General features: G+C 45.3%; 1 protein-coding gene across 1 annotated transcript; it reads right to left on the reverse strand.

The window, feature by feature from the left end:
• Positions 1-21,906: 21,906 nt before the first annotated feature.
• On the reverse strand, positions 21,907-84,405 carry MYLK2 (myosin light chain kinase 2). Its single transcript, XM_082271657.1, has 11 exons — positions 84,268-84,405; positions 70,850-71,112; positions 69,018-69,123; positions 63,032-63,125; positions 60,584-60,693; positions 57,964-58,105; positions 39,813-39,883; positions 37,464-37,592; positions 34,256-34,408; positions 28,896-29,028; positions 21,907-22,040 (listed from the first exon to the last, which is right to left on the reverse strand). The coding sequence occupies exons 1-11, from the start codon at positions 84,348-84,350 to the stop codon at positions 21,960-21,962; spliced, it is 1,365 nt and encodes a 454-aa protein (XP_082127783.1). The 5' UTR covers positions 84,351-84,405; the 3' UTR covers positions 21,907-21,959.
• Between the last annotated feature and the right edge of the window lie 59,774 nt (positions 84,406-144,179).

Raw genomic sequence — 144,179 nt, forward strand, 5'->3', positions numbered from 1 at the left:
ACAATTCCTCCCAAGTACACCAATAATGGGGCACAATTCTTCCGATGACATATACGACAGGGCGCAATTCCTCTCACCGAGGTAAGAAAAGCTGAGGCATTTTTTACACTCACTGATGCTGGGACATTTTCTATTCCCGATGGCCACAGTCAGGCCCCCCTCAAGTCTGAAGGACAGTAAACTGGCTCTTTGTGTAGAAAGTTTGGAGACCCCTGATCTGGATGAACGTAGTGCCTGTATGCAAGAGTGTAAAAACCCCTCACTAGATATTTATAGCGCCTCTGTAAATGCTAAAAAACTCTTTTGAACTTTAGTGTGGGGAAAAAAAACTGTTCAGAGCCAATCTATACTCAAGAAATAAACCTTAATTGTACAACCTACAATGAATGGTCAACTTGACCCTTCAACTCACCATACACGTTACAATCTGACCATAAAGTCTTTGTACAGTCAACTTTAGATCTACCAAAACTATATAATATGAGGATCTACCTAAACTTTACAAACTTCGTCCAATCATGCAGGTCCTTGCATTAGGTTGATCTAATGGAGATTTTGTAGTCAGAGCGTAAAGTGTTGTAAACGTCATAACATTATATTTAATAACTAACCTTTCTTATACAATGAACACACAATCTGACCCTGAAACATCCTAAAAAAAACAAGCAGTATTTGTCACCTATACATCCTAAACGAACGCCCAGTTAAACTTTATACACCTATCCTTAGAGTCCAATCTGACTATTTGACTTCATTCTCCCTACACTGAGAAGACCCAATACAATGTATGTCCCTATGCTGTGAATTTGCATATAACTGATTGTTGTAAATATAAAAGCCTTTTTTTGCAATAAATACACTTGTTTTTGTTTCATTTGTAATAAATACCAAGAGTCACTCCGACTCCTGGCTGCTTGAGATCGCACAAGACTATATCATGGACTTTGATTGAACGCAAAAAGTCAAGACTTGCTGCTTTCTTCTAGGGAACATCTAGAAATGAAAATTGTGCCTAACAAATACCCTAAATATCTACCCTTTTTCCTAAATTCCTTCTAAAAAAATACATACTTTCCATTCCTAGGCACTCCTTTTCTGTAGCATAGCTCTGTATCTGCAGTGTGAGATCATCTAAGGCTCCATGTACACGGGACGTTAGAATAAACGTCCTGCAAAGCTATTTCTGACGCCGGGAAAAAGCAGCTGTTAAACGTGCTTTCAGTAGCTTTTTCCATTGGTGTTATTGCACGTTTGGCCACGTTGCTTTTAGCAGAGTTTTTCTGCCTCCATACAAAATCAATGGTTCCCTATGGGAGTCTATTGATTTGAATGGAAGTCGCACCGCAAGTCGGATTCGACTTGCGGCGCGACCTGCACTATGAGAATCTTGAGGGGGAACTCCACGCCAAAAATGGGAAAAAAACTGCGTGGGGGTCCCCCCCAGGTTCCAAACCAGGCCCTTCGGGTCCGGTATGGAATTTGAGGGTAGCCCCACGCCGAAAAAACGGCGTGGGGTCCCCCCCAAAATCCATACCAGACCCTTATCCGAGCATGCAGCCCAGCAGGCCAGGAAAGGGGAGGGGACGAATGAGTGGCCCCACCCCCCCTGGACCACACCAGGCCACATGCCCTCAACATGGGGGGGTGTTGGTGCTTTGGGGCAGGGGGAGCTCTGCACCCCCCACCTCAAAGCACCTTGCCCCCATGTTGATGAGGACAAGGGCCTCATCCCCACAACCCTGGCCGATGGTTGTGGGGGTCTGCGGGCAGGGGGCTCATCGGAATCTGGAAGCCCCCTTTAACAAGGGGGCCCCCTAGATCCCGGACCCCCTCCCTATGTGAATGGGTATGGGGTACACTGTACCCCTACTCATTCACCACATAAAAGGCAGTGTATGGAAATAAGGACAGGAGACGTTTTGGAAAGTTTATTAAAAATCTTCATCCGGCTCTTCTTGTCTTCTCCTCTCCGGGGGTCTTCTGCTCTTTTGCTGTCCCCTCCTCTCCGGGGTCTTCTGCTCTTTTGCTGTCCGCCCTTCTGCTGTCCTCTCTTCTTTTCTTCTCCTCTCCGGTCTTCTGCTCTTTTGCTGTCGGCTCTTCTTCTTCCTCCGGTCCTCCGACGACGACGTCTCCGGTGATTATGCCAGTCTCCGGTCTCTGCAGCAGAAGGGCGGACAGCAAAAGAGCACAAGACCCCGGAGAGGAGCGGACAGCAAAAGAGCAGAAGACCCCCGGAGAGGAGAAGACAAGAAGAGCCGGATGAAGATTTTTAATAAACTTTCCAAAACGTCTCCTGTCCTTATTTCCATACACTGCCTTTTATGTGGTGAATGAGTAGGGGTACAGTGTACCCCATACCCATTCACATAGGGAGGGGGTCCGAGATCTGGGGGGCCCCCTTGTTAAAGGGGGCTTCCAGATTCCGATGAGCCCCCTGCCTGCAGACCCCCACAACCACCAGCCAGGGTTGTGGGGATGAGGCCCTTGTCCTCATCAACATGGGGGCAAGGTGCTTTGAGGTGGGGGGTGCAGAGCTCCCCCTGCCCCAAAGCACCAACACCCCCCCATGTTGAGGGCATGTGGCCTGGTGTGGTCCAGGGGGGGTGAGGCCGCTTGCTCGACCCCTTTCCTGGCCTGCTGGGCTGCATGCTCAGATAAGGGTCTGGTATGGATTTTGGGGGGGACCCCACGCCGTTTTTTCGGCGTGGGGCTACCCTCAAATTCCATACCGGACCCGAAGGGCCTGGTTTGGAACCTGGGGGGGAACCCCACGCAGTTTTTTTCCCATTTTTGGCGTGGAGTTTCCCCTCAAGATTCTCACAGTGCAGGTCGCGCCGCAAGTCGGATCCGACTTGCGGTGCGACTTCCATTCAAATCAATAGGCTCCCATAGGGAACCATTGATTTTGAATGGAAGAAAAAAAACGTATAACGTGGCTGAATGTAGGTTCATCACGTTCAGTCACGTATAGTCACGTTCGGCCGCGTTTCTGCGTTTGAAACGCCGGGAAACACACGTTCGAACGCAAATAATTGCGTTCTAAAAAAAGTCCCTGAACGCAACTGCCTGCAAATGACTGTAAACGACCATGTGTACATGGACAGATAAGATAACATGGAGCTGCGTTCAGGGGCTTCTAAAAAAAATGCCCAACTGCTCCTAAACGGCCATTTCCAGCGTCCCGTGTACATGGAGCCTGAGGCAGCGGTCCCCAACCTTTTTTTTTAAATTCTTTTTATTTCAATATGTGCATAAAAACGAACATTCCAAACGTCCTTTCAACAAAGGGACAAAACAATATAAAATAAAAAAATTATACAATATCCAAATAATTATCTGTTTACTTAGTATTCATAATCTCTTTATGCCAAGGTATATCCATTTAGCTTAATTGATCGCCGTTGTCCCGGTGTGCCCCAACCCCTTGCTCCATTGCATTCATAGATTTATTTCCTCATCATACTATGTGCATCCCTCTATATCCTCTTAGTTATCTCCTTATATTCAACCATTGGTTAATGTTGATTGACTCAAATTATCCCAATTTTATTATATTTCGTTGAGCATCCTCTATGCATATACAATACTTTTTCAAATGGTAAAATCTGATTTACCGCTCCTATCCAGTTCTTAACAACAGGGGGCTTCACTTGAATCCACTTAACTGTGATTGTTTTCCTTGCCATAAACAGCGTTTCTCTAAGCATTATCTTGTGATATCTAGACCATGTTATTTCATCTAATATGCAAACAGGTTTCTGGGGTCAAAGGTACAGGCATATTCAGGACAGAGGATAATATTTGAATTATTTCCTGCCAGAATCTTGATATCACTGGACAAAACCACATAATATGTATAAAGTCTTCCCGCTTAGCACTGCATCTCAAACATTTAGGAGATGCAATGCTTTGCATTGCATAAAGTCTACTTGGAGAGAGATATGATTGATGTAGCATATATAATTGTATTAACCTATTGTTTGCTGCTGGCGATACATATAAATAGGATGAACAGGCTTCTTTCCAATCTTCATCAGTTAAATTGGGAATTATTTCCTGCCATTTTGTTCTTATTGCAAGGGATTCATTCCTGAATTAACCCTGGTTAAATGTGCATATATTTTAGAGATTAATCCTTTAGGGCCCTGGGACCTAAGGATACCAATCATTGGATATCTAGAGATCCCAGGTCCCAAAACTCCAAATTGCGCTTGTAACGCATGTCGCAACTGTAGGTATCTATATAATGAGGTATGTGGTATATCATATTTCATTTGTATATCTGAAAAAGAGTACATATGTGTTATTTCATATACGTCTGCAAGGACGGATATCCCTTTTTGTTCCCAGAACTGATACTCTACCAATTGTTTCAGTTGATTAAACATTGGGTTTTGCCATAGTGGGAAATCCATGTTTATTTGTGTGTTTCCCTCTATACGTTTTGCCTCTCTCCATATTGTACGAGCTAATGTTAACATTGGTATTTGCTTATATTTTAATTTATTCAAAGGTGCTTCTAGGGCTATAAGTAAATTATCGATTTGTAAAACATGAGCCAGGTGTGATTCTACCATCTGTAGTGTTACTGGTACTATCCATCCTGTGAGATGTTTAAGTTGTCCAGCGAGATAGTATCTGTATATATTAGGAAGTGCCATACCTGCTTCTGTTTTAGCTCTCTGAAGTGTGGTTAACTTTATTCTATTTCTACCCTTTCCCCAAATAAATGTGGTAAATAGGGCATCTATTTTTTTAAAAATAGTTTTAGGGACTATAACCGACATATGTGAAAAAATGTATAAACATTTCGGTAATAGGACCATCTTGATTAAATTTATTCTCCCTGCAACTGAAAGTGGTAATTTAGCCCAAGTAGCTAATTTAGTTTTAATTGTGGTCATGAGTGGATTAAGGTTAGCCTGTAAAGCTGCTTGTGGTAATCTTGTAATATTTATTCCCAGGTATTTGAAAGAGGACACTACCTTTAATAAACTTGAATCCTTGCTTAGTGTGAGTAGTTGTGGTTGCAATGGCATAAGAGAGGATTTTTGCCAATTAATTTTAAGGCCTGAATAAGAACCAAATAGTTCTATTATATGCATAGCTGCTTCCAATGATCCATGTGCATCATTTAAATATAAAACAAGATCATCAGCATATAATCCCACTATATCTATCCTTTCTGCCAATGTAATGCCCCATACAGAAGGGGTTTGCCGAAGTCGAAGTGCCAAAGATTCAATAGCTACTGAAAATAAGAGTGGTGATAGAGGGCATCCCTGCTGGGTGCCTCTATATAATGGTATGGCCTTGGTTAAAAAGCCATTTACCAACAGCTGAGAAGTTGGATTTAGATACATTATTTCCACCCAAGTACAGAATTTCTCCCCAAATCCAAATGCCCTAAGCACTGCCTGCAAAAAGGGCCATTCAATAGAATCAAAAGCCTTTGCTGTATCAAGAGAGGCCAAGACACTTGAGTCTGGTAGTTGATCTCTAAGCTGAGCTATAAGTTGTGTTCTTCGAAGATTTATAGATGTGGATTTTCCTGGCATAAATCCAGTTTGATCTGGATGTATAATATTAAGTATTACATTGTTTAATCTATGGGCCAAAATTTTTGCAAGAATTTTGTAGTCTGTATTTAATAATGATATGGGTCGGTATGAAGCACAGTCTGTTAAATTTTTATCTGGTTTTGGAATTAGTACTACTGTAGCTAAATACATGGATTCAGGAAGTCTTTTTACCCTGAAAGCTGCATCAAATACTTGAACTAGCACTGGGGCAAGAATATCCACGTATTTACTATATATTTCTAACGGAAGTCCGTCTGGTCCTGAAGCCTTTCCTATTGCTAAACTTGTTATTGCTCTTCTTACTTCTTCCTCGCTTGGATTTTCCTCTAATAATTTAACCTGCTCGGTCGTTAAGGCTGGAAAGTGTATTTCACTCAGATACGTTGAAATTTCATCTGCATTATACGTAAGAGAGGTGGCATACATATCAGTATAAAACGTGTGAAAGCATGACATAATACCAGCCATATCCCTTACGCATTCCCCATCAGGGCGCTGTATATTAGTTATAACTAAACTTGTACTTTGTTGCTTAGCCATATGTGCTAAAAGACGACTTGAAGTATTCCCTTGTTCAAAGTACTTCTGTTGATATTCAAATTGTTTGTATTTAGCTATTGCTGCTATATGTGTAGTATATTTTCTTACTGTCATTTCCCATTTTTCCCTATTTATTTCAGTTGGTGTTTTCAAAAACGCAGCTTCTGTATCTCTACATTGCTCTTCTAGATCTTCCGTTTCCTGCCTGGTGGCTCTTTTAATATATGATATAGTTGATCTAAGTGCCCCCCGTAGATATGCTTTCAAGGTATCCCAAAAGATCAAATCTCTTTGGGATCCATGTATTTCTAAAAATATCTGCAATTGTTCAGGTATACGATCGTGCGTTCCAATCTGTGATAACCAATATGGCTGAAATTTCCAGTTTTGCTTCATTCCCTCAATTCCTATTGCTATATTTACCAGGAGTGGTGAGTGATCAGACACTCCTCTAATCAAATATTCAACAGAGACAACCCTAGAAATAATTTTATCATTTCCCAGCGCCAGATCTATTCTTGACAGACATCCCCTTCCTGGGATGGCCCAGGAATAAGCCCTGGTCTGGGGATTAAGCATTCTCCACAAATCTCTCCATCCAAATTCCTCCCCTAACTCACGAAGCATAAGTGGTTTTCGAGTTCTTTTTAGGGGGGGTCCATGCCTGTCCACCAGCGGGTCCCACAGAGGATTAAAGTCTCCCAGGCATAGCACTAATGCCTCTGGGTATAAACTTGCAAATAGCATAGCTTCTTTAATTATACTTAATGTAGCAGGTGGTGGATTATATATACATAAAATAACAAATGGTATATCATACACTTGAGCTCGTACAAATACATATTGCCCTTCAGGGTCTACCTTTTTTTGAAAGCACTTCCATGGTACCGACCTATGGACAAGCAATGAAACCTCCCTTGCATATGTTGAATAGCTCGAGTGTATTGACCATTGGATCCAGGGTTTACACAATTGGTTTGTTGTATCTGGGATCATATGTGTCTCTTGCAGGCATATAATTTGTGCTTTAGTTTGTAATATATTTGTAATTACCTGGGATCTCTTCTGGGGGGTCCCTAGACCCCTAACATTCCATGATAGGAACCCACATTTTGTAGTCATCTTAGAGGTTTTTTTCTATATATAGCTGTAGGTTCACTTCCCAAAAGGGATCCCATATATCTAACCGTCTATCTATATATGACATTTATCATGATAATACCCCATAGCAATGTACTCCTTATATTTTATACCAATATAATTATTGAGGTCAGTTGGGCACACCAGGACACAGAGATCTTCAAAAGTAATAAGAAAAAATATGAAAAAGAAAAAAAAGAGAGAAAAAAAAAAAAATCACAAACAAAATTACCAAAAAAAAAATATTTTGTTTTAAAAAGAAAAATCATCATGCACATATAGCAAAATTTTGACCAATAGGTCTTACTCCAAAACAAAAACAATGGGACATTGCCCGAGCATACAAACATTTGCATGAAAGGACAATATAGCTGCGGCCTCCACTCAAGCTCCCACCTTACTCTCAGAAAAATGTCATGTTTTCCTCTAAGAAATAAAAAAGGAATTTTGCTTAGCCATCAAAAAAATAAAAAAAAATGGCCCAAAGAATTACCAGTGGTGGGAGGAGGGAGGGAGGGGAAGAGGAACCCCGGAAAAAAAAAAAACGCACACAAAAAAAAACACGCACAAAAAAAAAAAAAAAAAACACGCACACAAAAAAAAAATATAAAACAAAAAAAAAACCCCATAGTTCCTTAACTCCCAGTCCCTCCACTCCCCCCGCCTTGTCATTCCATCACCCACATGCTTCTTTTGTTTTTTCCTTTTTCTTGTATCCTTCACCAGGAAAAAAGAGAAAGTTTTCATTACAAGGAAAATAGCAAGATTCTTCTTTCCGTTCACTTTATAGTTCCTTTCGAACAAAGCCATTCTTGTATACTCTCCGGAGTATTGAAGAAATATATTTTCCCATCTTCCTCCACCCTCATCCTCGCAGGGTATGACATGGAGTAGCTAATGTGTCGTTCTCTTAATTTTTTTTTTAACTTCAAAAAAGGTAGCTCTCAATTTTTGTAAATCTATTGAAAAATCAGGGAAAAAAAACACTTGTGCGTTTTCATATTGAATGGTGCCCTTTTGTCTTGCTTTCCGTAGTATAAGATCCCGATCTTTACAATTCAAAAATCGTGCAAGTAAAGGTCTTGCAGGGGCTCCAGGGGCTGGTGGTTTTGCAGGAATTCTATGGGCTCTTTCTACTGCAAATGCTGTGGAGAAAGTAGTATCAGGAAATAGGGTTTTAATCCATGTCTCCACAAAATCCCCTCAGCCCTCTCCGGTAAGCCCACAAATCTGATATTATTACGTCTTAAATCGGTTTTCTAAGTCATCAACTTTTTGATTAAGGTATGTTACTTGCTTTTCAGCTGCTAATATACGATTTGGCACTGGCACTACGATTTTTTCAGCCTCTGCCATCCGCTCTCTCACAGCCTGCAGATCATGGTGTATTAAACCAATATCCATTCTAATTTCCTCCATTTTACCAGTCAACATAGTATTACCTGCAGTTATAGCAGCCATAAGTTGAGAATGTACCTGTTCAAGTGAGAGTTTTGCTGGTTTCTCCGCCGGCATGTTGCTCTGTGTATTGCTGCTGATTCCTCCCCTCCGTGTGTTTGGTGGGCTCCGACCTATCTCCTGCTTCTCGGTCCGCACAAACTCAAACGTTCTGTTGCGTAGCAGGACGTTCCTTACTTGTCTCCTTACTCATATTGCCCGGTATGTATCACAAGCTGCCGCAATACTCGCATGGATGTCTGGATCAAGGTGGGTATCAAGGTGCACCGCATGGAGCTCGAGTGGAGGCCTGCAGAGCTTCGATCACATGCAGCCAGCCATCTTGCTGGCTAGCCACGCCCCGGGGGATGTCACCATCCCCAACCTTTTTGGCACCAGGTACCAGTTTCACAACAGTCAATTTTCACAGGGACTGGGGGGGGGGGGGGTTGGGGGGTTGGGGGAGGGGATATTCATGGAGATTATCCTTAGTCCCACTCTACAGCATAGTCCCCCCTTTATATCAGTGTCCTCAGTTCCCCTTCACATCACAGCCACCCTTTACATTGTAGTACCCTTTACAGCGCAGTCCCCTTTACATCACAGTGCTCCTTTACATTAATGTAAAGGGGACTGCACTGTAAAGGGGGCACTGTGATATAAAGGGGACTGCACTGTAAAGGGGGCACTGTGATATAAATGGACTGCACTGTAAAGGGGGCACTGTGATATAAATGGACTGCACTGTAAAGGGGCACTGTAATGATTACAATAATGAACTTTAGATCAACTTTAATGATTACAGTGCCCCTTTACAGTGCAGTCCCCTTTATATTACAGTGCCCCTAGCAATCCATCCTCCATCACAGTGCCCCTGCAGTTTGCTCTCCCTCCCCCCCCCTTTTCCTCTCAAATATGTCACTTCCCCATTCTAATGTCTGCCTCCCCTGCACAGGACTCCTATCTTGGGCAGGGCAGAGTCTGTTATAGGTCTGTTGTCCTTTGCCAGCTTTCCCACCCACCTGATGATGTCATCCTATCAGCAGGGCAGGAGGAGCTCTCCATTCTGATCTGCAGCTCCCCCCCCCCCCCCCGCTGATTAGATGAGATCACCGGGTGGGCAGGGGACACACACATGGGCATGGCTGCAGAAGGTGAGCGGCAACCACGGTATATGATAGCCTTGTGCGGACCGCATTTGCCACGTCTCTCCTGCTCTGTGGCCAGTCATCAACAGGCTGCAGACCGGTCCATGGCCTGGGGACCACTGATCTAAGATACTACTACCTCTGACCGCTTGTTTCCCCAGATTTAGAGTGAGATTTAATAAAGTTACTACTGTTCTGCTTGCTGGAGAGAAAAATGTACCTGAGAACCTGCAGTGCAAGGATATCCCTGTTTCTACTTGATTCATTCATGTGGATCTGTGCTACTTGCACCTCTCCTTTCACAGCTTTTCCCACCATTCATCAGGGGGTCAGCTCTGATAGGAGGAAGCAGAGCTCTCCTCCTCTACCAATATGGACACCCCCCACATACAGGCAGTGGGGGATATTTACTAAAACTGGTGCACACAGAATATTGAACAGCTGTGCATAGTAACCAATCAGCTTCTAGATTTTATTGTCAAAGCTTAACCACCTAAGCCCCGGAGGATTTGGCTGCTCAAAGACCAGGGCCTATTTTATGATTCGGCACTGCGTGACTTTAACGGACAATTGCCCGGTCGTGCAAAGGTGTACCTAAATGAAATTGATGTCCTTTTTTTCCCACAAACAGAGCTTTCTTTTGGGGGTATTTGATCACCTGTGCGATTTTTACTTTTTGCGCTATAAACTAAAAAAGAGCGACAATTCTGAAAAAATAACAATATTTTTCAAATTTTTTATATGAAATTCTCAAAAAAAAAAAAAAATGTAAAAATCAAAATTTATAACATTTTAGGCCAATTTGTTTTCTGCTACATATTTTTGGTTTGCGCAAAAGTTATTGCGTTTACTAACTACGGGAAAGATTTGTCATTTTTTGTTTTTTTTTTTAAACTAGTGATGGCGGCGATCTGCGATTTTTTTGCGGGACTGCAACATTGCAGCGGACAGATCGGACCCCTGACTGACATTTTTGACACTTTTGGGGGTACCAGTGACATTACTACAGTAATCAGTGCTATAAATATGCACTGTTACTGTAAAAATGACACTGGCAGGGAAGGGGTTAACTTTATTAGCGATCAAGGGGTTAAGTGTGTCCCTAGGGGCGTAATTCTAACAGTCAAGGGGCGTGGCTTGTGATGTAACCACAGAGACATATGATCCTACATAGCAGGATCGTATAGTCTCTGCAGTTACATCAGGAAGAATGACAGGCGGCTTTGTTTACATCAGCCGCCTGCCTTTCTCCCTCTCCAGCGGGAGATTGCGAGTGGCCGGCGGACATCGGAGCCGCCGGTCACTCGCGCGGGGAAGGCAGGAAACAAGCGGGGGGCGGTAGCAACGTACCGATACGTCGCTTTGCCTGTAGGGGGCTGACCGCCGCAGTACATAGTCGTGTGGCGGTCGGCAAGTGGTTAATTGAATAAGCTGAAGTTAGTAGCTGATTGGTCACACTATGCACAGCTGTTCAAGATTCTGTGTGCACCAGTTTTAGTAAATCTCCCCCCTTGTGTCTATAGGTGGGGTTGTTCATATTGATAGAGGATCGGAGCTTTGCTTCCCCATGTCAGAGCTGGCACCCTGATGAATTGTGGTGAATACACAATATGCGGCAGGAGAGGAGTAGGAATTTATATAAGTCAATTATATAAAGAAAAAAAAAAAAAAAAATATATATATATATATATATATATATATATATATTAGCTGCAGTAAGGTCCGAGGTAATACTGTTGACTAGTCCTTTGTGTTCTGCCTGCTTTTTTTGGGAGAACAACTTTCACAAGTTTTTAAAATCCTAAGCGTCCTGAACAGTATAAAAGTATATGCAAAAAACAAACATACATTAAAAAAAAAAAAAAAAAAAAACAGACCAGGATGTCCTATACATGAATGTCCATTTATTTTGTAAATTCTGTACAGTGTTCATGTTTTACAGTAATAAATTATTGGCAGTGAACTGGCATTTAGCAAACATCTCATATTTCAGATACTACTCACAATGTGCGTTTCCTATGCAATCCTTCAATCCATTCAAAATCTATAATGATGATTTAATCACAGATTAGTAATGAAATCATTCACTATGTAACATTTCTTTATCAGTCAGACAAAAAAAAAAAAAAAACATTATAAAAATTTACTAGTCACCCATTTACAAAGTCAGTTATTAGTGCAAATTCAGTATGACAAAATGTAAAGGCAAAACGGACTTTGGTACAGCAACTTGCAAATAAAAAATAAAAATTGGATTTTTGTCTTACCGTAAAATCCTTTTCTCTGATGTTCATTGATGGACACAGCTCCAGAATCTTCTTGACCATTGGGTTATGCTGCCCCCTACATGAGTAGGACACTAGGCAGGAAAATACTTTACCGCGCCTATCGGGTAGTCCTAGGGGGTATACTCCCACTTCCTGCTATAGGCATTCAGTTTTGTTGCAAGCAGTATCAGAAGAAAAAATAACCCAACTCAATGGAGGGGTGGGTGCTCTGTCTGTCAATGAACATCAGAGAAAAGGATTTTACGGTAAGACAACAATCCAATTTTCTCTTTCGTTCATTGACGGACACAGAATCTTCTTGACCACTGGGACGTCCCAAAGCAGTGTCAAACATTAGGGGTGGGAAAAAAAAACACAGCAGAAGAACATTTCCCAAAGGCTAAACCTAGCCAACCAGGTAACATGGAGCTCAACCAGGAACAACTGGAGCTCCCCTGAAAACATTACATGCTCAAAAAGAATCAAGTCCTCTCAAACAGCAGCCTGCAAAACCTTGTGACCAAAAGCAGCATCCACAGATGCCAACACATCTAATTTGTAAAACTTTGTGAAAGTGTGCACAGACGACCAAGTGGCCGCCTTGCAAACCTACATCACTGACGCCTGATGGCAGAAGGCCCAAGAGGTACTAAGCGCCTGTGTAGAATGTGCCTTAACAGGGAAACGAGGCACCTGACCCTTGATTGAATAGGCCTACACTACCGTCTGTCTGATCCATCTGGAAATGGTCACGGCAGACGCGACCAACCCCCTGCGAGGTCCTTCCGTAAGGACAAAAAGTGAGTGATTTCTTCAACGACTCGGTTGCCGCCAGGTACACCCTGATCGCCCGAACCACATCCAGAGAATGCAAGGCAATCTCCTTAGGATGATTAGGCTTAGGACACAGGGAAGGCAACACATTGTCTTCATTCAGATGGAAACCAGAGACAACCTTAGAAAGGAATGACTGACAAGGACGAAGCACCACTTTATCTTGGTGAACCACCAAATAAGGTAAACTACAAGACAAAGCTGCCAGCTCAAACACCCTGCGTGTGGAAGTAATTGCCACCAAAAAGGCTACCTTCTGGGACAATGTTAGCAGAGGAAACTCGCGAATATTTTCAAAAGGCGGTTTCTGAAGAACCAACAGTACCAAATTGAGGTCCCATGGAGGCAACGGAGACTGCATAAGTGGAGCCAAGTGGCAACCCCCTATCCTTCAGCACCTAGCTTTCAGTAGCCAAGCTGTTAAAGCCAGCAACTGTATAGCAGGATGAAATATCAGCTCTTGGGCCAACAGGTCTTCTCTGAGAGAGAGTTGCCAAGGGACGTCAGCGACCAGCCATACCAGGTCTGCGTACCAAGACCGGCGAGGCCAGTCTGGGGCCACAAGGATGACCAGAATTCCTCCTGCCTCGATCCTTTGCAGAAGTCTCGGCAGAAGTTTGAAAGGGGTATATCAGATGGTACTGGCCCCAAAAAGCCACCAGTGTGTCTATGGCGTCAGCTAGAGGATCCCGACACCTTGCCATGAATCTCTGCACCTTCCTGTTGAGACGAGAGGCCAACAGGTCCACCTCGGGAGTTCCCAACCAGCGACACAACTGATGAAACACCTCCGGATGAAGTGACCATTCTCCTTGGTCCAAGGCCTGTTGACTGAGGTAATCCGTCTGCCAATTTTCCACCCCTGGAATATGCACAGCAGAGAGATCTGAAACGAAACGTTCCACCCACATTAGAATGCCGGCTACTTCCCAAACTGCGAGGACGTTTTTTGTGCCCCCTTGGTGATTGACATATGCCACGGCCGTGGCATTGTCCGATTGAATCCATACCGGACACCCCTGAAGACGAACCGTCCAATCAGCCAGACAAAGTCTGATCGCCCGAAGTTCCAGTACATTGTTCGGTAGCCTGGACTCCTCCAGAGTCTAAAACCCCTGAGCACAGTCCATGCCCAAAACACCTCCCCACCAGGACAGGCTCTCATCCGTGGTGACCACCGTCCAGTACAGGGGAAGGAAGGATTTTTCCTGTCCAAGAGCCGGAGAGCGAAGCCACCAAATCAGGGACCCCCTTGTACCCCGGCTCAACAGGATCAAATTGTTTAGAGACTGTGGGTTCTTGTCCCACTTGGCAAGAATCTCTCTCTGCAGAGGTTTCGTGTGGAACTGTGCAAACGGATCCGCCTCGAATATAGAAACCATCAGGCCCAGCACCCGCATGCCAGTCCTGAGAGACGACCGACTGCTGGACAACAGAAGTTTAATAGAATCCTGCATCTTCTGGAGCTTGTAAGTGGGAGAGGCACCCTGGCTGAGCCCGAGTCCAGAGTCAGACCCAGTTAATCCAACTTGGTGGACGGAACCAGAGCAGGCTTCTGTAAATTCAGAGTCCAACTGAACTCCAGCAGAGTTGGCAAAGTGATTTCAAGGTTGTCCTGTAGAGCAGTCAGAGACTCTGCTCGTAGAAGAAGATCATCCAGGTACCCCAGCACTGCAATCCCCCGCTGTCGCAACAATGCTAACACTGGGGCCAACACTTTTGTGAACACCCGAGGAGCTGAGACGAAACCAAAAGGTAACGCCACAAATTGATAATACTCCTGGAGAAATACTCCTGGAGAAAGCGCTGATGTCCAACATATATCGGGATATGGAGGTAAGCGTCCTTGATATCGATAGAGGCCAGAAGATCCCCTTTGATAAAGGGATGCCACTACCTTGGTACTTCTGTACCTGCACAAGGCGGTTCAGGGATTTGGGATCCAGGTTTGGACGAACTTTGCCTTCCTTCCTGTAAACAAACTGTAAACAGGTTTGAATAAAAACTCAGAAAATGCTCTGAGATTGGAACCAGTACAATCACCCCTTGCAGTAGCAAATCTTGTACTGCCCCGAAGAGACCACGCAAGCGGTCTGGGGACAAACGCAGGTTGGAAAGGAAAAACCTCTCTGGAGGATAAGACCAAAATTTGATCTTGTAGCCAGACTGAATCGGCTCATGGACCCACCTGTCTTGAATCAGAGAGGTCCACAGGTCTGGAAAAAAAACAAAGACGTCCCCCCACCCCAGATGCGGTTGAGAGCGCCCCTTCGGGCAGAAGATAACTTGTCTGCAGGTCTGGAAGGACCTACTCTCGGCTTACCAGGCCAGGGCCTTTTGTAACCTCTAGAGATGTTCTGAACGGATTTGGATCCTTTTTCTTGAAACCCTGAGGGATGAAAAAAACGCTGAGACGAGAAAAAAGGACCACATCTGTGATGAGTTTCCTTGCCCCTGGAAGCCTGTGGGAGGAGAATACTCTTCCCTCCTGTGACTCCCTTAATGATTTCTTCCAGGGAAGACCCAAACAGGCAATCCCCCACAAAGTGGAGATCTCCTAAGGCTTTCTTGGAAGCTTGGTCCGCAGAACAGCATTTCAGCCATATCATGCGCCGAAGGACATGCAGCCTAGAAACTAGGCGAGCTGCATCCAGAGAGGCGTCGCAGAGAAACTGCAACCCCTGGACCAACTGGTCCACCAGCTCCGAAAAATCAGGGGGAAGCTGTTCCCCCTCCAGATCCTGGTGCAAGAGCTTAGTCCACTCAGTCAATGTCTGGGACACCAAGGCAGTAGTGAACACCAGCCTAAGGACTGAACTGGCCATAGTAAACATGTGCTGGACCAAGGTCCCTGCCTTCCATATCAAAAGGGTCTTTAAAAGCCGGAGACTCCTCCTCCAGAATCAGGGTGGATTTATTCAGCCTGGAAACCGGAAAATCCACCACAGGTGGGACCGTCCACTTTTTGAAGAGGGACTCTTCAAAGGGGTACCTTCTAACAAAACGCTTAGGAACCACCATATTGTGTGTACTGTAGAGTAACCCCACTGATTCGTGACAATTTCGTCAAAATAAACGGGAAAAGAAAAAACTTTTGGCGTTGATTTGCAGGTACCAAACGTGACCGGTGCCTCCGATGCAGCTGCATCCTCCATTTTTAAAACTTCCGCACTGATACAACCAGTGCCTCCACCAGCACTTTTTCATGTGCGGCTGTAGTGGAAGAGGAATCATCCTCACTATCAGAGCACTCTGCGTGGACACAGAACCAGCAGGGTGACTCATGTCTGCAGCAGCCAGATCAGACTCAGAATCTGAAGAGACAGAGTAGGCAGGTGAGGGCGTTGAACGCTTTTTGCTGGTTCTTTCTTCTAGGACCAAATCAATCTTGGACACTAATGACTCAAGATCCACCGCCATTGCAGATAGTGTGGACCAGGGGGATGAGGGGGTGAAAGATGCTCCAGGGACTCCATGTTAACCAGGGAACCACATAGGCAATCTAGAAAAAAACACTACTAAGTGACCCCCCACCGCCGCGCCAGCGGAACTACAAGTCCCAGCACAGCTGAATTGCTGCTATAGCAGAGAAAGGGAGATCCGCTTAGGGCACCCACAATAACTCACCACCCCCGGTTAGCACAGAGCAGAGCGCTATATGCTGTACCCATGCGGCAATCAGAGAGAAAGAGGAAGTCCAGGAGTCAGCACTAGAGGTCCACTGCCACAGTCACAGCCCACAAGGCTACAAAAACATGGGCGCCACTTTAGTCAATGGGAAACCACCAAGAAAATGGCTTCCGTACTTCACAAACATGGCCACCGTATATAGAGCCAGCCATCCAGGACAAAATGGCGGCTACACACGGCTCCTGGGACCCACAGGGGACACCCAGGTACATTTTCACAGTAAAGAGGGGCCCTAGGAGGAGCCCCCACCAGGATAACTCCCCCTTAAACTGCACATTCAGTTTCCGGCGGCGTGCTCCCCCCCTCCGGCACCCATCGCCTGCTGAACACCCCTTAGGTGATTCTGGACAGGTATGGCCTCCCCCTGGAGGGAAGGAGGGGGAAGCTAGGTGTGGGTAGATGGGGGGTGGTAACAGGGGACCCCAACATATGGGGGGACGCCCTGTGGGAAATGTGGGGAACTTGGGGGGTCCGACTGTCGCCGGGAGGGGCCCGCGTCAACACCCCCGAGACATCTCCATACTCCTGAGACGTTTAAACTCGCAGGCCAGCCCCTGTCCAGTGGGGCTTTGTCGCAGTCGACCTAGCATGGAGCTGAGGTCTGCACGCACTCACTGGACAGACAGGGGAGACCGTAAGGATCTAGAATATCCAGTCCGTTGCCCAGTCCAGCAGTTGATTGTAGATCTCACAGAAACAGAAAATAACAAAAGAGGAAAAAAAATCTGTTTAAAAAGGAAAAAATGCTAGAACCAAAGATCCCAGCAAGGAACTAGGTCCCTACTCCTGACTAGGCAGAAAAAAACTGAATGCCTTTAGCAGGAAGTGGGAGTATACCCCCTGTGACTGCCCCATAGGCGTGGTAAAGTTTTTTCCTGCCTAGTGTCCTACTCCTGTAGGGGGCAGCATAAACCAATGGTCAAGAAGATTCTGGAGCTGTGCCCGTCAATGAACGAAAGAGAAAAAGCCTTTATGTTTTGGGTGGCATGGGGTAGGGTTAGAAAAAAAACAAAAACTGGTTTTAGCTAGTGGTGCTCCAAAATTAAAATTCTGGGCCGAAACTGAAAATTCAGGATGCACTTGGCCAAAACAGAAATTTACAGATTTTAAAAATATATATATTTTTCTTACAAATAATTGTAATAATTGACTTTTTAATTAATATCATGAATTGAATATGAATTTATTGTCAGCCATTGTCTGCACCTTTTGAAAAAAAAAAAAAAAATCCTGCTTCCTGCATTTTTAGCCAAAAAAAAACCCCATAAAAAATGCACCTCCCCATTGAAATGCATTGAAAACGCAGCAAAAATGCATCTGCGTTTTTGCTGCATTTTTTGAATCATTATCAGCACCTTTTTTTCCTTTCAGCACAACACTGAAAACCCTATTTTTGGATGATAGTTTTCGGCGGCCAAACTTTCGGAGCATCACTAGTTTTAGCCTTTCCCCAATCTACCCAAAACAAGCAAAAGGAAATAGGCTAGACTGTAAAAAAGGGATTGGGCTTGGTTAACTATCACATGTTGTAATTAACCTTAGGGCTCTTTCACACGGGCTTTCCAATCAGGTCCGTCCAGGGCCGATCCTGGGCGGGTGCGGGGGGTGCAACGCACCCAGGCGCTTCAAACTGTTAAAAAGAGGGGGGCGCCGGCGAAGCTCTAGTCTCCACTCCACTGTGATACTGAAGAGCCAGCCGTCTGTCAGTTTTTAAATCAGGCCTAATCGGACGCTCCATGGGGCACCAAATGGCACCAGTGACATGTCTGCTGACACCCACTGCTATCCGATCCGATTCTGTCCATGAAATCCAGACGGATGGTAACCCTATTTTCCATCCATCTGGAGGGTCAGATCGGATGAAAATAGACAGGTGGTCGATTTTTATGCAATCTTCCCATAGAGTACAGCAGGGCTTTGATAGTTCAGTCTCTGCACAATGAGCGGAAACGGACCTGTCATACGCCTGCTCAGCAGCATTCGGCAGATCGATCCCCCGCTGAGCAAAGTAGAGTCCGCTGGGCGGAAAGCCCGTGTGAAAGGACCTTAAGGCTGGATACACACTATACAATATTCTTTAGATTTTTTTCCTTTAGATTTACCAAAACCATATAATATGAGGTCAAACCTAAACACTTTCAATTTGTATGCAATCAGGCAGGCCCTTGCACTACATATTTGAAGGTAAACCCAGTGGTGTATTTAGGATTTGTGCTGCCCTAGGCCTGACTAAACTCGTGCACCCGCCCCTTCCTGCCAAAGCCACTACCCTTCCTGTTTAAGACTCCCCTGCCATCTGCAAACCCCACCCCTTCCTCTACTGGCTTCACCAGTGTAGCTGGACCCTAAGCTGTGTTGAGAGGCTTTTGCTTGCTTCAAGTAGGTTTTCCATACCTACGCAAGTCTATTGGACGCTTTTGGGGGTGCCAGACCGATTTGCCTCATAGGCCCTGCCACCCGGCCCAGTCCGGCCCATAAGAAGGGCTCTACACTAAAGGCCGGGAGGAGGCTGTATTTTTCATGCGGGGTGGCTTTTTTGACGCCCCCCCTGCAAAGTGCTGCCCCAGGCCTGGGCCTTGTTGGCCTAGGCCAAGATACAGCATTGCCCTAAGCTGTGTTGAGAGGCTTTTGCTTGCTTCAAGTAGGTTTTCCATACCTACGCAAGTCTATTGGATGCTTTTGGGGGTGCCAGACCGATTTTCCTCATAGGCCCTGCCACCCGGCCCAGTCCGGCCCATAAGAATGGCGCTACACTAAAGGCCGGGAGGAGGCTGTATTTTTCATGCGGGGTGGCTTTTTTGACGCCCCCCTGCAAAGTGCTGCCCCAGGCCTGGGCCTTGTTGGCCTAGGCCAAGATACAGCATTGCCCTAAGCTGTGTTGAGAGGCTTTTGCTTGCTTCAAGAAGGTTTTCCATACCTACGCAAGTCTAATGGACGCTTTTGGGGGTGCCAGACCGATTTGCCTCATAGGCCCTGCCACCCGGCCCAGTCCGGCCCATAAGAATGGCGCTACACTAAAGGCCGGGAGGAGGCTGTATTTTTCATGCGGGGTGGCTTTTTTGACGCCCCCCTGCAAAGTGCTGCCGTAGGCCTGGGCCTTGTTGGCCTAGGCCAAGATACAGCATTGGGTAAACCTAAAGCAAATCTAACAACAAAAGTTGTATAGTGTATCTAGCCTTACTATTCTTACAAATATTCACTATAATCCTTCTTACGGATCCTAAATAACATCTCCACGAGGAGCAGATACTTTGCCACACAGAGCCACAACCAAAGATAGAAAGACCCACAAACTAAGCATAGATTGCTCCCTAGGGAGTGCTTCTAGAAAAAGATGGCAGATGGGACAGGGTAAAAGTAAAAAACATAGAAAGATAAAAACACATAAGAGTTTTTTTGGATTTAAATTTACCAAGCAAAGCTTTACAAAGGTTGGATTATGGCTTATTCAACAGGGTTCTTCAACGAGCTGCAGATCTCTGTTACTTCCAAGTAATCTTAAAACACATAGAAGTTTTCTCTTGACAATCGAGGGAAGTATTGTATTTGACTCCTATTCTTTTCACTGTTTTGGAGTTATCTATCACAGCTGACCAGCAACTGGGATCAGAGGCGTAACTAGAACCTTCAGGGCCCCGATGCAAGAAACCATGAAGGGCCCCCCAGACCCCTGGCCGGGGCCCTTCCCTTCAAGCCCGGGGCTCTTCCCACTAATCCTGGGGCTCTTTAATCTCATTGCATGGCCTTTTATTATGGTCCCGCATCAGGATCCTTTCACAAGTTCTGCAGTGGGCCCCCTTCCTGCAATCTTGGGGCCTCCCCACAGTGGTGAAATGCCAGGGCCCGGTCGCAAGTGTGACCTTTGAGATCCTAGAAGTTCACCCACTGGTTTGCTACCGGGCCCCCTGGAGCATGGGGCCCGGTAGCGATTGCAACCCCTGCAACCCCTGTAGTTACGCCCCTGACTGGGATTACCAAATACAAAACAGTAAAGTAAGCGGGCTTCATGTAATGGGAGCCATCAAAAAAAACCTGTACAACTTGCATCTCTGTCAAGAGAAAACCTAGCTAGAAGTCAGAGAAAAGCATAGCTACGTGATAAAGCCCTTTGCAGGGGTCTTCAAACTACGGCACTCCAGTTGTTCAGCAACTACAATTCCCATCATGCCCAGTCATGGCTGTTAATGTCAGAGTTTTACAATGCCTCATGGGATGTGTAGTTCCGCAATAGCTGGAGGGCCGTAGTTTGAGGATCAATGGATTATAGCTTTTCCTGCAGAGTCCCTTACATGAGTCATCAAATAAATACTAGACCAGGGATATACAAACTGTGGCATGGGCATGGAGACCTCATAGATCAGTGATGGCGAACCTTGGCACCCCAGATGTTTTGGAACGACATTACCCATGATGCTCATGCAGTGTAGTTGAGCTTCATGGGAAATGTAGTTATTATAATTATTTCAGGTACTTATATAGCGCTGTCAATTTACGCAGCGCTTTACATATACATTGCACATTCACATCAGTCCCTGCCCTCAAGGAGCTTACAATCTAAGGTCCCTAACTCACATACATATACAGTAGGGACAATTTTTTTTTTTTTTTATATACAGGATCCAATTAACCTACCAGCATGTCTTTGGAGTGTGGGAGGAAACCGGAGTACCCGGAGGAAACCCATGCAGGCACAGGGAGAACATGCAAACTCCAGGCAGGTAGTGTCGTGGTTGGGATTCGAACCAGCGACCCTCTTGCTGCTAGGTGAAAGTGCTAACCACTACACCATCTGGAGTGCCAAGGTTCACCATCACTGCCATAGATTATGGGTGCTCCACCTGTGGCCCTCCAGATGTTGCAGAACTACAAGTCCCATGAGGCATAGCAAGACTGACAGCCACAAGCATGACACCCAGAGGTATGATGGGACTTGTAGTTTTGCAACAGCTGGAGAGGGCCACAGTTTGCATTTCCTAGGACTAGACCAATCCACCTGAGTTCACCATAAAGGTATGTCTTTAGAATTATAAAACCACATTGACTTGCTAATGCTTTTAGTTTTGACTGAGACCCAAAAAGTCGATTTGTTGCGTCATGGTGCTCAGACAAGGCCAGTGGTATGAGTCCTGGTAACCAACAAAGAGAAAGGCAGTAGGTTTTCAGAGGTATTTTTTAAGTACAAATGTAATAATAATAATAATTCAGAAATCTGAAACTTTAAAATCTTTAGAGGCAAGTCCAAAAAACTGCGAGTTCAACAAGATAAAAGATGGGTCATTATGGCTATAAAAAAAGATATATCAAAATGTCCCTGTTGATTTTTATTTTGATAATAAAGCGAGACAGCTTGAGCTCCCACTCTTCAGAAACCTGTTAGCTGCGGTCACTGCAAAGATGTTTTTCTGTTGGGGACAAAAAAAAAAAGGATTGTCAATTGTTTGGTCAAGGCTGGAAGTGATGCAATGATGCTGTGGGGCAGTGCCGAGACAAGGTCATCTGGTGCCCAGGGCGAAGATGGCAAACTGAGCCCCACCCCCGGGGTATAAAGAAAAAGTCAGTGTCATTTCAAAACCAATATTTACCATAGATGCCAATGTTAAAAAACAAGGAGCAGTGCCATGTCAAGCTGACCAAGATTTCCTATAGATGCCAATGTTAGACAGGGAGCAGTGCCATGCCAAGCTGTCCAAGATTTCCCATAGACGCCAATGTTAGACAGGAAGCAGTGCCATGCCAAGCTGTCCAAGATTTCCCATAGACGCCAATGTTAGACAGGAAGCAGTGCCATGCCAAGCTGTCCAAGATTTCCCATAGACGCCAATGGTAGACAGGAAGCAGTGCCATGCCAAGCTGTCCAAGATTTCCCATAGACGCCAATGTTAGACAGGAAGCAGTGCCATGCCAAGCTGTCCAAGATTTCCCATAGACGCCAATGGTAGACAGGAAGCAGTGCCATGCCAAGCTGTCCAAGATTTCCCATAGACGCCAATGGTAGACAGGAAGCAGTGCCATGCCAAGCTGTCCAAGATTTCCCATAGACGACAATGTTAGACAGGAAGCAGTGCCATGCCAAGCTGTCCAAGATTTCCCATAGACGCCAGTGTTGAAAACCGGGAGTAGTGCCATGCCAAGCCGACCAAGCTGTGTCCGTACTCGTGAGCAGTGCCGGTCCTAGCAAGCAAGAAGGTCATCGAGGCGGGCGGGGAGAGAGGAGGCGGGCAGGGAATTCTGAGAATTGAAGGCAGCCTGACAGGAATCTTCACTGAGTGAAGCACAATGCCGGACGTTGATCCGGCACTGACTTCATCCCCAGGAGCCTCTCATGGGGCCCCCCACTGGTCCCGGGCACTCAGTCAGATGGGTCAGTCCGCCCCTGGTATGAACTAACACACCAGGCAGGCGGGTGAGCGGCCGCTAATGGCTGATTGTAATGAAGTGAGCCCTTCACTTCCCTGTCAGTGGAGATACCCGCCTGACAGGGAAGTGAAGGTCTCACTTCATTACAGCTATTAGCGGCCGCTCGCCTGCCTGCCCAATGTGTTAGTAGTCACACACACTTCACCTGTGCTGCGCTGCGCCTCCCTTCCTCTACTAAATGGTGCTGCCCAGGGCACCTGTCCCTTCCGCTGCCCCCCTGTACCGGCTCTGCTGTGGGGTCAGGAATGAGTAACGTAGAGGGGAATGACTACTAGAAAATTGAAAGCCATATAACTGGAAGGCTGAGAGAAATATATACAGTGGGTACGGAAAGTATTCAGACCCCCTTAAATTTTTCACTCTTTGTTATATTGCAGCCATTTGCTAAAATCATTTAAGTTCATTCTTCTTCCTCATGAATGTACACATAGCACCCCATACTGACAGAAAAACACATAATTGTTGACATTGTTGCAGATTTATTAAAAAAGAAAAACTGAAATATCACATGGTCCTAAGTATTCAGACCCTTTGCTGTGACACTCATATATTTAACTCAGGTGCTTTCCATTTCTTCTGATCATCCTTGAGATGGTTCTACACCTTCATTTGAGTCCAGCTGTGTTTGATTATACTGATTGGACTTAATTAAGAAAGCCACACACCTGTCTATATAAGACCTTCCAGATCACAATGCATGTCAGAGCAAATGAGAATCATGAGGTCAAAGGAACTGCCTGAAGAGCTCAGAGACAGAATTGTGGCAAGGCACAGATCTGGCCAAGGTTACAAAAAGATTTATGCTGCACTTAAGGTTCCTAAGAGCACAGTGGCTTCCATAATCCTCAAATGGAAGACGTTTGGGATGACCAGAACCCTTCCTAGAGCTGGCTGTCCGGCCAAACTGAGCTATCGGGGGAGAAGAGCCTTGGTGAGAGAGGTAAAGAAGAACCCAAAGATCACTGTGGCTGAGCTCCAGAGATGCAGTCAGGAGATGGGAGAAAGTTGTAGAAAGTCAACCATCACTGCAGCCCTCCAGCAGTCGGGGCTTTATGGCAGAGTGGCCCGACGGAAGCCTCTCCTCAGTGTAAGACACATGAAAGCCCGCATGGAGTTTGCTAAAAAACACCTGAAGGACTCCAAAATGGTGAGAAATAAGATTCTCTGGTCTGATGAGACCAAAATAGAACTTTTTGGCCTTAATTCTAAGCGGTATGTGTGGAGAAAACCAGGCACTGCTCATCACCTGTCCAAAACAGACCCAACAGTGAAGCATGGTGGTGGCAGCATCATGCTGTGGGGGTGTTTTTCAGCTGCAGGGACAGGACGACTGGTTGCAATCGAATGAAATATGAATGCGGCCAAGTACAGGGATATCCTGGACAAAAACCTTCTCCAGAGTGCTCTGGACCTCAGACTGGGCCGAAGGTTTACCTTCCAACAAGACAATGACCCTAAGCACACAGCTAAAAGAATGAAGGAGTGGCTTCACAACAACTCCGTGACTGTTCTTAAATGGCCCAGCCAGAGCCCTGACTTAAACCCAATTGAGCATCTCTGGAGAGACCTAAAAATGGCTGTCCACCAACGTTTACCATCCAACCTGACAGAACTGGAGAGGATCTGCAAGGAGGAATGGCAGAGGATCCCCAAATCCAGGTGTGAAAGACTTGTTGCATCTTTCCCAAAAAGACTCCTGGCTGTATTAGATCAAAAGGGGGCTTCTACTAAATACTGAGCAAAGGGTCTGAATACTTAGGACCATGTGATATTTCAGTTTTTCTTTTTTAATAAATCTGCAACAATGTCAAAAATTCTGTGTTTTTCTGTCAGTATGGGGTGCTATGTGTACATTCATGAGGAAGAAGAATGAACCTAAAATGATTTTAGCAAATGACTGCAATATAACAAAGAGTGAAAAATTTAAGGGGGTCTGAATACTTTCCGTACCCACTGTAAATATGAAAATTAGTGCTACTAATATTAATAATACAGTAAAACCTTGGATTGCGAGCATAATTTGTTCCAGAAACATGCTTGTGATCCAAAGCACTCTTATATCAAAGCAAATGTCCCCTTAGGAAATAATGGAAACTCAGATGATTCATTCCACAACCATTTATTCAGAAGTCCTTCAGTTTATAGTCCATATAAAAAGATTATAGCAATGCGATAGGTTGTGTAATCATAAAATAACCATCCACAAATGGCGCCTCCACAAGGGGATTAGAAGCAATATCCAGCAGGAGCCACAGAGTATAAAATAGAAGAGAGGCGCCTCTAAGTGCAATATGGTTACATTTAATGAAGGTTCAACATTTATTATTATCATTATTATTATAAAGGATTTATATAGCGCCGACAGTTTACACAGCGCTTTACAACTTGAGGGTAGACATTTAGCAACTCACATGGTTGATGATTAAAACAGGCACATCCAACTATGCATTCTGCAGGAATCCAACTGTTCCATCCTCCTCACTGCCGTCAGTCTGCAGTCGTGACCCGGAAGACTACCCTGCAGTAGAGCGATCTGAAAGCGAGACTTGAAGAGCTCGTGGAGCGCAGTGTGGAAAGGATGACATCAATGGCTGTGCAGAAGATGGTCTATGTGGACAGCCTTACCGGGATGTCTGCATTCTTATATGTGCCTGTTTTAATCATCAACCATATGAGTTGCTAAATGTTGCACCTTCATTAAATCTAACCATATTGCTACACTTAGAGGCGCCTCTCTTCTCTTTTATATTCATTTGTAACATGACGCTACTTTTATATCAGGACATCGCTTGTTTATCAAGTCAATATTTATTAAAATATTTTGCTTGTCTTGCAAAACATTCTCAAATCGAGTTACTTTCAATCCAAAGTTTTACTGTAATGGCTAATATTTCAGATCACGAAGGCTTGGCTGGGTAGCAGAAGACTGCCGAATGCAGAGGACAATTTAAACTGACCAACTGATATTTTAATGCTTGGAGAACTAAATCCCTTATCATTTATTTCTGCATCTTAGATACCTTAATTTTGAGATCTCTGCACTGAGTTTCTGGTTCTGCACAGCTGTTGTGCCCATTATGAGGTGTTCCCACCATCCCTGTGCTGAGTTCCAGGGTCTGTACACCTGCTGTGCTAATTATAAGGTGTTCCCACCATCCCTGTGCTGAGTTCCCGGGTCTGTACACCTGCTGTGCCCATTATGAGGGGTACCCACCATCCCTGTGCTGAGTTCCTGGGTCTGTACACCTGCTGTGCTAATTATGAGGTGTTCCCACCATCCCTGTGCTGAGTTCCAGGGTCTGTACACCTGCTGTGCTAATTATAAGGTGTTCCCACCATCCCTGTGCTGAGTTCCCGGGTCTGTACACCTGCTGTGCCCATTATGAGGGGTACCCACCATCCCTGTGCTGAGTTCCTGGGTCTGTACACCTGCTGTGCTAATTATGAGGTGTTCCCACCATCCCTGTGCTGAGTTCTCAGTTCTGTACACCTGCTGTGCCCATTATGAGGGATTCCCACCATCCCCGTTCCCGGGTCTGTACACCTGCTGTGCCCATTATGAGGGGTACCCACCATCCCTGTGCTGATTTCCTGGGTCTATACACCTGCTGTGCCCATTATGATGGGTACTCACCACCCCTGTGATGAGTTCCAGGGTCTGTACACCTGCTGTGCCCATTATGAGGGTTACCCACCATCCCCGCACTGAGTTCCCGCGTCTGTACACCCGCTGTGCCCATTATGAGGGGTACCCACCATCCCTGTGCAGAGTTCCTGGGTCTGTACACCCGCTGTGCCCATTATGAGGGGTACCCACCATCCCTGTGCTGAGTTCCTGGGTCTGTACACCTGCTGTGCCCATTATGATGGGTACCCACCATCCCTGTGCTGATTTCCTGGGTCTATACACCTGCTGTGCCCATTATGATGGGTACCCACCATCCCTGTGATGAGTTCCAGGGTCTGTACACCTGCTGTGCCCATTATGATGGGTACCCACCATCCCTGTGCTGATTTCCTGGGTCTATACACCTGCTGTGCCCATTATGATGGGTACCCACCATCCCTGTGCAGAGTTCCTGGGTCTGTACACCCGCTGTGCCCATTATGAGGGGTAACCACCATCCCTGTGCAGAGTTCCTGGGTCTGTACACCCGCTGTGCCCATTATGAGGGGTACCCACCATCCCTGTGCAGAGTTCCTGGGTCTGTACACCCGCTGTGCCCATTATGAGGGGTACCCACCATCCCTGTGCTGAGTTCCTGGGTCTGTACACCTGCTGTGCCCATCCCTGTGCTGAGTTCTCAGTTCTCCACATCTGCTGTGCCCATTAAGAGGGGTTCCCAGCATCTCTGTGCTGAGTTCCCGGGTCTGTACATCTGCTGTGCCCATTAAGAGGGGTTCCCACCATCCCTGTGCTGAGTTCCCAGGTCTGTACACCTGCTGTGCCCATTATGAGGGGTTCGCACCATCACTGGACTGAGTTCCCATTAATGCATACTCCCCAGAAGACAAGTATCATCCTCTACAGTACCTTCTTCCAGAACCTACAGTCTGGCTTATAATTCCTACAAGCCCAACATTAGGTTCTCACTCATTAGCATCTGACAGTTCTTGTCATCCAATAGCAGGGCATGCTTGAACAATATTTTAATGACTGTTATAGGTTTTAAAAGATTGAAAAGGACCTTTGAAATTACGCTAAAATGTTAAAGATGTAGATCTACTTTTAAAAGCAAGGTATGGAAGTTTTAGGTTAGGAAAACCAGGGTTGGTGACTGAATAAGTCAAGTCAAGCTGGACAGGTGTTAGGACTGAATAAATAAGGCCTGAGCAGATGCAAAGCTTTGGAAAAACAAAGACTGTCAAGTGGTGAGGTTTGATCAAGATGGACAGAAGCAGGGGGTTGGATAGATAAAAAAAGGAATAGGAGGTGGAGTTTCTTTAAATCAAGATGGACAGGTGTTTGGGTTGGTAATAGAAATGTCCAGATGGGCGAGCTTGGAGGTTGCATGGATAAAAATGGGAGAGGGGGTGGAGGCTGGATAAATCAAGATGGACAGGTGTTAGGGTTGGTAATAGAAATGTCCAGATAGGCGAGCTTGGAGGTTGCATGGATAGAAATGGGAGAGGGGGTGGATTTTGGATAAATCAAGATGGACAGGTGTTTGGGTTGGTAATAGAAATGTCCAGATGGGCGAGCTTGGAGGTTGCATGGATAGAAATGGGAGAGGGGGTGGATTTTGGATAAATCAAGATGGACAGGTGTTTGGGTTGGTATTAGAAATGTCCAAATGGGCAAACTTGAAGGTTGCATGGATAGAAATGGGAGAGGGGGTGGATTTTGGATAAATCAAGATGGACAGGTGTTTGGGTTGGTAATAGAAATGTCCAGATAGGCGAGCTTGGAGGTTGCATGGATAGAAATGGGAGAGGGGGTGGATTTTGGATAAATCAAGATGGACAGGTGTGAGAAGGTTTGTAATGGATATGTCCAGGTGGAGAGAGGTTATAGGTTGGCTGGGTCAAGATGGAAAAAGTATTGAGGTCCTGTAGGTTATAATGAATGTGTGATAGATTTGAATGGTTTTATATCAAGGCGGGAATAATTAAGATGGATCACTGTAAATATAGAGGTCAGAGGTTAATCGGTGTAGAAATTGAAGCAATTAAACAGGCTGAGGACAGATGGTTAGTTTTAAAAGCAGTTATTGAAAAAAATTACATTACAATATCTATTCCTTTGTTTCATTAAAGATAAAAAAAAAAACGTAACACATAAATTAATGGATGACTTTTGAAGACGGACAGCTTTATTAAAAACATTACGGAATTCTCACCTTCCAGCGTCTCCTCATCATGTATTTGCGCAGTTCCATCTGTGACTTCAATAGTCGGTTACAAAGTTTGGCCTTTCTTGCAAGGTCATTGAGCCAGGGATGTTTAAGGCACTGAGCTGCACTCATCCTCCCACTGACAGAAATAAAAAGAGCATTATGAACACTAAAAATAGCAGAGAAGGAAGTCATGGATGACATTGTGGACAAACTCAGAAAATCAGTCTGAGATGCTGATGGACTGCTATGTTAAAAAACTGTAACTGTTAGATCTTGTTCACGCTAGTAACACATGTTTGGGTCGTTCTTCAGAAAGCATTTGACAAGTGGTAAAGGAGGCCTTGGGGTTGATTTACTAAAACTGGAGAGTACAAAATCTGGTGCAGTTGTGCATGGTAGCCAATCAGCTTCTAGCTTCAGCTTGCTCAATTAAAGTGGTTGTAAAACATCAATGTTTTTCACCTTAACTACTTCTGGACCGGAGGATTTTCCCCCTAATGACCAGGCCATATTTTGCAACTCGGCACTGCGGTACTGCGTTACTTTAACGGACCATTGCGTGGACGTGCGACGCTGTACACAAATAAAATTGATATCCATTTTTTCCCAGAAATAGAACTTTCTTTTAGTGATATTTGATCACCTCTGCGATTTTTATTTTTTGCGCTATAAACAAAAAAGCGCGACAATTCTGAAAAAAAAAAACAATATTTTTCACATTTTGCTTTATAACATTCTCAAAAAAAATTAAAAAATCAAATTTTTTTTAACATTTTAGGCCAATTTGTTTTCTGCTACATATTTTTGGTAAAAAAAATTGCAATAAGCATATTTTGATTGGTTTGCGCAAAAGTTATCGCGCCTACAAACTAGGGGAAATATTTATATAATTTTCATTGTTTTTTTTACTAGTAATGGCGGTGATTTGTGATTTTTAGCGGGACTGCGACATTGCGGCGGATAGATCGGACCCCTAACTGACATTTTTGACACTTTTGGGGGGGACCAGTGACACTACTACAGTAATCAGTGCTAAAAATATGCACTGTTACTGTAATAATGACACTGACAGGGAAGGGGTTAACACTGTGGGTGATCAAGGTGTTAAATGTGAGCCTAACTGTGGGGCGGGTGTGGCTTGTGAAATGATCATAGAGACCTGTGATCCTATATAGAAGGATCACAGGAGCTCTGAGATCATTCCAGAGAGAAGAACGGTCAGCTGTGTTTACAATATCTGACCGTTCTTCTCTCAGCAGGGAGTGATCGCAGGTGGCAGACGGCAATCGGAGCCGCCTGACCCGTGCATCGGAGTCCCCGCTGCCGACTGGGGGCGGGAGCGCGCCGTCGGCAGCGCACTCGCTGCCTAGCTGCAGGGGCGCGACCGACATAGGTCTACGTCGTTTCATGCAGGAGGACTGTCCTGTCGCAGTAAATTGGCGGTGGGCGGTCCGGAACCTGTTAATGCATTCTATGCATTAGGGTGAAAAACCTCCTTTGCTGCAGCTCCCCCAGATCACCTCTTTTTCTTACCTGAGCCCGATCCGATCCAGCGATGCGCCGCCGTTCCAGCCGCTGTCTCTCTCCTCATTGGATAGATTGCTAGCAGCGGGAGTCATTGGCTCCCGCGGTTGTCAATCAAATTCAGTGACATGGGAGCAAGGGGCGAGGCTGAGTCCCGCTGTCTGTGTCAATGGATGGTGGCTTTCCGTGGAGGCACCTGATGAAGAGTAGGGGCCTGGAGCATTGGCGGGGCACCCCAGAAAACAGGATCAGGGATGCTCTGTGCAAAATGATTGCACAGAGCAGGTGAGTATAGGCATGTTTGTTATTTTTATAAAAAAACAAGGGTTTAAAAGCCCTTGAAGCTTTGACAAAAAAAAACCTGGAGCCGGATTGGATTCCAAGCAGAGCCGCTCCATATTTTACTCTCCAGTTTTAGTAAAATAACCTCATTGTATCAAAAAGTACAAAAAAAGAAACCAAGGAGCTAAACCGTCTCAACCACCGATGGCTGAAAATGTCCCAACAGTTCCTGCTGCTATCAGAATCTATCAAAGGAATCTAGCAAACAATAAAGGACACGTGAACACAGTGCAAGGACATTGCAGGTAATGTCCGCGATAATGGCAAAGTCTGTACAGAAAAAAAACATATAGCCTCAATGATCCATTATGGGATCGATCCAGAGCCACATACGACCCAGTAAGAGTAGCAGGGCTGCTGTTAGAAATCGCGGGGCCCCGTACAGACTACCTGGCAGGGCCCCCCCAAGAAAATATTAAAGATATATTTAGCTAAAATTACAACAAAATCACTATTATCAGACACAAATATAACATAATTCGCATAATTCCTGCTAAATCTAAAAACAAAACTATGTTAAATAAAAAAGATGAGATGAGAAAAATATACAGGCTGGGCAGTTGGAGCTCAGTGATCAGAGAGACAGAGAGAGAGAAACAAAGTTACAAATAAACTCCTGAGCAGAGATAACATTAGAGCCAGTGCTGGGAGGGGGGCCCACACAGGGAGGGGGATTAGTGAGGGACAACGGTCTCTTTCTCAACAGATAAAAGCTGATAGCAGGGAGAGGGACAGATCAGATTCAGGTGCTGGAGGAAGATTTCTGTATTTGTTGTCCCTCCTCTCTCTGTGGGCCCCCCTGTGTGCTCGGGCCCCCTACAAGAGGGCTGGTGGTCCCCCCCTATCAGCGGCCCTGAAGAGTAGTGCTATAATGGTGGCAGCACTTTAATAAAAATTAATGTCCAATCTTGCTCTAAAGTCGAAAAAAGTGCTTTATTCAATAAAAAAAAAAAAAAAAAAAAAAAAAAGTCCACAAAAAGGATAACACTTCACACTATAATCACTATTAAGGTGCTTACTGTGGTAAATGCAATGTGCAATAAGGAGCCAGCATGATCCATGCTCCATGAACTCATACCTTAAGCCTAGGTTCACACTGAGAGCGGGTTTGAAATCATGCGAGTTCAGCTGAATTCAGATTTCAAACTTGCAAGTCAGTGCGAGTTTGGGGGCGACTTGACAGACATCTGTGTGGGTTCCTGCACAGATGTCTATTGAAATGGTCCTGAGCTCGCCAAAAGTAGTGCAGAAACTACTTTTGGGAATCGGTGCAGAGCCCAAAGTCGATTCGGACAGTGCCGTTGCCGGCAATAGGCTCCAATTTGACACGCATTTGGACAAATCGGCCCGATGTGAAAGGGGGCTAACAGTGATTTTAGTGTGAAGTGTTATCGTCCTTTTTGTGGACTTATTATTTTATAATTGAATAAAGCATTTATTTGGACTTTAGAGCAAGATTGGACATTGACTTTTATTGTAGTGCTGCCACCATCATAGCCAGGGCCGCTGATAAGGCAGTACAGCCAGTCCTGTTGAACTGGGCCCAGCCCTATCAGCTAAACAGGGGGGCCTGGGCAACTTTATAGTTCATTTCTGCAAAATAACAAACAGGGCTTTCTAAAGCCCTGTAGGAGCAGAAATCTCCCTATAATCAGATGCTTTGGAGGCTAGATGAGAGGTAAGGAGTCTAATAGACCCCAGATATCTCCATAAAGAGGACCTGTCATGGCTCATTCTATTACATGTTCAAAGCCGATACAGGGGGGGGCCAGGGGTGGGGTCAAAGGGGCCCCAAAAGGTAGGCTGTATGGGGCCCCATGATTTCTAACAGCAGCCCAGATCATAGCACTACTTTCACTGGGTCATGTGCGGCTCTGGATCTATCCCATAATGGACGATTGAGGCTATATGTTTTTTCTCTGTACAGACTTTGCCATTATTTCTAACATTACCCGCAAACTCCTTGTACTGTGTTTATATGAGCCCCATTGTGTAGCATCCTCCCCCCACCTGCTTTAACCTATCGATCCAAGAACTAGTGTACCTCACCTTGTGGGGTTCTTCCAGGGAAGCCCCAATCACTTGAATGTGTTGCATTGCACCCAACGAAAGTGTCAGGGGGTATAATTCCTGTTGTGGCCACAAAACAAAGCATTGCGGTCCCTGCATGTGCACACCTGCTGCCTCTGCAGCTACAGGGGGTAATGATTGGAAGGACAGTAAAAGCACACATCAACCATGGGGTTTAACGCCCCCCCAACTGCTAGTGTGAACAAGCTCTTAGCATTGCTGTTTTAGATGGTAGCCAAGATCAGATGGACTTGTGGCTCCTGAGCTGCTGGTATAGGGGTTGGAACTTGGTTATACATATTACAACGGAAAAGATGGTGCTGCCTAGACGACATCAAGCTTCATGGACCTAACCAGCCATATTTAGAGAGAGCAGAGATGCTAAATTCACAGCCCTGGGCTTGGGTGTTCTCGATATACACTTTCCCCCTTCCCTACTGCTGCCTGCCTACATGTCCAGGGTGAGTGAGCCGGTGTGGCCCGTGTGACGCCCCCCCCCCCCCCCCCCCCCCCCGCCGGCGCATGGAGCACCAGCCGCCACTGCTCTGGACATATATGGGCTTTCTGTCATGTTCATGAATAGACTTATGTTATTAGTGATTAAAACCCAAAAGCTAACAGTATATTGTCAGTTTTGCCTGCTCCCGATACCAAAACTTAAACTTTGCATCAATATAAAATGAGTGGGCGCAAATCACACTGCAAATAATCGCATGCGATTTGAACAGGAATGCGGTGCGAATCCTGTCCGAATCGCATGCAATCCCCCCCACCACTCCTGTGTGTGTATAGAGAGGGAAAAGCTTCATCTACTGGGCAGTTTATTATAAATGTCACATTAAGCACAGTTCAAATGCAAAATCTGCATAGGTATCCTGGTCCCGCCAATGATAGCAAATCACGGCCGGTGGATGTGCTCACAGGGCTTGAGGAGATGTAGAGGCAGTTCGCCCCCAAGCTGACATCACTTCTGCCCCATACCCACAGGAGTCCCAGAACTTCTCCTCCAGCCCATCCAGCGACCGTGATTTGCTATCATCGGCGGGACCGGGACACCTATGCAGATTCTGAATTTGACCAGATATGTATTAATGTGAGTTATAACATTTTTTTTATTAAACTGCCCACTAGGTGGCGCTTTCCTTTCTATATATATATATATATATATATATATATATATATATATATATATATATATACACGCACACACACAGAAGCGGTGGGGGAAATAGCATGCAATTGACGCAAATCGCACCACAAAGTATCGGTACTCTGTATCGGCAAGTGCTTGACCGAAAGTATCAGTACCTGGCTGATAAAAAAAAAAAAAAAAAAAACAGTATTGGTGCAACCCTAATAACCAGTAATCTGAAGATGTTCAATAAAAATGTATTGAAAGAAAAATCTGAATGTGAAAGGGTTCTAACCTCTTATCTCTGATCAGCAGATTGGATATAAAATCTTTAGCTTCTTCTGAAACCTGTTCAAAAGGTTCTTCTTCAAATCCTGGGTCACCCGCCAATATACTGTTCATGGTTTCTGCATCGTTATCTCCAAGGAAAGGGGACAACCCGCTGACCCTGTGAAGACAGGAAGCGTCACTGACCGGGAACAAAGAAGCCCGGACTTACTACAATAATTTATCAATGGACTTCACACATTTATCAGTCCTGCTGTCTAACGCCCTAGAGATGCCACCAGGTTTTTAATGAATGGGGTTCAGTCGATAAAACAATATCTTAGCTTATAAAAATCTTTACCTCCACTGTGTGTTGGTGAGTGACGGATACAGTCAAAAAATATATTTATAGCCAATCACAAGTTCTGTTGTAAGCTGGGAACAAGCTGAAAAGGCTGAATTATTTTTGCACCAGTGCTTTTCTTATGCAGGCCATAGACCGTTCGAATCTTGGCCGGTTCAGCAGGAACAGGCCAAGATTCGAACCGTTAATGGGCAGGTTAAATGAACCAAGTGGATCGATCAATCAACTTGGGTACAACCAGCCTGGCCAGCCAACCAGCCTGGCCAGATTCTCTTGCTATAGCCGCTAGCAAAAATCACTGTCTTCTCTTGGCGGTGACGGCTTCCCCCACCCGCCTCTTCCCCCTCCCCGTCCAGAAGAAGACAATGGCTGGCAGGAGGGATTCCCGCATCAACACGGTCTGTGTTGATAGGTTAATAGGGGAATAAAGCTAATTTCTTTCCTGCAAGCTATAGTTACAAAAAACGAATTTGCTCCATGTATGGCCAGCCTTCGGTAACAACTGTGTCCAAACCTTAAGCCTGGTACACATGATGAGATTATTAGACAAATGATCGTCTTTTTTTTTGGGGGGGGGGGTTTGGGTTTTTTTTTGCATGCTAGTCTCCATATCGAAAATGAAGAGGTTACTAAAGTTAAAAAAATCCTCATAGGACGGAATAAAAATTAGAAAGTGATGTAATGTATTGTGTTTGCATCGCATTTTCGGACAAATACTGTACTGATTACACTAAAATTGTACGATCTGGTATCGTAAGAGAAATATTTTTGTGTTTGTCCCTGCGGACCATTTCGGACGCACTGTCGTGATCAGCTCTCGAAAGATCTGAAATCCTTGCGTGCGATACATACAGTCATCTGCATAGGACTGGGGGTTGGGACCGGAGCTGGGACCCGGCAGACAGGAGCAACTTTTCTCTTTCCCTTCTCTTTCTTCTTCCTCCTTTTTCTATCTTTTTCTCCTCTCTCTACAAAGTCCCTTAGTTGGGATTGCTGGCCATCCCCATTATTGATTTCTTTTTTTCATTTGTGTATGTTGCATGATGGCCATTGGTTTGTGGATATATCTGATTAGGACCTCTGAGGATTATACAGGGGCTCGCTATTACTATAATGCCCTGTGTCTGGGTGGCAGGTGATACTGTAGGGGAGATTTACTAAAACTGGAGCACTCAGAATCTGTTGCAGCTGTGCATGGTAGCCAATCAGCTTCTAACTTCAGCTTGTACAATTAAGTTTTGACAATAAAACCTGGAAGCTGATTGGTTTCTGTAGAGAGCTGTACAAGATTTTGTTTACTACAGTTTTAGTAAATCTCCCCCCCCCCCCCCCCCCCTGTGTATCTCCAGTCTCTCACTGTAAATTTGTTATATGCATTGTATGTGTCTTATGATCCACTACTAGACCTACCAGTAGACTTAGCACTATGATCCAAGAGACCTATCACTTTGATTCACTAGGCCTAGGACTATGATCCAAGAGACCTATCACTTTGATTCACTAGGCCTAGGACTATAATCCAAGAGACTTATCACTTTGATTCACTAGGCCTAGGACTATGATCCAAGAGACCTATCACTTTGATTCACTAGGCCTAGCACTATGATCCAAGAGACCTATCACTTTGATTCACTAGGCCTAGGACTATAATCCAAGAGACCTATCACTTTGATTCACTAGGCCTAGGACTATGATCCAAGAGACCTATCACTTTGATTCACTAGGCCTAGCACTATGATCCAAGAGACCTATCACTTTGATTCACTAGGCCTAGGACTATAATCCAAGAGACCTATCACTTTGATTCACTAGGCCTAGGACTATAATCCAGGAGACCTATCACTATGATCCACTAGGCCTAGCGCTATGATCCACTAGACCTATCGATAGACCTACCACTATGATCCAAGAGACCTATCACTATGATCCACTAGGCCTAGCACTATGATCCACTAGACCTACCAATAGACCTAACACTATGATCCACTAGACCGATCACTATGATCCACTAGACCTAACACTAGACCTAGCACTATGATCCACTAGACCTACCACTAGACCTATCACTATAATCCACTAGACCTAACACTAGACCTAGCACTATGATCCACTAGACCTACCACTAGACCGATCACTATGATCCACTAGACCTAACACTAGACCTAGCACTATGATCCACTAGACTGATCACTATGATCCACTAGACCTAACACTAGACCTAGCACTATGATCCACTAGACCTACTACTAGACCTATCACTATAATCCACTAGACCTAACACTAGACCTAGCACTATGATCCACTAGACCTACCAATAGACCTAACACTATGATCCACTAGACCTAGCACTATGATCCACTAGACCGATCACTATGATCCACTAGACCTAACACTAGACCTAGCACTATGATCCACTAGACCTACCACTAGACCTATCACTATAATCCACTAGACCTAACACTAGACCTAGCACTATGATCCACTAGACCTACCACTAGACCGATCACTATGATCCACTAGACCTAACACTAGACCTATCACTATGATCCACTAGACCTAGCATTAGGATCCACTAGATCTACCAGTTGATTTTTGAACCAAACAAATGTTTGTATTCTTGTTTATTGTGAATATTACAAAAGAAAGAAAAAATATAAAGTGAGTGTTGGCTCTCATTGTCTTTTGTCCTGGCCTTTTACTAACAAGTTATTTTTGTTCTCAAAAAAGACACAGGCAAATGGGGAGCAGTATATTATTCACCCTTATATTCCTAACACTGGGCTAAAACTACAGACAAAGGAAGACAATCTTGATTTTTTTTTGGTCATTTTGTTAAGCCATGTGTATACTAAATCACACTGTTCAATATTACATCATGTATGTGATGACACCGACACTCCACATGTCTGTTGGGAAAGAGACATGATCAAAATTAATCACTTCCGGAGACAAGAATTCTGGCGTGCCGAAGGAGACTTTCAGCTTGTTCTTAGGCTTGTACCTGCATGAAACATAAATGAATCAGAAAACAAACAGAGCACTAAAAGACAATTGATCAAATTTAAGTAAGCTGCAGCCCAATCAGTATTAGGCAAATATTTTTTAAAATAGCTGCTATGGGCAACACATCGTTCAGCAGTTTAAACCAGGGGTCTCTAAACTTTCAAAACAAAGGGCCAGTTTACTGTTCTTAATACTTTAGGGGGGCCGGACTGTGGCCATTGGGAGTAGAAAAGATCCTGGCATCAGTGGGAGTATACAATGCCCCGTCATTGGTATTAGGGAAAATAATAGTGCTCCATCATTGGTTAAAACCGGAGGAATAGTGCCCCATCCTTGATGTCAGTGGAAGTAATAGTGCCCCACCGTTGGTGTCAATGGGAGTAATAGTGCCACATCATTGATGTCAGTGGGAGTAATAGTGCCCCATCATTGGTGTCAGTGGGAGTAATAGTGCCCCATCATTGGTGTCAGTGGGAGTAATAGTGCCCCATCATTGGTGTCAGTGGGAGTAATAGTGCCCCATCATTGGTGTCAATGGGAGTAATAGTGCCCCATCATTGGTGTCAGTGGGAGGATTAGTGCCCCATCATTGGTGTCAGTGGGAGTAATAGTGCCCCATCATTGGTGTCAGTGGGAGGAATAGTTCCCCATTGCTGGAGTCAGTGGAAGGAATAGTGCCCCATGGTTGGTGTCAGTGGGAGTAATAGTTCCCCATCTCTGGTGTCAGTGGGAGTAATAGTGCCCCATGGTTGGTGTCAGTGGGAGTAATAGTGCCCCATGGTTGGTGTCAGTGGGAGTAATAGTGCCCCATGGTTGGTGTCAGTAGGAGTAATAGTGCCCCTAACATAGGTGTCAGTAGGAGTATTAATGCCCCATTACTGGTATCAATGGGAGGAATAGTGCCCCTATCATTGGTGTCATTGGGAAGACTAGTGCGCCATTATTGGTGTCAATGAGAGGAATAGTGTCCCATTGTCCATGTCAGCGACTATGCCCCCCTGTTGCTGACAGTGGGGGAAATAATGCCACAAAGGCCAGATAAAAGCAGGCAGAGGACTACATCCAAGCCCCCATGTTGCAGACTATTGGTTTAAACTACAAAGACTTCTAACATGCAAATCAATACCAGACACAGGAACAACTAAAGTTTTTTTTTTTAATACTTTTTCTTTCTTTTGTTCCAAAAACTAAAAACTGTATTTTTTGTTTCTTTATCATTTGTAAAATAGTAAATTCTGCACACGAATATTTGACATTTACCATTTGTAGCCAGCTAGTGATTAAATCATGATCATCAAAGGCTCCCTTTTACACCTGTTGGGCTAAAACAGACCCAAAGGAAGGAAGAACACACTCCGACCATCTCGTAACAAGCAGGCAGCACTAGTCTATGCTCATCATGTACCTACTTGTCCTGTTATGAAATACAAAGCTCAGCTTGTATAAAGTCCTTTGGTCTGCGCCATTCAGTTTGACTCGCTATCGGCTTCCAAGGCTGCCCACTATACTGAATGGCCAATAATGATGTGCCGAGGAGTGAGGAACCACGCCAAAGAGAAACTTTCATATGTGAAGTCGGCATTTGCATAACCAAGCCCCTAAGAAATGATTAGAACTATGTACATGTACCTGCAAATACACTTTAAAATATGCATGCGTGATTCAGGGATATAAAAAGCTACAGTGGGGATCGAAAGTTTGGGCACCCCAGGTAAAAATTTGTATTAATGTGCATAAAGAAGCCAAGGAAAGATGGAAAAATCTCCAAAAGGCATCAAATGCCTTTTAAAACCTTTCAAATCAAAGGCATTTAAAACCTTTGAGATTGACATCACCTGGTCTTCCCAGACGATGATTGAGAACAATCCATGACACTGGCAGGTCTCAGCCTGCAAACGGGGCAGTGCATGCTATAAATTCTGCAGGGTGCCCAAACTTTTGCAGACACCATTTTTTTGTTTTCTGTTATTTTGAAAGTGTAAATGATGGAAATAAAATCTAACTTTTGTTGACATATTATAAGAATGTCTATTCTGCAATTTGATGCCTTTTGGAGATTTTTCCATCTTTCCTTGGCTCCTTATGCACATTAATACAATTTTTTACCTGGGGTGCCCAAACTTTCGATCCCCACTGTATGCACAGACTGACAAACAATACACACATTAACGTGGATAAAAACCAAACAGGCAGAGAGAGTAATGCACGTTGACCACACCTTCGGGCCAGGCCAAAGTCTATAATCTTCACCATATGGCTGATGGGAGACACACATACAATGTTTTCTGGCTGTGGGGAGGACAAATAAAAAGATAACAGAAGAGAGGATTAAAGCTGCATTTTCCAGAATTCCAATACAAAGTAGATGTTGAGTAATAGATCAATCTATAATTTTTATGTCCAGTGGGTTCAATGACAGGTTCATCTCTAGATCTGCATAGTAAATTATAAACAACAGATATCAAAAGCATTAAAAAAAGATAAAAATCTGCAACTTAACCTGAACAAAGAAATATTATTCGGGTCGAAGCAATATCTTGCCTGGAATTTCTGCTTAAGAATAGCAGTACACTTTCTGTTATGTGCCTGGGCATTCCTGTGCTTAGAGCCTCATAGCTGTATGTTTGCAGTGGCAGGTTTTCCAAAGCAGGGATCCCCAACCCCTCGGCCGTGGATCGGTGCCAGTCTGTGGCGAGCTGGAAGGTGGGCCGCGCTGCAGGTGTTGTTGGCACCAGCAGGGCCGGCCCTACCATGGGTCCCACTGGGTCCATTGGACCCAGGCAGAACTTGGAGAGGGGCGGAAAATTGACCCCCAAGATTTTTTTCCCAGCAGTTTTGTGTGTCATCAGTTTGCGGCACGTTACGGGTGGCATTCCCCATCTCATACTGCCGCCCGTAGTGCAAACTGATGAGTACGGTGGGGGTGGAGTGTTTCCTCTGGGGAATGTCCCTCGCGTGATTGTGGTTTGCGCAATGACATCAGACATCAGCGCACTCCATCTCAGGCTGGATCTTCTAGGGCGGTGGGCGCAGCAGACACAGGAGTAACAGGAGGACTGAGGACAGACAGCGGGTGTTTGGTGGACTGGTTCGGTGGGGAGTTATGGAAGAAGATAACAGTAAATATAATTATTCCAAAATGTTATATTCATATAAAATAATGGATGTGGGGGCCTTTTGGTGGGCATGATTTTTTTTTGGGGGGGGGGGCAGCATTTTATTATTGGACCCAGGCAGCACAATGTCTTGGGCCAGCCCTGGGCAGCAGGCAGAGTAAGCTAGCACAACCTGCACTGCCATCATCCTCTGACCACTAGAGGGCAATCACTCTCCCCCCCCAAAAAAAAATCCATATTTTTTTTCCAAAAAGAACCCCATTGCGTTTAAAAAGCCGCTGCGCAAATACCGTGTGACATAAAAATTGCAACACACACCATTTTATTATTTAGGGTCTATGTTAAAAAAAAAACATATAATGTTTGGGGGTTCTAAGTAGTTTTCTAGCAAAAAAAAAAAGAAGTTGTTTTGTACATCTAGGAGTGAAGTGTTAGAGCAGGCGTAGGAAGGAGGTGGTTAACCACTTTACCACCGGAGGATTTTGCTGTCTTCCGTCCAGGCCACTTTTTGCGATTCGGCACTGTGCGACTTTAACTGACAATTGCGCGGTCGTGCGACGCCGTACCCAAACGAAATTTATGTCCTTTTTTTCCCACAAACAGAGCTTTCTTTTGGTGATATTTGATCACCTGTGCGATTTTTACTTTTTGCGCTATAAACAAAAAAAGAGCGTTTATTTTGAAAAAATAACAATATTTTTAACATTTTTCTATATGAAATTCCCCCCCCAAAAAATGTAAAAATCAAATTTTTTTTTAATTTTTGGCCAATTTGTTTTCTGCTACCTATGTTTTGTAAAAAAAATCGCAATAAGCGTATTTTGATTGGTTTGCGCAAAAGTTATTGCATTTACTAACTAAGGGAAAGATTTCTGTCATTTTTGGTGTTTTTTTTTTAACGTGTAATGGCGGTGATCTGCGATTTTTTTTGCGGGACTTCGACATTGCGGCGGACAGATCGGACCCTTGACTGACATTTTTGACACTTTTGGGGGTACCAGTGACATTACTACAGTAATCAGTGCTATACATATGCACTGTTACTGTAAAAATGACACTGGCAGTGAAGGGGTTAATTTTATTGGAGAGGGAGGGGTTAATGTATGCCTGGTGCTTACTGACGTGTGGGGGGGGGGAGGTGACTTTGTGAGACAGGGACAGATCGGATGTCCAGCTATGCTGAACAGTCCGATCTGTCACTCCCTGTCACTATGGAGATCCGCCCGCTCTGTTTACACAGGCAGGCGGATCTCCTCACTCGATTCCCCGACGATCGGGGCAGAGCAGCGGCGATCGCCGCTGCTCCTCCCCTGGCCCGACTCCCGCTGTGAATGAAAACAGCGGGAGCGCGCCTCCGGCGGCGCGCGAGCGCCGCCTACAGGGGGAGGAGTCCAGCGACGTAGGTCTACATCGCTGGACGGGATTGTGCCACTTTGCCGCAGTACGCTCCATGTGAGCGGTGGGCAAGTGGTTAAAGAGGAGCTCCAGGCTCCTTCAGAAAAAAATTAAGTCAGCAGCTACAAATACAGTAGCTGCTAACTTTTAATATAAGGACACAGTGGCGGCTGGTGCTCCATGGGCCGGGGGGGGGGCGCGGCAGACGGACCGCACCATACTCCCCCTCCCCGGACCACAGCAAGACAGGAGAGACAGGACCCCCCCTCACTCACCCTGCCTGGATGCAACAGCAGGCAGAGGTGGCTTCGGCTTCTTCCCCCTATCTTCTGCGTCTCCTCCCTCCTCCTCCAACATGCCCAATGGCATGGCTTCTCCTTTCAGCCAATCGGGAATCGGGTCTCAAAACCCGCTTCCTGATTGGCCAAGAGGAGGATCCGTGTGATAATAGCGAATTTTCATTTGCTATTGTCACACAACTGGGTGGGCTCGGGGTGTACTGCTCTTGCCCCGAGCCCACCCTTTTTTTTTAGCCTGTGAGAGCCTCTGGCTCTAATCACATGGTAAAAAAAAAGCCCCATTGAACTCCATGCGTCCGGCACCCCGCATGTAAGAAAGAGATTGCTCTCAACAAGGACCCGGACACAGGTGCCACATCCCTTGATTTATAGAAAGAAAAAGTTTTCCCCTAGTGTTGGGACTTTAAAGGCACTCACATAAAATACACAAGGCGCCCTGCATGTAGATTAGGGGGCCGGAAGCATGGATAGGGGGGGCCACGCCCCTGCGTCCCATATATACCAGCCGCCACTGTAAGCACACTTACTGGTCCAGGAATCCCACGATGTTCTCATATGAGCCGATTCTTCAATCAGCTTCGGGTGCAGGTGTCGGCATCTGTGGTAAGGGAAACAGGAAGTGAAGCCTTGTGGCTTCACAGCCTGTTTTCTGCTGTGGAAACACGAGTCGTGCTTCGCCTTGTGAATGGTCCCATAGTCTTCTGGGACCTGTGATGTGTCCTGGTACTGGACAAAACCAGGTACCCGCTCCTCCCCCCAAAAGTGGCAAATGAGGCAGTGGAGGGGTGCAAAAAAGCTTTTGGGTGGAACTTAGCTTTAATTTGCAGGAATTTCCTCTCACTTCCTGTTTTGGCTATGGGAATCTAACCATTGGGACAAAGAGAGCAAAAATAAACCTGACAGGGGTTATAATCCTCCCTTACTCTACCCAAAATGAAAAAGAAAAAAGTTTTGTCTACTTTAAGATCCCTTTCACACGGTAAGCATCATATTCCAATCAGCAGAGGATCTGCTCACATCTGTGTACACTCAGTTTCGGCAGATTTTTTCTCCTCTATGGGCAGCTGGGAGTAAACTTACTCCATACCTCCCAACTTTTTGAGATGGGAACAAGGACACTTATTAGAAAAAGTATGTAGGCATAGGGCACCCCCCCCCCCCCCACCACACCCCCCTAAAGGAGAAAATGATTAGTTAAACCCACAAGTGCTTTTTTACCTCTAACATTCCTTTATTTTGGCTTTTGAAATTTACAAATGCAACAATTTAGAAATTAGATGAAAGGTTTAGTACTGGGAAACACTTTTTGAAAGATAAATAGTGCATTTTATATACAACTATATAGTTTAGACCAAATTGAGGGACAAATGAGGAGCTATGGGAATCCAATGTCAATTTAACACCAGACCACACTCCAATCAGCCTAAACAGAAGAGGACGGATCTTCTTCTCTTTTTTTTTCCAGCAGACCATATCGGACCCAGAGGTAGGCGGATGTAAACGGGCACAAGTCTGTTTTCACCCACCTATCCATAGGAATGCATTGACCTTCTGATCAGGTCCACCTAAAGTCCCTCTGAGCCTCGGAATTCCAGGTCCCAAATGACTTAGAATAATAGGAAAGAAGACATGCCCCATGTCCAGAAGAAATGCAAGTTTGATGGTAAATTAGGAGGCGTTTATTGAAAATAGCGACAAGTATATCAAGCCAATGCGTTTCGGGAGAAAAGAGCTCTCCCTTCTTCAGGGCTGTTTGCTGCACACTATTAAATGGGAATGGTCCCCACGCCGGTTGTATGTTTGTAAAGTTTTGGAGGTGAAAACTGACAGTGACAGCTGAGGTTCCAGGGGTCCCATATGAGGACCATTCCAGAGAGTGATGAAATCAGTCCTCTCTTGTTTAACTGGACTGCCCCCAAACCACTCAACCTGCCCATAGGAATGCATTGACCTTCTGATCAGGTCTGTCTGAAAAACTGACAGGCGGACCTGATCGGATTGCCCATGTCAAAGGGGCAGTGGTGGCCCGTCCATTGGGAGCACAGGGGCGTCGCCTACCCTATCCATGTGTCCAGCCCCCTAATCTACGTGCAGGGCACGGATGCAGGGGATTTTTTTTTTGAAGGACGTGATTAGAGCCAGAGGTTCTAATAGCAAACAAACAAAGAGCTGGGGGGGGGGGGCACACCCTGAACATGCATTTCTAAAGCTGGTGCAGCTATGAACCAAGCAACATGCATATTTACAGAGAATAGAGGACACATGCAAAAGAAATGACTATCAAATATAAAGGCAATCCATAAATAAAAATAGGGATTTAGTCCCACCATATGGCCATATCATGCTCAAGCCCACCACTATGTCAAAGTAGGCTCTAATAGCCTTAAAAAAAAGGATGGGCTCGGGGCGCAGAGCACTGCGCCCCAAGCCCACCCACTTGTATGACAATAGCGAATGACTATTCGCTATTATCACACTGACTCTCCTCCCTGCCAATCAGGAAGCGGGTCGTGAGACCCCTTTCTTGATTGGCTAAAAAGAGACGTGATTTTACTGGCCATTGGCCAGGAAGAGGGAGGGGACGTACGGCCAGAGGAGACTCACAGCTGCTCATGGGAAGGAGCAGGTAAGGATGCCGGCTGGGCAGCCAGCCGGCCGGCCGGCCGGGCCGTCCCGGGAAGGGGGAGGAAGGAGGGAGGGGGTGGTAGATCTGATTGCTGGCCGTCCCGCCGGGAGGGGGGGTGTTGGATTTGACGAACCCCCCCCAAATTTTTATGCACCAGCCGCCACTGCAAAGGGGCTTTAAAGCTGATTGAACTCACATGTATATAAATTAGAAACATTTTTACAAGACTATAGATGATCATTTTTATTAAGGATTTAATTAATGCAGTTTGCACAGCTTTTTACAAAATGTAGACAGTACAATTACAATACAATACAAGAGGGTTAGGAGGGCCCTGTTTGTGAGAGCTCTATATAGATTCAAGCTAAATACAGAGGTAAGCTTGAGACTGCACTCATAACAAAGTGTAAAGTTTTCCTATGCGAAACCACTGCAAAGAGTGCCAAGGCATCCATCGCTAGTATCTTTTGTGTGCCAGCTGATCCAATTTGGAAAGGGCAGGAACGTCATCCTGGTGTTGTGACAGCACCAATCGCCTCATTGGCAGGCAGCAGCTGAGCCCCGACCATTGGAGGAGCGCCAGGATGCAGGAACTGGGCAACCAGACAGAAAGCTCCCTAACCTGATACTGTACCAGTGCTGAATGTTATTTGATCTGACCGACTACTGTTTTAGACTTGGGGGTGCTCTGATAACAAGAGCTGTCCCAGCACAACGTGTGCGATAAAAATATGCCCTCTCCCGAACCAAATCTCTACCCGTTCCTTAGTTACTGAGCACAGGAACTTTCTGCGAGGCTTTCAAAGGTTACAGGTCAGGTTTTCAGTAAGCAGACTTGTCTGAACTCTCCACCTAAGCCTTGGGGATTTAGACTCTCAAATTCTCATAGGCTCCTATTAATATGCCCCTCTGGAAAGTTGCACAAACAGAGATGAAACAATATATCAATATGTATCTGACAGGGGGAACTGGATGGGAGAGGAGACCTGCTCTGCTAAACGCCGCGGAGGTTATTAAAAGCAAACATCATTTTGCTTTTTCTACTCTACTGCAGTTCGGGATCTTCCGTATTAAAGAGACACCTTTGAAGTGGTGTAATGTGGAGGGCTGCAGATCACCAGGCAGCTGCTTGTAAAAGCAAATAGTCCTTATTGGTCTCTCAAAAACAACTAAACACAAGTAACTTTCTTCAGCAAACTCAAGGCCCAGTTCACACTGCCGCGACATTGAAGCCGGCATCCCAGAGCGATTTCGCAAACGACTTCTTTAACAGAAGTCAATGCCAAAGTTGGACCAAAAGTAGTGCAGGAACCTTTCTTTCAAGTCGCTCCTATGAAAACGGTTCCATTGCACTTAATGGGGCGCAACTTGTCATGGGACTTGTGCTCTCAAAGTCGAAGCGTATATCGCACCAGTGTGAAGCGGTGTTCTATCAGATCTCCCTACCCCATCAGAAATCCATACCTCCGTCATTTTCGATTGCGGATCAGCCGTGGCTTCGTCATGCATCAGCTGTAGCCGCGTCACAAGTCCTACTGCGCATGTGCGGAATAGGTAGGGAATTTTGATAACATTGCAACGGGTCGGGCACGCGTCCTAGTGCGCATGCGCGGCAACGGGTCGGGCAGCGGGCAGGGAGATCTCGTATAACAAACATCCATCCGATCTCCATGCCCCACACTGCACTGACCCAACAATGGGACACAGCCATAAATGGACTGTGGGAGTGCACGTGGGGGTAGGAAATTTATATATAAATATAACAGTGGGTGTGCACGTGGGGAAAGGGAATTTGTGTGTATATATATATATATATATATATATATATATATATATATATATACACACTATATTTCCTACCCCCACGCGCACGCCCACAGTCTATTTATGGCTGTGTCCCATTGTCGGGTCGGTGCAGTGTGGGGCATGGAGATCAGATGCCTGTTTGTTATACGAGATCTCCCTGCCCGACCCGTTGCCGCGCATGCGCACTAGGACGTGTGCCCGACCCGTTGCAATGTTATCGAAATTCCCTACCTATTCCACCCATGCGCAGTAGGACTTGTGACGCGGCTACAGCTGATGCATGACGAAGCCACAGCTGATCCGCAACCGGAAATGACCAAGGTATGGATTTCTGATGGGTATGGAGATCTGTTAGAACACCGGGCCTAAAGGCAAACAGTCCTTAGTCCTGGTATATTAAAAGTGTTACTAAACCCACAACAGTAGAGTCTGTATATGCAGTAAAGCATGTTTGTTATACTCATTGTGGAACCTAAGGGGTTAATCCTCTGCATTGTATAAAATGGCTGTTTGATCCTGTCTTCTCTGTTCCTCCCCTTATTCCACAGTTCCCAAACCATCTCCTGCTAGAACAGAGCCTTGGGGACACTCTGCACATGCTCAGTTTGGTGTGTATTGCTAGAGAGTTTTTTTTTTTTTTCTTTGGAGGGTGCATGTGATTAGCACAGGGCCAATTGGCACTGTCCAGACATAGGGTCAGGGGTCCTGCAGCCTCACTGGACAGTCATAGAAGAATGAAGACCCTTCCTACAAGCTATAACCAGACACTGATCGAAGTCACAAGACTGCTATACAGTACCTTGAAAAAGTATCCATACCCCTTGACATTTTCCACATTTTGTCATGTTACAACCAGAAAGGTAAATGTATTTTATTGGGATTTTATGTGATAGACCGACACAAAGTGGCACATAATTGTGAAGTGGAAGGAGAACGATAAATCTCACAGTGACTATGCCACTCCTCCACATAGACACGTGCTGACTCCTTCCTGTTGCTTTTCAAGCTTTCCTTGCAGGTGGGTTAACCCTTTAGAGTCCAAAGTCCCTGTAATCAGCGTTTTGATGCTCTTTCCCACCCAAAATCCATCTGAGCCTCGGAATTTGGGTCCTTAATGACTTGGAATAATAGGAAAGAAGGCATTTATTGAGAATAGCGACAAGTATGTCAAGCCAATGCGTTTCAAGGGAAAAGAGCTCTCCATTCTTCAGGTCTGTTGCCGCACGCTATTAAATGGGAATTATTCCCACGCCGGTTATATATTTGCAAAGTTTCAGAGGTAAAACTGACAAAGTGACAGTTGAGGTTCCAGGGGTCCCAAAACAAGACTTACCATTCTGAAATCAGTCTTTTGTTCAGCTAGACTACCCGTGAACCCCTTAATACTCATGGGTGGGAACCCCTGAGTATTTAAAATGTCTCTTGCACTTTCCCTTAAAGGGACCATAACACAAATAGTGGGGGAAATATATCTCCCGTCCAGTACCCACCCCTGTACTGTACAGTGGATAATAGCAAATAGACTCCTAGCTGCTTACCAGTAAATGTATCCATGCAGTATAACAAGTAGTCATCACTGAAGGTCCATCAGGTGTGGGAAAAAACAAAATAAAGCCACAGACCTCGGATATAGACAGGACCCAGTAAGGAACAATCCTACGATGCCAGATTCATTAAAGGAGAAGTATAGCCAAAGCTTTTTTGGCCTTCTTTCTCCTATGAATCACAGGAGTGCAGTTCGTTCTGCACTCCTGTGACCCGTTTTCAACCGACAGTGGTCTAAAGTCCACTGTTGGCTGACGTCACTCAGCTGGTCCAGGCGCTGGATCGATCCTGACTTTACAGTTGGGATCGACCCAGAAGCCTGCACCGACAGCTAGCTGAGCTGGTGAGCTCAGTCAGCGGCTCTCGCCCCCTACACAGCTCAGAGATCCAGTGAGCGCTAGAAGGGTAGAGCAGGGGGCCAGTGACTGACAGTCATCACTCTTTGCTCAGAGCAGAGGGGAGAACTGAGCGATCAGTCGTGTTTGATCATTCAGTTCTCAGAGTAGAGGTGGCGAGGGACAAATGCAGCATGCTGAATTCACCTAGGTGACTATAATTATTATTTTTTTGGGTGGGGGGGGGGTGGGGGGGCTGAACTTCTCTTTTAAAATCCCCATTGTAACAACTGAAACATTAACAAAAATAAATTCAATGAAAAAAGTATCTAGAAGGAACATAAGGTTTCATACGATATCCCTGAGAAGGTGTTGTGTGTCATGCAAGTCCATGTTGTAAAAATGATGTTACATCTTCATAATTCGTAAAATAGAAGTTTAAACAAAATGTAATACTATAATTGAAGAGAATGCTAGAATTCTACTTGCTTCTATCACTACATGAAGTCAATAGCTTTATCAAGATATCTGGGACTAGGATGGACAAACAAAATTAGATATTTGCAAGATGTTTTACTTGAATTTTATAGCTTTTGATCTCCCAGCAGCTGAAAAAAACTGGTCTACCCGGTTTATTCTGACCTAAATTCCAAAGAAGAAAGCATGTGGCAGATAATGAAATGAAAGTTTTATTCTGCTGTAGGCTACAAACTTTTACTCCTAAATTTACTCTTATCACTTTACGTACTCTACATAATGTAGTTATTGGTTACCCAGTGCGGGTCTTGCAGGAATTCTGTTATCGCCTTACCACACTGTTCTCAGCCCCTAATCAGACTGAGACTTTCCCGAGTCGTTTTTCACTTCCCACATTGACTGAGGCCCATACATTTCTTATGGACCTGGATATACAAATCTCAGAAGTCCTCCAATGTATTAAAGACCTGAAAGTGGGCAAACGACCAGGTCCGGATGGCTTTACGGCACTTTATTATAGGAAGCTAGCTGACATTTTAGCTCCACATCTGACAGCTATGTATAATTCCGTCAAAGATGGACAGACCTTCACATCAGACCCTTTGACCACTAACATAGTGATGCTTCCTGAACCTGACTGCGATCACTCCTCCTGGGCCAATTTCAGGCTCATTACCATAGATATGAAAATTCTGACCACAATTCTAGCTTATCGCTTAAATTCTTTCCTTCCTTGCTTAGTCAAAAAGGATAAAGTTATCTTTGATCCGCAGAGGCAGACAGGGGACGCTATTTGGCGAATAATACAGTTACAACATATAGCCCACAACCGTTCTACAGAAACAATGCTTTTGTCTCTTGATGTGAATAAGGCATTTGATATTTTCTCATGGCCTTATTTCACTCCGCCATTATGGTTTCGGAGTCTCATTCCTGCGATGGATGACAGAGCTATATGACTCCCCTTGGGATAAAATCTAATTTTACTGATTTTAATCATCTGTTTTCAATATTTGGAGGGGTACCCATCAAGTTTGCGGACTCTCACACCTCCTTTCTTTCTGGCTCTTTAACCATTAGCAGAGGCGGTTCGTTCTCATCCAGATATATTGATGTTGCGGGCTCTTCCCATAAAATATACTTATTCGCCGACGATATTTTGCTAACTTTAACCTCCCCCGGAATCTCTACTGAACCTACTATCCCTTCTAGACACTTATGCATCCCTCTCTGGACTTCATGTCAACCCTTCCAAGTCTAAAGTAATGTCATTCAACCTCTCTCTTCCAGTATTAACAGATCTGAAAACTGCTTTTCCATTTTATTGGCTCTCCTCTTTGCCCTATTTGGGAATCCGCCTCACCCCATCATATGTCAGATTGTACCAGGCCAGTTTTCCACCCTTGTTCAAAAGATTGTCTGACATGTTGTCCTCCTGGTCCTACTTACCATTTTCCTGGTTCGGTAGGATAACCGCAATTCGCATATCTTATCTCCCAAAATGACTTTATTTTTTTTGAGTCTTGCCCGTCCTAGTCCCTCTACATATTTTTCATATACATCAGTGCAAGCTATTGAAGTATATCTGGGAATTCACCCGCCCTTGAATCAGTAAACAGGTTTTCTACGCCCGAAGGATCAATGGTGGCCTTTTTGGTCCCTAATTTACAGGCCCACTATACTGCAGCGAACATAGCTCTGCTATCCCATCTCTACAAAACATGGCAATTACCGATATAGGCCACAATTAATCTTGTTGACTCAGATCCTATACCTTTCTCTTCCCTGCCCTGGCTCTCTCCTATTCATCGCCTGACCACAATAGGGCCATGCTTAGTCCACCCTCTGTGATTGTGGGACTCAGTTAAATATTCTGCAGGTCTGATCTCTCCACATCTTCCCCTTCTCTGACTTCTTCACTGCCCATTATTCCCTCCAGGTTGCGAAAATCTGATCCAATTCTCCTGGTGGACTGCGAACAGGTTCATGGACATTCACTCCCTGTTTACCCCTACTAGGATACTGACATATGACGCCTTACGTTCTTCTCATAATATTCCCATATGAGAACACTATAGCTACCTATAACTTAGGCATTTTCTTCAACAACTCATAAAATCTCTTCCTACCCCTTATACCCTGACCCCCTTATACCCTGACCCCCTTTGAGAGCCTCTGTAGAGCCGGTCCCCACCCTCCGGGCCTAATATCGTAGATATATTCATCTATAATTTCTGCAAAACAGACTCCGTTGAGACCCTATCATCTCCAACGGGAAAAAGAACTGGGGAGGAAGTTAGATCGGGAGGACTGGCAGATTATAACTATAGCTCTTTCCAAGTGTTCGAGAAATATATTTATATTAGAGATTGCCTATAAAGTGTTGTATAGGTTGTATTATATGCTGGCTAGACTGGATTGTTTCATCCCAACTTACTCTCCTCTGCTTTTGGGGATGTTGACAAGAAGATTCTATGGCATTTTTCTTTTCTCCTCGTTCTCTTTTCTTCTATCAGGTTTCCCTCCCTTTTCCTTATTTTCCTTTCTTTTTTTTTTTTTGTCCGTTATGCCTTATGCATTAAATTCATGTGTCTATCAGGCCACCAGGTATTGCCCTGGTTGGGATGGTTATATTGATAACATTTTCCTTTTCTATATTATTTACATTTTTTCTCACATTGCATTCTCCCCAATAGGGAGACTCTCGGATACAAAAGCTTTTGTTTAGATAGGTCAGGTTCGCATGGACGTTCTTGTTTGCAGGTATCATATGACCCCCTTAGGATACCTTGGAAAGCTATTTTTGGACTTCTTTTTTTGTTACCTGGGACGTCATGCATGAAACTTGCATAATTTTCACCTTTTTACTATTATTTTTTTTTTAATTTTTTGCTTTATGTTTGTTCATTACACTATATAACAATCTAACTGTTGGTTTCAATATTAATTAATCCTTTTGTAAAAATGGGATTTGTGACTTAACAAAAAATCAATTTCTCTGATGTTCATTGACGGACACAGCTCCTGATATGCTTCACCATTGAGTTATACTGCCCCCTACAGGAGTAGGACACTAGGCAGAAAAAGTCTGGCTACGCCTATGGGCAGTCCCAGGAGGTATACTCCCCCTATCTGCTATAGGTACTCAGTTTTGTTACAAGCAGTATCAGAGGAATTACAACTCCACAGAGGGGGTGGGTGCTGTGTCTGTCATTGAACATTAGAGAAATGGATTTTACGGTAAGTCAAAAATCCCATTTTCTCTTTCTTTCATTGACGGACACAGCTCCTGATATTCTTATCCATTGGGATGTCCCAAAGCAGTGTTAAATATGAGGGGTGGGAACAGCAAAAAATTCCCAAGGCTAAAAACAGTAGCCAACCAGGCAACAGGGGCTCAACCAAAACAACTGGAGCCCACCTGAAAAAACAACACATCTTCAAAGAGGAGAAAGTCCTCTAAACAGCATCCTGCAAAACCTTGTGGCCAAAAGAGGCATCCGCAGATGCCAACACATCCACTTTATAGAACTTTGTGAAAGTGTGCACTGACGACCAGGTGGCCGCCTTGCAAACCTTCATCACTGACGCCTAATGACGGTAGGCCCAGGAGGCACTGAGCACCCAAGTAGAGTGTGCCTTGATAGGGAAAGAAGGAACCTGACCCCTGATGGAATAGGCCTGAATCACCGTCTGTCTCTGATCCAACTGGGAATGGTCGCAGAGGAGGCACAGTCTGATCGCTCCGAGCTCCAGGATATTGATGGGTAGTCTGGACTCTTCCGGGGTACAGACCCCCTGAGTAGAGTTTCTGTCAAGAACGCCTCCCCACCCTGACAGGCTGGCATCCGTGTTGACCACCATCCAATACAAGGGGAGGAAGGATTTCCCCTGCCGGAGCTCCGGAGGACGAAGCCACCAGATCAGGGACCCTGTTGCACCACGGCTCGGCTGGATTTGGTTGTCCAGAGACTGCGGAGTCTTGTCCCATTTGATCAGAATCTCCCTTGCAGGGACCACATATGGAACCATGCAAACGGGATCACCTCAAAAGGTAGACACCATCAGGCCTAGCACTCGCATTCAAGTCCCAGGGAATTACCATCTGCTGGACAGCAGGAGGCGAGTTGAAGCCTGCAGTTTCTGGAGTTTGTCCAGAGGAAGGAGTGCTTCCGACAATGGAGAGTCCTCTTGTCAGAATACAATGCCTCAAGAGGGGGGGTTTCTCCATCCACCTCTCTAGTGCAGCTGAACGAAAAAAAAAAAAAAAGAATAATCTTTGGTCAGCTTGTCACAACATGAATACCAGGAGAAACACTGGTATAGGGCTCAAGTTGACTGTCATTGCTTTCTTGCATTTGGCAAAACTTTTTATCCGATGTCTCTTAAAACCCATTTTAGACAAAGCTAAAGTAAAACCGTTTCAATTGGATATGATTATCATCATTATACAGGATTTGTTTAGCGCCAACAGTTTGTGCATCGCTTTACAACATGAGGACAGACAGCAAAGTAACAATACAATTCAATACAGGAGGAATCAAAGGGTCCTGCTTGTTAGATCTTACAAGTTAAAAGGGAGGGTCAAGTGATAGAAAAGGTAATAACTGTGGGGTATGAGCTTATGGAGATAGTGGAAATACAATTGTTCGGTGGAGGCAGAATAGGCTTCTCTGAAGAGAAGGGTTTTCAGGGATCACCTAAAAGTGGACAGAGTAGGAGTTAGCCAGACAGATAGAATGGAAGAGGCTCTGGTTTAGTCCCGAAGCCCAGAATGGGACGAGGTGAAAAGGGAGCAAGAGAACAGGAGGTCTTGGGGAGGAACAAAGAGAAGGATTTGGTTGGTATTTTGAGACTAGGTTAGTGATATCACGGGGGGCCGAGTTATGGATGTTATGTATATTATTATTAGTATTTTGAATTTTAAACTGAAGTATGGGTTTCTCTTTTTTTTCCCCAATCATACTTACCTAGGTGGATGCAGCATTGATCCGATATTGCATCTATCCAGGGCTTTTTTTCAGTGGGAACGCGGGGAAACGCAGTTCCGGCACCTTCAGTACTGAATGGTACTATATTTAATGGCAAGGGGTGCTGGGGCGTGCTGTAGGGTCTATTGATACTGGCTGCTGGGGGATCTATTGTTGCCGGAGGGGATATATTTATGCATGGTTGTTTATTATTTCTTGAGAGGTCATTTGTTGCTGGTTTGCTGGAGGGGGGCTTATGATGCTGGGGCGTCAATTGTTGCTGGATATGACCTGCTGTTGAGGAAGAGGCCTATTGATGCTGGTTGCTTTAAGATCTGTGGTTGCTGGGGAGGGTCTATTGCTGGTGGCTGCAAGGGATCTATTTTACTGATTTTCTTGCTATCATTACCAAATTCCATACAAATTACTTAGCACCACAAAATGATACCTGGCTCTGTATTCTCTAAAGGGGGCGGCACTGAGAGGTAGGGGAGAGGGGTGGTTGAATCAAGAAATGGTGCTCGGAGGTGGGTAGGGGCAGAGACAAGAATTGACCCAGAAACGAGGAGTTCCTGCACCTATTCTCTGAGAAAAAAAGCCCTGCATCTATCTCCTTGCGCTCTACACTGAGAACCGAGCGATTGAACACCGCCAATTGCTTTGCCCCCTCCTTGCTCACTGGAGCGCTGGGCTGTGGAGCGGGCAGAGCGGCTGTCTCAGGCTCCCAGCAGCTCGCTGAGAGGCTGAGCTGGGAGTCAAGCCAGGCATCTGGCAGATCCCGACTCCGTGGTCGTGATAGCGCGGAGCCTGGACCAACTTCTGTGATGTCAGCAGAGAGCGGACTTCAGCCCCCTCTCTGCTGAAAACATGTCACGTTAGTGCAGAGCGAACTGCACTCCTGTGATCCATAGGAGATGTACAGCCAAATGAAATTTGGCTGTACATCTCCTTTAATTTGTTGGGTGAGTGGCCATTGAAGTGACTGGCAGAGAGGGGTAGCAGACACTGAACAGTTGGGTAAGGTGGATGAGTCTGGCAGCAGCATTTATGATGGACTGAAGGGGGGTTAGCCTATGTAAAGGTAATCCAATGAGGAGGAAGTTGTAGTAGTCAAGGCGAGAGATGACCAGAGAGTGAATTAGAAAGCTTTGTGGTGTCATTGATTAGGAAGGGGCCTATTTTGGAGATGTTATGGAGGTTGAAGCAGCAAGCTTTGGACAGTGATTGGATGTGGGGCTGAAAGGGGAATTCAGAGTCCAGGATTACACCTTGCTCCCTGAGACTGATATGTTGGTCAGTAAATTAGTGATGCGTGAGGAAATCAAAAAACCAATTTATCGCTGTGTCCCATTGTCGGGTCGGTGCAGTGTGGGGCTTGGAGATCAGATGCCTGTTTGTTATACGAGATCTCCCTGCCCGACCCGTTGCCGCGCATGCGCACTAGGACGTGTGCCCGACCCGTTGCGATGTTGTCAAAATTCCCTACCTATTCCACCCATGCGCAGTAGGACTTGTGACGCAGCTAAAGCTGACCCAGGAAGAAGGAGTAGATCGAGAACAGGAGAGGTCCAAGAACAGAACCTTGGGGAAGCCCAATGGAGAAAGAAAGATTGAAGGAGGAGGTAAAGTTGGAAGTGAAGGTGCAGTGGGATAGGTAGGTTGAGAGCCAACGAACAGTATAGTCATGCATACCAAAGGAGTAACGTTTTTCTAGGAGGGGGGTTGCCCATTTTAAAGGCATCCGAAAGGTTCAGAAGTAGGGGAACAGAATGGTGTCCATTGGTTTTAGCTGTTAGTAAATTGTTTGTGAGTTTTAGGAGAGCAGTTTCTGTGGGGGTGTTGAGGGCAAATTCTGGACTGAAAGGGATCAAGAAGGTTTTTCTGAATGAGGTGGTCGGATGTAGACCAAGCGTTCAAGGATTTTGAAGGAAAAGGGGAGCAAGGAGATGGGGCATAGGTTGTTAAGATTGGAGGAAGACTATTTAAGTATGGGAGTGACTAGTACATGTTTTAGAGAGCTGGGAAAGATGCCAGAAGAGAGCGAGAGATTTGAGTTAGAGAGTGTAGAATAGAGCTAGAGGTTGACCACAGTATTTGAGAGGGAACAGGGTCCAGGGGGCAAGTGGTTAGGTGGGCATTATAGAAAAAAAAAATTAGAAACCTTGTCTATAGTAGTGGGGTTGAATTAGGAAAGCGTTGAGTGTACCCATGGACAAGGTGTGTTCATTGGAAGAGATATCTGTACAGTGGAGATCTCATCATGAATTGCATCAATCTTATTTTTGAAGTGATTAGCGATCTCATGGGCATTGAGTGAGTTAGTGAGTGGAGGTAGTGGAGGGTGAAGTAGAGAGTTAAATGTAGAGAAGAGTTGAAGGGGACTGGATGAGAAGTTGTTAACCACTTGCCGACCGCCGCAAGTACATATACTGCGGCGGTCAGCCCCGGCCAGGCAAAGTGACGTACCGGTACGTCACTAGCCTGTCACTCGCTTGTGATCCAATAGCGGGCGAGCGCGCGCCCGCTGAGGCGCGCGCCCGCCCCGGCTCGTTCCCTAACAAGTCAGTGCGTGTGACCGGCGGACCCGATGTCGTTCGCCGGGAAGGGAGAAAGGCAGGCGGCTAATGTAAACAAGCCGTCTGTCATTCTCCCCTGTGTAAAAATGGAGATCAGACGGTTCTACTATGTAGGACCGTTGATCTCTGTTTTTACACTAGTAGCCATGTCCAATCACAGTTAGAAACATGCCCCTAGGACACACTTAACCCCTCCCTCTCCAATACAGTTAACCCCTTCCCTGCCTGTGTCATTTTTACAGTAACAGTGCATATGTATAGCACTGATTACTGCAGTAATGTCACTGGTACCCCCAAAAGTGTCAAAAATGTCAGTCAAGGGTCCGATCTGTCCGCCGCAATGTCGCAATCCTGCAAAAAAAATTGCAGATCGCCGCCATTACTCGTTAAATAAAAAAACACCAAAAATGACAAAAATCTTTCCCTTTGTTAGTAAACGCGATAACTTTTGGGCAAACCAATCAAAATACACTTTTTGCGATTTTTTTTACCAAACATATGTAGCATAAAACAAATTGGCCGAAAATGTTAAAAATTTTGATTTTTACATTTTTTTTGGGGGGGAATTTCATATAAAAAAATGTGAAAAATATTGTTTTGCAAAATTGATGCTCTTTTTTGTTTATAGCGCATGATCAAAAAATCGCACAGGTGATCAAATACCACCAAAAGAAAGCTCTGTTTGTGGGAAAAAAGGACGTCAAATTATTTTAGGTACAGCGTCGCACGACCGCTCAATTGTCCGTTAAAGTCACGCAGTGAAAAATCGCAAAAAAAACCCTGGTCAGGAAGGGGATAAAATCTTCCGGGGCTTAAGTGGTTAATGAGAGTGATAGGACTGCTTGGCAGTGTGGAGGCAAGAATTGTATTTTTGGAGGGCAGATTTATATTGCTTGAAGTCTTTCGCCACAAAGGCTCAAGAGCACAGCTACATTTTTTGAGACTTCTGGTGTCATCTGTTTGCCAGGGTTGTAGGGGTCACAGCCTGATTCTTTGTGTAGTGACATGGACAAGCTCGTCCAGGGTGGAGGACAGTGATCAATTGTAGACAGAAGTGACTAGATTGGGGCAGGGCAAGGGTGAGGTTTTTATCAGAGGTGGTCAGCAGCAGAATAGAGAATAATGCCTATATGTGTCTGAATTGGCATGCCCAGTATATCAGTGTTTCCCTTCCCATGTGGTCAGCCAACATCTCCATCCACGCCACAGAGAACACAGAATTACCTTTAAGTCTAGGTGCAGCACATACATCTGATGCATGTAGAAGATGCCCTCACATATTTGTCGCACAAACACCATAGCATCCACCTCCATCAGCTGATAATTGTCATCAATGATCCTCTCAAACAGCTCCCCTCCGCCCACACTGTGCCCCGGGCAGAGTTACAAATTTCACACGGATCCAAGGAGGGAAGCCAAAAAAAAAAAAAATTGGGGAAAAAAAGAATAAAAAGGCATATTAGAACAATATCATAACCATCACTTCATGTCCTGATGATAAAGTTCCCCAATAGGGACAGAGATAGCAATAAAAACCTAAGCGAGGGCCTAACTCTTCGCTTTTGTCCTGGTGCCTTGTTACCCTCATTCTTGTCATGGTGTCACTAGAGTAATCAGCAGCAATAAAAAACCAACAGATTCTAACCTTTTCCTGCCTTATTTAAAATAAAATGTTTTTTTCTGGAGTTTGGCTTTACTGGTAAACTCCAGACAAAACAGTTCAATACACAGATTATGTAAGCTATGTTACCTGCTAAAAGGTTTTTCACTTCTGTCCATCCATCACTTAGATTTACACAGCTTTGTTAGGCAGCCAGGATGACACCACCCTTCAATTAAAGGAGAAGTACGGCCAAAGTTCTTTTGGTCTACCTCTCCTGTGGGTCACAGGAGTGCACATAGTTCTGTACTCCTGTGTCCCTTATTCAGCGGGCAAAAGTCCGCTGTCGGCTGGCATCACTCACCCGATCTAGGTTCTGGAGAGATCCTGACTTTAATGTCGGGATCCACCCAGATGCCTGAGCGGCAGGTGGTTCAGCCTCGCAGCGAGCTGCTGAGAGGCTGAGCCAGCTGCTCTCATCCCCTCCATAGTCAAGCATTCCATTGAGCACTGGAGGGGCAGAGCAGAGAGCTGGTTACTGACAGTCGCAAGCTCTCTGCTCCCTGAAGAGCGAGAATTGAGTGATCAATGATGTTTGATCGCTCACTTTTCTGTCTTTGAGGTGACAGATGTAGTATTGGACCAATGCTGCATCCACCTGGGTGAGTATGATTGTTTATTCTTTTGTTTTTCTGTTTTTTATTCCTACGCTTCTCTTTTAAGGAATATAGTCATGTCTTCTATCCTAACCGATATGGTGTATAAACCACCTTTCTCCTGCGCTCAAAAAACCAGGCTCCCTGATCACTCTTCCCACAGGACTCACATATGGCGTCTCGGATGGCTACAGTCTTGCTGCCCTAAAGGACTGGGGTAGTCCAACAGTACTGCAAAGAAAAAACACAAAGAAGGGCGCACCGACCTAGCGCATTATCCTCAATTTTGGCTTTATTAATATAACATAAAAATGGCTACTCACAAACAAAGGTGATCAAAGGTGAAAAATAATCATATCGGACTCAATAGTTTGAGTGTCAGGAGTAGTCCACACAATTGTCCATTGTCCTGTTTGGATGACGGCTGACGCGTTTCTACGCCTCTTCATCAGATAGTGGCTCTGAGGAAGAGGCGTAGCCTCGAAACGCATCAGCCATCATCCAAACAGGACAATGGACAATTGTGTGGACTACTCCTGACACTCAAACTATTGAGTCCGATATGATTATTTTTCACCTTTGTTTGTGAGTACCTATTTTGAGGTGTGCCCTTCTTTGTGTTTTTTGTTTGCATGTCTTCTATCCTACCTTCTGAATACAGAATGAAAGAGCAGCAGCAGACTGATGAAGTCATCCCTGTGCATGTTTGGCTCTCTGCTCCTGTCAGCATGCTCCTTATCAACACAGCTGCAGCAGCTGACTGTTCCTACCTCTCCCAGTCTACGAGCTGCACCACAGGGGTTTGTAAAAGGCTGGTATCAAGTCAAAAGTAGGTACTTACACTAGTTGCATTTACCAAATACATGTAATAATTTATTGATGGATACAGAGCTGCATTAATTGATGTTTAAAATATCTGTCATAAGTTCAGCTTTGAAGCAAAGTGGCCCAAATCCTGCCTAGAAACTCACAAACTGCACCAACTTTGCCCCCATAATCTATGAAATTAGTCACAACCTCTATAAAATTAGTGTAAAAGGAGTGCTATAACACTCAACAAACACTACAATTATTTAGCATTGTTATAGGCTAGCTTCCCACCTATGTGTTGCAGTAAAATGTGCAATAGACTGTAACCTACCCACAGGGGTACAGAGGGGGCAGCTACTCTTGTGCCCTTCAGGTCAAAGGGCCCAGCCTTGACAGCAGCTTGTCTTTATCCATCAGCTATGTTCTTATGTTACAAAACAGCAGCATTGCTTTATTTTTCACTACAATTTTATCTGCGTGTTCAGCTGTTTCAACCTCAATAAAGCCTGTTGGGTTTATTAACAAGTACATTTCTAAACCTACTTTTGTTGAAAAACAGCAGACTAAAGACAGAACAAGCTAAAGGTTTGTTCAGAAATAGGAGAGGGTCAGAGATTGCACTCAAAGCTTTTACTTACTGTACGTACTTATGTACATAACTGTACAAAGAAAGAAATGATTGCAGCGAGAACAGCATGTCATTGACCTCTAGCAGTATGAGGCCGCTACATTTATATGAGATAGACAAGGATAGAAGAAAAAAAGAAGCAGAACTCACTATTCTAGCAATAAGAAGATCTCATCAGGGGTTTCAATAGCATCAAACATCTGGATGAGATTGAGGTGATCCAACTGGTTCATTACATTGATCTCATTCAGAGCCATTTCCTGCAGAGAGAGAAGGAAAGGAGGGTGGAATGAGGTGTAAATAAAGAGAAAGAGGGACATTAATAGAGAATAAGAGCTTAGAGAAAAGAGAGAAAGTGAAAATGTATGAGAAAAAGAAGGGAAAGGAGAGAGGAAAGCAGAAAGGAGCAGAGGGAGGATAGGCAGGAGAGAGGAGAGGAGATAAAGAGAATAGAGAAAAGAGAAGAGAGGAGGGGAGAGAAGGGGAGAGAAGGGGAGAGAAGGGGAGAGAAGGGGAGAGGAGAGAAAAAAGAGAAGAGAGGAGAAGAGGAGAGGAGAGAGAAGAGAAATAAGAAGAGAAGAGAAAAGAGAGAGGGGAGGAGAGGAGACAACAGAAGAGAGGAGGGGAAAGGAAATAGGAGAAGAGAGGAGAGGAGAGAGTAGAGGAGACAACAGAAGAAAGGAGGGAAAAGGAAAAAGGAGAGAAGAAGCGAGGAGGGGAGAGGAGGGGAGGGGAGTAGAAGAGAAGAGAGGAGAGAAGAGAAGAGAAGAAAAGGGAGAAGGGAAGAAAAGGGAGAAGAGAGGAGAAGAAAAGGGAGAAGAGAAGAAAAGGGAGAAGAGAAGAGAAATAAGAAGAGAAGAGAAATAAGAAGAGAAGAAAAGAAGAGAAATAAGAAAAGAAGAGAAATAAGAAGAGATGGGAAGAGAAGAGAAGAGAAGAGAAGAGAAGAAAAATAAGAAGAGAAGAGAAAATAGAGAAGGGAAGAGAAGAGAAAAGAAATAAGAAGAGAAGAGAAAAGAGAGAGGGTAGCAGAAGAGAAAAGAGAAATAAAGAAGAGAAGAGAAATGAGAAACAGGAAAAGAAGAGAAATGAGAATTAATAAATAAGAAGAGAAGAGAAATGAGAAATAAGCAGAGAAGAGAAAAGAGAAATAAGAAGAGAAAAGAGAGAGGGGTGGAGAAGAGTAAAGAGAAATAAGAAGAGAAAAGAGAGGGGGGAGGAGAAGAGAAAAGAGAGGTATGTGGAGAGAGGAGGAAAGAGAAGAGAAGAAAAGGGAGAAGGGAAGAAAAGGGAGAAGAGAGGAGAAGAAAAGGGAGAAGAGAAGAAAAGGGAGAAGAGAAGAGAAATAAGAAGAGAAGAGAAATAAGAAGAGAAGAAAAGAAGAGAAATAAGAAAAGAAGAGAAATAAGAAGAGATGGGAAGAGAAGAGAAGAGAAGAGAAGAGAAGAGAAGAAAAATAAGAAGAGAAGAGAAAATAGAGAAGGGAAGAGAAGAGAAAAGAAATAAGAAGAGAAGAGAAAAGAGAGAGGGTAGCAGAAGAGAAAAGAGAAATAAAGAAGAGAAGAGAAATGAGAAACAGGAAAAGAAGAGAAATGAGAATTAATAAATAAGAAGAGAAGAGAAATGAGAAATAAGCAGAGAAGAGAAAAGAGAAATAAGAAGAGAAAAGAGAGAGGGGTGGAGAAGAGTAAAGAGAAATAAGAAGAGAAAAGAGAGGGGGGAGGAGAAGAGAAAAGAGAGGTATGTGGAGAGAGGAGGAAAGAGAAGAGAAGAAAAGGGAGAAGGGAAGAGAAGAGAAAAGAAATAAGAAGAGAAAAGAAATAAGAAGAGAAGAGAAATAAGAAGAGAAGAAAAGAGAAATAAGAAGAGAAGAGAAATAAGAAGAGAAGAAAAGAGAAATAAAAAGAGAAGAAAAGAAGAGAAATAAGAAGAGATAGGAAGAGAAGAGAAATAAGAAGAGAACTAAGAAGAGAAGAAAAGAAGAGAAATAAGAAGGGAAGAGAAATAAGAAGAGATAGGAAGAGAAGAGAAATGAGAAATAAGAAGAGAAGAGAAATGAGAAATAAGAAGAGAAGAGAAAAGAGAAATAATAAGAGAAGAGAAAAGAGAAATAAGAAGAGAAAAGAGAGAGGGGAGGAGAAGAGAAAAGAGAAATAAGAAGAAAAGATAAAAGAGAAATAAGAAGAGAAGAGAAAAGAGAGAGGGGAGGAGAAGAGGAGAGAGGAGAGGATATTAGGAGGAGATGATAGGGAAGAGGAGTTAGATGAGGATGGAGGACAGAAAAAAAATAGAGAACATGAGAAAAGAGAGGTATGCGGAGAGGAGGAAAGAGGAGAAAAGTAAGGAGGAGAGTGAGGGGGGGGGGGGGAGAAGAGGAAAGGAGAATGAGGAGAGGAGTGAAAAGGGGAATGTAGAGGAGAGAAGAAAGGAGTGATGAGGGGATTGATGATGGGAGAGGGGACAGGAAAGGAGGGAACAAAAGGAAGAGAGATGGAAGGAGAAGGGAGACAAACATTTGGCAGCCCTTGCAAGGGATATAGCTAGATACAGAAGGGTGACATTTTGCAGACATGAACATTTTAGTCCTCCCACATTTACCCGGTCTTGTTCATTGTGGACTTTCAGAACTTTAGCAACAAGTTGCATACCGGTTGCCTTCTCTGTGCAGACATGGACCTCTCCAAAACGGCCCCTAAATGCAGAATAGACACCATGACCTATGTGACACATCCTGTATTGGTTACAATCTCTAATGTATTTCACATAACATAATTTGTCATATAAAAATCAACTGCCAATTGAATCATCAGGTCCTGCAAAGTCTTATTGGCTGCCATGTTCTGTTATCATAAGTAGCAAATTTGTTTATTTTCATCTTTTATTATCTGGTTTTATGGGTCTACATTCCCACCTTTGTATTTTTCATTCTGTACATCGACGGACACAGCGCTCCATAAATCATAACTACTGGGTTATATTTCCTCCTCCAGGAGTAGGACTAGGTAGAACAAAAAACACCTGGCTAAGCCCATCGGCGGTCTTCAGCTGGTATATAACCCCCTCTCTCTGCTCTAGGTAATCAGTTTAGTAGCAAGCAGTATTAGAAGTATCAGAACTCCATAGAGTGCTGTGTCCGTCCATGAACTCAGAGAAATGGATTTTACGGTAAGTGCAAAAATCCCATTTTCTCTTTTGTTCATCAACGGGCACAGTGCTCCATGAATCAAAAATGAGGGGTGGGGATAATAACCCAAGGCTAAATGTAAGAGCCCTTAACCAGGACACAGGAGCCTTACCTGGGTCACAGGAGCCCCATCTGATAAAAGTTTAAAAGTTTAAAGAAAAACACCCCTCAAAAGAGAACAGCCCCTATTAAAAAGCAGCCTGCAAAACTTTGCGGCCAAAAGAAGCATCCGCAGATGCCAAAATATCTACCTTATAGAATTTTGTGAAAGTATGCACCGATGACCAAGTGGCCACCTTGCAAACTTGCGATATTTGTGTCTGATGACGGAAGGCCCAAGAAGTACTCAGCGCCCAAGTAGAATGCGATGTGACAGGGAAAGGTGGAACCTGACCTTTAATGGAATAGGCCTGAGTCATCGTCTGCCTGATCCATCTGGAGATGGTAGCCAGAGAAGCGGCCAGCCCTTTCCTTGGTCCATCCGTAACCACAAAAAGCAAGTCTGACCTCCGAAAGGACTCACTAGCTGCCAGATACATTCGAATTGCACGAACCACATCCAAGGTATGCAAAGGAAATTCCCTGGGATGAGCCAGCTTGGGACACATGGAAGGCAACACAATGTCCTCATTCAAATGGAAGTCAGAGACAACTTTGGGCAGGAATGATGGACAGGGATGAAGAACCACTGTATCCCTATGGACCACTAACTTCTGATCAACTCCCTGTTGAAGGAAGGTTAAGATCTGAGCCACAGAAAAGGATCGAGGATGAGCGCAAATCGACTCACACCAGGAAAGGAACGCATTCCACGTATGATAATATATCTTGCTGGAAGACGACTTCCTCGCCTTCACTAAAGTAGAGATCACTGATCCAGACAGACCTCTATTCCTCAGTACCTGGCTTTCAATAGCTAAGCCATTAAAACCAGCAACTGTAAAGCAGGATGGTAGATCAGCCCTTGGGACAACTGGTCATCTCTATGAACAAGCCCCCAAGGGACGTTTATGGCCACCAGACTGATTGGAAGATCCTCGCCCTTGATTCCTTGCAGGAATTGCGGAAGAAGCCTGAACCAAGGATGGTACTGGCCTTACCGTGGCCCTTGGATGCCTGCGGCGTCTGCCAGAGGAACCTGTGATCTCGCCACAAACCTCGGTATCCTCCTGTGGAGCCGAACCTGGTAAAGGAATTGCATGTAGGACTGTGCAAACAGAACCGTTTTGAATGTGGATACCACCAGACTCAGAAGCTGTATGCAAAATGAGAGAGAGAACAACCTGTGTGACAGCAGCCGGTGAATCATGGCCTGTGGTTCCTGAAGTTTGTCCAGAGGAAGGACCAGCCTGGTCAAAATTAGAATGAGACCTAGGTAAATCAGTTCCCTGGACAGGGATAGGGGGGACCTTAGGTAGTTCGGACATCACCTAAACCTTTGCAGAAATTAAATCTGCACAAGAAGTGGCTCAGGACCTAAAAAACTGAAAAGGTTTCTTTCAGTAAAGCCTGGCTCATGGGCACGAAAACTACCCCCCCCCCCCCTTCCCCATGGGCATACATGCAGTTCACTTCTCCTTTAGACACTACTGTGGTTACCAGTCATCTGGGTTTTTCCCCTCCGTTCCCGTATGCCGGCCATATGATAGATGCCGTTGGGGATGGAGAATTCCCCAGAGATGTCTCAATATTTTACTACCTATCTTGTTTATTGCCGCAGTGGATCTAGCGAAGTAACCATATTCAATTCATGTTCGATATGGCTTGTCATTCCATTCTGTGAGTGCTCACACAACTGGTTACTTGATGTTCTCATGGACAAGGTTGTACTTCCCTTCCATGCTTTGCTGTATGTGTTTATCTCGATGTATGGTACTGTTTTACACATGTGTTACGATTATTTCTATTGTATGCCTTCCTGTTTCAATAAATAAACAATTTATAAAAAAAAAAAAAAAAAAAAAAAACTGAAAAGGACAAGCTTTGTCCCCCTTTCTATGTACCTTCAAAAGAATAATTTTGTGGATCCCCTTGACGCTCATGAAGGAGGTTCACGAGGCCAGGAACCAGCGAAGATGTCCCTCCATCCCTATAATGGGTGAGGGCAGACCTTCATGCAGAAGAGGTCTTGTCTGCGGGTTCGGAGAAGTTAGCTCTAGGCTAGACCAAGGATGCTTGAAACCTCCCGGGGAAGATTTGAAAGATCTAGAAGCACGAAATAATTTTCTATGTGATGAGAAGGAGGGCCCCCATCTGTGACGAGGCTTCTTCCCTTTCCTAGACTATGGCAGGAAGTTACTCTTACCCCCTCCCCCCCCCCCCGTGATACCCTTAATGACGTCATCCAGGGTAGCCCCAAACAAGTGATCGCTTTAAAAGGGCAGATCAATGAGAGCTTTCCAATTCTTAAGCCACAGCATGCGCCTATTCACCACCGCTGAAACTGAAAGTTTGGACAGCACAGGAGCTGTATCCAAAGCTGCATCACAAATAAACTGCAGCCCATGGACCAACTGGTCCGCTAAATCAACATAACCAGCGGGGGCCTGCTCACCCCCCAGGCCCTGGCGCAAAAGCTTGGCCCATTCAGTTAGGGTCTGAGACACCAGGGCTGAGGCAAAGACTGGCGGCAATGTCAAACCAGCCACAGTAAACATGCTGGATTGCTGGATCGGGATTCATCTGCTATGATCATGGTAGCTTTGTTCAACCTGGAAACAGGAGGGTCCAACACCGGTCCACTTTTTTAAAAGTGACTCCTCAAAAGGGTAAAGTACAGCAAAACGTTTGGGGACCACAAAGGGTCATTTTGGTTGTTCCCATTCCTTACAGAAAAACCTGTCAAAATAAGGCACATAAGGAAACATCTTTGGAGTGCGAGGTGACTTATGCATACCAAACGGCACAGCCACGTCCGTGGCTACATCAGACGCATGCTCCATTTTAAAAGTCTTACGCACTGCAGTAATAAGTGCATCTACCAGCAGCTTTTCATTCGCTGCCGCGACCATGGAGGAATCATCCTCACTATCGGATGGATCTGGGGGTGTCAAATTAGGCCCCCCTGGAAGGCCCGCGTCCACGGTGGCATCAGACTCAGAATCAGATGAGACAGACTGAGCAGGAATAGGTGGGGGACTCTTCCTCCTGGGCCTTTGCCCACAGGCCACTTCCACCCGAGTTACTAAGGACTGCAAGACCACCTTCAGTGCAACCATGGGAAGCTGGGGTTTCCGAAGGACCTGCCACCTCCATGAGGGTGTCAGTGGGGGAGATGTGACCCTGAGGCTCCATAAGGAAAGGAAGACCTTGCAGTACAAAAAAGATCTTTTGGCACCACTAAAGGATCCCCTCAAGGCTCAGGGTACCTATCAACAGGGAGAGAGATAACAGGGCCTCCTAAGGACTCACCCTACTGATCGGAGGAGCACAGAGAATTCGGACCTAGCATCACCATGGACGTCATCCCTGTTCATACGTCCCGGGCACAGGAAGAGGAAACTGAGGAGGAGGAAATGCTTTGGCATCCCCACGAGACTTCGGTCATCTCCAGTGTCTCCAGGACTAAGGAAAAATGGCCCCTGTGACATCATCCAGCTACACCAGGGATCCTCAAACTACCACCCTCCAGCTGTTGCACGACTACACATCCCATGAGGCATTTTAAAACTCTGACATTCACAGGCATGACTAGGCATGATGGGAATTGTAGTTCCTAAACAGCTGGAGGGCCATAATTTGAAGACCCCTGGGCTACACAAACATGGCCACCAGCTGTTGACCAGCCAGACTAAGGGAAAATGGCCCCAGTGAGGAGATAGCGAGGTCTCCGCTGCATCCTCTACCCTGGGATCCCACTAGACTCCAGGTCCAGACAGGGGGGGAAGAGAGTGGGGGAAGCCCAGCTCACTAAGGGGTTTAAGGATGGGAGGAGGGAACCTGCAGGCAGGTCTGACCATCCCTTGGAGGTTACCCGCGTCCACCCCAAAAAACCGCCAACAGGGGAGAGGGGGGACTGTACTTACCCTTCCAGACAGGGGTAATGCGTGGGTAATACTCCAGACAGAATCCTCGCCACGAAGAAGGGGAGCTGTCGGCCAAGGGACCACTGTAACTTAGACCCACGCGTGGTCGCATGCGACCCTGCGAGATGTTTAACTCGCGGGCCAGCCCCTGTCAGTGAGGCTATGTCGGGGCCGACCTATAGCGTGTATCTGTGGACTGCACGCGCTCACTGGCTGGCTGGGCTGGGGGGACCACTGGATCTAGATTATCCAGCCCGGAAGTTGATTGTAGATCTCCCGAGAGAAAAAAACAAAAAACATGTAAGGAAGGAGAAAAAATGCTAGGACCAGGAATCCCAGCCGCGAGCCTAGGTCCTTACTCCTGACTAGACAGATTAAAACTGATTACCTAGAGCAGAGAGGGCGATTATATACCAGCTGAGGATGGAACATGGGTGTAGCCAGGTGTTTTTTGTTCTGCCTAGTCCTACTCTTGGAGGAGGCAATATAACCCAGTAGTTATGATTTATGGAGCACTGTGCCCCTCGATGAACGAAAGAGAAATGCATTTTGCTGAAAACAAGAATGCAACATTCTTCCACTGCACAAAAACACAGAGGCATGGTTGTAGCCTTAGGGAAGCAGCCTAAGCAGGTCAATACAGACCTACTTTTATCTGGTTAAAAAGTGCAGCTGTTCTTGGGTTTTTCCATGTTGTTCCCAGACTAGCTGGAAAATACATTCCACTAGGATCTCCCTCAACCTGTGTGTGCCTGGAAAAGCTCCAGAATTGGTCTCTCTCTCCACGTAAGAGGTTTGAGTCATATCAACTAACAGTGGCTCTAATCTTAAGGTTTTTTTTTTTAAATGACTGATTTTGCCCTGGACAGCAAGGCCCCATATACTCCATTGGAAGGTTAGGAGAATGTATGTTCACCTATCGGAATTCCCTTGTCTTGCAGCCCCCTTTTTACTGTTTTGAACACGATCATGAAAGATCCTGAGCTGCTGTGGAGAAAGCACCATCTAACCTAAACTTGAAATAGGCTGCCCACTAATTTGCAATTTACGTCAAAGGTTGGAAATCGAACTGTTCTACCTGAGCTAGAACATGATACAAGAGCAGTAAGAGAGGACAGTACCCAACTTTTACCAACATATCATCTTAGCTCTGGAACTAGTTTAGTTGAAAATATTCTAGAGGGTTTAGACCTTTTGACAAGTTTTTTTATAACTATTTTTTTATACCATTTTTTTTATAACTACTCATCCCACTTATGGTCCCAATGATAATGCTGTCCAAAATTCGACAGGTTCTTTTCTATAAACATTTTATATACTTGTTCAAAATTTCCAACTCCAAAACACACTAGTATAGGCACATACTCTCTCTTACCCGCCAAGAATGTCAACCATGTTTAGGTCATACATATCTGACACGCTTTCGGTCCGAAGAGACACAAAGCGATGAGGAAAAGGGGCTGGGGGAGGGGGACAGTCATCTGTTGAAAAATAAAAAGCATGAGATCTTAATGCAGATAGAAAATACTCAAAGGACTACATATATTACCCAACAGTACCAAGTTATAGATGATTATACTTCTGGAAATGAATAAGCAATGATGGAATTAGGTCAGCTAGGGGAAGGCTTGGGTGGAGCTTTGGTGAAATGAGGAGGGGCTAACTTTGTTCTTTTGAGTTGCTGTTATGTTAATCTGTCAGGACCCGGATCTGAACCCACAACCTCTGCTGCATCTAGCAGTGGCTCTTCTTGCTGAGTCAACTGAGATGCTGGGCAGCTCCCTGTCTGATTCTTTGAACTTTCCTGCCTTTTCTTTGCTGAGCATTGAACTCTTTGCTCCTCTAATGAACTTCCTGATTTAAGCCCTGTCTCTGCACTTCCTGTTTGTCAGATTATTGTACTCTCTCCAGCCAATGTCTTGCTCCTTTGTGTACCTGCAGCTGTCCTTGGCTCCATTACCACTCGTTACGACCGTTAGCTTGTTCCTTGACTACGCTTCCCCTTGATCACAACCTGTAACCACTCGTTACCGACCTTTGGCATGTTTACTGACTACACTTCTGCTTGATCCCTACCTGCTATACTGTATATGCTACTAGACCCCATCTTTCTCACCTCCTGATGGGGCAATCCTGAGGCTCATGACCTGGTACTAACATGCAGCAAAGCTCATATTCACCATCAGGAGCTCTGGTGAATAGTGGTTAGTGTTTAGACTTCACACCAGGGGTAAGCCCGTGTCATCCACCAGGGTGATCTGCTTGTTTACTTATCCTGTTGGTCAGTAGTAGCCTCTCTACTGTTACAGCTACTGGCTGCTGAGCCTGACCCCTAACCGTAACATAACCTATTTATGGTTAACGAAATGGAGCATCTGGTGGCCACAGAGTGGGGCTTTTGAGAAAAATTCCTCAAAAAGCGGTTCCACCGGCATGACTTTACTTTCTCTGCTGAGTATCTATCCCTGTTGGGCTGAATTGACATCCTGTGGCAATTGGAGGTTGCCTTACTGGTTTGCCATACCGGTGGAGACAGAGGAATGAACATTGATCCTTACCCTTTCTGTATCCCTCCCTTTCCCTTTTCCTTCACCCCACTCTTTCACCCCATCCCCCATTCTGTCTTATTAATTCTCTTCTCTCAACTTCAACTTAATTTGAAAAATACAGGGTGCAGAGTAGTCCCCTGGGGTCACTTTACATGTACTATCTGTTCGATGTCTCTAAGGGACATTGCATTGAAGCACACTGTGCATATGTGGTAACATGGTTGCTTTTTGTTGAACCCTTGTACAGACACGACACCATCTCTGCTGTATATTCTATGTGTTCTCTGTATTGTAGCCTTGTGCTGAAAATTAAGTATTGAAAATATAAAAATAAATAAATAAATAAAAAAAACCTATGTTAGAGTATGGTAAAAGTGAGCTATGTGCCTTTCTGTAAAATCTTTTCATTTGCTTCTATCAGTGTCCCCCAATAGTTGCCTTACCTTGAGAACTGAGGCTTTATTTGCTGAGCCTGCCTACCCTTTGCCACATGCTTGCACTGGTAACCAATGAAACATGTCACCCACTGCTTGAAACATGAGACTGCCAGAAAACCCCAGATGGGTTAATAATGAATTCATCTTGCTCAGCCAACACATGTATTTCAGCAGTTTATGTGCTATTTCGCTGGACTTGCCTTTACCGTTCACATACCCACCTATAATCTGGAAGACATCTTCACCAATAATGACAACAGGGCTCTGTAGGTCAAACACCCCAGGGCTTGGGGGGACACCAAACCTGACTCCAGGGCTTGGTGCTGATATATTCAGAGTTCTGGAGTCTAGTGGTGCTTTGTCCTTTTCTATCTCCACCTCCTTTTTGCAGGTCTCTAGTTTCAGATTTAGCTTGGGACGCTGGACTTCAGAAGGACGTGATTTGTCTTTTTCTTCATTGTTTGTACTGGGCTTTTTTCCTGACCTAAAAGAAGGTGAAGACACGTCATTACTCAATTTTAACTAATTTCAGGGGTGCAGTTACAAAGTAGAGGTATGGCTGTACCATGGCCATAATGCTACTTTAAAAACCAAAAATGTTCTTTATGAAACCAATGAAACACAATAGAAATTAATTGAAGATAAAATAAACTAGGCGGAGAGCCAGGTTATGTGACTTGTCAAAGTTACATGATCAACTTTCCTTCAATTACGGAGCTCTTTCTCTAATTTCAGGGATCTTTCTGCCGCTTTAAGCAAAAATAACTCTGTGGGGCAATACAGGCTACACACCATGACCTGAATATTATGAATTTGCTGTAAAATTTGGACCCTGGTTTGCATATCTCAACGGAATATAACAGAGAGTGGATAATGGCATCTGTTCTTCAATATAAACTAGATCCAAAGTGTCTTTACTAAGTAAACTAAAGCAGTACAAGATTCCCAATATTGATTCCAAATTGATATCAGTATACAAGAGTCTTAGTGCCGGTTCACACTAACGCGGCACGACTTTGGGGGCGACCTGTGAAGTCACGTGCACCGCGACTTCGGCGCGACTTGCACGGACTTCATATAATGAATGTCTATGCTAGTCGCTGCGATGTCGCCCCGTAGTAGTACAGGACCCTTTTTCTAGGTCGGAGCGACTTGAGTCGCTCCTATTAGAACGGTTCCCGTAGCACACAATGGACCGCGACTTGTCAGGCTGACCAGTCGCCTGACAAGTCGCGGTAGTGTGAATGGAATCTTAATTGAAGATGTAACCATGTTATGTAAAAAAGGAACACATCTTTAAAGCTCAGCACTTCAGTTTTTCATCCAGGCATTGATAAAGTAAAGAAGCCTCCAAAGTACGGCCTGTGGGCCACATCCGGCCAACTGGGATGTTTTTTCCAGCCCGCAGCTTGAGTCCTCAGACTCACTGCAGGGTCGGTTTCTGCTCAAGCTATGTTGGGTAGCAGGTCCTGCACTGCATAATGCCAGGGGTGAGTATGTAGTGCAGGTTCTGCTACCTGGCACCTCAAAAAGTTGTTGGTTGCTAGGTCCACCGGTTAGGATCTACTGCACCTCCCGGCTCCCAGACTGCTGTTGGCATCAATGTCCTTCACCTCTGTAATTTTGCATACCATGTGCCTATGCATAGGTGTGCGCAGCCTATTGCATTAGGGTGTGCATCCCAAAGCTCAAACACATATGCATGTGCATATACTGATGGTGTCAGTAGGGCAGAGATCGGTGTCTGTAGCTTTATTGTTATTTTTTATTGTTTTTCACAATTTTATTTTTTTTGTTAGCCCAGTTAGGGAGCTTTGGTGAAATATCAGGGCTCTAAACAGGGGGAATCTGCACCACAAGGGGTGATAAGGGTGTACCCAGGCACACCTGGCACACCCAGTGCGCATGCCTATGTGCCTATGTAACAGGCAGGGGGCGGGACCCTATAGGTGCAGCAGAACTGCACTAAAGCCGGACACCGATGTAAGTGGGACACAGGTGCGACTGCTGGTGCTGTGCGGGGGGGGGGGGGGGGGGCGGCAGTGGTTTTGTTTCTTTGATGTGGACTCAAATGGGGGTCTCTTATGAGGACACAATGTGTGGGAGGGCTCTAAGGGGGACACAAATATAAGGGTGTCTCTGATGGGGGTCACAAATATGCAGAGGGTCTGTGATGGGGTCACAAATATGCAGGGGGTCTCTGATGGGGGACACAAATATGTACGGGTCTCTAATGGGGACACAAATATGCAGGGGGTCTCTGATGGGGACACAAATATGCAGGGGGTCTCTGATGGAGACACAAATATGCAGGGGGTCTCTAATGGGGACACAAATATGCAGGGAGTCTGTGATGGGGACACAAATATGCAGGGGGTCTCTGATAAAGACACAAATATGCAGGGGGTCTCTGATGGAGACACAAATATGCAGGGGGTCTGTGATGGGGTCACAAATAGGCAGGGGGTCTCTAATGGGGATACAAATATACAGGGGGTCTCTAATGGGGATACAAATATGCAGGGGGTCTCTAATGGGGACACAAATATGCAGGTGGTCTGTGATGGGGACACAAATATGCAGGGGGTCTCTAATGGGGATGCAGATATGCAGGGGGTCTCTAATGGGGACACAAATATGCAGGGGGTCTGTGATGGGGACACAAATATGCAGGGGGTCTCTAATGGGGATACAAACATGCAGGGGGTCTCTAATGGGGATGCTAATATGCAGGGGGTCTCTAATGGGGATACAAATATGCAGGGGGTCTCTGATGGGGACACAAATATGCAGGGGGTCTGTGATGGGGGACACAAATATGCACGGGGTCTCTAATGGGGACACAAATATGCAGGGGGGCTGTGATGGGGACACAAATATGCAGGGGGTCTGTGATGGGGACACAAATATGCAGGGGGTCTGTGATGGGGTCACAAATAGGCAGGGGGTCTGTGATGGGGACACAAATATGCGGGTGGTCTATGGTAAAGACACAAATGTGCGGAGGGTGATGGGGACACAAATCAGCGATGGGGGCTCTGATAGGGACACAAATGTGTGGAGAGACTCTGCTGGGAACCAACTTATGGTGGTGGTGGTGGGGGTGGGGGGGCTGGAGCGGAGGCAGTTTGACAGTAACACAGAAGTAAGGCCCTGTGCACATTGGAAGTTTAGCACCCATGCATAAGGATACAGCATTCAGGTGCGGGTGGCGGCTATAAATGCGCCACCCAACTCTGCTGCCGGCAGGCTGTCACATTCTATTCTATTCTACTGTTGCAAATGAATTTATAAATAACAGATTTTTTTTTCAGCCCCGCGAATATGTGTAAAATGTACAATGTGACCCTCGTAGTAAAAAGTTTTGAGACCCCTGATATAGTGCGTCAGTCTACCTCACTCCTATTGGTCAGTAATCTGGTAACTTCTGCTTGTAATGCTGAAGAATTCCTTAAACCCCACTACAGGCTCCTTGCAGAAGTTGAAAACGAATTGGCAATCCATAAAGCAGAGAGGCATTCGATTGGATGGCACAGTTTTTAGAAAGCAGACCCTCCCAGCCAACATGGTAAGAGCTCTCTAGAATTTAGCTGCATTGGATTACACAGAACTGGGTGATTTTATAGCTATACTACAGAGTATTAGCAATTCATTGATTAGTTGCACTATAAATTCTCTTATGAAAATCCAATCACTAAAAACACATCAACTTTAGCAAGTTATTTCCAAAGATTTTTTTTATATATATATTTTTATATCTGCAGCCTTTGTTACCTGGTGATCCAGCCATGAAGATGCTTGTGCAGACATTTCCTATTATAGGGAGACAACGCTCTGCCCCTGTCACCCTGTAAGATGGGCTTCTACAATACGTGGGGGTTGATTTTACTAAAACTGGAGAGTGCAAAATCTGGTACAGCTCTGCATAGAAACCAATCAGCTTGCAGGTTTTTTTCTATCAAAGCGTAAGGCTGGGTTCACATATATGCGAATTGAATGTGGATTTCCTCGCATCCAATTCACATGACAGGCAGGTGCGACTGTCTCTCAATGGAGCCTGTTCACACATGTCTGGGGCAACTGCGGTCCAGGTTGAAAAAGGGTCCGGTGTGTGTTTGGGTCCGGTTCAGGTGCAAATTCAGGCAAAAATTTGGGCTTGAATCGCATCTGAACCGGTGAACAGACAGGCACCAGACCCCAGGCACAAACCTACAGCTGCATACCGTATATACTCGAGTATAAGCCGACCCGAATATAACCCGAGGCACCTAATTTTACCACAGAAAACTGGGTACAACTCATTGACTCGAGTATAAGCCTAGGGTGGGAAATGCAGCAGCTACTGGACCCAACTGGACCACCATGAGACCCGAAACAGGGGCTGCGGATATGGTACAGGAGATGCAGGGCTGTGGGCATGGTACAGGAGATGGCACAGGAGATGGTACAGGCATGGCACAGGAGATGATTCAGGCATGGCACAGGAGATGGTACAGGCATGGCACAGGAGATGGTACAGGCATGGCACAGGAGATGGTTCAGGCATGGCACAGGAGATGGTACAGGCATGGCACAGGAGATAATTCAGGCATGGCACAGGCATGGCACAGGAGATAATTCAGGCATGGCACAGGAGATGGTTCAGGCATGGCACAGTAGATGGTACAGGCATGGCACAGTAAAGATGGTACAGGCATGGCACAGGATATGGTACAGGCATGGCACAGGAGATGGTACAGGCATGGCACAGGAGATGGTTAAGGCATGGTACAGGCATGGCACAGAAGATGGTACAGGCATGGCACAGGAGATGGTTCAGGCATGGAACAGGAGATGGTTCAGGCATGGCACAGGAGATGGTACAGGCATGGCACAGGAGATAATTCAGGCATGGCACAGGAGATGGTTCAGGCATGGAACAGGAGATGGTTCAGGCATGGCACAGGAGATGGTACAGGCATGGCACAGGAGATAATTCAGGCATGGCACAGGAGATGGTACAGGCATGGCACAGGAGATGGTACAGGCATGGCACAGGAGATGGTACAGGCATGGCACAGGAGATGGTTCAGGCATGGAACAGGAGATGGTTCAGGCATGGCACAAGAGATGGTTCAGGCATGGCACAGGAGATGGTTCAGGTATGGCACAGGAGATGGTTCAGGCATGGAACAGGAGATGGTTCAGGCATGGCACAAGAGATGGTTTAGGCATGGCACAGGAGATGGTACAGGTATGGTACAGGAGATGGTACAGGCATGGCACAGTAGATGGTATGTGTGAACCTGGGCTCACAGAACAAGCTGAAGTTGGAAGCTGATTGGCTACCATGAAAAGCTGCATCAGATTTTTTACTTCCCAGTTTTAGTTTAAGGCTCCATTCACACCTGAGCGTATCGTTTTCAGGCGGTTTTTCAGATGTTTTTCAGATGTTTTTTCAGTCGTTTTTTTGCAGGTGTTTAGAGGCAGGCATTGACACATCTAACAAAAATGCTTGTAAGCTGCCGAAAAAGAAGCTTGTGTACTTTTTTGATCTTCAGGTGTTTTGCCTCAGGTGACAAAACGCTCATATGTGAACAGGGGCCACTGAAATGAATAGAATTTTTCTTGTTGGGCATTTTGAGACTTCAGAGATGAGCGTTTTACGAGGTGAAAAACGCTCAGGTGTGAACAGGGCCTTGGTAAATCAGCTCCGTGGAGACTATAGGTGGCCATTTCAACACACAATATTCAGTCACAGTCCACTTAAAAGAAGACCCACCCTGAGAAATGCCAAGCAGCCATCACTGGAGTGCATGTAGAAAAGAAGTGGCTGCAAAGAGGCACAACACAGGGTGAAAAATGTTTTTTTTTTACTTATCTTAGTTTTTCTGGGCTTACTGGAAAGGAAGTCAGGAGGTATGCACTCAAAATGATTGCTCCCTACTGTGCCCCTATGTATAAAAAATATCTTCTGTCCCGATAATCTCCTGAAGCCATTACACATTTATCCATGAACGGTAATAAAAATTCTTTCAGTTAAAGTAAACCTATATTTAGAAGCTATCAAGCTGAGCTAAACATCCACTGAGAAGTGTTTGTACTTTTTGTGTTTTCCTTAGCACCCTGGGAGCTCCTGAACTCGGGGCTCTCAGTTTGCAATTGGCATCCCCCAGCTACGAAGTTGGAGCTCTGCCGCAACTCATCCTTAGGTGCAAAGCTCCACATCTCTCTGACCAAAAGAGAGGGTTTCACTGCAGACGTACATGCCATGGAACAGATACTGAGATGGAAATCCAGCATCTCGGGGTGCTAGGGAAGATAACATGGTATGTGAGAGCTAGAAGATTTGGTTACAATCAGGGCTTTTTTTCTCAGAGAATAGGTGCAGGAACTCCCCCCTTCTGAGACACTTCTTGTCTCCGCCCCTACCCACCTCCGAGCACCGTCCCTTGGTTCCACCCCCAACCCACCTCCGAGCACCGTCCCTTGGTTCCACCCCCAACCCACCTCCGAGCACCATCCCTTGGTTCCACCCCAACCGACCTCCGAGCACCGTCCCTTGGTTCCACCCCCAACCCACCTCCGAGCACTGTCCCTTGGTTCCACCCGCAACCAACCTCCGAGCACCGTCCCTTGGTTCCACCCCCAACCCATCTCCAAGCACCATCCCTTGGTTCCACTCCCAACCCACCTCCGAGCACCATCCCTTGGTTCCACCCCCAAACCACCTCCGAGCACCATCCCTTGGTTCCACCCGCAACCCACCTCCGAGCACGTCCCTTGGTTCCACCCCCAACCCACCTCCGAGCACCGTCCCTTGGTTCCACCCCCAACCCACCTCCGAGCACCGTCCCTTGGTTCCACCCCCAACCCACCTCCGAGCACCGTCCCTTGGTTCCACCCCCAACCCACCTCCGAGCACCGTCCCTTGGTTCCACCCCCAACCCACCTCCGAGCACCATCCCTTGGTTCCACCCCCAACCCACCTCCGAGCACCATCCCTTGGTTCCACCCCCAACCCACCTCCGAGCACCGTCCCTTGGTTCCACCCCCAACCCACCTCCGAGCACCGTCCCTTGGTTCCACCCCCAACCCACCTCCGAGCACCGTCCCTTGGTTCCACCCCCAACCCACCTCCGAGCACCATCCCTTGGTTCCACCCCCAACCCACCTCCGAGCACCGTCCCTTGGTTCCACCCCCAACCCACCTCCGAGCACCATCCCTTGGTTCCACCCGCAACCCACCTCCGAGCACCGTCCCTTAGTACCACCACCTACCAACCTCCCAGCACTGCCTCATTTAGAGAATACAAAGCCAAGTATCATCATGTCGTGCTAATTAATTTGTATGGAATTTGGTAATGATAACAAGAAAAGCAGTAAAATAGATCCCCTGCAGCCAGCAACAATATACACCCCCAACAACAATAGATCCCCCCAGCAATAATAGACCTCCCCAGCAACTTTGGACCCCTGCAACAAAATATCACTCTAGCAACAATTTACTCACAGCAGCAAGAACAGATCTCCCAGCAGCCAGCATCAATAGACTCTCCAGCAGCCAGGAACAATAGACCCCTCCCTCAACAGTAGATCCCTTGCAACATCAATTGATCCCACCAGAAACAATAGGTCACCACACAAAACTAGATCCTCTCCGGCAACAATAGATCCCCCAGCAGCCAGCATCAGTAGACTTTCCATCACACCCCACCCCAGCACCCCTTGCCATTACATACATTCAGTGCTAGAGGTGCCAGAACTGCGTTCCCCTGCGTTCCTGCTTAAAAAATTCCCTGGTTACAATAAAAAATGGGACGTGTGCGCTGTAATTTTGGTGCCAACTAATTTATTGAACCTAAATAAGCCTAAAACTGATTGAAAAGTCTCGTTTTCTCCCCTATAGAAATAACGAACATGTTAAAAGTCCCTCCTCTGTGCAGTTGGTTTTGCACAGAGCAGCCGGATCCTCCTCTTCTCGGGTCACTCTTGGCTGCTTCTGACCCCTCCCTCCTGTGTAGTGCCCCCACAGCAAACAGCTTGCTATGGGGGTACCTGAGCCAAGCTGTAGCTCCCTGTGTCTATTCAGACACAGAGCTGCAATTTGGCCCCACCCATCGCTCTGCTGATTGGGTAATTGAGTTTGATTGACAGCAGCAGGAGCCAAAAGCGCCGCTGCTTGGTCTTAGTCAATCAGGAGAAGGAGAGTCCCGGATGACTGAGGCACTCATCGACATTGCTGGATAGAGATGGGGCTCAGGTAAGTATTAGGGGGGCTGAGGGGGCTGCTGCACACAGAAGGCTTTTTATCTTAATGCATATAATGCATTAAGATAAAAAAAACCTTGAGACTTTACAATCACTTTAAAGCTGAAGAAGCAGATGCACTATATTACCAAAAGTATTGGGATACCTGAAGTTACACGCACATGAACTTTAATGGCATCCCAGTCTTAGTCCGTAGGGTTCAATATTGAGTTGGCCCACCCTTTGCAGCTATAACAGCTTTAACTCTTCTGGGAAGGCTGTCCACAAGGTTTAGGAGTGTGTCTATGGGAATGTTTGACCATTCTTCCAGAAGTGCATTTGTGAGGTCAGGCACTGATGTTGGAATTAGAGATCGACCGATTATCGGCAAAGCGGATATATTGAGGGCTGATATGCACTTTCCCCCGATATATCGGAATTGGCCCCTGAGGTTACCGATATTGCCGATATTTCGAGAAAGTGCTGTACCGGAGTGATGCCTGCAGCTAGAGGTATCACCCCGGTACCGGCGTCCATAGCCGACGGTCGGCTGTCTTTTAATGACAATCGATGTGGCTGAGAAGCCGCTCAGCTGTCATTACAAGGAGTGGGAGGGGATGTCCCTTCCCCCCCTCCTGCCGCCTTTCGCGGCTCGTCCGGGTCTCCTGTCCCACCGGGAGACCCGGGCAACCAGCCTGCACGGCCGGCGAAGATCCGATCAGAGCCGCATTTGGCTCTGATCAGGTCTCCATGTAAAAACCCGGAAGTGATGTCATGATGTCACTTCCAGGTACTGTCTGATTAAAAAAAATGACAGCATTCAAAACAGCCAAACTTGGCGTTTTGAATTCTTTTAAGTGCAGAGGAGGGGGTTTGAGGTCTTTTAGACCCCCAGATCCCACCACCTGTCAAATAAAAAAAAAGTAAAAAAAATTTGCCAATGTCGGCCGAAACCAATATGCATTGACCAAAATATCTGTATCGGTAATGAAAAACCAATGTCGGTCGATCACTAGTTGGAATAGAAGGCCTGGCTCGCAGTCTCTGCTCTAAATGATCCCAAAGGTGTTCTATCGGGTTGAGGTGAGGACTCCATGCAGGCCAATCAAGTTCCTCCACCCCAAACTCACTCATCCATGTCTTTATGGATCTTGCTTTTTTGCACTGGTCCAAATCATTTGGTGGAGGTGGGAATTATGGTGTGGGGTTGTTTTTCAGGGGTTGAGCTTGGCCCCTTAGTTCCAGTGAATATATTTAAATTAAACTGTCCGTGTCTGGGGTTAAGCCTTAAAATGTTGGCGTCTAATGTGGGTGTCAGTATATAATAGCCACAGAGGATATAAATCCACTTAGTGTTTCACAAAATGCCTTTGCAACCCCAGTTATTACCTTAAAACTAGCAATGGCATCATCACTGCACAATGGGTAATACGAAGAGCACGGCTGTGGGAAGGACCCAGCAGGCTCCACCCACAACAGGCTGCCTGCAGAAAACTACAGGAGGGGGCGGAGACCAGACCAGTCACCCTGCACCAGGAGAGAATAGGCCGCAGTGGCCAGTCTTTATTACAGAAAGCCCCTGCACTGCAGTCTCACACTGGATTACTGCACAGATCCGGAAGAAACACACAAAGCACACCAAGATCCAAGTAAGAAAACACGTGCCTCTTGTCTATGGACAATCTTTGCTTATCCTGGAGTTCATTGAAAAGGCCATCAATAGAAAAGGCGCACCTGTTACAGAAACAACTGTCTAAAGAAGGATTTCAACTTTGAAGGATTACCTCTCATTTGCTGGTTCGACCTTTCCTCGCTCTACCCAAACCTAAATGTGACTAGAGATACACTTTAACCACTTACCACAAAGTGACGTAGGACTACGTCGGCAAACTTTGCGGTAGTATACCGTAGTGATGCCTCTAGCTAGAGGCACCATCCCGGTACCGTGGTTTACAGCCAACGGTCGGCTTTCCGTCAGTAACGACCGATGCGGCTCAGAAACCGCTCGATCGTTACCCGGGTGAGCGGGAGGGGACGTCCCCCCCCCTCCTGCCACCTTCCACGGCTTTGCCCGGGTCTCCCGTCCCACCGGGAGACCCGAGCACCCAGCCGGCACGTCCGCCGGCTGGATGGAGTCCCGATCAAAGCCGGAAGCGGCTTCGATCGGATCTCCGATGACGTAACCCGGAGGCGGCGTCCATGACGTCACATCCGGGTTACTCTGCTGCAAAAGGCGGCAGATTCAAAAAACGAGTGTATTCAAAAATGCTGTTTTCGGCGTTTTGCATACAGGGAAGTGTAGCGGAGGGGTTTGGGGTCTTTTAGACCCTCAATCCCTCCATAAAGAGTACCTGTCACTGCATATTGCTGCCACAAGGGATCTTTACATTGCTTGTGACAGCAATAAAAGTGATCAGATTTTTATTTTTTTTTTAAAAAACCTGTAATAAAGTTAAAAAAAATTAAAATAAATAGGAAAAAAAAATAATAATTTTAGCCACCCCCGTCACCGTTAGCTCGCGCACAAAAGAAAGCGTATATAGAAGTCGAGCCGTAAATTAAATCACTGTTCAAACCACACATGTGAGGTATCGCCGCGATCGCCAGAGCGTGAGCAACAGTTAAAAAAAAAGAGCTACACTCCAACTGTAAACTGGTAACCGTTAAAAATTTTTTAAAGCGTCGCCTATGGAGATTTCTATTGACCGTAGTTTGTCGCCATTCCACGGGTGTGCGCAATTTTAAACCGTAACATGTTGGGTATCTATTTACTCGGTGTGACATCATCTTTCACAATATACAAAAAAATGGGCTAACTTTACTGTTTAGTATTTTTTAAATGCAGTGAAATGTGATTTTTCACAATTTTTCCATTTTTTTTTTCAATTTTTTCAGTTTTAAAGACAGCTGCGCAAATACCGCGTGACAAAAAAAATTTATTCTCCAGAGTCTTTGCTAAAAAAAAAATATATATATATATATATATATATATATATATATATATATATAATGTTTTATATATTTATAATGTTTCTAAGTAGTTTTCTAGGAAAAAATACTGATTTTAACTTGTAAACAAAAAGTGTCCGAAATAGGCCTGGGGCTTACGTGGTTAATGACCAGGCCATTTTCTGTGATACGGCACTGCATTGCTTTAACTGACAATTGCGCGCCCGGACCACCGACACTGTACCCAAATAAAATTAATGTATTTTTTTTACCCTCACAAATAGAGCTTTCTTTTGGTGGCATGTAATCACCTCCGCAGTTATTATTTTTTGCGCTATAAACAAAAAAAGACCAAGAATTATATATATTTTTTTTTACTTTCTCCTATAAAACATTCCCAATAAAAAATAAAAAAAAATCTAATTTTTTCATAAATTTAGGCCAATATGTATTCTGCTGCATACTTTTGGTAAAAAAAAAAAATCCTAATTAGTGTATTTTGATTGGTTTTCGCCAAAGTTTACAAACTAGGGGATAGTTTTATGCACTTTTTATTGTTTTTACTAGTAATGGCGGCGATCAGCAATTTTTACCGGGACTGCGACCTTGCGGCGGACAAATCTGACGCGGGAGTGACACTTTTTGGGGAACGTACATGTATCTGATTTTGCGTAGCTGGGCTGCCCTGCTACAGTATATATGTGGCTGGCAGTCCGTAAGTGGTTAAATACAGTTGTTAGACAATTGCCATCGGATCAAGTGGACACATTTCCTATAACTCCCACATTTTTCGATTATGACTCACCTAACTGGGGTTCGAACTCTTACTAATTCTACCCAAAGTGAAAGAAATGGCTTTGAGTGCATTTTAATGTTTCTCTTTAACCACTTAAGCCCCAGCCCTATTTCGGAGAATTTTTGTTCACAAGTTAAAACCAGTATTTTTTCCTAGAAAACTACTTAGAACCCCCAAACTTTATATATATATATTTTTTTAGCAAAGACTCTGGAGAATCAAATGGCGGTCATTGCAATATTTTTTGTCACGCTGTATTTGCCCAGAGATCTTTAAAACGCCATTTTTTTGGAAAAATTACGAAAAATCTAATTTCACTACATCTAAAAAATACTAAACAGTAAAGTTAGCCCATTTTTTTGTATATTGTGAAAGATGATGTCACACGAGTAAATAGATACCCAACATGTTACGGTTCAAAATTGCGCACACCCGTGGGATGGCGACAAACTACGGTCAATAGAAATCTCAATAGGCGACGCTTTAAATTTTTTTAACGGTTACCAGTTTAGAGTTAGAGTGTAGCTCTTTTTCTTTTAATTATTGCTCACGCTCTGGCGATACCTCACATGTGTGGTTTGAACAGCGATTTCATTCGCGGCTTGACTTCCGCATACGTTTTCTTTCGTGCGCGAGCTAACGGTGGCGGGGGCGGCTAAAAATTTTTTTTTTTTTCCTATTTTATTTTTTTATTAACTTTATTACAGGTTTTAAAAAAAAATAATCTGATCACTTTTATTGCTGTCACAAGCAATGTAAACATCACTTGTGACACCAATATGTAGTGACAGGTACTCTTTATGGAGGGATCGAGGGTCTAAAAGACCCCAAACCCCTCCACTACACTTTCATGTATGCAAAATGCCAAAAACTACATTTTTGCATACAGCCGTTTTTTAAATCTGCCTCCTTTTGCAGCACAGTAACCCGGAAGTGACGTCATGGACGCCGCCTCCGGGTTACGTCATCGGAGACCCGATCGAAGCCGCTTCCGGCTTCGATCGGGACTCCATCCAGCCGGTGGATGCGCCGGCTGGGTGCTCGGGGCTCCCGGTGGGACGGGAGACCTGGGCAGAGCCGCGGAAGGCGGCGGGAGGGGGGGGGACGTCCCCTCCCGCTCACCCGGGTAACGATCGAGCGGCTCCCGAGCCGCATCGGTCGTTACCGACGGAAAGCCGACCGTTGGCTCTAAACCACGGTACCGGGATGGTGCTTCTAGCTAGAGGCATCATCCTGGTATAACCACGCAAAGTTTGCCGACGTAGATCTACGTCACTTTGCGTTAAGTGGTTAAGGTCAGAGATCAGCCATAGCACTACCTGGCTTGCATGATGGCTTTTTCTTCTGACAAGGTACAGATGTGATGCATTGGAGCAGGGGTCTTCAAAATATGGCCCTCCGGTTGTTCAGGAACTACAATTCCCATCATGCCTAGTCATGGCTGTGAATGTCAGAGTTTTACAATGCCTCATGGGATGTGTAGTTCCGCAACAGCTGGAGGGCCGTAGTTTGAGGAGGCTACTAGTCCTATCCCCATCCAAGTTGTCTCGGATGTCGTACATTCAATGCATATAGCAGTTTCTTTAAAATTTTAGAATAACTTGATGAAATAATCTACAGACATGTTCACAATAACTTCAAACCCAATGAGCACCTCTGCATTACCTGTCTGCAGCTGCTGTCGGTGCCACTTCCTTATGGTGGCCGATCTTCTCTCCCTTCTTCTTAGTGCCGGAGGAAGGATCCATAGCCACTCCAGAAGCGGCCAAAGTTTGTCTCCTGTTCTGTAGTTGCACGCCTCTTCTTATTGGTCTTATCTAGTATTGGCTGTGTCTTCTCCTATGCCTGGATCCGTGGGGATCCCCAGAGCCCCTCTCTAATCCGCAGCTGTTCTGGTGAAAGCCGTGGGATTATTTTGTTGTCCACTTTACTCCCTGTAAGAAAAACATCCTAGTGTTAGATCTTCATGTGACAATGAACCTCACTGCATATACCATTAGAGGAGATAGAGAAGGGGACAGATAACGGCTCATCTGATCAGCTTGTTTCCAGTATAATCCTGTATCTACACTTCCTCTGCTTATTTTAATAGGAAGCGTTTCATTTGGCCGCTAATAATCTTTAAAGCCAAACTCCAGGAAGATATAAAAGACACAAATGAATGCAGTTTTTTAATCATTAGTACATAATTACAGCTGCAAGAAAAAGTATGTGAACCCTCCGGAATGATATGGATTTCTGCACAAATTGGTCTGATCATCATCTAAGTCACAACAATAGACAATCACAGTCTGCTTAACCACTTGCCGACCGCCGCAAGTACATATACTGCGGCGGTCAGCCCCGTGCAGGCAAAGTGACGTACCGGTACGTCACTAGCCTGTGAGCCAATAGGGGGCGAGGGCGCGCCGCTGGAGGCGCGCTCCTGTCTCCGCTCGTTCACGGACACCTCCGTGCTAGTGACCGGCGGAACCGATGTCCGCCGGTCACTCGCGATCGTCAGTTACAAAGGGAGAAAGGCAGGCGGCTAATGTAAACACAGCCGCCTGTCATTCTCCCTTGTGTAACAGCAGAGATCAAACGGTCCTGCTATGTAGGACTGTTGATCTCTGCTGTTACACACACAGCCACATCCCTGCACAGTTAGAAACACGCCCCTAGCCCTAGGGACACACTTAACCCCTCCTTCTCTAATAAAGTTAACCCCTTCCCTGCCAGTGTCATTTTTACAGTAACAGTGCATATTTATAGCACTGATTACTGTAGTAATGTCACTGGTACCCCCAAAAGTGTCAAAAATGTCATTCAAGGGTCCGATCTGTCCGCCGCAATGTCGCAGTCCCGCAAAAAAAAATCGCAGATCGCCGCCATTACTCGTAAAAAAAAAACAACAAAAATCTTTCCCGTAGTTAGTAAACGCAATAACTTTTGCGCAAACCAATCAAAATACGTTTATTGCGATTTTTTTTTACCAAACATATGTAGCAGAAAACACATTGGCCAAAAATGTTAAAAATTTTGATTTTTACATTTTTTTTGGGGAATTTTATATAAAAAAATGTGAAAAATATTGTTATTTTTTTCAAAATTTACGCTCTTTTTTTGTTTATAGCGCATGATCGAAAAATCGCACAGGTGATCAAATACCACCAAAAGAAAGCTCTGTTTGTGGGGAAAAAAAGGATTTGGTGTTGCAACAGGACAATGACCCAAAGCATAGAAGTAAATCAACAACAGAATGGCTTGAACAGAAGAGAATACGCCTTCTGAAGTGGCCCAGTCAGAGTCCTGACCTCAACCCGATTGAGATGCTGTGGCATGACCTCAAGAAAGCGATTCACACCAGACATCCCAAGAATATTGCTGAACTGAAACAGTTCTGTAAAGAGGAATGGTCATGAATTACTCCTGACCGTTGTGCACGTCTGATCTGCAACTACAGGAAACGTTTGGTTGAAGTTATTGCTGCCAAAGGAGGTTCAACCAGTTATTAAATCCAAGGGTTCACATACTTTTTCCACCTGCACTGTGAATGTTTACATGGTGTGTTCAATAAAAACATGGCAACATTTCATTCTTTGTGTGTTATTAGTTCAAGCAGACTGTGATTGTCTATTGTTGTGACTTAGATGATGATCAGATCACATTTTATGACCAATTTGTGCAGAAATCCATGTCATTCTGAAGGGTTCACATACTTTTTCTTGCAGCTGTAAATGTGTTATTTTAAAGACCAGCAGTATACTGTACATACCTAAATATGACCTGCATGGGCGTCCGCATGGGGGGGGGGGGGGGGGGGGACAAGTGCCCCCCGCCTGGAATCAGGCTTGGATAAGCCTGTTGCCCAAGTGATTTAAAGGGATTTATCATATTCATGATAAAAGAGGGGATTGTAGGGTTAAGGGTGTTTTCGTGCTGTATATTCTTCTCTATTTTTCATGTAGCTATCCTTGATTCATAGTCATAACATCTTGTTTGTTCAGATATGTCTGACAATGCAGAATTAGTTTCACATGGGAATATTTTGATCAGTAAGTCTGTTATGGGAATACTCTAACTTGTGTAGTATGCCAAAAAGTAACATGTGACTGTAATACTGAAACCAAACCCCTTATTGTGAAATCAATCTCTCTGTTTAAATTGCATATATGCTTGGAACATTTCCTGAAATAAACAAACATGCATTGACTCTACCCTTGTGTGTGTGTCTCTGTGTGTTCCCAAGGCCTCGTAGGGCTTTAAGCGGCCTGGGGACAGGCGCAAGTTGGAAGGAAGGATCTTTGCTGTGGGGGTAAGAGCAAAACTCGATCTTATAGCCAGACCGTAAGACTTTGTGGACCCACTTGTCTTCTACCAGGGAAGTCCACGGGTCCGGGAACCAGCCAAAACATCCCCCCACAATACAGGTGAGGGCGCACTTTCATGTAGAAGGTGCCTTGTCCATGGATCTGGATAAGCCCGCTCTCGACTTGCCAGACCAAGTTCGCTTGGATCCACCAGAGGAGGCCCTAAACGACTTTGATCCCTTGTCAGTCGCCTCTGAGGGACGAAAAAACTACTTATGAGCCGAGAAGGATGGCCCATTTCTACGACAAAGAAAGGTACACTTCCCCCCTGTGAGACCCTTAATGATGTCATGCAGGGTAGTTGAAAACAGGCGATCTCCTTGAAAAGGAAGATCAGTCAAGGCCTTCTTAGAAGTCTGGTCCACAGACCAGCATTTGAGCCAAAAAATACACATAAGGAGCACTGCTGAAACAGAGAGCCTAGCAACTAGGGGAGCCGCATCCAAAGAGGCATCACAGATAAACTGCAGCCCCTGGACCAACTGGTCTGCCAGCTCAGCAAAGGCAGAGGGGAGCTGCTCCCCCTCCAGGTCACGGCGTAAAAGCTTAGCCCACTCGGTCAGAGTTTGCGACACCAGTGCAATGGTAAATACTGGCCTCAGTGCCGAACCAGCCAGGGTGAACATATTGTCGGCCTCCGCCTTCTTGTCAGCCGGGTCCTTAAAGGCGGGGGATTCTTTAACTGGAATCATGGTTGCTTTGTTCAATCTGGAGACTGGAGGGTCCACCACCAGTGGAACAGTCCACTTTCTAAGAAGGGACTCCTCATAGGGGTACAGCATAGCAAATCTCTTAGGGACCACAAGGGGACGTTTTGGCCGTTCCCACTCTTTAGCGACAATTCTGTCAAAATAGGTGGGGAAAAGAAACACCTTTGCCGCTCTGGATGGCTTGTGAGTGCCAAAGGAACCCAAAGCCTCTATTGCAGCTTCAGCTGCGTCCTCCATTTTTTAAGGTCTCACGCAGAGAAACAATCAGTGCATCCACCAGGGCCTTTTTGTTCGTGGTTGCAGAAATGGAGGAATCATCCTCACTATCTTAGAACTCAGGGCACGTGGTCACAGACCCTGTAGAGTGTGCCACATCCTCGGCGGCCAAATCAGATTCAGGATCTAAGGAGACAGGTGAGGCAGGGGGCGCTTTCTGCTAGCCTGTCGCCCAAAAACCACCTCCGCCTTGCACACAAACGACCCCAGGACCGCCATCAGTGCATCGATGGATGGTTAGGACCCTCTGAGAGGGGATCAGGTGAGGAAATGTGCTCCAAAGAGCATTGAGCACAAAGGCTACAGCAAAATGGTGGCATCACGAGGCTCCCAGGGAGGAATCCCTAGGCTGCAGAAAACGAGACAGGCAGGAAGGGGGGCCCCTGGCAGGAGCCCCCACCAGGTACAGCCCCCCCAAATGGGGTTTGCCCGTGGCGTACCCCTCTGCCCCATCGCACCAGCACAGCACTTTGCCCCTACCCCAGGCGGTGGACCAGGCCACCCCACAGTCCCAGCATCAGTAAAAGGAGGGCGGCAGATGGGGGGCGATATGGGCCACAGGGACCACCAGACCGATGAGGGGGGTGCCTGACAAGAAGGAGGGGAACCCAGGGGTCTGACCGTCCCATGTCCATCCCAAAACCCTCCAGGAGAAGAGGGGGGACAGTTACTTACCATACCAGGAACCATGCGGGACCATGCGGGCACCGCTCCAGACAGAACCTCCTCTCTATTGAAATGGAGGGGCTGTCTGCCAGGAGGAATGCTTCGACTTGGGCCGAGACCCGGTCGTATGCGACCTCCCGAGGCGTCTAACTCGCAGGCCAGCCCCCGTCCGGTAGAGCTATGTCGCGGCCGACCTAGCGCAGAGCTGAGTTCTGCGCACGCCTGCTGGGCAGAATGGGGTGACCAATGGATCTAGATTATCCAGCCCGTCGCCCAGTCCAGAAGTTGATTGTAGATCTCACAGGGGAAAAAAAAAACAGGAGAAAAAATTCTATCTAAAAAGAAAAAAATGCCAGGACCAGAGATGCCAGCAAGGAACTAGGTTCTTACTCCTGACAAGGCAGAAAAAAAAACTGAGTACCTATAGCAGAGAGAGGGAGTATACCCCCTGGGACTGCCTATAGGCATAGCCAGACTTTTTCTACCTAGTGTCCTACTCCTGTAGGGGGCCATATAACCCAATGGTTAAAAAGTTTAGAAGCTGTGTCCTTCAATGAACGAAAGAGAAAGTTTGTTTTCTCTCAATATACTTCACTGCATCAATAAAATTGTTCAGCCGCGTGAATATCAATGTTCTCTATGTATAGCAACCATATTACGTTACATCCTCGCCACACATTCAGTCTGTTGTGCAATGTGGCACCCTATGAACCATGCCTTCCAGGGCACTCCTGCTCCACATAGCCATGCAGCCGCCTGGTCTACACACTGTTTACTTAAGTAGAGATCTTCCTGATGGTATGCCAGGCACACAGACAAAACCATGTTCCCAATCTATGTATAGAACATCAGGATTTTCACCCCTCTGGGGCCTGGGCACTGGGCCAGAGTTTCTGCCTCATCCTTGGCTCAGGTGGCACGAGTCTCACACAGCCAAGAGATGGGACTCCCTCCGCCCTGAGAAAATTACACAGAGGAGAGAGGGCTCCAAGCATCGGCGCAGAAGATAGCTGGCATTCCACAGGGGTTTCCTGATGGACAACTGCAGAAACAATTAGACAGGGGCTGCGCGCATTCTTAATTGATCATCAGTTTGTAGACATGTTACAGCAAAGCCCTACATGTTTGCCATGGAAGACACTTCCAAATTAGCAAAGGATAAAAAAAGAAAAAAAAAATGGAAAGTCTTAGACCTCACTGGAAAAAATAATTACTGTAATTACCAAGAAGGTTGGAATTTACAAAATATTTTAAATTTAAAGCTTTATTTACTTCAGTCTCACTCAACATTGTTTTTTTTTTTTGTTTTTTTAAAGCAGGATGTCAGGTCACCTGTGGCCAGGTGACAACTGCACCCTGTTGGGGGCAGGGGTGCAGCGCAAGGTAGTGAACCCGATAGCAGACTGCTGCGGATGGACGGGAACGTGAGCCCAAGATTCCCCAGGGCGCGGAGTCTAAGACCCAGCAGGTGTTCGCCAGAGCCTCTAGTGGTGAGGATGGACTTGGCTGCAGCTGGGCCCAGGTCCCGGCACCAGGGGTCCCCCGGGTCATGCTCCGTAGGGAGAGAAGGGAAGCAGCCACTCAGGACACACGGAATGGTGATGGGTAAGCCGAGGTCGGGGTAACAGGCAGACGACGGTAACCAAGGGACAGGCCAAAGGTCAGGGTAACAGGTAAACAGGAATAGTCAGAGACAAGCCAAAGTTGGTACACAGAAAGGTAGATCAAGCACACGGTAGACAGGAAACAAACACTGTTGAACAGCAAAGCAGACCTGCAGTGCACTGGTTAATATAGACTTCCTGTGATGACCTGGGGTGGGGCAGGAACAGGAAGGAGAGGTGATAAAAAGGAACCAGAAGTGAAGTCTGACCTCTAATACAGACATAAAGGAACAGGTAAGCTGCAAAACACTATTGCAAGTCCATGACACAGGAATAAAGCTCGCTTAGTGATTTTTTACCTACAGGTAACCCTAAAATTTTCTTTAAATGCTCTCTAGTCTTTCCCATTCTGTTGTTTTCCTCTAATGCTTTGCATTGAGTGTTTAGGAAGGTATTTTTGTCTCTTCTTGCTATCCTCTGAAAGTCTACATTCAGTTGTGTATATTTTCACCTTTCTCCATTGCCTTTTGCCTTCCTTCTTTGTTCAGCTATTTTTTATGGCCTCAGCAGATAGCCAGTTTGCTTTCTTGCATTTCTTCATCTTTGAGATGGTTTTCATTGCTGGGTCTCGTACGATGTTCAAGAAAATTGGAGATATCAAGGAAAAGTTTTCTACAAAGATGGGCACAATGCACAAAAATGGCAAGGATCTAACAGAAGCAGAAGAGATGGCAAGAATACACATAAGAACCATACAAGAAAGATCTGAATGTCCCATATAACCACAATGATGCAGTCACTGACCTTGAACCGGATATCCTGGAGAGTGAAGACAAGTGGGCTTTAGAAAGCATTGCTAATAACAAAGCTAGCGGAAGTGATGGTATCCCAGCGGAATTATTTAAAATCCTAAAAGACGATGCTGTTAAAGTGCTGCACTCAATATGCCAACAAATATGGAAAACTCAACAATGGCCACAGGACTGAAAGAGGTTTTACATTCCGATACCAAAGAAGGGCAGCGCCAAAGGATGTTCAAACTACCGTACTATCACACTCATCTCACACGCTAGCAAGGTTATGCTGAAAACTCTACAAGCTAGGCTTCGGCAGCATGGGAACTGAGAGCTACCACAAGTACAAGCTGGATTTCGAAGAGGCAGAGGAACTAGAGATCCAATTGCAAACATTCACTGGCTCGTGAAGAAAGCAAGGAATTTCCAGAAGAATGTCTACTTCTGCTTTATTGACTATAGTAAAGCCTTCAATTGTGTGGATCACAACGAGATGTGGCAAATACTGAAAGAAAGGGGGAATACCAGACCACCTCACCTATCTTCTGAAAAACATGTATGCAAGTTAAGAAGCAAGAGTTAGAACAGGACATGGAACAACTGACTGGTTCAAAATTGAGAAAGGAATGGGCAAGGATGTATATTATCACCCTACATTCAACTTATATACAGAGTATCATGCAAAATGCCAGGATCAATGACTCACAAGCCGGAATTAGGATCGCAGGGACATAGATCAACAACCTGAGATATGCAGACGATACCACACTAATGGCAGAAAGTGAGGAACTAAAGAGTCTCTAAATGAAGGAGAAAGAGGAGAGCGCAAAAGCTGGCCTGAAGTTGAACACTAAAAAAGCTAAGACCATGGCAACCGGTCCCATCACTCCTTGGCTCCTACATCACGACAGACGGTGACTGTAGCCATGATATTAGAAGACACTTGCTTCTTGGGAGGAAAGCAATGGCAAACCTAGAAATTAAAAAAGCAGAGACATCAACCTACCGACAAAGTGCTGTATAGTCAAAGTTATGGTATTCCCAGTAATAACCTATGGCTGTAAAAGTTGGACCATAAGGAAGGCTGAACACCGAAGAATTGATGCTTATGAACTATGGTGTTGGAGAGGACTCTTGAAAGTCCCTTGGATGGCAAGAAGGTCAAACCAGTCAATCCTGAATGAAATCTGTGATGGTACTTACCTTCACTATGAGTTAAAGACAGATAAGTAATGGTTTGGATTGCTTCAATATTTGTCAGCAAAATCTTCGTATAGAAATATGAAGATTTAATACCACCTTACACAGTGTATTCCATGCTTGGCTGTGAGAGAGACACAAAGACTGTCATTCGCAGACTTCCCTATTGTTTGTGTATTGGAAGGGAATGTGTATTGTGTTAAAGTTTACCTGTCTGTTCCATTGTTAAATGTTAATGACCTCACATTGTTCTTTCTGTCTACCTTAAGAGAAACTTATTATGGGATGTATATAGGTATGTGGATTGGATGCTAAGGGGGAGGGGGGATTGTCCCACATTGTATATTTTTGTGTACACTGTATGAGAGTGTAAAACTCTGTTCCTATTGGATTGTGAATATCACGTCCAGTCTTCAACAAGGTCAACCTAGGCGGTAACCTTGTGGGTGAAAACTGTATATAAGTCTGTTCAATAAAGGAGTTCTAGAGTTACTTCACCCTCACTCTAGAGTCCTGTCTCTTATTGGGGGAATATGCTGCAAGGGATTGCTATGGTCTTCCATACTCCCTTGGATAATCACTAAGCTATTGTAAGAGCTTGTGTAAGAGCTTGTTCTGCTGCACTCTCTGGGGAAACAGAGGTTTATCCATAGGAACCTGAAGCCTTGTCGTAGGTCCAGGGTGGGTAGGAGACGGCGAGACCCTAACCAAGCTGCCGCGGTTCGTGGGGTCTGAAGTGGTTGCGGTGTCTGGTGGAGTGCTTGGAGCCCTCGGAAAGCACTAGGAGCATCCGTCAACGGAGGTACCCAGTACAGGGGTGTCCGGTTCCGTTACAAAATCAACCCTGAATATTCAGTGGAAGAACAGATCCTGAAGCTGAAACTCGAATACTTTGGCCACCTAATGCGAAGAGAGGACTCATTGGAAAAGGCCCTGATGCTTGGAAACATGGAATGAAAAAGGAGAAGAGGATGACAGAAAATAAGATGGATTGAGAGCATCATCGAAACAATGAACATGAAGTTAAGCAAGCTCCGGGAGGCAGTGGAGGACAGAAAGGCCTGGCGCACTATAGTCCTTGAGGTCATGAAGAGTCGGACATGACTAAAAGACTGAACAACAAAAAGTCTAAAATAAGGCTTACCTATAGGTAATATAGGTAAATATTCACCCTGGATGCAGCCAGTTATGTCACCGGGGCATGCCCTCCGAAGGTCTGGCATACCTTGCAGGACCTTCAAAGCTTTGTGCCAGAACCGAGGACTCCTGGTTCCCAGACGTCATTGCAGCTCCGGCCAATCACATAGCTGAGTCTGTGAACCCGGAAGAAAGACCGGGGGAAGATGTCAGGGTGCCACTGGAAAGCTTCGTTCCAAGGTAAGTATTTCATAATGTGCTAGTATGCATACCAGCACATTATGCAATTACTTTACAGGTGTTTTTTTTCTTTCTTAAACAGCCGCAGTTTACTACTGCTTTAATCCTCATGCTGCTAGCATTTGTAAATAGATAGGAAAGTATATCATATTTACTTGTCTTAATTTTTTTTTATTTTTAAATTTCTTCAGTTACTTCCTGGTTTTTGGCCTATGCAAATCATGTCATACATCCTAGGAGACTTCAGGTGGGGAGGAGGAGCTTTCTCAGCTAAGCACACCCTCCTGCCTGCATGCCTGAACTAAGAGCAGATAGATACCAGGAAGAAAATGCTACATGAATCATCTGACCTTACTCAAGATGGCCACGGCTAGAAATGCTAGGGGGGTGTTTGCTAAAGTGATTTTTTAGCAAAAAAAAGCATGGAGACATGGATGGATGGATGGATGGATGGGTAAGTTTGCTTTGAATATTAAAAATAATTTAAATAGCATTTTTGGTTTGTGGTGCTAAGATGCAGCGTAGTTCCACTTTAATAAGAGATTTACAGCTTTGGCAAAGTAATGTCTCAATTTGTTGGTTGTTTGTTAACCACTTCCATACCGAGTCATGTAATATGACGTCGGCAAAGTGGTTGTAAGGATCCGGGCCGCCGTCATATGACGTCGCCCGGATCTCCCCTCTACTGCGCGCCCCCGGGGGCGCGCAGCGCGGCGATCGGGGTTGAGGCTCGTCCCTCGGACATAGCCCATCCCTGATCAAGGTAAACAGCCAATAGAAATTGGCTGTTTACCATGTGATCGGCTGTGTCAATCACAGCCGATCACATGAGCGGCTCCAGCACGAGCCGCTCGTTCTCTCTGCAATGCGCGCCCCCGGGGGCGCGCAGAGCAGCGATCGGGGACGAGGCTCGTCCCTCGGACAGAGTCGATCCCTGATCTAGGTAAAGAGCCAATGAAATTGGCTCTTTACCACGTGACCGGCTGTGTCCAATCACAGGTACTCGGGTACTCTGATGGGCTGGTGACAGGTATTCGGGTACTCTGATGACGGGTACTCGGGTACTCTGATGACGGGTACTCGGGTACTCTGATGACAGGTACTCGGGTACTCTGATGACAGGTACTCGGGTACTCTGATGACGGGTACGCAGGTACTCTGATGACGGGTACTCGGGTACTCTGATGACGGGTACTCGGGTACTCTGATGACGGGTACTCGGGTACTCTAAAGACGGGTACTTGGGTACTCTGATGACAGGTACTCGGGTACTCTGATGACGGGTACTCGGGTACTCTGATGACGGGTACTCGGGTACTCTGATGACAGGTACTCCGGTACTCTGATGACAGGTACTCGGGTACTTTGAGTACCTGTCAACGGAGTACCCGTCATCATAGTACCTGAGTACCTGTCACCTACCCATCAGAGTACCCGAGTACCTTCCACCTGCTCATCAGAGTACCTGACGCCTGAAGTACCCGAGTACTTGCCGCCTGCTCATCAGTACCCATCACTACTCATCAGTACCTATCACGTATCAGTACTGATCGTCAGTACCCATCAGTACAGTATCACCTATCAGTATCAGTACTACTCATCAGTACCTATCACCTGCCTGTCACCTGCCCATCAGAGTACCCGAGTACCTGTCACCTGCCTATCGAAGTACCCGAGTACCTGCCACCTGCTCATCAGTACCAGAGTACCTGTCACCTGCCCAACAAAGTACCCGAGTACCTGTCACCCTTCATACAGCCACCATGTCCAAGTCCAAAAAGGTTTATATACGTCCTCCGTTTAAACCTAAATACCGGTGTTATGGCAGAAGATAGCTGCCATAACCCTGGTATTTTTTTAAACGGTGGACGGTTGGCTTTACGATAAGGGTGGTCCCAGCGGCGGATTCGCCGTGGGATCACCCTTCCGGGATGGCGGAAGAGGCGCCCCCCCCCCTTCCTCCCACCGCGTTCTGGTCCTTTTCCCCGCTTACCGGACCCGCCGGCAGCGGGGAAAACGATCCGGTCCCAGATCCTCACAGACAGGATGTCGAGTGAGGGCAAGCTTGCCCTCACTTGACTCTATGGTCTTGGAGGGCCGGAGCTACGGAAAATGTTGTTGCCTAGCAACTGGTTTAAAGGTCCTTTTTTTTTTTTTTCATTTTATATAATAATTTTTTTTTTTTTTAATTTTTTTTTTCTATCTTTTAGTGTACTTGTGAGATCTGAGGACTTTTTGACCCCAGATCTCACAAAAAAGAGGTCCTGTCGTGCCTATTTCTATTACAAGGAATGTTTACATTCCTTTTAATAGAAATAAAAATGATCACTTTTTTTTTTTTTTTTAAACGGTGTAAAAATAAAAAATAATAAATAAAATAAATAGTAAAAAAAAAAAAAAAAAAAAATTAAAGCGCCCTGTCCCCGTGAGCTCGCGCGCAGAAGCGAATGCATACAGAAACCCCGCCCACATATGTAAACAGTGTTCAAACCACACATGTAAGGTATCGCCGCGATCGTTAGAGCAAGGGGAATAATTTGAGCCCTAGACCTCCTCTGTAACTTAAAGATGGCAACCTGTAGAAATTTTTAAATTGTCGCCTATGGGGATTTTTAAGTACCAAAGTTTGTCGCCATTCCGTGAGCGTGCGCAATTTTGAAACATGACATGTTGGGTATCTATGTACTCGGCGTAACATTATCTTTCACATTATGGAAAAAAATTGGGCTAACTTTACTGGTTTCTTATTTTTTAATTAAAAAAAGTGAATTTTTTCCAAAAAAATTGCGTTTGGAAGACCGCTGCGCAAATACGGTGTGATAAAAAATATTGCAATAATCTCCATTTTATTCTCTAGGGTCTCTGCTAAAAAAAAAAAAATATAATGTTTGGGGGTTCTAAGCAGTTTTCTAGCAAAACAACTGATTTTAGCTTGTAAACACCAAATGTCAAAAATAGGCCTAGGCAAGTGGCTAGGATGCATGATGATGCTCCTTGGATGTTAGGCCCCTCTATATGGCTAGGCTGTGAAAAAGTCTCACACATGTGGTATTGCCATACTCAGGAGGAGTGGCAGAATGTATTTTGGGTCGTCATTTTTGCTGTGTACATGCTATGTATTAGGAATATCCTATAAATTGACAACTTTGTGTAAAAAAAAAAAAAGTTTTCATTTTTTTCCCACATTTTCCAAAAACCTGTGGAAAAAAATGATATGTTCAAATGACCCATAATGCCTCATAGAATATACGTTGGAGTGTTTGCTTTCCAAAATGGGGTCATTTTGTGGACTTTTCCATTGTATTGGTGCTCTAGGGCCTTCAAAAGTGTGATAGGTAGTAAGAAAGTTTTATGTGTATTTATGCTCCTAAAACGCCTTATGGTGCTACTTGGACGTGGAGTCTCTTTTTGTGGCCAGGCTGTGTAAAAGTCTCACACATGTGGTATCACCATACTCAGGAGGAGTAGCAGAATGTATTTTGGGGTGTAATTTTTGCTATTTACATGCTATGTGTTAGAAATATCCTATAAATTGACAACTTTGTGTAAAAAAAAAGGTTTTCATTTGTTTCCCACATTTTCCAAAAACTTGTGGAAAAAAATGACACGTTCAAACGACCCATAATGCCTCATAGAATATACGTTAGAGTGTTTGCTTTCCAAAATGGGGTCATTTTGTGGACTTTTCCATTGTATTGGTGCTCTAGGGCCTTGAAAAGTGTGATAGGTAGTAAGAAAGTTTTATGTGTATTTATGCTCCTAGAACGCCTGAAGGTGCTTCTTGGATGTGGAATCTCTTTTTGTGGCCAGGCTGTGTAAAAGTCTCACACATGTGGTATCGCCATACTCGGAAGGAGTAGCAGAATGTATTTTTGGGTGTAATGTTTGCTGTGTACATGCTATGTGTTAGAAATAGCTTATAATTTGACAACTTTGTGGGAAAAAAAAGAAAAAAAAATGTTTTCTTCATTTTCCCAAGAATTGTGGGAAAAAATTACAACTTCAAAAAACCCACCATGCCTCTTACTAAATACCTTGGACTGTCTACTTTACAAAAAGGGGTCATTTGGGCGGTATTTGTACTGTCCTGACATTTCAGGGCCTCAAGAAAGGAGATAGGCAGTCAGTACATCTGGTGTGATCAATTTTCAGTAATTGGTACCATAGCTTCTAGACTCAATAACTTTCACACAGACTAAATAATATACACTATTACTGTAATAATGACACTGGCAGAGAAGGGGTTAACACTATGGGTGATTAAGGGGTTAAATGTGAGCCTAGGGGAGTGATTCTAACTGTGGGGGGCGTGGCTTCTGAAATGACCATAGAGACATGTGATCCTATATAGAAGGATCACAGGAGCTCTGTGATCATTGCAGGGAGAAGGACGGTCGGCTGTGTTTACAACAGCTGACCATCCTCTCTCTCAGCGGGGAACGATCGCACGTGTCAGGTGGCAATCGGAGCCGCCTGACACACGCATCGGCTTCCCCGCTGGCGAGCGGGGGCAGGAGTGCGCCGCGGCGCGAGCTCGCCCCCTAGCCTCCTGAGAGCGAGCGATGTATACCTACGCTGCTCCTCGGAAAAGTGACGTAGGTATACGTCGCTCGCTCTCAGGAGGCCAGGGGGCGAGCGAGCGCCGCCGCCGGCGCGCTCCCGCCCCCGCTTATCAGCAGGGAAGCCGATGCGTGTGTCAGGCGGCTCCAATTTCTCAACAAAATAAAGCATGAAGACATGGATGGATTGGGGAGTTTACTTTGAATATTAAAAATTAGTTAATTAGCATTTTTGGCTTGTGTGGCTCAGATGCAGTGAAGATTCACTTTAACCTTGGGATATAGGGTAGAGGGTTGCATTGGGTTTGGGCTCCCACGGGACCCAACGCAAATCTCGCGGGAGCGGCGGTTTTACCTATGCTGCGGGCAGGAGTGGGCGGTCACCAAATTTTGCGGGAGACCCGCGGGGGAACGGTGCGATTTGGTGTACTGTATTTTGCGGCGTATAAGATGGAGTGGAACACAAACCTCTCGGGTGCAGGTGGGAGTGGAACACAAACATTGCGGGTGAGGGCGGGAGTGGAACACAAACATTGCGGGTGAGGGCGGGAGTGGAACACAAACATCGCGGGTGCGGGCAGTCCTGATCATACATTTAGTGGGTGCAGGCGGGTGCGGGTTTAATAAAACAGTCCCGCGCAAGGCTCTAATATAGGGAATAAATGTGGTCTAAGGCAGTGCAATTCCTCTTGTGATAGTCATGTGTAGACTGTCAACAGCTACTCTTCAGTCCATTGAGCCTGATAACCTCCCACCCACTACAGTTATGGCCTAAAAGTGGAACTAAACTGTGACTGAGCACCGCAAACTGAAAACGCTTTTGAATTATTTTCTTTTTTTTTTTTTTTTATTCTTTTATTGAGATTTTAAAAATGGTTACAAAACAGCAGTATAAAAGGACTGCAGATAAAACAATAAAAAAACATAAAATAAAAATAAATTTCAAAATCAACCTTGTCTACTACATGCCAACTGCAGGAATGTCAGGAATGTGGGTCTGTGTGAATTAATTTTTAATATTGAAAGCAAACTCGCCCATCCATCCATGTCTCCATGCTTTACTTCCATTAAGAAATCACTTTGAAAAACTTAGTATTCCTAGCTGCAGCCATCTTGGGTAAGGGCAGATGATTAATGTAATATGAATAAAGCCGGCACACGAAAAAGCTTCTTCCAAGTAAAATTCTTTATTCCAACATGGATAGCGGTGACAACATGACACATTTTGACGCGTTTCGGCTTTACGCCTTCCTCATAGCATGCCATGAGGAAGGCATAAAGCCTAAACGCATCAGCATTTGTCATGTTGTCACTGCTATCCATGTTGGAATAAATAATTTTACTTGGAAGAAGCCTTTTCGTGTGCCGGCTTTATTCATATAGCATTTGGTTTGGACGTTTAGCCTGAGCACCGACACTTAGCTCTTTATCTTCCCACAGTGCGGTGGAGCTAGGGTGAGTTGTTGTTTATGCAGATGACTAATGTAGCATTTGCTTCCTGGGATCCATCTGCCCTTAGTTCAGGCATGCAGGCAGGGGAGTGTGCTTAGCTGAGAAAGCCCCTCCTCCTCCCATTCATATAAAAGAAACAAAAATGCCCATGAAAACTCCTGGAATGTATGACATCATTTTGGCTTAGGCCAGAAATCAGGAAGCAACTGAACAAATGTAAAAATAAAGTTTAAAAAAAAGGAAATATAATATACCTTCTTCCTATTCATTCACTAAGGCTAGCAGCGTAAGGATTAAAAATGCCTTATGTTATTTGAGAGAGTTTAGTTCTGAATTAAATTAATAGGACACTGTTGCTTTTTTATTCTTTAAAAAAAAATGAAAATAAAAAGCTGATTGTCAATCTAAAGGAGTTTGTACAATCAGATTGCAGGGCCATCTTTAATATCAATTGGACCCTGGGCAAACAATTTCTTGGGCCCTCCCAAATCCACTTATCAACTATTTGCGGGCAATTTTAGGTTCAAAGGGCAGCTAATTTGGGCCCCACAGCAATGACTGGGCCCGGGGCAGCTGCCCCTTTTGCCCTGCATTAAAGACAGCCCTGTCAGATTGTATAGTGTATATTCAGCAACAGACCCATGGCCCACAAGTGGTGGCAAATCATCAGAATTACTAATAGGAGCTCTCCCCTTCCCCGTATAATGTTGCCAGGCAAGGAGCAGCCAGGAGTGACATCTCCTATTGGTTCAGCCAAGAATGGAGCACCGAAGGAACAAGTGAATGTGATCTTGTTGCTGGTGAGTTGCCACCAGTGATAGCCATTATAGAATTGTTTTGTGGAAGCAGCCCTGAGCTTTTATTTGTAGGGTAGGAGGTATGTACTAAAAGTTGTTTATCCTTAGCTGACTTTATTGCTTTTGTGCTTGCTAAACCTAATCCAATTAAAACTGAACTAAAGACAGATATAAAAAAAAAAAACCTAATTAAATCCAGTTCAGTATTTATTAAAAATAATTAAATTTATTTTTTTTAAATGTAGCTGGAGTAAGGACCTAATATTATAACTTTATATTAGCTTCCAAATTTCCTCTTCATTGCTCAGATTGGTAGTACGAGGATCAGCATTGTGAACAAATCAGGGCTCTTTTGCTTTGTACACTGTCAGTCTAACGTTGTGAAGATGCTTACAGGTTAGGAGAGCTCAGGGGTGACCCCCTTACTCTTAAATTCTGTGGAGGTTGGGGAACCTGTCTGGCAAGGCTGCTCAGATCAAGGCCAGGTAAACAGAATTGCATCCATTCATGTTTATATTAGTTAATAGACAGCAGGGTGATTTTTACCTTTTTTTATTTATAAGATATTTTTGTGTAAAAAAGAAAAAAACGTACTTATAGCACAGGTTTACTTTAAGTGTTTGTTACCCTAAAAAAAAAAAAAAAAATAGATCCTGTTCCCTTAAAGCATGTTACACAGCACAGTGCCTAATTTGGCCCCCTGTATCACCTAAAAAAACCTGGCTGATCCTGCCTGGTTTTTCCCTCCACCCTGTAAACTGACCACGATTTATCACGGCTGGTGAGCCCAGACACCGTGGTCAGTTTACGTGCCTCTGTCATCTGCAGCCCTGCTCTGTCCTTCTCTGTCCTCCTCTCCCTCCCTGCATGTCTGCTCGTGACAGTGCCCACCCCTTCCCCTCCTGCTGCTTTGACAACTTGAATATATTCATGCCATCCCCTCTGTTATATAACAATATGTGTCTTAGTGTCTGATATATATAAAAGAAATGCAGATTATATCATATATAAGAGCGTCTCCCAATGCTCACAGAATGCTTCACAGTTTTACCAAATGTTGCCTAAAGTAGTTGTTAAGCCACTTTAACCTATTTATACCATTCCCTCTGTTATATAACAATATGTGTCCCAGTGTCTTATCTGTATTAAAAAAATGCAGATTATACCTTATATCAGCACGTCTCCCAATGCTCACGTGACTCCTCGGCTCTCTCTCCTCCCCGGCTGACATCAGTGGGAGTGCTCGGCCCCGCCCGCTATAGCTGCCAGCTGGCGAGAGGGGAGAGCCGAAGAGTCAGGTGAGTGCCAGGAGACGCTCTGATATAAGGTATAATCTGCATTTTTTTAAATATAGATAAGACACTGGGACACATATTGTTATGTAACAGAGGGAATGGTATGAATAGGTTAAACTGGCTTAACAACCACTTTAGGCAACATTTGGTAAAACTGTGAAGCATTCCGTGAGTGAATGATTAATGTTTTTTTATGTACTTTTTTTACTTTCAAATTTGGAAACTAGCTGCTCCACACCCCCATCATGACCATGGAAAGTGTGGACACCTCAAAGAAGGAAATTTCACAGGTGGTGAAATAACAGGTGATTTAAAGAAAATAATCACTAATATCTATTAAACAACAACATTAAAGTTATTGTAAAAAAAAATTTTTTTTAAAAATAAACAGGTTTATACTTGTCTGCTCTGTGCAATGGAACTGCATAGAGTGGCCCTGAACCTCCTCTTCTTGGGTCCCCCGTCTGCTCCCTGGCTCCTCCTTCTCTCCAGCGGCTTTCTATGGTTGCACTGGTGCAGGCTCCCTCCTGAGCTTCGCTGTTTTTCTCTATAGACACAGATAGCAGGACTTTGCCCTGTCCCCCGCTCCTTCGTCACTGGCTTTGATTGACAGCAGAGGGAGATATTGACTCCCATTACCTCACCAAAGCCTGTGAGACCACAGGACGTGAGGGGATGAGAAGAACTGCGAACATACACAGCACTGGATAGAATGGGGGCTCATGTAAGAAAAGGGGGGATGAGGGGGGGATACTGATGCCTACATATTTTTTACCTTAATGCATGGAATGCATTAGGGTAAAAAAATATTTAGACTTTATAACCACTTTAAGTCAGTTTCAGTATTTATCAAACTGCAGTCTTCATGGTGAGCCTGCCTCCTTGTTTAAGCAATTCTTATTATAGGGTGACAACACTGGGGTTGATTTATTAAAGGCAAATATATTGAGCACTCTGCAATTGCAAAGGATACCCAATCATATGCAAGGAAAATAAAAGCAGCATTGTTTTCTTGCACATGACTCATGACTGGATGATGGATGTCAGCAGGGATTTCCTTCATTTACTAAGCTCTGGAGCAACTCCACTTGCAGAGTGCACAGTCTACTTGCTTTTAGTAAATTAAAGCGGAGTTCCACCTAAAAGTGGAATTTCCGCTCATTTGCTTCCTACCCCCCTCCGGTGCCACATTTGGCACCTTTCAGGGGGGAGGGGGGAACGGGTATCTATTTTTGACAGATACCCTTCCCCACTTCCAGAATACAGCACCGCAGCGCCGTCCCTCAGAAGTTTGGCCCCCTCCTCCTTCCCCCACCGCCGAGCCAATCCGAATGTGCAGCGCTCTTCTCGCATGCGCGATAGGGACCCGCCCCTGAAGCCGCAAGGCTTCACTGACGGGTTCCCTTACCGGCAATGGCAGCGACAGCACCTGACAGCCCGATGGAAACATCGGCTGTGGTGCCGACATCGCTGGACTCCAGGACAGGTAAGTGTCCTAATATTAAAAGTCAGCAGCTACAGTATGTGTACAGTATGTGTAGCTGCTGACTTTCACTTTTTGGAGGGGGGTGCGGAACTCCGCTTTAACCCTGCTGTGTCCCTGTCTCCCAATGGATCTACTGCATTGTCATCATGTCACACAGGCTTCTGATGGAGATGCAGCCATCGGTGGAGTGTTTTTTAGGCAAGATGTGGCTGCAAAGAGACTGCAATAGAATCTACAGCACAGAGAAGCAATAGAGTATGAAAAGCAGGGGAAACTGTATATATATATATATATATATATATATATATATATATATATATATATTTTTTTTTTTTTTTAATAAAACATTAAACAGTGCATTTGTTTAGGTGCTTTGGCAAATAAAGTGTTCTTCTGTTAGGGTTTACATTGACTTTTAAGAGATTTTCAACTTATAGAACAAAAAGTGAAAAACCTCTTGACTTGCTGCCTCCCACTGCTGATTGGCAGTAATGTTTTTGACAAATCCGGGACCAATCAGCTGTTTTAACAGGGCTGCCACATGGGATCCCTCAGGTAGCAGAATCTAAGGGCTAGTTGGCATTCTACCAGGCATCGCCCCCATGTCACAACTCCTAGGTTCCCTCTGCTCTGATATGTGGTTGAGCACAAGAGCAATCTTAGGGGCAGCAGTGTAAATGGACAGTGCTATATGGAGGGATTAGGACAGCAGAGTACAATGGAGCAGGTTGGAACTCAAATCTGGAGCAAATCGTGGATGAAAGATGCACAGCTCTGGGGTCAACAATACTGGCAGAGCCAGCACCAGGACACCAAGGATCTTTTTGTCTGTAAGGATGGCATTCTGAACACAATGTGTTGCATTGACCGCCCATGGAAGGAGTATTCTTCCCAAAGACCACAACGTAAGAAGCATTCTTCCCACTAACCACCAATGTAGGGGGCATTCTTCCCACTGACCCAGAATAGGTTTAGGCAGGGTTCCTTTAAGACCTGAAAATGGGATTTTTGACTTACCGTAAAATCCATTTCTCTGATGAGCATTGACAGACACAGCTCCTGGTCTTCATAATCGTATGGGTTATACTGTCACCTACAGGAGTAGGACAATAGGCAGAAAAATAATCTGTCTATGCCTATGGGCAGTCCCAGGGGGTATACTTCCTCTCTCTGCGATAGGTACTCAGTTTAGTTACAAGCAGTGTCAGAAGAATTACAACTCCACAGAGAGGTGGGTGCTGTGTCCGTCAATGAACATCAGAGAAATGGATTTTACGGTAAGTCACAAATCCAATTTTCTCTTTCATTCATTGACGGACACAGCTCCATAACCATTGGGACATCCCAAAGCAGTGTTAAGCATGAGGGGTTGGAACATCAAAAAAATTCCCAAGGCTAAACAGTAGCCAACCAGGCAACAGGAGCTCAACCAAAACAATTGGAGCCCATCTGAAAAAGAAACAGTACACCCTCAAAGAGGATCAGGTCCTCTCAACAGCAGCCTGCAAAACCTTGCGGCCAAAAGAAGCATCTGCAGATGCCAACACATCCACTTTATAAAACTTTGTGAAAGTGTGCACAGAGGACCAGGTGGCCGCCTTGCAAACCTGCATCACTGATGCCTGATGACGGAAGGCCCAGGAGGCACTAAGCGTCCGAGTAGAGTGCGCCTTGACAAGGAAAGGAGGAACCTGACCCCTGATTGAAAAGCCCTGAATAATTGTCTGTCTGATCCATCTAGAAATGGTTGCGGAGGAAGCGGACAGCCCTTTCTGAGGCCCATCTGTGAGCACAAATAGTGAGTCTGACTTCCTAAAAGCCTCTGTAGCTGCCAAGTACACCCTAATTGCCTGGACCACATCCAAGGCATGCAAGGCAATTTCCTTTGATAGTGTAGCCCTGGGGCACAGGGAAGGAAACACAATGTCTTCATTCAAATGAAAATCAGAGAAAACCTTAGGGAGGAAAGATGGACAGGGGCGAAGAACCACCTTATCACTGTGAATCACCAGGTAAGGTGAACAACAGGATAACCTTGCCAGTTCCGACACACTGCAAGCAGAGGTAATAGCCACTAAAAAAGCACCAAATTGAGGTCCCAAAGCGGAAACGGAGACCGCACTGGAGGAACCAAATGTGGGACATCCTCAATGCACCAGGGAGTGTGTGGACAAGGGTCGTTCGTTGGAAGAGGACCTCCAAAGCCGACACCTGGCCCTTGATGGTACTCAAGACTAATTTTCCACGTGGGAATATGTACAGTGGAGATGGCTGGAATGAACCGTTCTACCCACCTTAAAATGCCGGCTACCTCCAGACACTTCATGTGCCCCCCTGGTAATTGACATAAGCCATGGCTGTGGCATTGTCTGATTGAATGCACACTTGACATCCCTGAAGACGATTCGTCCAATGTTCCAGACATAGTCTGATCGCTTGGAGTTCCAATACATTGATCGAAAGTCTGGACTCTTCCAGTGTCCAGATGCCCTGAGCAGAATGTTTGCCAAGGACGCCTCCGCAGCCGGACAGGCTGGCATAACTATCCATTACAAGGGGAGGAATGATTTTCCCAGACGTAGTGCCGGAGAATGAAGCCACCATATTAGGCACTCCTTCGTTCCCTGGCTCAGCCGGATCTGATTGTCCAGAGACTGCGAGGTCTTGTCCCATTTGGCCAGAAACTCCCTTTGCAAGGACCTCATATGGAACTGTGCAAAGTGTAACCACTTGAAAGGTAGACACCATCAGGCCAAGCACCTGCATGCAAGTCCGGAGGGATGACCATCTGCTGGACAGCAGGAGACTAATTGCAGCCTGCAATTTCTGGAGTTTGTCCAGAGGAAGGAGCACTCTTACCAAGGCCGAGTCCAGAGTTAGAGCCAGATAGTCCAGCTTGTGGACAGAACCAGAGCAGATTTCTGAAAATTCAGAATCCAGCTGAACTCCCACAGAGTTCGTATGGTGATTTCCAGGTTGTCCACCAGAGCAGTAGAAGACTTCACTCGCAGAAGGAGGTCGTCCAAGTAGCCCAGTACCGCCATCCCCCGTTGGGGTAACAAAGCTAGCACCAGGGCTAACACTTTTGTGAATACCCGAGGAGATGAGGCGAGACCAAGGGTAATGCCACAAACTGATAATGCTCCTCTCCAGCGGCAAAGCGGAGGAAGCGCTGGTGATCGGCACATATTGGAATGTGAAGGTGCGCATCCTTGATGTCAATAGAGGCAAGAAAATCCCCCTGACGCAAGGATGCCACCACCGTACGAATAGACTCCATTCTGAACTTCTGCAAAGCACAAAGCAGACCTTCACAAAGCAATTCAGCGCCTTGAGGTCCAGGATTGGACACACCTTGTTTTCCTTCCTGGGAACTGTAAACAGGTTTGAGTAAAAACCCTGAAAACATTCTGAAGTCGGAACCAGGACAATCACTCCTTGAAGCAGCAGATCTTGTACCGCCCCAAAACAGACCCTGGAAGTTGTCCGGGGACAGGCGCAAGTTGGAAGGAAGGAACCTTGCCGGGGGACAAGAGCGAAACTCGATCTTGTAGCCGGATGGAATTACTTTGTGGACCCACTTGTCTTCTACCAGGGAAGTCCATGGGTCTGGGAACCAGCGAAGACGTCCCCCCCAACCCCGATACAGGTGAGGGCTGAAGGAGCCTTGTCTGCGGGTCTGGAGAAGCCCGCTCTTGGCTTGCCAGACAAAGTTCGTTTGGATCCTCATGAGGAGGCCCTGAAAGGCTATGAGCCCTCGTCAGTCGACCCTGAGGGACAAAAAAACTGAGCACCTATAGCAGAGAGATGGAGTATACCCCCTGAGACTGCCCATAGACATAGCCAGATTATTTTTCAGCCTAGTGTCCTATAGTGCCCCCCTAGTGTAGGGGGCAGTATAACCCAATGGTTATGATGATCAGGAGCTGTGTCTGTCAATGAACGAAAGAGGAAATTATTTTAGGGTTTTCCACTGGGGGTAAAAGGTTAAGAAAGGCTGAGATAGACCATGCCTGCATATATATGCTGATATGGACACTTGCAGTCTTTATCGATATCCCATCTGACAGCATGACAACGCAGGAGCACAATCGGGAGACAGGGACGACGCATTGGAACCCTCAAGCAGGAAGTGCCTAAACCAAGACCTTTATGGCAGGACAACCAAATATTCTTTAATGAAAGCAGCGGACTTAATGAGACTGAAAAAACAGAATTTTTGTAAAATCTTACCGTAAAATTCCTTTCTCTGAGTCCTCCAACAGTTGCCGCCCATTCACTTATGGGGTATTGACTTCATCTCCACAGGAGTTTCTAGGCATAAGACTTGTAAAAGAACAATAAATCTACATAGTCACACCCATGGGGGCTGTCCTTCTAGTCCAATACCCCCCTGCAATAGCCATCCCAAATCAGCAGTGAAAGTGTATAAAAAAGACCCCAAAAAGAGGGACGGGGGCGGCGACTGTCGGAGGACTCAGAGAAAGGAATTTTACGGTAAGATTTTCGAAAAATTCAGTTTTCTATTACGTCCTCCGACAGTCGCCGCCCATTCACACAGTCTTCACTTATGGGGGATGTCCCAAAGCAGTGTAGACATGAGGGGTGGGCAACGCAACCGCCAGAAAAGCAACGCAGTCTCCTGAAGCTAGGCAGAAGACAAACTGATTTGGGATGGCTATTGCAGGGAGGTATTGGACTAGAAGGACAGCCCCCATGGGTGTGACTATGTAGATTTATTGTTCTTTTACAAGTCTTATGCCTAGAAACTCCTGTAAAGATGAAGTCAATACCCCATAAGTGAAGACTGTGTGAATGGGCGGCGACTGTCGGAGGACGTAAGAGAAATTACTTTTAACATTAAATTTCCATGGCAAATCTTATTTGAGATTTTAGTGATTGGGCTTACATCCATTCACGTTTCTAAAATACATAAAATTAAGTAAAACATCTTAAGATTTCCTGTTAAATGACTGTACCATCAAGCTCACACATTGCTGTCCAAGAATTTCATGCCGGGGGCCAAATCCTATTAAAACGTAATGATGTAATGCAGCAAGCAATGGTGGTTATGAGGGAAGATTAAGCCACAAGAAAGCTGTTAGTTGACAGCCTTCATTTAGTGTGAATGACAATATGCCAAAACAAGAAAACATGCTGCATTAAAGAGGGGGGACCAATAATCCAACACGTCTAGAAGATCTTTCATCCAGGGTAACTCACAAAGACAGTGGAGAACAACTGTGTGGGTTGTGGACAAGTAAATATTAAAGGATAACTCTACCCTAAAACTAAAATCCCTGCATCTATGAATCGCCACATTCTAACACTAAACTATCTAGCCCTGTAAAGAAGAAATCAGTATACTTATATTTTTTGAAGCCGATCCGACCCTATCTCCAGCGGCAGAAGCTCTGCAGAGGACACAGCCCACGACGGCTGTGTAATGAATGGGATGTGACGTCACCCATAGACGTACTACGGGGCTTCCGTTGTCGGCTGTGTCCTCTGCACCCGCCTCCACAGCGAAGCCGCAGCTGACAGCTCAGCGTGGTATCGGGTCAGATTGGCTTCAAAACAAGTAATTATACCGATTTTTTTCTTTACAGGGCTGGATAGGTTAATGTTAGATCGTGGAAATCTATAGATGCAGGGGTTTTAGTGTTAGGGTGGACTTATCCTTTAACCCATTTCATAGCGGAGATGCCTTTTGATTCTGAGATTTAAAATAGTGGCAGAGTCACTTTAAAGGCAAACTGTCACAATAGAAACATGGGGGCTACTATTGCTGTCTTATCCTTCTGAAAATGTTTGTTGCCTGACCCCCTAAATTTAGTTATAATGCAGATAAAGGCTTCTGACTTTTCTCCAACTTCACCTTGTTTCTTTTGGGTCAGTGACCATGGGCGTCCGCAAGGGGGGCAAGTGCCCCCCCCCCCTGGAAATTTTCTGGCCTGATCTAAGAGGGGAATCTATGGGGACCCTGCTCTAAAGGGGAATCTATGGGGGACCCTGATCTAAAGGGGAATCTATGGGGGACCCTGATCTAAAGAAGAATCTATGGGGGACCCTGGCCTGCTCTAAAAGGGGATCTTTGGGGACCCTGCTCTAAAGGGGATCTATGGGGGACTCTGTACTGGCCTAATCTAAAGGGGGATCTAGGGGCACCCTGGCCTGATCTAAAGGGGGATCTATGGGGACCCTAACCTGCTCTAAAGGGGATCTATGGGGATCCTGGCCTGCTCTAAAGGGGGAGGGGGGTCATATTGTCTATATATATATATGTATATTTTTTTTTTTTTTTTTTTGCAGGGAGAGCCTGGAGTACCTGGTGGTGCAGGGAAACCTGGTAGCATGGGGAATATAGGTGAAAATGTAAGACTAAAGAGGGATCTATGGGGACCCTAGCTTGCTCTAAAGGGGAATCTATGGGGGACCCTGGCCTGGCCTGCTCTACAGGGGGATCTTTGGGGACCCTGCTCTAAAGGGGATCTATGGGGGACCCTGTTCTGACCTGATCTAAAGGGGGGTCTATGGGGACCCTGGCCTGCTCTAAAGGGGATCTATGGGGATCCTGGCCTGCTCTAAAGGGGTAGGGGGTCATATTGTCTAAATATATATATATATATATATATATATATATATATATATATATATATATATTCTTTGCAGGGAGAGCCTGGAGTACCTGGTGGTGCAGGAAAACCTTGTAGCATGGGGAATATAGGTGAAAAGGTATGATTAAAGAGGGATCTATGGGGACCCTAGCCTGCTCTAAAGGAGGATCTCTGGGGGGACCCTGGCCTGGGATGCTCTAAAGGGGGATCTATGGGAACCCTGCTCTAAAGGGGATCTATGGGGGACCCTGGCCTGACCTGCTCTAAAATGGAATCTATGGGGGCGAAAAGGGGAGAAGCATGGGTGACCTTAAAATGATGCCCCCCCCCGAAAAAAGTTCTGCGGACGCCCATGTCAGTGACTCATTAAATATTAAAACCAGTGGATCAGAATGAAAGACAGCTAGTAGTTTCAAGAGGTCAGCAATAGCATCCAATGTTTCTTGTATGACCTATAATTTAGTACAATCTTACCATGAGTGTTAACAATTTTATATTGAGTTTGGAAACACGCAAGTATATGGGTACAGCCATGTATGCTCATCCTGCCTGGCAGTAGCTCACAGTAGCTGTGCTCCACTTCTTTTCCATCTAACTTCATGTCTATGGGTCAGGCCTGGCCAGGCCGACAACAGATTCTGTAAGGGTTGTTCAACACCCATTAGGTGCGCATCAAATTCCCAGATATACTGATAACCCCTACAAGGAGCATGTACAGTATACTCCTGTATATGATACGATAATTACAGCCAGGTAAAATTAAGACTTTTAAAGTCATGCCAAGTACCATGCCAGGATACCGTAAAAGTGATCATGCAGCTTTGAAGTATCACTTTTACATAAAAGCTAAGAGCGGGTTGATAAAAAAATAAGAAAATACCAAGCTCACGGTTGCAGCAGTCATGTTGGAACAGGAAGGGGCCATCCCCAAACTGTTCCCACAAAGTTGGGAGCATTAAATTGTCCAAAATGTCTTGGTATGCTGATGCCTTAGGAATTCCCTTCAATGGAACTAAGGGGACAAACCCAACCCCTGAAAAACAACCCCCCCCACCATAATCCCCCCTCCACCAAATGATTTGGACCAGTGCACAAAGCAAGATTCATAAAGACATGGATGAGCGAGATTGGAGTGGAGAAACTTGACTGGCCTGCACAGAGTCCTGACCTAAACCCAATAGTACATCTTTGCAATGAATTAGAGCGGAGACTGCGAGTCAGGCCTTCTCGTCCAACATCAGTGTCTGACCTCACAAATGCACTTCTGGAAGAATGGTCAAACATTTCCATAGACACACTCCTAAACCTTTTGGACAGCCTTCCCAGAAGAGTTGAAGCTGTTATAGCTGCAAAGGGTGGGCCAACTCAATATTGAACCCTACGGACTAAGACTGGGATGCCATTAAAGTTCATGTGTTTGTAAAGGCAGGCGTCCCATTATGTGTGTCATTTTTTTTTTTGTTTATTCTTTTAAACTGATTTTAATTAAGAAAATGTGCAAATCACATCTGTAACATATATAACATATCTTTTTTTTTTTTCTTCCATCAGTTCATCCCTCACAGTTATTACCTTTTGTTCCACCAGCCCCATCCTAATAAATTGCAAGCTCACAGGAGCAGGGTCCTCCAAACCCTTCTTATATTGAACCGTATTGTTGCTGTATTGTCTCCCAGGGGAGGACTGGCCTAGGGGGCAGGGGGGCAATTGCTCCCCCCCCCCACCCGGGCTGCTTTAATGCCCCCATAAAAAGGCTGCACTGCTTCTGCCACAGACATGCCTAAAGGATTCCTGGTGAAGAGAAGTAAATAGTCCACAGACAGGAAAAAAAGTGCAGCCCCCCCCAGCATTGATGGTGTAAACTGTGTCTGAACAGAGGCCGGTTCCATGCCCCACTGGAGACTTTCCTCCCCCAGCCAGCCCTGACCCAGCTCCCCCCAACTGCCCCCTGCTGGCCAGGTGGAGAACCTGGATTTGATCAGTAGAGAGTATCTGGAGCGGAGCTTCAGTCTGGAATGGGGGTCAGGAGGAGGCCGGGAAGAGGGAGAGTCGCTGCACCATGGGCCTCTGCTTTGTACTTGCCCCCTGGGCCAAAATTTGCCAGTCAGCCTCTCTTGTCTTCCTTTATATTGTAAAGCACTGTGCAAACTGTTGGCGCTATATAAACCCTATGTAATATAATTTTCTATTAATATTAAATAAATACAAGAAAATACATAGCTTTAAAGGCCCTAAGTCCCGGTTCACACTGGGGCAACTTAGCCGCCTGACAAGTCGCGCTCCATTCAGTGCAATGGAACCGTTCTAATCGGAGCAACTCAAGTCGCTCCGACTTAGAAAAAGGTTCCTGCACTACTTTGGGGGCGACTTGCATTGACTTCTATTAGAGAAGTCGTAGGCAAGCCCCGTCGAAGTCACGCTGCACGGGGCTGCTTCAGAGCCGGGGCCACTTTGAAGCTGCCCCAGTGTGAACCCAGACTCAACCTCCAATATTTTTCTTCTAAACCAGGAAAATAACGACAGCTTACTGCTGGACCTTCTTCTATTTTTGTTGAATGTTGGAAAGACACTACTCCTGCACTACTTTGGGGGCGACTTGCATTGACTTCTATTAGAGAAGTCGTAGGCAAGCCCCGTCAAAGTCGTGCTGCACGGGGCTGCTTTAGAGCCGGGGGCAACTTTGAAGCCGCCCCAGTGTGAACCCAGGCTTAACCTCCAATATTTTTCTTCTAAACCAGGAAAGTAACGAAAGCTCACTGCTGGACCTTCTTCTATTTTTTGTTGATTGTCGGAAAGACACTACTCCTGCACTACTTTGGGGACGACTTGCATTGACTTCTATTAGAGAAGTCGTAGGCAAGCCCCGTCGAAGTCGCGCTGCACGGGGCGGCTTCAGAGCCGGGGGCGACTTTGAAGCCCCCCCCCCCCAGTGTGAACCCAGGCTTAACCTCCAATATTTTTCTTCTAAACCAGGAAAGTAACGACAGCTCACTGCTGGACCTTCTTCTATTTTTTTGTTGAACGTCGGAAAGACAAATGAAAAACCAAAGGGGGCTGTATAGCATTGGGATTGAGAACTGATTAAAAAAGAAAGCTACAGTGAAATAGCTTGTACGTTTTCAACGCCTTAATCCTGCTTCATTTGTCTATTTTATATATACAGACTACTCAGTATATTATACATAGGAGCAATATAGGTAAATAACATAAGAAGGGAATGGTGCAGTTACCTGGAGTGATGTTTCGGAGTCTCAGCGAGGTGCAGTGACCTGGTCCTTGGAGTCTCAGCGAGACGCAGTGACCTGGTCCTTGGTGTTGTTGATCTGATATAGAGAGGGACATAGCTGTGCTCAGTGCACAATGCTGTGGGAGGAGAGAGTATCCTTTACAGTCCGGAGTTGCGTTATTGCCACCAGACACACCTGTCACTGTTGGATCTCACTCCTCGGATACGTCCCATTCTTAAAGCTGAAGAATTTAAAGAAACACAGCAAATCCCATATGACCCTTCTTCCCGAACTCCCTACAGTCCTCTGTTGCTGGCTCTTATCAGGCTGGCATCTCATCTTATGAGGCTGGCATCTTATCTTATCTTATTATCTTATCTTATTACCTTATCTTATCTTATCATATTATCTTATCTTATCAGGCTGGCATCTCATCCTCAGCTCCCTATGCCCATAGAGCGTGCCCAAGTAGGGCACCAAGAGTTAATGCCACGGGCTGGGACACAGAATCCTATCTCCCCCCACCCCACCCCCCCTGGCTTGTGCCCCTGCACTGGGATTACTGGGACAAATTTCAGCAGCTGGGTTGGGTCATTAGCAGCTATCAGTCACCGGAGTTTCCTGCCCAGGTTGGGCTTTGACAGGCAGGGATCGGGATGTAAAGATGATCCGCTCCCTTGTTCTTGATCAAGATGTGAACGGATCGATGAGGCTGCTAATCCAGGATCGGACCACTTGCTGTTCTTGAGAAATTATAAATCATGCTTTTGCCGGAGAGTTCATCAACAAATAAAGACTTTGGGCACCAAAAAGTCTTAACTTTTTTATTTTTATTTGTTTTATTTAGAGCTGATGATCATAGCAGGTATCATTTCTTTATCTTTCCAGGAGAGGTTACGGAACGAAAGGACAACATTTTATCAGTAGCTACAAAAATGCACAATGGCTCAGAACTTAAATCGACAGCTGCTATGTTCTTATCCAAACAGTGTACAGTAAACCCCCTTCCATCTCTGGGGTTACGTTCCGGACCCACCCGCGAAAAGTGAAAATCCGCTAAATAGAAAAACCCTATTAAAATACACTGTAGGCATGTTTTTTTTACGGTCACTGTACGTGTAAAAGCATTTTGAGGTCTTTAAACACACTTTAAAAACAATAGAAACTAATTTAAACACATAAAAAATACTGAGAGACAGAGCAAGAGCTATGGAAAACACAAAAATATTTAATTTTTAATAATTTATATAGTAAAATAACATTACAGAAAAAAACACAATATACCGGGACTGCAAAAACTGAACCACGATGGAGCGGGGGTTTACTGTACTCCCAAAATCAGGAAGGCGAAGCACAGCCCTCGCCATTGAGGCAAGTGGAACAAAACTCTCATGCTGGCCATACACTAGCTGAAAAATCGTTCCAAAATCTGTCATTTGGTCCGTTCGTTCATTTTTCGTCCAGTTAATGGGCACAAATAGAAAATCGGTTTTAACTTTTCAGAGCTGAAAAATCGAAGGAACAGTTTGGAAAATTCTGCCGAACGAACGATATACGGCAGCAGGTCGGATCCTTCCTGCGAAACAACGTACCAGTATGTCGCTTCCCAGGACCGCACGTGAGGGCGCGCACCCACGCCCATTCGCCACAGGCGAAGCTGATCTTCGGGTCACCCGCGATCGCTCCCCGTGGAGATAGAACGATGGTCTGCGGTTGTAAAAACGGCACAGCGCTGTTCTGTCAGCAATGAACACAGGGCTCCTGTGTTCCTCTTATTTAGGAACACAGGTCCCTGTGTTCATTCCATAATAAAAACAGAATGGTGTAGCGCTAAATTATGAATGACAAACACTTATACTGAATCAAAGTATGATGTTAACATATACAGTCCAAAAAATGAACACTGAAGTCCATAAAGGAAGGTATTGGCTGAAACAGATTCCCAGGAAAGGAAAAGCTCCAAACAAATGAAGAAAGGTGAAGATCAGGTGTGCCCAGGAGTAGAAATGAATTCACCAGACAATATAGTGAGAGATGGTTCCTTACCAAATAGCTCTTGCCACTAGATTATAGGTGGCTGAACGCTCATATGAAAGAGAGATCCTCCAATGTAGTGGAATGGCCAGGCAGGAGCATAGGTCACTCTCTCCGGGGACAACCAATCATTGGTCACAGGGATATCCAGTGTATAACCATGGAAATAAAAAGGGGAAACACTCCCATAGCGCATTACCAATGTATAACTTTAATAAATAAAAAGGGATGCACTCACATGTAAAAACTTTGTATGTCAGCGGAACAAACAATGACATGCAGCCGCAGCGTTCCTGCAGTACATTCCTCCTTGGATCATGGGTCACCTGGCAGTATGGTGGAGAGCTAACGCTGATGATCCATCCAAACACCAGGGACCAATACGAACTCTCGCGCCGTCAGGATAAACCACTACATGTTTCGTGATAACTCACGTCCTCTGGGGGTTGGTCCTAGGAGAGTTCGTATTGGTCCCTGGTGTTTGGATGGATCATCAGCGTTAGCTCTCCACCATACTGCCGGGTGACCCATGATCCGAGGAGGAATATTCTGCAGGAACGCTGCGGCTGCATGTCATTGTTTGTTCCGCTGACATACAAAGTTTTTACATGTGAGTGCATCCCTTTCTATTTATTAACCACTTAAGCCCCGGAGGATTTGGCTGCTTAAAGACCAGGGGGTATTTTGCGATTCGGCACTGCGTGACTTTAACGGACAATTGCGCGGTCGTGCGACGCTGTACTCAAACGAATTTGACGTCCTTTTTTTCCCACAAACAGAGCTTTCTTTTGGCGGTATTTGATCACCTGTGTGATTTTTTGATCATGCGCTATAAACGAAAAAAGAGCGACAATTTTGCAAAAATAACAATATTTTTCACATTTTTTTATATGAAATTCCCCCCCAAAAAAATGTAAAAATCAAAATTTTTTAACATTTTTGGCCAATTTGTTTTATGCTACATATGTTTGGTAAAAAAAATCGCAAAAAGCGTATTTTGATGGGTTTGCGCAAAAGTTATCGCGTTTACTAACAAAGGGAAAGATTTTTGTCATTTTTGTTGTTTTTTTTTTTTAACTCGTAATGGCGGCGATCTGCGATTTTTTTTGCGGTACTGCGACATTGCGGCGGACAGATCGGACCCTTGACTGACATTTTTGACACTTTTGGGGTTACCAGTGAAATTTCTACAGTAATCAGTGCTATATATATGCACTGTTACTGTAAAATTACACTGGCAGTGAAGGGGTTAACTTTTTTTGAGAGGGAGGGGCTATGTGTGTCCCTAGGGGCGTGATTCTAACTGTGATTGGCTGTGGCTTGAGATGTATGAACAGTGATCAACGGTTCTACATAGTAGAACCGTATGATCATCATTCATACACCGGGGAGAATGATATGACTTTTTCCCTCTGCAGCGGCGATCGCGAGTGACCGGCGGACGATCGGGTCCGCCGGTCACACGCGCGGGGGGGGTCCGTGACCACTCGGGAGCGGGAGCGCCCCTCCGAGGGCGCGGGCTCGCTCCCTAGACCCTCACAGGCTAGCGACGTAGCCCTACTTCACTCTGCCTGTGAGGGGCTGACCGCCGCAGTAAATAGTCGTGCGGCGGTCGGCAAGTGGTTAAAACCACTTTTGGTTGTGTTGTTAATCTGTTAATCTTTATGCTGCTAGCATTAGTAAACAGATAGGAAGGTAAATTTACCTGTTAAAGGCCCCTTTCACACTGGCTGTCCGATCAGTTTTTCAGGCTGACCCGATCAGACATTGCATTGTCCTCTATGGAGCGGCGAATGTCAGCAGAGCAAACATGTCCGCTGACATCTGCCTCCATCCGATCCAATACTGTCCGCCAAAAACAGACGCATAGTGGTCCTATTTTCCATCCGTCTGTAAGATTCTGGTACCTCCGGTACCCTTAATCACCACTTTCTCTATAATGCGTCCCACCTTTCTCTTCAGGTGGTACGCATATACCTTTAAGAACGATGATGTCACTGCTGAGCGCCGCAGAGCGGCTATTTCAACCGCCGGCGGTCTCACTCACATTGTTCGTTCAACCTGCCTTGTTATCCACATGCTTTCAAGCCTGTCTCTCGATCGGAACCTCCAGCCATTCCCTTTACCTGGAGCAGACCGGAACCTCGCTACTGATCCCTGTATCTCGCTACCGGATCATTCCTTATCTACTGGACCTCTCTAAACTACTAACATTACAAGTGATAAGTACCCCGCAGGGGAACCCTCCATAACCTTATTGCACTATCTACCTATGCACATTAAGGACTGTTACTACCTATCTATACTATCCTATCATCTGCACTGTTACATAGATTGCTAGCTCTTCAGCCTACTACCATCTATCATCTGCACTGCTGCATAGATGGCTAGCTCTCCTGTCTACTACTATCTATCCTTGCACTGGGTTAGTCTATCCTGTATTTGTCATCTGCTGTCCTCACCACCTGTTAGCATACTCGATACTAACCTATCTGCATTCCTAAATACCATCTTGAACTCTCCTATACAAAACCTATCAAGTGATTACCATCCTTGTCACTGTTCACACCTGTCCCTTCAGCACATCACCTTCATACTATCATATACATCCTATCACTCCAGGAACATCTCATTGAGTGTGTATATATCTGTATGTTGAAGCTGACAGGCCCACGGTGATGAGTCCTGGAGAGTTGGATCTGGTATTCAACACATCTCTACATGACTACTGAGTGGAGATTTTGCAGCTGCAAATCCAGCCTATAATAAAAACGCAGGAGCGTTACACCGTCCTGGAGATTGGATCAGCTGGAAGCGGACAGGCAGTCTGTTACCATCGGGCTCCATAGAGGAGAGTGTGACTGTATCCATGTCCTCTCAGCATAGCGGAGCGGACACGGACCTGTCATCTGCCTGCTCAGCGGGGATCAGGGGAGAGATCCCGTGTGGAGCAAGCGGATTCCGCATAGCGGAGGCACCCTTGTAAGTGCCGGTTCACACTACCGCGGCACGACTTTGGGGGCGACCTGTGAAGTTGCGTGCACCGCAACTTCGGCGCGACTTGCACGGACTTCATATAATGCATGTCAATGCAAGTTGCTCCGATGTTGCCCCGAAGTAGTACAGGAACTATTTTCTAAGTCGGAGCATCTTGAGTTACTCCTATTAGAACGGGTCCTGTAGCACTGCATGGACCAGTCGCCTGACAAGTCGCGGTAGTGTGAATGGGCACTCAAAGGGACCCTAAACTTAATTTTCTTCAGTTGATTCCTAGTTTCTGTCCTAGGCCAAAATGATACATTTCAGGAGTCTTCAGAAGGAGGGAGAGGCTTTCTCAGCTAAGTACACCCTCCTGCCTGCATGCATGAGCTAAGGGCACATGGATTCCAGGAAGAAAATACTACATGAATCATCTGCTCTAACTCAAGATGACCAGTTAGAAAAGCTGGAGAATGTATTTAAAAGTAATTTCTTAACAAAATAAAGCATGGAGACATGGATGGTTTTGGGAGTTTGCTTTTAAAATAAAATGTGAATTAACCCCTTCTGGACCGCCCCACACATATATACTGTGGCAGAGCAGCCCTCCTGCGTAAAATCACTTGATTTTGTGCAACAGGTCTGGGGCGCATGTGCGTGCTGCCGGCGACCAGCTCCAAATGTGATTGGACACAGCGGGAACCAATCAGCAGGTCTGGTGGACCCAATGTTCGCCAGCACCCGGCGATCATTCAGGAGAGAGGCAGAACAGCGGTCTGTCTATGTAAACAAGGAAGAGGGGAAGATGAAGATGTTGTGTTTCTGCTAAGCAGGAACACGGACCTCTGTCTTCCCCCAGTCAAAGCACCCCCTCCCCCCGCAGTTAGCAAGCACTCCCAGGGAACACATTTAACCCTTTTATCGCCCCTTCTGAGATAGAACGGTGGTCTGCTATTGTAAACACGGCAGACCGTTGTTCTATCAGCAATGAACACAGGGATCCTGTGTTCCTCTTATTTAGGAGCACAGGTCCCTGTGTTGAAACCATAAGTCCATCCCCCACACAGTTAGAAAGCACTCCCTAGGGACACATTTAACCCTTTGATCACCCCCCCCCCCTGCTGTTAACCCCTTCCCTGCCAGTGTCATTAGTATAGTGACAGCCCATATTTTTAGCACTGATCACTGAATTAGTCCCAAAAAAGTATCCGATTTGTTCGCCACAATGTCGCAGTCCCGCTAAAAATCCATTACTAGTAAAACAAATAAATAAATAAAAATTCCATAAAAAATATTGCATCGTTTGTAGACGCTATAACTTTTGCGCAAGCCAATCAATATACACTTTTTGGGATTCTTTTTTGTTTACCAAAAATATGTAGCAGAATACAATATTGGCCTAAATGGATGAAGAAACTAGATTTTTTACTATTTTTTTATTGGGTATGTTTTATAACATAAAATAAAAATGTATTATTTATTTTTTTCAAAGGTGTCAGTATTGTTTTGTTTATAGCACAAAAACTAAAAATCCCAGAGGTGATCAAATACCACCAAAATAAAGCTCTATTTGTGGGGAAAAAAGGACATCAATTTTATCTAGATTGTAAGCTCTAACGAGCAGGGCCCTCTGATTCCTCCTGTTTTGAATTGTATTGTAACTGTATTGTCGTCTTCCCCCACACTGCAAAGCGCTGCGCAAACTGTTGGCGCTATATAAATCCTGTATAATAATAATAATAATTTGGGTACAGCGTCGCACAACCGTGCAATTGTCAGTTAACGGAACTCAGTGCCGTATTGCTGATGTACGGTGCTGAAGTTGATAAATATCGTTTTTCAGTTTGTTGTGCTCCAAAAAAATTTTGGTTCTGCTTTAACCACTTTACCACCGGAGGATTTTGCTGTCTTACGTCCAGGCCACTTTTTGCGATTCGGCACTGTGCAACTTTAACTGACAATTGCGCGGTCATGCAACGCCATACCCAAAAGAAATTTACGCCCTTTTTTTCCCCACAAACAGAGCTTTCTTTTGGTGGTATTTGATCACCTGTGCGACTTTCTTTTTTTGCGATATTAATTAAAAAACGTGACAATTTTTAAAAAATAACAATATTTTTCTACTTTGACAGTGAAAAAATATCCAATATATTCAATTTTTGTCATATATTTAGGCCAAAATGTTTTTAGCTACATGTCTTTGACAAAAAAATTCTCAATGAGCGTATTTTTAATTGCTTTATGACCGGAAGGTTTTACCCCATTCCTGACCAGGCCATATTTTGCGATTTGGCACTGCGTTACTTTAACGGACAATTGCGCGGTCGTGCGATGCTGTACCCAAATTAAATTGATGTCCTTTTTTTCCCCACAAATAGAGCTTTCTTTTGGTGGTATCTGATCACCTGTGCAATTTTTACTTTTTGCGCTATAAACAAAAAAAAAGAGCGATAATTTTGAAAAATAACAATATTTTTCACATTTTTTTATATGAAATTCCCCCCCAAAAAAATGTAAAAATCAAAATGTTTTATCATTTTAGGCCAATTTGTTTTCTGCTACATATGTTTGGTAAAAAAAAATCGCAATAAGCGTATTTTAATTGGTTTGCGCAAAAGTTATTGCGTTTACTAACTAAGGGAAAGATTTCTGTCATTTTTGGTGTTTTTTTTTTTCTAACGAGTAATGGCGGCGATCTGCGATTTTTTTGCGGGGACTGCGACATTGCGGCGGACAGATCGGACCCTTGATTGACATTTTTGACACTTTTGGGGGGACCAGTGACATTACCACAGTAATCAGTGCTATACAAATGCACTGTTACTGTAAAAATTACACTGGCAGGGAAGGGGTTAATTTTTATTGGAGAGGGAGGGGTTAATGTATGCCTGGTGCTTACTGACGTGTGTGGGGGGAGGTGACTGTGTGACACAGGGACAGATCGCAGGTTCAGCTATGCTGAACCCTGCAATCTGACCCTGCCTGTCACTTAGGAGATCCGCCCGCTTTGTTTACACAAGCGGGCGGATTTCCACACTAGATCCCCGACGATCGGGGAAGAGCAGCGGTGATCACCGCCGCTCCTCCCTTGGCCCAACTCCCGCTGTAACTGAATACAGCATGAGCGAGCCTCCGGTGGCTCGCGCGCGCCGCCGAGAGAGGGGAAAGTCTGGTGACGTAGGTCTACATCGCCGGACGATAACGAGCCACTTTGCCGCAGTACAGTCAACGTGACTGGTCGGCAAGTGGTTAACCTACCTGATTTTACTAACTAGAGGCAACAGTCTTGCTTTTCCATGCTCTGGTTATGAACCGTGCCTGGAATTCCTAAAAAATCAGTATGATTAATATCACTATAAGTGCCCTGTGAGAGACTGATGAGTGCCCAAGATGCAGCCTACGTTTCCTTTGGATGGGGAAAACTGTCATGCTTGTGCAAGTGCTGACAGATTTAAATTTCATCGTAAAAGACTTTAACATGTGCCCATGACATATCATCATATCAACAAGTCTGCAAAATGTCATCCTGTTTTAAATTATGAGAGTGCTGGCATTGGGATATATATTACAGTAAATAAGTTGTCAACCTGTACTTCACCTATTCGCCTTCCCTGCACCCCTGCAGGAACCTAAGAGAAGTCCTGAGTCAGTTTCATAGTCAAACTTGAATGAAGCTTACGTAGGGCTGAAGCCCACCCCTACAAAGCAGCATTTGGGTCATGTTCTTTGCCATTCTGTTTATCTGTGGGGGTTAGAAGGTGAAGTCATGTGTAAATATTAAAGTGGAACTAAACCCATCAGTTTAATGGTTTCAAAAAGCAGATGCATTCCCAGCATGCCACATTTGCTTGTGCCCTCAACCAAACTATCAAACCATCAAATGGCCGGTGTCATAACTGATCACGTGTTCAGCACGAGGGCAGTTGCAGGTCAAACAGAAGCTAAGGTGGCAGATTCCTTGGCTAAAAAGGATAGAAAGGTTTAGTTTCGCTTTCAAGTGGAACTTTAGCCAGAAAATGAAAGTGGAGTTCCACCCAAAAGTGGAAGATACACCCGAATCACACAAACCACATCCAATATATGCAAAGCAAATTCCTTGGGATGAGCCAGCTTGGGACACAAGGAAGGCAACACAATGTCATCATTCAAATGGAAGTCAGAGACAACTTTGGGCAGGAATGATTAACAGGGACAAAGTAGCACTTTATCCCTATGGACCACTAAATAGGGACTGCGACAGGATAATACCGCCAATTCCGATACTCTGTGGGCCGAGGTAATAGCCACCAAGAATGTCACCTTCTGGGATAATGTAGGCTTCTGAAGAACCGAAAACACGAAATTTAAACCCCATGTCGGCAAAAGAGACCGTACAGGTGGAGCCACATGTCGAACCCCCTGAATGAAGGTATGAACTAAAGAGGGCATGGCTAGGGGTCGCTGAAACAAGATTGCCAAGGCAGACACCTGGCCCTTGATGGTACTCAAGGCCAACTTCTGATCAACGCCCTGTTGAAGAAAGGTTAGGATCTGAGCCACAGAAAAGGATCGAGGATGAGCGCCAATCGACTCACACCAAGAAATGTACGCTTTCCAAGTACGATGGTATATCTTGCTGAAAGACAACTTCCTCGCCTTCACCATAGTAGGGATCACTGATCCAGACAGACCTCTATCCCTCAGTACCTGGCTTTTAACAGCTAAGCTATTAAAACCAGCGACTGTAAAGCAGGATGATAGATCACCCTTGGGACAACTGGTCTTCTCTGAGAGGAAGCCCTCCAAGGGACGTTTACAGCCACTAGGATGATTGAAAGATCCTTGCTTTTGATTCCTCGCAGGAACTGTGGAAGAAGCCGTAGCCGAGGATGATACTGGGCTTACCGTGGCCCTTGGACGCCTGCGGCATCTGTCAGAGGACCCCGTGACCTTGTCACTAACCTCAGTATCCTCCTGTGGAGCCGAACCTGCTAAAGGAGCTGCATGTAAGACTGTACAAATAGAACTGTCTTGAAGTTGGATACCACCAGACTCAGAACCTGTATGCAAAATGGGAGAGAGAACTATCTGCGTGACAGCAGCTGGTGAATCATGGCTTGTGGTCTCTGAGGTTTGTGCAGAGAAAGGTCCACCCTGGTCAAAAATAGAATCAGACCTAGGTACACTAAATCAATTCCATGGACAGGGTTAGGGGGGACCATAGGTAGTTGAGACATCACCTGAACCTTTGCAGGAATTAAATCCGCACAAGGAGACTCAGGACCTAAAAAACAAGCTTTGTCCCCCTTTCTGGGTACCCCCAAAAGAAAAACATTTTGCGGATCTCCCTAACGCTCACCAAAGAAGTCCAGGGGGCCGGAAACCAGTAAAGATGTTACCGGGGGGTGAGGGCAGACTTTCATCCTGAAGGAGTCTTGTCTGCTGGTCCGGGGAAGCTAGCTCTAGGCTTACCAGACCAAGGTTGCTTGGAACCTCCCGGGGAAGATTTAAAAGATCCATTTGCCTTATCCTCCATCCCAGAAGCACAAAACTATTTTCTATGGGCTGAGAAGGAGGGCCCCCGTCTGTGGCGAGGCTCCTTCCCTTTCCTTGACTGTGGCAGGAAGGTACTCATCCCCCCATGATATCCTTAATGATATCATCCAGGGTAGCCCCAAACAAGCGATCACCTTGAAAGGGAAGATCAATGAGAGCTTTCTTAGAGGCTTGGTCTGCAGGACCATTTCTTAAGCCACAGCACGCGCCTAATCACCACCGCTGAAACAGAAAATTTGGACAGCGCATGAGCTATATCCAAAGCAACATCACAAATAAACTGCAGCCTATGGACCAACTGGTCAGCTAAATCAACACAAGCAGCGGGGACCTACTCACCCCCAGGCCCTGGCGCAAAAGCTTGGCTGAGGCAAAGACTGGCCACAATGCCGAACCAGCCATAGTAAACATGCTGCGTGCCACAGCCTCCGCTTTCTTGTCAGCCGGTCCTTAAAGGACGGGGATTTCTCTACTGGAATCATGGTTGCTTTATTCAACCTGGAAACAGGAGGGTCCACCACTGGTGGGCTAGCCCACTTTTTTTTAAAGTGACTCTTCAAAGGGGTAATTTAAAGCAAAATGTTTGGGGACCACAAAAGGTAATTTTGGTTGTTCCCATTCCTTTCAGGAAAACCTGTCAAAATAAGGCACATAAGGAAACACCTTTGGAGTGCGAGGTGACTTATGCGTACCAAATAACACAGCCACGTCCGTGGCTATATCAGCCGCATCCTCCATTTTTAAAGTCTCGTGCACTGCAGTGATAAGTGCATCTACCAGTGCTTATTCATTTGCTGCTGCAACCATGAAGGAATCATCCTCACCAGGGCTTTTTTTCAGCGGGAACGCGGGGGAACGCAGTTCCGGCACCTCTAGCACTGAATGTATTTTATGGCAAGGAGTGCTGGGGTGTGCCTGAAGATCTATTGATGCTGGCTGCTGGGGGATCTATTGTCGTTGGTGATCTATTTTTTGTGGGTGTCTATTGTTGCCAGGCATGTCTATTATTGCTTGTGGGGGGGGGTCTTATGTTGCTAGGGGGTAAATTGTTGCTGGGATAGGTTTATTGTTGCTGGCTGTTGGAGGGTCTATTGATGCTAGCTACTGGAAGATATGTTGTTGCTGCTGGGGATCTATTGTTGCTAGGATAGTATTTTGTTGTGGGGGTTCAATTGTTGCTGGGGGAGGACTATTGTTGTGGGGGAGGGGGGTCTATTGCTGCAGGAGGGTCTATTGTTGCTGGAGGGGGGGTCTACTGTTGCTGGGGTGGGGTCTATCAAAATTCCATACAAGTTACTTAGTAGCGCTGGAAGGTGGGTAGGGGGTGAAACCTAGGGACCCTGTTCAGAGGTGGGTAGGGGGCAAAGACGAAGGGTGACTCAGAAGGTGATAGTTCCTGTACCTTTTCTCTGAGAAAAAAAGCCCTGATCCTCACTATTGGATGGATCAGGGGGTGTCATATTAAGTCCCCCTGGACGGGCCATGTCCACAGCAGCATCAGGCTCAGAATTAGATGAGACAGCCAGAACAGGGGAAGGCGGGGGACGCTTCCTCCTGGGCTTTGCCCACACGCCACTTCCACCCAGGACACTAAGGACTGCAGGACCGCCGTCAGTGCAACCATGGGAAGCTGGGGTTCCGAGGGACCTGCCAGCTCCATGAGGGGGTCAGTGGGGGAGATGTGACCCTAAGGCTCCATATGGAAAGAAAGACCTCACAGTACAAAAACAATCTTTTAGCACCAGTAAGAATCCACTCAAGGCTCAGGGTACCTATATGCAGAGAGAAAGATAAAGATAACAGGGACCACCAAAAACTCCCCCTACTGACCGGAGGAGCGCAGAGAATTCGAAGCCAGCATCATCATGGACGCTATCCCTGTTCATACTGTTTTACTTTTTTATTTCGTCTCCATTTTCTGACACACTTGTGGTACCTTCTGGTAATAGCCTTCTTACTATGACACTGCACCACAATTTATCTTTTTATTCTCTCATTTTTTCACCTTTATGCACCTCACCTATGTTCCGCACAGCGCATGTTTTTTCCCTTTTTTCTTCTCCTTTGGGTATATTATACTCATTCTCTGCCTCAACATATATGTTACCTTATTTTTCTATTTCTCGACACTTATACTCATTCCATATGAATCATTTATTTAATTATATTAATATATATTCCTATATGCCATTATGGATGATTAGTCGAGGCGTTGATTTCTTTTCCCATGGAGATGACACCCTTCTCACATCCTTTGCTTTCCCACCCCACAAGCGCAGGATATTGCTCCCTCAGCTCCCGGGTGAGACAGTCTCAGAGCACACAACCCCCTCCACCCAAGCCCTTTGTGGCGTAACTCTGTACCAATTTGTAAGTAGACCACTTTTTGCTGACAGACATTGCCATGCTTTGGCGGTTACTACCAGACATTTTTGCATATTTTTTGACATTCTTATTCCTTGATAGATTTACGATTGCTTATGCTCCTGACGAGTGTGGAAACACGAAACGCGTAGGGAATTACAGGATGCAATCCTCATGGAAAAAATGTTTTTCCTACATTATATACACATGTCTGTCTCAACTATTTTCTCATTCTGGGACTCCAGTACTCAGATCACTGTGATACCGTATATCCTTCCAAGTCTTGGTCAGACTGGTATTATTTATGCATGCTATCTCGTATTTATACATGTTGAACATTGTTACTACTTGCTGTACTCAATAAAATCGATGAATATCTACATGTATATTTTTATGTCCTTGTTTTACAATCAGATTCAGTCATATGCCTCAATCAAAGTCCCAACCTTCCTTCATTTGTACCCAAATATTAGGGATGGAGATGGAACGGCTAGTTGTAACCTCATTTAAAGTCCCAATCTTCCTCTACATATATACATATATCCCTGTTCATATGTCCTGGGGACAGGAAGAGGAAACTAAGGAGGAACAGAAAGAGGAAGAGGAGAAGCTTCGGCATCCCCACGAGGCTTAAGTTTTCTCCAGGATCTCCCTGACTAAGAGATCCCAGCCGGGAGCCTAGGTACTTACTCCTGACTAGACAGTTTATAAGTGATTACCTAGAGAAGAGAGGGGGGTTATATACCAAGCTGAGGGCCCATGGGCGTAGCCAGGTGTTTTTGTTCTGCCTAGTCCTACTCCTGGAGGAGGCAATATCACCCACTAGATATGATTTATGGAGTGCTGTGTCCGTCGATGAACAAAAGAAAAAAATATATATATATATTTTTTTAATTCATTAAAGTTTTTTCCCAAAGAAATTGCGTTTGCAAAACCGATGCACAAATACCGCGTGACATAAAAAATTGCAGTGATCGCCATTTTAGAGAGAGAAAGTCACATGCTCCCCCATGTGTGAAAGTAAAAGGCACTGCACAGGCTCTAACACATGGGTGTCCAACCTTTTGGCTTCTCTGGGCAACATTGAGTGTAGAGAAATTTTCTCGGGCTGCATATAAAATATATACTATAGTTAAGGTATATAAGTAATAAAATCCCGCCGCACCCCCCGCACTAATTTAACACAACTAGAGGATGATCAAATGAAATGGAATCATTATACAGGGGTTTACTTGTTCTGAGAGATATTAAAGGAAAACTCTAACCACCATGAACTGGTCATGGTGGTAGGAGTCAGAAACACTGCACATGCTCGCCTCCAACCCCCCCCTCCCCTCGGTGCAGCCTCTGCCTACCATTAGTTGGAAGCCGCTGTGGCCGTGCCCCCGACCCGACTTCCTTCCTCCCCAGCAAAAAAAAAATATTTCAGGGGTCAGTGGGCCGCATTGCCTGCGGTTCCGGGCCGCATGCAGCCCCTGGGCCGCAGGTTGGACATGCCTGCTCTAACAGGTATATGGGGTGGTGGGAGAGTGTGAGGAACACAAATGGCAGCAGAGAAAGGGACCCTAATTGAAAAACAGGATCACTTTAACCACTTTAGCCCCGGAGGATTTTCCTGCTTAACGTCCAGGCTACTTTTTGCAACTTCGCACTGCGCGAATTTAACTGACAATTGCGCCGTCATGCAACGCCAAACCCAAACAAAATTTACGTCCTTTTTTTCCCACAAACAGAGCTTTCTTTTGGTGGTATTTGATCCCCACTGCGCTTTTCATTTTTTGCGATATTAATAAAAAAAGAACGAAAATTTCGCGAAAAAAATGACATTTTCTACTTTGACAGTTAAAAAATATCCAATATATTCAATTTTTGTCATATATTTAGGCCAAAATGTATTTAGCTACATGTCTTTGACAAAAAAATTCTCAATGAGCGTATTTTTAACCGCTTTAAGACCGGAAGATTTTACCCCATTTACCCCATTCCTGACCAGGCTATATTTTGGGACTCGGCACTGTGTTACTTTAACGGACAATTGCGCGGTCGTGCGATGCTGTACCCAAATTAAATTTATGTCCTTTTTTTCCCCACAAATAGAGCTTTCTTTTGATGGTATTTGATCACATGTGCGATTTTAAATTTTTTAAAAAAAAAGAATGACAATTTTAGAAAAAAAAACATTTTTTTTACATTCTGATACAGTGCCTTGCGAAAGTATTCGGCCCCCTTGAACTTTTCAACCTTTTGCCACATTTCAGGCTTCAAACATAAAGATATAAAACTGTAATTTTTTGTGAAGAATCAACAACAAGTGGGACACAATCATGAAGTGGAACGAAATTTATTGGATATTTCAAACTTTGTTAACAAATTAAAAAACTGAAAAATTGGGCGTGCAAAATTATTCAGCCTCTTTACTTTCAGTGCAGCAAACTCTCTCCAGAAGTTCACTGAGGATCTCTGAATGATCCAATGTTGACCTAAATGACTAATGATGATAAATAGAATCCACCTGTGTGTAATCAAGTCTCCGTATAAATGCACCTGCACTGTGATAGTCTCAGAGGTCCGTTTAAAGCGCAGAGAGCATCATGAAGAACAAGGAACACACCAGGCAGGTCCGAGATACTGTTGTGGAGAAGTTTAAAGCCGGATTTGGATACAAAAAGATTTCCCAAGCTTTAAACATCCCAAGGAGCACTGTGCAAGCGATAATATTGAAATGGAAGGAGTATCAGACCACTGCAAATCTACGAAGACCTGGCCGTCCCTCTAAACTTTCAGCTCATACAAGGAGAAGACTGATCAGAGATGCAGCCAAGAGGCCCATGATCACTCTGGATGAACTGCAGAGATCTACAGCTGAGGTGGGAGATTCTGTCCATAGGACAACAATCAGTCGTATACTGCACAAATCTGGCCTTTATGGAAGAGTGGCAAGAAGAAAGCCATTTCTTAAAGATATCCATAAAAAGTGTTGTTTAAAGTTTGCCACAAGCCACCTGGGAGACACCAAACATGTGGAAGAAGGTGCTCTGGTCAGATGAAACCAAAATTGAACTTTTTGGCAACAATGCAAAACGTTATGTTTGGCGTAAAAGCAACACAGCTCATCACCCTGAACACACCATCCCCACTGTCAAACATGGTGGTGGCAGCATCATGGTTTGGGCCTGCTTTTCTTCAGCAGGGACAGGGAAGATGGTTAAAATTGATGGGAAGATGGATGGAGCCAAATACAGGACCATTCTGGAAGAAAACCTGATGGAGTCTGCAAAAGACCTGAGACTGGGACGGAGATTTGTCTTCCAACAAGACAATGATCCAAAACATAAAGCAAAATCTACAATGGAATGGTTCAAAAATAAACATATCCAGGTGTTGTCCAGGTGTTGCCAAGTCAAAGTCCAGACCTGAATCCAATCGAGAATCTGTGGAAAGAACTGAAAACCGAGGAATGGGCCAAAATTTCAGTCTCTCGATGTGCAAAACTGATCGAGACATACCCCAAGCGACTTACAGCTGTAATCGCAGCAAAAGGTGGCGCTACAAAGTATTAACTTAAGGGGGCTGAATAATTTTGCACGCCCAATTTTTCAGTTTTTTATTTGTTAAAAAAGTTTGAAATATCCAATAAATTTTGTTCCACTTCATGATTGTGTCCCACTTGTTGATTCTTCACAAAAAATTACAGTTTTATATCTTTATGTTTGAAGCCTGAAATGTGGCAAAAGGTCAAAAAGTTCAAGGGGGCCGAATACTTTCGCAAGGCACTGTATATAACATTCCCAAAAAAATAAAATGTATAAATCATTTTTTTTTAACATTTTAGGCCAATTTGTTTTCTGCTACATATTGTTGGTAAAAAAAAAAATCACAATAAGTGTATTTTGATTGGTTTGCACAAAAGTTATTGCGTCTACTAACTACGGGAAAGATTTATGTCATTTTTATTATTTTTTTTTTACTAGTAATGGCGGCGATCTGCAATTTTTTTTGCGGGACTGCGACATTGCGGCGGACAGATCGGACCCCTAACTGACCTTTTTGACACTTTTGAGGGTACCAGTGACATTAATACAGTAATCAGTGCTATAAATAAGCACTGTTACTGTAATAACGACACTGGCAGGGAAGGGGTAAACACTGTTGGTGATCAAGGGGTTAAATGTATGCCTCATGCTTACTGACTTGTGTGGGGGGAGGGGGTTGTGTGACACAGACAGAGATCGCAGGTTCAGCTATGCTGAATCCTGTAATCTGTCCCTGCCTGTCACAGAGGAGATCCACCCGCTTTGTTTACCCCCCTGTCCACAGCCACCTCTGTACCCCCCCCCCCCCGTCCACAGCCACCACTGTACCCCCCTGTCCACAGCCACCTCTGTACCCCCCCCGTCCACAGCCACCACTGTACCCCCCCCCCGTCCACAGCCACCACTGTACCCCCCTGTCCACAGCCACCTCTGTACCCCCCCCATCCACAGCCACCTCTGTACCCCCCCGTCCACAGCCACCACTGTACCTCCCCGTCCACAGCCACCACTGTACCCCCCCGTCCACAGCCTCCTCTGTACCCCCCTGTCCACAGCCACCACTGTACCCCCCCTGTCCACAGCCACCACTGTACCCCCCCCTCCCCGTTCGCAGCCACCACTGCCACCCCCTCCCCTTTCCAGGAGCTGTGTTCATCAATGAACGAAAGAGAAAATTCCATTTAAAAAGAAAAAATTGCCAGGACCAAAGATCCCAGCATAGAACTAAGTCCTTACTCCTAACTAGGCAGAAAAAAACGGAATGCCTATAGCTGAGAGTGGGAGTATACTCCCTGGGACTGCCCATAGGCATAGTCAAGCTTTTTCCTGCCTAGTGTCCTACTCCTGTAGGGTGCAGTATAACTCAATGGTTAAGAAGAATCAGGTGCTGTGTTTATCAATTAAAGAAAGATAAAATGGGTGTTTGTCATACAAGTGTATGTCAGAGGTGTGAATGGGGCCTTCATCATTTCACAAACTATGTAATGCTTTAAGAGTAGAAATGAGCAATTAGCACATGTGCAAAAATGAAAAACAAAATGTCCAGCAGTGAAAGGGTTAAAATGACCCTCAAAGTGACTATCTGAGCGCTCTCCCCTCCTCCTCTCTGGCAGTAGCAGATGCCCATGTCTGCAGACACTACACCCATACTGAGCACAATGCGCAATATTCTGCACTTTCTTTTAGATTGAGTCCCCATCATCCCCCACATATCAGCTAAAAGCTAAAATACCCAATGCCAACTCTGTAGTTCTGGCACCTGTGAACTCAGAGGGAGGCGCTGGGAGAAGTTCAGAGAGAAACTATGGGTTGCAGGAAAGAAAATCCCCCTCCCACAAAGCTATTGTGTTCTCCCAGCAGGGGGGCACACAGTGATTATTGCTTATTTGTAATAAGTGCATCAAAAAGCAGACAGGCTGGTTGTACCCAAGGTTCTCGATTGATCAACATGGGTACAATCAGCCTGCACATACATGGTTCTAATCTCGGCTGAAATTTGTACCGCCTATGGTCAGCTTAGGTACTCACTGCAAAAATAAATACCAGGATAACCTTATACTTGTACAGAACACTACATACATCTCAGCGACGCTATGACTGCATTAACAAGTAAAGACATGTTGTGACAACGTCTGGCCACACAATGAAAGCATATAGGACAGGAGACTGTCATCACTGTTAAAGTGAACTCAGGACACAGACGGCTGTCCAGTGTACAAGCTGCCAGGCTGTTCTCTATAATACATCTAAGACAGACAAAAAGCAGAACCCCACCAAAAAAAAAAAACTGAATAGCCCATTAACCACTTAAGCCCCGGAAGATTTTACCCCCTTCCTGACCAGGGCCTATTTTGCGATTCGGCGCTGCGTGAATTTAACGGACAATTGCGCGGTCGTGCGACGCTGTACCTAAACGAATTTGATGTCCTTTTTTTCCCACAAACAGAGCTTTCTTTTGGTGGTATTTGATCACCTGTGCGATTTTTTGATCATGCGCTAAAAACAAAAAAAGAGCGACAATTTTGCAAAAATAATATTTTTCACATTTTTTTATATGAAATTCCCCAAAAAAATGTAAAAATCAAAATTTTTTAATATTTTCGGCCAATTTGTTTTATGCTACATATGTTTGGTAAAAAAAATCGCAAAAAGCGTATTTTGATTGGTTTGCGCAAAAGTTATTGCGTTTACTAACAAAGGGAAAGATTTTTGTCATTTTTGTTGTTTTTTTTTTTTAACGCGTAATGGCGGCGATCTGCAATTTTTTTTGCGGTACTGCGACATTGCGGCGGACAGATTGGACCCTTGACTGACATTTTTGACACTTTTGGGGTTACCAGTGACATTACTACAGTAATCAGTGCTATACATATGCACTGTTACTGTAAAATTACACTGGCAGTGAAGGGGTTAACTTTTTTCGAGAGGGAGGGGTTATGTGTGTCCCTAGGGGCGTGATTCTAACTGTGATTGGCTGTGGCTTGAGGTGTAGGAACAGTGATCAACGGTCCTACATAGTAGAACCGTATGATCACCATTCATACACAGGGGAGAATGACAGGCGGCTTGTTTACATTAGCCGCCTGCCTTTCTCCCTCTGCACCGGACGATCGCGAGTGACCGGCGGACACCGGATCCACCGGTCACATGCGCGGGGGGGTCCGTGACCGCGCGGGAGTGCGCGCTCGCTCCCTAGACCCTTACAGGCAAGCGACGTAGTACTACGTTGCTTTGCCTGTGAGGTGCTGACCGCCGCAGTAAATAGTCGTGCGCCAGTCGGCAAGCGGTTAACCACTTTCCGATGTCATAGGACATCCTCAGTTTGCAGTGATTATACTGGGAAGATGCCTACATATATATGTATGCATCATCCCGGTATAAAAATTTCAGCTGGAAACTCCCTGTAATGCAGAAGTGATTTGATTGCCTGAACAGCCTCTCGACCATTTTGCGGGTGGCGGAAGGGGGTCCCACTCCCCTTCTCCAGGCTCTGCTGTCCAATCGCCGAGCCCGGGAACGATGCGACTGGCGGCGACAGCTGCACAGAACAGAGAGAGAGAGGAACTGACATTGTTCCTCCATCTCTGTGACCCCCCGGACACTGGAAGTGCCGAGTATATTGTCACTTCCTGATGATGCCTTCCAGGTGAATTGCATGAATGGAGAAAGATCTGGGAGAAGGATCTGGGAGTCTTGGTAGATAATAGACTAGGCAATAGCATGCAATGTCAAGCGGCAGCTGCCAAAGCCAGCAGATTATTAGCATGCATGCATAAAGAAAGGGATGTATTCCAGAGATAAGACTATAATCCTTCCACTTTATAAAACTCTGGTCCGACCGCATCTGGAGTATTCTGTCCAGTTCTGGTCACCAGTCCTCAGGAGGGATGTGCTGCAGCTGGAGAAAGTCCAGAGAAGGGCAACTAAACTAATTAGGGGATTGGAGGACCTTAATTGTGAGGAGCATCTGCAATCGCTTGATTTATTCTCCCTGGAGAAGAGACGCCTGAGAGGGGACATGATAGCAATTTATAAATATCTCAATGGTGATATCAACATAGAAAAAAAGCTATTCAGTTGCATGAGGACTCGAGGGCATACAATGCGATTAGAGGAGAAGCATTTTAACCTCAGGCGACGTGGGGGGTTCTTTACTGTTAGGGCTACAAGATTGTGGAATTCTCTACCACAAGAGGTGGTTTATGCGGGAAGTATGGTGACTCTCAAAAAGACTCTTAGACGTACATCTCAAGGATCAGAACATTCAGGGGTATGAGAGATGATTACGGCCACACATACCTACACAGGTTGAACTGGATGGACTATTGTCTTTATTCAACCTCACCTACTATGTAACTATGTAACTATGCATTGAGGTCTAACTACTGGTGGAACTTCCGAGTCTCTATCAACGACACATCCGGTCCATGTGGAACGCACGCCGGCTCGGTAACACGAACGGCGATGAGTACTGTAACGCAAAAGGCTTTGTGGGTGCTGGTACAAAGCACAAGCAAATTTGAGTGCATTGTATTAATCACGTCAGCTCTGGAAGGTTTTCCCCCTTAATGACCATGCCATTTATTGTGATACGGCACTGCGTTGCTTTAACTGACAATTACGCGGTCGTGTGACGCTGTACCCAAATAAAATGTATGTCTTTTTTTCCCCACAAATAGAGCTTTCTTTTGGTGGTATTTGATCACCTTTGCATTTTTTTTTTTTTTTGCGCTATAAACAAAAAAATAACCACAATTTTGAAAGAAGAACAATATTTTTTTATTTTCTGCTATAAAACATTCCCAATAAAAAAAATTTAAAAATCTAATTTATTTTATCAATTTAGGCCAATGTGTATTCTGCTACGTTTTTGGTAGGAAAAAAAATCCTAATAAGTGTATATTGATTGGTTTCCGCAAAGGTTATAGCGTCTACAAACTATGGGATAGATTTATTGACTTTTTTTTTTTTTTAATTGTTTTTACTAGTAATGGCGGCAATCAGCGATTTTTAGCGTGACTGCGACATTGCAGCGGACAAATCTGACACTAACCGTGACACTTTTTGGGGACCAGTGACACCAATACAATGATCAGTGCTAAAAAAAAAAAAAATGCACTGTTACTGTATAAATGCCAATGGCAGGGAAGGGGATATTACTAGGGGTGATCAAGGGGTTAAGTTTGCTCCTAGGGAGTGATTTCTAACTGTACTGTTACTGAAAGGTACTAGAGGAAAAAGAGAGATCTGTGTTTCAGCTTAGCTCAAACACAAGATCTCTCTCTGCCTCTGTGACAGAACAGCGGTCTACCTTGTTTACATAGGCAGGCCGTCGTTCTGTCATTCCACGGTACGATTGGCTGGCCCCTGTGGCCATCACGGCCGCCGGACCCGCTGATTGTCTCCTGCTGTGTCCAATCACAGCGTGAGCAGTGCTCCGGCGGCATGCGCGCACCCCCAAAAACCCGTGCTCAGAATCACGTACATGTATGTGATTTTGTGCATCCGGGCCGCCCTGCCATGGGGGTGGGCGGACCGGAAGTGGTTAAACCTTTTGCATGACTATCACGTATTTTTCTCTCATTCTAAAATTTTTCCTGAGGAAACATTGGAGGTTGAAAGATAAGGTCTTTAAGGATCTGGTCAGCCGGATCCTTAAAGGCTGGGGACTCTTCAACCGGAATTACGGTTGGCTTGTTTAATCTGGAAACCGGAGGGTCCACCACCGGCGGCACAATCCACTTCTTAACCACTTGCCGACCGCCGCACGACTATCTACGTCGGCGGTCAGCCCCTCACAGGCAAAGTGACGTAGGTCTACGTCACTAGCTTGTGAGGGTCTAGGGAGCGAGCGCGCGCCCCCGGAGGCGCGCTCCCGCTCCCGAGTGGTCACGGACCCCCCCGCGCGTGTGACCGGCGGACCCGATGTCCGCCGGCCACTCTGCGATCGGTGGGGGAGAGGGAGAAAGTCAGGCAGCTTGTGTAAACAAGCTGCCTGTCATTCTCCTCGCTGTATGAGAGCTGATCATCTGGATCTACTATGTAGATCCGTTGATCACTCTGCATACAGCTGAAGCCCCAGCCAATCACAGTTAGAATCACGCCCCTAGGGACACACACAGCCCCTCCTTCTCAAATAAAGTTAACCCCTTCACTACCAGTGTATTTTTACAGTAACAGTGCATATGTATAGCACTGATTACTGTAGAAATGTCACTGGTAACCCCAAAAGTGTCAAAAATGTCAGTCAAGGGTCCGATCTGTCCGCCGCAATGTCGCAGTACCGCAAAAAAAATCGCAGATCGCCGCCATTACGCGTTAAAAAAAAAAACAACAAAAATGACAAAAATCTTTCCCTTAGTTAGTAAACGCAATAACTTTTGCGCAAACCAATCAAAATACGCTTTTTGCAATTTTTTTTACCAAACATAGGTAGCATAAAACAAATTGGCCGAAAATTTTAAAAAATTTTGATTTTTACATTTTTTTTGGGGGGAATTTCATATAAAAAAAAGGGAAAAATATTGCTATTTTTGCAAAATGGACGCTCTTTTTTTGTTTATAGCGCGTGATCAAAAAATCGCACAGGTGATCAAATACCGCCAAAAGAAAGCTCTGTTTGTGGGAAAAAAAGGACGTCAATTTCATTTGGGTACAGCGTCGCACGACCGCGCAATTCTCCGTTAAAGTCACGCAGTGCCGAATCGCAAAATACCCCCTGGTCGGAATGGGGGTAAAATCTTCCGGGGCTTAAGTGGTTAAGGGACTCCTCATAAGGGTAACGCCTACTAAAGTGCTTAGTAACCCCACGGGACTCTTTGGTCATCCCCACTCGTTAGCAACAATTCTGTCAAAATAGACGGGGAAAGGAAACACCTTTGCCACTCTGGATGGCTTGTGAGTGCCAAAGGGAACCTGCACCTCCGTCGCCGCTTCAGCTGCATCCTCCATCTTCAGGGTCTCCTGCACAGATACAATCAGTGGATCCACCAGCGCCTTTTCGTACGTGATTGCAGACGTGGAGGAATCATCCTCACTATCAGAGGATTCCAGGTGCATGGTTGCAGACCCAGCAGGGTGACCCGCGTCTGCGGCGGCCGAATCAAATTCAGGATCTGGTGAGACAGATGAGGCAGGGGAAGGCAGGGGCACTTTTTGCTAGCCCGTCGCCCGCAAGCCACCTCCACCCAGGACACAGGGGACTCCAGGACCGCCGTCAGTGCATGGATGGATGGTTGGGACCCGGAGGGCCCCACAACCTCAGAGAAGGAATCAGGTGTGGATATGTGCTCAAAGACTCTATGAGTCACCAGGGGGACCCCACAAAAAAGTGTAACGGTGCTACGGGACAAACCCAACCGTGCTGGCAGCAGCACCACCCGGTCGCCAGGCACAAAGCACCAGCGATCCTCAGCAGAGAGGGAGAGGACCCCACCAGACTTACCACCCACAGAAACAAGCATCTGCAGCCACCAGGATAATCTGCATTACACATTGAGAAAAAAAAACACCCCCCTCTGGGTGATCTATGTACAATGCAATGATTGTAACAAACTTTGTTGCAGATTCCTAGCTTTTGTTATTCTGGGGAAAAAGGATTTTGTTAGTATGTGTCCATGAGCAGAGTGAGTCTGTAATGGAGTGGTTTTGTAATCATCAACCAGCTGCTGCACCTGCATGGTTCTAAATCAGCAAATTGCACGGTCTGCATCCCTTTAGATATGATTTCCTTTGATATTATCTCACCAAAATGTAATTTTTGTTGCAGGGGATGCACAAAATCGAATTTGTATCTAAGTAGACACTTCTGGGAAAATTTGTAAGCCAATCACACAAGCAAGAAAGGACATATCTAGGGGGTGTTCTGTACACCATCTGCGTACAGAACACCTCCAGGTAGCCATATTGCATTTTACAGAGGATTACAGCACTGCCGTTTGAAAAGGAAAGGTAATTCACATTTAATTACAATATGACTTGTGTCACAATTGTATACGCTATATTATTTTTTTTACTTGCTAATTTTTTCCCATAAAAGTGGGGTTACTTTATTGTTAACCTTTATTGTTGCATTTCTGAGCAAAAGTATGGGAAAATATCTCTTGTGAGCTTAGCTACTAGTTATATAGCTTCTAATAGTTATCTTACCTTAAAGCAGCAATTCCTTAGGCAATATAACACTGAGAATTTAGATTTTCAGTTGCTCTTAGACTCCCTCTGGTGTGTATTTAAAGAAAAACAGTTACATTCACATATACCCAGCATAAAACCTGCATTTATCACTGTATTTATAAAACCCATAATGGACGAGCCCCGACCTATACCCAGCATTCACACCTGAGCATTTTGTCAGGTGAATCCTGGGGCACAACAACGCTCAAAATAAATAATACCATTGTTCTCAATGGGCCTGTTCACACCTGAGCTTGTCAGCTGAAGCCTACAAAAATACATGAGCTTCTTTTGCAAAAATCATGCATTTTTGGCCACAAGATTTAACCACTTAAGCCCCGGAAGATTTTACCCCCTTCCTGATCAGGGGGTATTTTGCGATTCGGCACTGCGTGAATTTAACGGACAATTGCGCGGTTGTGCGACGCTGTACCTAAACGAATTTGACGTCCTTTTTTTCCCACAAACAGAGCTTTCTTTTGGTGGTATTTAATCACCTGTGCAATTTTTTGATCATGCGCTATAAACAAAAAAAAGAGCGTAAATTTTGCAAAAATAACAATATTTTTCACATTTTTTTATATGAAATTCCCCAAAAAAATGTAAAAATCAAAATTTTTTAACATTTTCGGCCAATTTGTTTTATGCTACATATGTTTGGTAAAAAAAAAAATCGCAAAAAGCGTATTTTGATTGCTTTGCGCAAAAGTTATCGCGTTTACTAACAAAGGGAAAGATTTTTGTAATTTTTTTTTTTTAACACGTAATGGCGGCGATCTACGATTTTTTTTGCGGGACTGCGACATTGGGGCGGACAGATCGGACCCTTAACTGACATTTTTGACACTTTTGGGGGTAACAGTGACATTACTACAGTAATCAGTGCTATACATATGCACTGTTACTGTAAAATGACACTGGTAGTGAAGGGGTTAACTTTATTTGAGAGGGAGGGGTGGTGTGTGTCCCTAGGGGCGTGATTCTTACTTTGATTGGCTGTGGCTTGAGGTGTAGGAACAGTGATCAACGGTCCTACATAGTAGAACCGTATGATCACTGTTCTTACACAGGGGAGAATGACAGGCGGCTTGTTTACATCAGCCGCCTGCCTTTCTCCCGCTGTCACGGACGATCGTGAGTGCCCGGCAGACATCTGGTCTGGGGGGGTCCGTGACCGCGCGGGAGCGCGCCTCCGGCGGCGCGCGCTCACTCCCCAGAGCCTCACAGGCTAGTGACGTACCGGTACATCACTTTGCCTGTGAGGGGCTGACCACCGCAGTATATGTACTTGCGGCGGTCGGCAAGTGGTTAATGGGAATGCCTGAAAACAGCGTGTTTACACATTTTCCAGGTGCTCTTATATATGCAAGGTTACAAGAGACAGAGGGCTGTTTTTGTTGACTCCAAGTGTTACATTACAATTATTTAACCACTTAAGCCCCGGAAGATTTTACCCCCATTCCGACCAGGGGGTATTTTGCGATTCGGCACTGCGTGAATTTAACGCACAATTGCGCGGTCGTGCGACGCTGTACCTAAATGAATTTGACGTCCTTTTTTTCCCACAAACAGAGCTTTCTTTTGGTGGTATTTGATCACCTGTGCGATTTTTTGATCACGCGCTATAAACAAAAAAAGAGCGTCAATTTTGCAAAAATAGCAATATTTTTCACATTTTTTTATGTGAAATTCCCCCAAAAAAAAATGTAAAAATCAAAATTTTTAAAAATTTTCGGCCAATTTGTTTTATGCTACCTATGTTTGGTAAAAAAAATCGCAAAAAGCGTATTTTGATTGGTTTGCGCAAAAGTTATCGCGTTTACTAACAAAGGGAAATATTTTTGTCATTTTTGTTGTTTTTTTTTTTAACGCGTAATGGCGGCGATCTGCGATTTTTTTTGCGGTACTGCGACATTGCGGCGGACAGATCGGACCCTTGACTGACATTTTTGACACTTTTGGGGTTACCAGTGACATTTCTACAGTAATCAGTGCTATACATATGCACTGTTACTGTAAAAATACACTGGTAGTGAAGGGGTTAACTTTATTTGGAAGGGAGGGGCTGTGTGTGTCCCTAGGGGCGTGGTTTCTACTGTGATTGGCTGTGGCTCTAGCTGTAAGGACACTGATCAACGGATCTACATACCAGATCCGTTTTATCAGTGTCTTTGCAGCGAGGAGAATGACAGGCAGTTTGTTTACACAAGCTGCCTGACATTCTCCCTCTCCCCCGCCGATCGCCGAGTGACCGGCGGACATCGGGTCCGCTGGTCACACGCGCGGGGGGGTCCGTGACCACGCGGGAGCGGGAGCGCGCCCCCGGGGGCGCGCGCTCGCTCCCTAGACCCTCACAAGCAAGCAACGTAGCCCTACGTTAGTTTGCCTGTGAGGGGCTGACCGCCGACGTAGATAGTCGTGCGGCGGTCGGCAAGTGGTTAAAAAGTTAAAAAAAATGTACATTTTTTGTAAATAAGTAATTTTTCTTTTGCACTGATAGGCGGCACTGAAAGGCATCACTGATGGGCACTGGGAGGCATCACTGGTAGGCATTGCTGATGGGACTGCACCATCAGTACAGATCCCCCTGTCAGGAAAGCCACTTATTGGCTTTCTACTCACGCGCTGTCAGCGTGAGTAAATGAATGCCGATAACTGGTACTTCCTATTTACTCTGTGATCAGCTCTGATTGGACATAGCTGATCACATGGTAAAGAGCCTACGTCATAGGCTCTATACTGTGATCGGAGATGCAGTGTGTCCGAGCGACACACCGCACCACCGATCTCCACGCTGCTTGCCCTAGTGGCTTGTTCTGAAGGACATCAAATGATGTCCAGTCAGAACAATTAAACCACCGCCCGGCCGTCATTTTGCTATAGGCCGGACGGCAAGGTGTTATTAATGGCTCAGAAAATGGACCCCACAGACACCATCAGAAATATCCCCGACCAGGCAAGCACTAATACTGATACACGAGGGAAACAGAAGCAACAGTCACCAACATCCTGCAGTAATGTCTGTACTCACAATGTCCCCGGCTACTTGGAATCCTCCTTCCAATATCAGACAGACATTTGTCCAGTGAACCCTTCAGACCAGATCCTTATTTAAATTGCAGAGTTTCTTTTGCAAACATTCCCTCCCTCCTGCTTTAGCATAGCTGGGACCTTGATGAACTCATGTAGAAGCTCAGCTGAGATGCCTGGAAGGGAAGCAGCCCTTCAAGCTAGGAACTTCTCCTCCTGGAAAGGAACAGGGCTGCCTCAGCTATTTGTGTTCTTCCCAGCCACCTTCTGGGCACCCTCCCCCAGGGATTGGTTGAGATAACAATTATTCAGGCTGCCGACTTGCCTCTTCCATCCCACTACATTCTAGAATCCTCCAGAAGGCAGAGAGAAGCAGTCAAACCTGCAATCACAAGCTGCTCCACTACTCCCCCCCCCCCCAATCCATACCAGGCCCTTAGGGCCTGCCTGACTGCATGTTTTGATAAGGGCCTGGTATGAGTTTTGGGGTGGGGGGGCATGAGGTCCCTTTTAAAATCCATACAGGGCCTGGTATGGATTGGGGGGAGGGAAGGACATTGCTAGCAATGGTTTTTTTTTTCTTATTCAGCTGTCAGCCGTTTTCAAGGACGCAGCGTCCCCTGAATAAAAAAAACCCCAAAAAACAAACTGCTAAACGCTGGACTCCGGCGTTTAGCAGTGTGTAGGAGACTTTAGCAGTCAAAAAGCTGCTGCACCAGAACGCAATGGCCCTGGTTTTTTTTTACAGCTTCTAAATGTATATGCCCCTAAAAGGTCCCTAAAGAACATTGAGAGGCGTTTCGAAGCTGTAAAAAAAAAAAAAAATCTGAAATGTCTGCTAAAAGCAGCAGTAAAAACACTGAGGCCTAAATAGTAACTCCACTTTTGTTGAGAAAAACAAAAAACATTCCTGTCTGGGAAATCTATGTAAGTGCCGGTCAGGGCCGGTGCTACCACTAGGCGAACTAGGCAGCCGCCTAGGGCGCACTGCCACCTAGGGCACAGCCATGGCCAGTGACACATTCCTCTCCTGTCACCTCCTCATCCCCGGTAGATGTCACCTCTAGAGAGGGGGGCAGTGTGTACAGGAAGGGGGGTGTAGGGTTAAAGGGGGCAGTGTGTATGGGAAGGGGGGTGTAGGGTTAAAGGGGTGTAGCATTAAAGGGGGGCAGTGTGTGCATGAAGGGGGTGAAGCATTAAAGGGGGGCAGTGTGTGTGCAGGAAGGGGGGGCAGTGTGTACAGTAAGAGGGAGAAGCGTTAAAGGGGGGGGCAGTGTGTGCCGGAAGGGGGGGCAATGTGTGTACAGGAAGAGGGGTGTAGGATTAAAGGAGGGCAGTGTGTACAGGAAGAGGGGTGTAGGAATAAAGGAGGGCAGTGTGTACAGGAAGGGCAGTGTAAGGCTAAAGGGGGGCATTATGTGCAGGAAGGGGGGGGGCAATGTGTTTTTTGGGGGGGGGGGGTGCAAGTAGCTGGTCTTGCCTAACATTTATGCGATCACAGCGATCGCATGTAATTCCGAGCGCACTGCTCCTAAAATTACATGCGATCTCTGTGCGGTGCAAATTTCCGCCATACAGTTTGTATGGCGGAATTCGCACCGCAATCGCACTAAAAGACGCACAGGACCCTTTTTTTGGTCCGCATCTGATATGGGGGTGTCGTTAACTTTGAATTGACACCCCCAGCGTATCGCATATTGCAGTGTGAACTGCCTGTGCTGCGGTTGTGATGCGGGAACACGCAGTATATTCACAGCGTTCCTGCATTGCATAAATATGAACCGGCACTAATAGCAGTTTGTTTGTTTTGTGACCATGTGTAAAGTGACAAAAAACGTTTTCCCTGCGCTATGGTAATATAAATCACTTATTTGCAGCTGTTCATCACCTTGTGATCACTATAAAAAAAACAACAAAAACACAGCGCAAAACAGTAAGGCCCCATTCACACTACTGCGACTTTTGGACCGCAAAATCGCATGACAAGTCGTTTTCCATTACTTTCAATGAGCCCCATTCATATCAGTGCGTTTTGAAGTCGCACAGACTTTAAAGTAGTTCCTGCACTATTTTGCCACGATTTAAATGCATTTTGAGGCATATAGCCTTGCCATTGCTTTCCAAATTGCGTCAAAATCGCTGCGAAATTGCGGTAAAATTGCGTTGCATAAGTGTGAAAGGGGCCTAAAACAGAACTTCCTCTAAATGTGTATAAAACCTAGATGAATGTAAGTGCAATAAATTGCATATTGCAGAAATTAAAATATAAACCAAAAATGTATTATGTGTACAGTGAAATACTTTTCGTGCAAAACATGTACCAAAAGGAATAATTTCCCAAAGAAAAAAATATTTGAATAATCCAATCAAAATAAAAAGTCCAAATCAGCAAGTGTCCAGTGAAAGAATATATATCGTGCTCAGTGCTCTCTTCTCAAATAAAAATTGTGCCAATCCGTGCTTTCTCACGCAATTCGTGATGGTGCACCCCCACTTGTGAATGCTCTTACCAGACTGTGTGGACCCCTTAGCAATACTGCATGCGGGTCGCTCAAGCTTAGGCCTGGTAAGGAAAAAGCACTTTTTTTTCTTTTGTTGGTCCCGCGGAGACGGAAAGGTATTGGAAATGATATGGATTCCCCAAATGGACATCACTCAAGGCAAAGGCAGGAGAGACAGAGAATCTTCATAGCGTAATACGTTTCTTCATAGCGTAATACGTTTAACCACTTGCCGACCAGTCACGTTGACTGTACTGCGGCAAAGTGGCTCGATTCTGTCCAGCGACGTAGACCTACGTCGCTAGACTCCTCCCCCTGTAGGCGGCGCTCGTGCGCCGCCGGAGGCGTGCTCCCGCTATTTTCAGTCACAGCGGGAGTCGGGCCAGGGGAGGAGCGGCGGCGATCGCCGCTGCTCTTCCCCGATCGTCGGGGAATCGAGTTTGGAGATCCGCCCGCTTGTGTAAACAGAGCAGGCGGATCTCCTAAGTGACAAGGAGTGACAGATTGCAGTGTTCAGCATAGCTGAACATGCGATCTGTCCCTGTGTCACTCAGTCACCTCCCCCCACACACGTTAGTAAGCACCAGGCATACATTAACCCCTTCCCTGCCAGTATCATTTTTACAGTAACAGTGCATATTTATAGCACTGATTACTGTAGTTATGTCACTGGTACCCCCAAAAGTGTCAAAAATATCAGTCAAGGGTCCGATCTGTCCGCCACAATGTCGCAGTCCCGCAAAAAAAAAAAAAATCGCAGATCGCCGCCATTACGCGTTAAAAAAAAACACCAAAAATTACAGAAATCTTTCCCTTAGTTAGTAAACGCAATAACTTTTGCGCAAACCAATCAAAGTACGCTTATTGTGATTTTTTTTTTACCAAACATATGTAGCAGAAAACAAATTGGCCAAAAATTAAAAAAATTTTAGATTTTTACATTTTTTGGGGGGGGGGGGGGGATTTCATATAAAAATTTTTAAAAATATTGTTATTTTTTCAAAATAAACGCTATTTTTT

This window comes from Pelophylax lessonae (genome assembly GCF_965119305.1).
Source record: "Pelophylax lessonae genome assembly, chromosome: 11".
NCBI lineage: Eukaryota > Metazoa > Chordata > Amphibia > Anura > Ranidae > Pelophylax > Pelophylax lessonae.

What these genes read in the sequence shown, in the direction of transcription:
- MYLK2 (XM_082271657.1), bottom strand. Translation starts at nt 84,350, where the DNA reads ATGGATCCTTCCTCCGGCACTAAGAAGAAGGGAGAGAAGATCGGCCAC. An exon ending in ATGGTTGACATTCTTGGCGG is followed by an intron (nt 63,126 to 69,017) that starts GTAAGAGAGAGT and finishes TTCTGCATTTAG; the next exon opens with GGGCCGTTTTGGAGAGGTCC. An exon ending in TGATGAGGAGACGCTGGAAG is followed by an intron (nt 22,041 to 28,895) that starts GTGAGAATTCCG and finishes TGTCCCCAACAG; the next exon opens with AAAAACATCTTTGCAGTGAC.